General features: G+C 36.6%; 2 protein-coding genes across 3 annotated transcripts; both read left to right on the top strand.

Annotated features, from left to right (window-relative positions):
- Window positions 1-17,715: 17,715 nt before the first annotated feature.
- Window positions 17,716-20,553, top strand: CER1 (cerberus 1, DAN family BMP antagonist; the record flags this gene model as incomplete). The annotated part of the gene is made up of 2 exons (XM_081236218.1): window positions 17,716-18,378; window positions 20,239-20,553. 2 exons carry the CDS (start codon window positions 17,716-17,718, stop codon window positions 20,551-20,553), a joined length of 978 nt encoding a protein of 325 aa, XP_081092344.1.
- A 13,194-nt stretch (window positions 20,554-33,747) lies between these two features.
- Window positions 33,748-95,937, top strand: ZDHHC21 (zDHHC palmitoyltransferase 21). Of its 2 annotated transcripts, XM_081236883.1 has the most exons (10): window positions 33,748-33,936; window positions 41,407-41,539; window positions 47,329-47,527; window positions 48,800-48,898; window positions 54,073-54,184; window positions 57,242-57,380; window positions 79,965-80,081; window positions 89,271-89,420; window positions 92,624-92,667; window positions 93,217-95,937. In XM_081236883.1, exons 3-10 carry the CDS (start codon window positions 47,374-47,376, stop codon window positions 93,347-93,349), a joined length of 948 nt encoding a protein of 315 aa, XP_081093009.1. In that variant the 5' UTR covers window positions 33,748-33,936; window positions 41,407-41,539; window positions 47,329-47,373; the 3' UTR covers window positions 93,350-95,937. The 2 variants fall into 2 exon arrangements, with proteins under 2 accessions (XP_081093009.1, XP_081093010.1); XM_081236884.1 differs by lacking the exon at window positions 89,271-89,420.
- Window positions 95,938-144,179: the final 48,242 nt, after the last annotated feature.

Here is a 144,179-nt window from a genome sequence, read left to right on the forward strand (position 1 = left end):
GATATCACAAGTAGGCTCTGGACTGCTGTGATACACAGGTCTTCTGTATGACACAAGTAGTTTCTGGTGTTTAACCAAAAGATGTAAAACCCATTCTCTGTATCAGTTCAAATCCCCTCTGATCCACTGGCTTCCGCAATGTGGAAAGGTGGGATGCCGAATAAAGGAATGAAGGGTTGTTTACCTAAAGGGCTATATCCTAGGAGGGAAAGTAAAAGTTCAAGGAATGAGGAATATATTAGAACTATAGAACTATATTAACTATTTAAAACTGGAAATCCAGAACCATGGCAACTATGTAGAACCTGATCAGCATGGTAGATTTTATTTTACATTCCTGCCATGACAGTGATATTTAAATGTAATTGCAAATGTTAGTACAAAGAGAGACTGCTTTGATTTTTATAGCAACTAGAAATACTAGGAGAATATTTAAAATATTCTTGATCATGAAACCATTAATTCAGGCAAGTGTAGGTGCTGGGCAATATTCATCATGACCTTCATCTCCTTCTCATGATTGGGCTTTGACTGATGGGGGAATAGAAGTAAATGATGGTCATGGTTCTTTCCACCTTGATTGGTTACTGTCATCCTTTAGGTTCTGGTGGGAATGGGAAGGAAGGAAATAGAGTGATGGTAGAATGGCGATGGGAGGTTATAGGAAAGGGGAAGAAAGGGGAGAGTGGAGGAAGAGATGAGGGTTGATTTGTAGCTGTGAAAGAGAGCATCAGAAAGAAAGACCTGAATGCCACCCAACTCTTCTCCCCAGACTTGAATACCGACTCAGGAAAAGTCCCAGTTAATCCAAGGGCATTAACTCAGCTCAATAGCGTGTAGCTTTTCAGAATCTTGTACCGTTGGTCTTCAACAAAAACATACATATATATATAGTATATATTTGCTAAGCATAAACTTAAAAAACATATGACAATCACTTCATCTCCTTCCAAGGAGTGGTAAAAATGAACTAGGTGACATTTACTTACATTTTTGTTTGTGTTTATTTTTAAGACAGCCAAAAAGAATATGCACATATTTTCATTAACACTGTGGTTCTGTGTAATTTAAACCATAAGCTGGTGCTGATTAATTTCTGCAACAAAGCAGCTTACTAAATATACTGTATCTAGTGTTGTATAAAAATTAATAAAACAAACTTATTTCTAGTTCTGAATCACTGTCCCTTTAGTGTTTAACATTTTTTATTTATTCTACCCATTGTAAGAAGAAACAGAGAAGAAAAGTCAACATGTATTTTTCATCCTTACTGTTTGGATCAGCCTTTCATTATACAGCTTCCATCCATCCATCCATCCATCCATCCACCATCCATTCAACAAATATTGAATATGAAGTGCTAACCCTGTACCTGATAGTGTTCTAGATACTGGAGATGTGGAGTGAATGAGATAGGAAGGTAAAAGTATAAAAGCACAGTGAAAATATGCAAATTTCTAATAGTTTTTTAAAGCATGGAGCTTTTTTTCTTAATCAGGGAGGAAGTCATGATGGAAATCATTGATTACACTATCCCTTTTCAGAACTGGAGGGAAAGCCACACTGATACAAACAGCTCAGGCTGTCTTTTGTTTTATTTCTCAACTGATTAAGAAGCTGGTATTAACTTCCTGAATATATAATCAGGTCAAAGTGTTATTGATAGCAGCTGTCTCAGATTTTCTGTCTCCAGATCAAGTTAGCAACTAAAGTTTTCAAATCTAGGTAATTAATTTTGTAACAATTATTTTTTCCAAGAAGACAAGCAGTGTGTGTCTGTGTGTCTTTGAGATTCCTGGAGTAACAGGAATAAAAATGAGAGACCTTTGATGTCATCTCATCTAATATCCCTTTTGTATAGCAGAGGAGACTGAAGTCCTCAGAAGTTAAAGTAGGAAGAGATCAGCACTAAAGCTACGGTCTTCCAAATCGTAGGCTGGATCTCTTCTAATTTTTCCATGTATTTATTACCACTCTGAGCAAATGGTTTTATTATATTCAAGTAAGATATCTTTCAATGATGATTATGATGAAGTTCACCATATACTTGAAAACATTATTGTAAGTGAAAGAAGATGGACACAAGGCTGCATACAGAGTGATTCTGCTTATATGAAATGTCCACATTAGGCAAATATATAAAGTCAGAAAGTAGATTAGTGGTTGCCAGACAGTTGGTGGAAGGGGAAATTGGAACTAACTGCTTATAGGTACAGGGTTCCTTTTTGAGGGAATGGAAATGTTCTGGAATTAAATAGTGGTGATGGTTGCACAACCATCACTGAAGTGCACACTTTAAAATAGTAAAGGCTTGCACAGAGCCCTCAGCCACACCAAGGTCTAGGCCACTGCACAGCTGGGCTGTATCCAAAGGGTGACCACTGCGTGAGCCACGCATCCAGAGATGCCCTTGCTGTCCGCAGAGCCACCCGCAGCTCACAGCGACTGCAGGAACTACCGTCACTACCACCTATTTGTCACTTTCAAAGAATTACAGTACTGTACAGTATGCCTCTCTCTTGGAATTGGAGAAACCGCGTTATCAGCCCATTATCACAGTAGGTGGACCTTCAAGATGGCAGAGAACTAAGACGTGGAGATCATCTTCCTCACCACAAATACATCAGAAATACATCTACGTGTGGAACAACTCCTACAGAACACCTACTGAATGCTGGCAGAAGACTTCAGACTTCCCAAAAGACGTGTGGCTGACAGGGTCTTGGTGCTCTGGCCTGGTGTCCCTCTGAGGTGGGAGAGCTGAGTTCAGGATGTTGGACCACCAGAGACCTCCCATCCCCACATAATATCAAATAGTGAAAGCTCTCCCAGAGATCTCCATCTCAACACTAAGACCCAGTTCCACCCAACAGCCAGCAAGCTCCAGTGTTGGATGCCCCATGCCAAACAACTAGCAAGACAGGAACACAGCACCACACATTAGCAGAGAGGCTGCCTAAAATCATACTAAGTTCACAGATACCTCAAAACACACCATTGGACGTGGCCCTGCCCACCACAAAAACAAGATCCAGCCCCACCCACTAGAACACAGGCACCAGTCCTCTCCACCAGGAAGCCTACACAACCACTGAAGCAACCCTACCCACTGGAAACAGACACCAAAAACAATGGAAACTATGCACGTGCAGCCTACAAAATGGAGATCCCAAACACAGTAAGTTAAGCAAAATGAGAAGACAGAGAAACACACAGCAGATGAAGGAGCAAGGTAAAAACCCACCAGACCAAACAAATGAAGAGGAAATAGGCAGTCTACATGAAAAAGAATTCAGAGTAATGATAGTAAAGATCCAAAATCTTGGAAGTAGAATGGAAAAAATACAAGAAACATTTAATGAGAACCTAGAAGAACGAAAGAGCAAACAAACAATGATGAACAACACAATAAATGAATTTAAAAATTCTCTAGAAGGAATCAAAAGCAGAATAACTGAGGCAGAAGAACAGATAAGTGACCTGGAAGATAAAATAGTGGAAACAACTACTGCAGAGCAGAACAAAGGAAAAAGAATGAAAACAATTGAGGGCAGTCTCAGAGACCTCTGGGACAACATTAAATGCACCAACATTCGAATTATAGGGGTCCCAGAAGAAGAATAGAAAAAGAAAGGGTCTGAGAAAATATTTGAACAGATTATAGTTGAAGACTTCCCTAATATGGGAAAGAAAATAGTCAAGTCCAGGAAGCACAGAGAGTCCCATACAGCATAAATCCAAGGATAAATATGCCAAGATACATATTAATCAAACTATCAAAAATTAAATACAAAGGAAAAATATTAAAAGCAGCAAGGGAGAAGCAACAAATAACATACAAGGGAATCCCCATAAGGTTAACAGCTGATCTTTCAGCAGAAATTCTGCAAGCCAGAAGGGAGTGACAGGACATATTTAAAGTGATGAAAGGGAAAAACCAACAACCAAGATTACCCAGCAAGGATCTCATTCAGATTTGATAGAGAAATTAAAACCTTTACAGACAAGCAAAAGCTAAGAGAATTCAGCACCACCAAACCAGCTTTACAGCAAATGCTAAAGGAACTTCTCTAGACAGGAAACACAAGAGAAGGAAAAGACCCACAATAACAAACCCAAAACGATTAAGAAAATGACAATAGGAACATACATATCGATAAATACCTTAAATGTAAATGGATTAAATGCTCCAACCAAAAGACATAGATTAGCTGAATGGATACAAAAACAAGACCCACATATATGCTGTCTACAAGGTACCCACTTCAGACCTAGGGACACAGAAAGACTGAAAGTGAGGGGGTAGAGAAGTATATCCCATTCAAATGGAAATCAAAAGAAAGCTGGAATAGCAATTTTCATATCAGACAAAATAGACTTTAAAGACTCTTACAAGACACAAAGAAGGACACTACATAATGTCAAGGGATCAATCCAAGAAGATATAACAATTTTAAATATGCACCCAACATAGGAGCACCTCAATACATAAAGCATATGCTAATAGCCATAAAAGGGGAAATCGACACTAACAAAATCATAGTAGGGGACTTTAACACCCCACTTTACCAATGGACAGATTATCCAAAATGAAAATAAATAAGGAAACACAAGCTTTAAATGATACATTAAACAAGGTGGACTTAATTGATATTTATAGGACATTCCATCCAAAAACAACAGAATAAACTTTCTTCTCAAGTGCTCATGGAACATTCTCCAGGATAGATCATATCTTGGGTCACAAATCAAGCCTTGGTAAATTTAAGAAAATTGAAATGATATCAGCAGTTCTAAGAGGGAAGTTTATAGCAATACAATCCTACCTCAAAACACAAGAAACATCTCAAATAAACAACCTAACCTTACACTTAGGGCATTTGGAGAAAGAAGAACAAAAAAACCTGAAAGTTAGCAGAAGGAAAGAAATCATAAAGATCAGATCAGAAATAAATGAAAAAGAAATGAAAGAAACAGTAGCAAAGAACAGTAAAACTAAAAGCTGGTTCTTTGAGAAGATAAACAAAATAGATAAACCACTAGCCAGACTCATCAAGGAAAAAAAGGGAAAAGACAACAGAATTAGAAATGAAAAAGGAGAAGTGACAACTGACACTGCAGAAGTACAAAGAATCATGAGGGATTACTATAAGCAACTATATGCCAATAAAATGGACAACCTGGAAGAAATGGACAAATTCTTAGAAAAGCACAATGTTCCAAGACTGAACCAGGAAGAAATAGAAAATATAAACAGACCAGTCACAAGCACTGAAATTGAAACTGTGATTAAAAATCTTCCAACAAACAAAAGCCCAGGACCAGATGGCTTCACAGGCGAATTCTATCAAACATTTAGAGAAGAGCTAACACCTATCCTTCTCAAACTCTTCCAAAATATAGCAGAGGGAGGAACGCTCCCAAACTCATTCTCTGAGGCCACCATGATGCTGATACCAAAACTAGACAAAGATGTCACAAACAGAAAACTACAGACCAATATCACTGATGAACATAGATGCAAAATTTCTCAACAAAATACTAGCAAACAGAATCCAACGGCACATTAAAAAGATCATACACCATGATCAAGTGGGGTTTATCCCAGGAATGCAAGGATTCTTCAGCATATGCAAATCAATCAATGTGATATACCATATTAACAAATTGAAGGATAAAAACCATATGATCATCTCAATAGATGCAGAAAAAGCTTTCAACAAAATTCAACACCAATTTATGATAAAAAAATTCTCCAGAAAGTAGGCATAGAGGGAACTTACCTCAACATAATAAAGGCTATATATGACAAACCCACAGCCAACATCCTTCTCAATGGTGAAAAACTGAAACCATTTCCTCTAAAATCAGGAACAAGTCCAGGATGCCCACTCTCACCTCTGTTTTTCAACACAGTTTTGGAAGTTTTAGCCACAGCAATCAGAGAAGAAAAAGAAATAAAAGGAATACAAATTGGAAAAGAAGTAAAGCTGTCACTGTTTGCAGATGACATGATACTATATATATAGGATCCTAAAGATGCTACCAGAAAACTACTAGAGCTAATCAATGAATTTGGTAAAGTAGCAGGATACAAAATTAATGCACAGAAATCTCTTGCATTCCTATAAACTAATGATGAAAAATCTGAAAGGGAAATTAGGAATCACTCCCCTTTACCACTGCAACAAAAAGAATAAAATACCTAGGAATAAACCTATCTAAGGAGAAAAAAGACCTGAATGCAGAAAACTATAAGACACTGGTGGAAGAAAGATTATACCAACAGTTGGAGAGATATACCATGTTCTTAGATTGGAAGAAACAACATTGTGAAAATGACTATAACCCAAAGCAGTCTACAGATTCAATGTATTCCCTATCAAACTACCAGTGGCATTTTCCACAGAACTAGAACAAAAAAATTAACTATTTGTATGGAAATACAAAAGACCCTGAATAGCCAAAGCAATCTTGAGAAAGAAAAACGGAGCTGGAGGAATCAGGCTTCCTGACTTCAGACTATACTACAAAGCTACAGTAATCAAGACAGTATGGTACTGGCACAGAAACAGAAATATAGATCAATGGAACAGGATAGAAAGCCCAGAGGTAAACCCACACACACATATGGTCACCTTATCTTTGATAAAGGAGGCAAGAATATACAATGGAGAGAAAACAGCCTCTTCAATAAGTGGTGCTGGGAAAACTGGACAGCTACACGTAAAAGAATGAAATTAGAACACTCCCTAACACCATACACAAAAATAAACTCAAAATGGGTTAAAGACCTAAATGTAAGGTCAGACACTCTAAGACTCTTAGAGGGAAACATAGGAGGAACACTCTTTTACATAAATCACAGCAACATCCTTTTTGACACACCTCCTAGAGAAATGGAAATAAAAACAAAAATAAACAAATGGGACCTAATGAAACTTCAAAGCTTTTGCATAGCAAAGAAAACCACAAGCAAGACGAAAAGACAACCCTCAGAATGGGAGAAAATATTTGCAAATGAAGCAACTGACAAAGGATTAATCTCCAAAATATACAAGCAGCTCATGCAGCTCAATATCAAAAAACAAACAACCCAATCCAAAACTGAGTAGAAGATCTAAATAGACATTTCTCCAAAGAAAATATACAGATGACTAACAAACACATGAAAGAATGCTCAACATCACTAATCATTAGAGAAATGCAAATCAAAACTACAATGAGATATCACCTCACACCAGTCAGAATGGCCATGATCCAAAAATGTACAAACAATAAATGGTGGAGAGGGTGTGGAGAAAAGGGAACCCTCTTGCACTGTTGGTGGGAATGTAATTTGATATAACCACTATGGAGAACAGTATGGAGGTTCCTTAAAAAACTAAAAATAGGGCTTCCCTGGTGGCACAGTGGTTGAGAGTCTGCCTGCTGATGCAGGGGATACGGGTTCGTGCCCCGGTCTGGGAGGATCCCACATGCCGCAGAGCGCCTGGGCGCGTGAGCCATGGCCGCTGAGCCTGCGTGTCCGGAGCCTGTGCTCCACAATGGGAGAGGCCACAACAGTGAGAGGCCCGTGTACCGCAAAAAAAAAAAAAAAAAAAACTAAAAATAGAGCTACCATACGACCCAGCAATCCCACTACTAGGCATATACCCTGAGAAAACCATAATTCAGAAAGAGTCATGTACCACAATGTTCATTGCAGCACTATTTACAATAGCCAGGACATGGAAGCAACCTTAGTGTCCATTAATAGATGAATGAGTAAAGAAGATGTGGCACATATATACAATGGAATATTACTCAGCCATAAAAGGAAACGAAATTGAGTTATTTGTAGTGAGGTGAATGGACCTAGAGTCTGTCATACAGAGTGAAGCAAGTCAGAAAGATTAAAACAAATACCGTATGCTAACACATATATATGGAATCTAAAAAAAAAAAAAGGTTCTGACGACCCTAGCAGCAGGACAGGAATAAAGACGCAGACACAGAGAATGGACTTGAGGACACGGGGAGGGGGAAGGGTAAGCTGGGATGAGGTGAGGGAATGGCACTGACATATATACACTACCAAATGTAAAATAGATAGCTAGTGGGAAGCAGCTGCATCACACAGGGAGATCAGCTCGGTGCTTTTTGACCACCTAGAGGGGTGGGATTCGGAGGGTGGGAGGGAGACGCAACAGGGAGGGAATATCGGGATATATGTATACCTATACCTGATTCACTTTGTTATACAACAGAAAGTAACCCACCATTGTAAAGCAGTTATACTCCAATAAAGATGTTTAAAAAACGGTAAGTTGTATGTTATAGGAAATATTTCTGAATAAAAAACGCTAGTAAAAATCACCACATAAAAATGTATTTTAGAAAGCTATAAGTGTGTTGATGTATTATAGCTGTGTGTTTACGTAATTCATCCAAGATACTTTTTCCAGTCTTTGTCCCAAGTCTCTCTCAGGTTTTTTATTTGTTAATACAGTTGGTTAAGGGAAAGAAAATACTGATTCGACATATTTTAAAATTTAAGGTACTGCTTTATTGATCTTCCTCCTCTTTCCTGCTATTAATCATGGGACAACAGTTACTGATGGCGGAGTGTGTCTGTATGTCTGTAATATCCAGAATGCCATGATTTTCTTAAAATTAATTTTATAAGTCTTCAGAAAGGATTGTGCAGGAAATGAATAGACTATCCTCATAACTTACACATACAACTGTTCATTTTGAACAGTTTTTATGGGTCTTATATTCTGCTAGGCAATAAAATTTAGTTTATCCTAAGACAGAAAGGAACAAAAATCAACCAACACTTCCATTAAAGGCCTTATGGTAACCTGCAATACTTTTTCCAAGCAATGAAGTATGAGTTCACCTTTCACTTCTATCCCCATCTGTATTTTTGCTTCCTACAGGTAACCACTGCCAACTTATCCTACAGAAGAAAAATGGAAAACGATACACTGTCCTAAAACTAGTCAAAAAGGAAGCTGCAGTGGCTATGTTATCAGAAAATTTTAGAGCAAAGAGTATTTACCAAGGATAAATAAGGTTATTTTATAATTTAAAGGAGCCAGTACATCAACAAAACATAATAATCCTAAATAGCCATGCAGGTAATAACAAAATTTAAAAATAGAGGTGTAAGGAGACATAGACAAATCTCTATAAAGGGTGTGTGTGTGTGTGGGGGGTAATGCACAGTACTTGGAAGAGGGTGACAACTTCAAGCAGTTTTGTCCTCACCAGTAAGCAGGGAAGGAGGAGCTGGGGAGTAAGACAGTTGGGGTATTAATGTTGCATATTACCGGTAAGAACTTTCCCATGTATTAGGATATTTTGTTGAATGTAGAAATGTTTCCATTTGTTGGAAAAATCCAGAAGACTGATTTCTTTATTTTTAAAACCTCAATATGCCTTGCTTTCAGGCAGGATTTATGATACACAAATCTCCTTGTAAAGAGAGACAAGTTAGGGGATAGTTTTTCCCCTGACAGAAAGGATTGTTTATTTTGCTAAAGGATTGTTTGTTGCTAAGGACTTGGATGATAGTTATTTTCTAAGAATGGCTCTGCAGTGCGCCCATATTTTCAAAATTCCCTTTTACATACAGAAGTAACAAACTTGCTGCATATACTGAGTGTTCATCAGGCCTCCAGATGAACATGTAAATGGTGCTAGATGGAGAAGAAGGTGGTTTGGGGTGTACAGGAGTCAGGGAGGATTCAGACTGGAAGCTGAAGGACAGAGAAAGCCAGCTGAGACTGGCTCCCAGTAAATCACCTTGCCTACAGATTTCCCACCCAGCAGAATCCTTAGGTCATTTTGGTGACTAGCTGTGAATAACAGGCTTCTAAGAGTTTCAGATTAGAATCAAGAGTCACATTTGAACTTTTGCAAATGTGACTAAGGTGTGCCCAATTTTATAGCAAACTTGGACCCAGGGTCAGGTACACAATAGAAGGCAGGACTTACTGGAAGGTTCTGCTTTGCTTTTGCATTTTATTGTCATAATTTTTCACAGTTTGTCTTATACCACCTTGTTACTTAATTCCCACACCTTGGAGGGAAAAATGTGTAATATTTTAATATTTATGTTACAGATACTTAGCATTATGTTTCTGCATAGGTGTTGCCAAGATAGCAAAGCCAACCTTTATTTATAGAGGGTAGAAAATATAAATCTGTCTAAAATCTTTCGTGAAATAAAGGTCTTAATATTTCCAGAGTTGATTTTGGTGCCTACTCTTGGAGAGGCTTAGAGAAGAGTTGTCAATACAGTGTGCCATTGTTTTAGGTTTCCTATCCACGACTTGCTTTTTTCCCCAACTTCCCTCTCTTTTGGCAACTTCTCCTCACATTCTGTCCTACATTTGGCCCCGAGACAGTTGAAAGCTTTGCAAGTTGATTTTCCATTCCCATCTGAATTTTAGCTTAGCCGTGGAACTGTTTTCCATGTGTCTTTAATCATTTGTCCATGTGTTATGAGCTTATAGGGACAATATGTTTCCCCCAATCTGCCTGCATTGTATAAGCAGAAACTGGCAAGGTGGCCAGTGGGGGAACAGTTTTCAGAAGTTGCCCCCTACATTCATTTCTGTTGGTGATACACCATCTCCATCTTCCAACTGGAGGGAAACAATTTACAAGCTGCATAAAGTTAACTAACACAGAGTCCATTGGCCTGAGCTGCCTTCTTTCAAAGTATAATTATCTTTCAGAAGAGATTTGCCTGGGAACCGTGGCTGGTATGACAAAGTTCAAAGACCTACTCTGAGACTGTGGCCAGGCTGGGAAATAAAGTTTTGTTCTGAGTCTTCCGAGATTCAGTGGAAATTTGATTTTAAAATAGGGTCTAAACACAGAGAATTAAAGATAAGTTCTCCAGGACAAAGAGATACCTCTTAGAAAGTAAAGCACAACAAGGACCCATGTCAGAAGTTGCTGTCCAAAATTTTTACTGGATTTGGTATGTTAAAGCAAACATTCATTAAAAAAAAAAAAGCAAACATTCATTAACTTAAGTGTAGAGCAAGGAGCCAGGAACAGGAAAGAAACAAAAATACATTAAGCAAAATCCCTGTTCTCAAAGTCTGTGTCAGACTGCTGTCAATGCAGTCTCCAGCAAACACAGACCTTGCCTCCAAGGAGCCTTCTCCCCCGGTTGGGAAGACACACGTGCATCCAAATTAAGCCAATGCTGAGGAATTGCTAAATGGCAGAGTAAAGAAGGGACTTGGCTTCTGGAGCCCCAAATAAATCCTGGTGTTATGGGAGAGGTGACTCCCTGTAAATCCTCTACTCCCCAGAAAGCTGGCTGGATGGCAGGTCTGCTCTTGGAGGTGAAAATTTCAGGTTTCTCATAGCTCTTTTGCCTACTCTGACCTCCCTATCTTTCTCCATTGTATTTAGGACCAAATTCATGAGAAGTGAGTTTAATGTTGCAGAGAGTTCCAATAGCTACACAGAGGCATGGGTGGTCCTGGGAAGAAAGATTTAAAGAAGGGCTGCAGCAAAAAGCTAGACTTCGGTGGGTTGATACGTCAGTGGACGTCAGAAAGTAGAGTTTGGGTTTGGACAATTCTTTCCAAAGTTTGCCTGGGAAGGCAGAAGACAATACTGAAGAAAAGAACCTGGAAACCTTTATGAAATCAAAGAGACATTTTTAAAACTTGAAAACAAGCACACACTATATAAATGCTAATAAGAGGCAGCCAGTGGAGTGAAGGGAGTTTGATATGGGATGAGACTATTAATAAAGTAGGTTGGAAAGGGTGGGTTTCAAAAGCAGAGTGGAAAGGAGGAATGAATTGTTGTGGTTTGACGATCAAGTCAAAGGAAACGCTCCCATCTGATGGCTTCTATCCTCTGTGGAAGAAGGGGTGAGTTCATTTGCTGAAAATGTTGAAAGAGGCGGAGCAGTCAAAGGTTTGTGATTATCAGAGAAGATTTTTAAATAATCTACCTGGAAAATGAAGAGAGAGTTGACTAGAGTCATACAAAAGACTGCTGGGCAGAAATGAGCGTTCAGTTAAGATGGGAGATAATTTATATGGAATCAATTTTCGCCATTTTGTAATTGTCTCTGCCAGCATTCCATAGCCCAGAAGTGGTCCAGGAAAGAGGGACAGCTGGGTGTTTCCAGGGTTGGAATTTTACTAGATCATGCAAGAGAAAGAAAAAGGGACAAGGAAGTTGGGAATATTGCAAAAATTTGAAGTGATGGGCCATGGATACGAGCTGGATAGGGAAGGAAGTGAAGACCGGAGGATTTATATTCATTCATTCACAAATATTTTGAGCATCTATTACACAGAAGGAACTATTTTAGGGCCTGAGATGGTGACTAAGAAAGGCAGAGCCCCTACTGTCATGGACTTTAAAATCTAAAGTGGAGACAAATGTTAAACAAATGTTCATATAAGTAATTATTTAACTGCAATTGTGGTAGCACTATTATAAGGATAAAGCAGAAAACAGATGCTGTGGAAACAACTGAGAGAACGGAAACAACAGAAGGTTGTCCTGAGAGAGCGGAATGTGAAATTTGCAGTTTAGAGGTGGAGAAATTCCTGGGAGTAACAGGGGTCAGAATGTAAAGGTGATGGAGAGGCCAGGTGGAGTGGAATCATCAGATTTCAGCCAGGGTACTGAATAGGACATCATGTAATACTGATGGCATGTTATTGGTCAGACCCATCCATGTGGATCCTGAAATTTCCCAGGGTAATAACAGGATCTGGGGTGAAAAGAAAGGCAATGAGCCAGACGAGGAAAGCATGGCAGGTGGTATTTTTTCTGGCAAGGTTTAGGGACATGAAGTTAAGTGCCTGAGATCATGTGGCTTCATAAACTGTAAGGCCGGGCCAGATAAAGTTTTTCTGGCTTCAAATCTGGAGTTACTTCCACTTACATTACTCTTTCTGAGAGCAGCTTTCTGCATAATGAAAAATGATCCAGGTAAATTTTAATGATTAGGAAGAAGGAGCATGACAGATGCTTAGCATCAATGAAGGCATCCTGGACTAGCTATAAATAGAGGCTGTAGGCAGTGGGGGATGGATGGATGGTGGATGGTGGGGCACATAGTGAAGTCGCCTTGGCTGCCTTGGCCTGCTCAGATTTGTAGGAGCCCCCTATGCAACCTCGATAAGTAGCTTATTTGTCAAATTTAGGTATTGTCCATGACTTGTGCATAGTAATAGATACATCCCCAGGTGCAAAAAGTAAAATGCTTCTTTACGGTGTGGGAGTGTTTTGGACAGAGAGCAGTAAGATCACTGAAACTGCTAACAGAATAATCTGACCTTAAAATGTAATGCTGAGATCAGTGCCGAAGAGTGGAAATGGGGAAATTTTATAATATGGTACACCATTTGGTATTTGTCCTTTTCTATTGTCTACATATTTTTTCTCTTCGAGTGATGTATTAGTTTGTTACGGCTGCCATAACAAAGTACTACAGACTTGGTGGCTTAAACAATAGAAATTTATTTTTTCACAGTTCTAGAGGCTGGAAGTCCAAAGTTAAGGTGTTGGTAAGGTTGTTTCCTTCTGAGGGCTCTCTTCTGGGAATGTAGACAGCCGTCTTCCCCTTATGTCTTTACATGGTCTTTCCTCTGTGTGTGTCTTTGTCTCAATCTCTTTTCCTTTTTTTTTTTTTTTTTTTGTGGTACGCGGGGCTCCCACCTTTGTGGCCTCTCCCGCTGCGGAGCACAGGCTCCGGACACGGCTCACGGGCCCAGCCGCTCCGCGGCATGCGGGATCCTCCCGGACCAGAGCTCGAACTCGTGTCCCCTGCACCGGCAGGCGGACTCCCAACCACTGCGCCACCAGGGAAGCCCTCAATCTCTTTTTCTTATGAGGACATCAACCTTATTGGATGAAGCCCCACCCTAACGGCCTCATTTAAATTTAATTACCTCTCTAAAGGCCTTATCTTCAAATACAGTCACATCCTGAGGTACTGGGGGTTATGACTTCAACATGTAAATTAGGGGGAAGACACAATTCAGCCCATAAGCGGTAACAATTTTAAACGATTGAATATAAATAAGTTGACAATACTGATGGCCTCCACGGCAGGACAGGAAGCCTGGGAGTTCAGAGGAAGACTTACTTTTTACCATACAATTTTTTTGTATAATCTCAATTTTGTTGCTATACCTATTTATTACCTAATCAAAAATAAAAGAAAAATTTTGCATGACATCTATTGCACTACCTGGTGCAATATTTATTTGCAAATGTTTATTGAATAAAATTAGCAGAAACACAGTGTGACAGTCCACCGTGCCTTTGGGAAATATTTGGATCTACCTGAAAGTCCCTGATTAGTACTAGGAATATTGTGTGCCTAGGTTTTCCTTGTGTAACTCATTTTGAATAAACTATACTCTCCCTCTAGATCGCAAACTTCATTAGGCCTGGACAAGGACACCCTCACTATTTTATCCTCAGGACCTAGCACAGAGTTGGCACTCAAATATATGCTGTATGAGTGAGTGTATCCATGAGTTCAATAAGTTAAGTAGCTTTGGGGAAGGAGGCCTTCCTAATGTTTTCTTTCCATAGAAAGTGGAAAGGAGGGGAGTGGAGAGGGAGAGAGAACTATGTTTTAAATAATTACTAAACTAAATCATGATAAAGGGTTTAAGGGGAAAGCACGTACCCTAATTTGCTGTCTTCCTTGTCCTTTGGAAAAGAAGAGAAAGATTTTGCCTTCTTTTGAGTTCTTTTTAAATAATCTAAACTCCCATGGTCCTGTGGCTATTCTCTATTTTGAAAAGAGAGAGAGTTTTGAGGCAATGGCATGTACCCTAGACAGATTTCTTCCACAAAGCCATAGCCCAAATTCCCCTTTCTGTCTCTCAGTTTTAACTCTAATGCCTATCTCCTACCCCAACGCTGCCTCTCACCTTTTGTTGATTTAGGTCTGGGGTTTTTACAAAAGAATTGAGCTTCTCCGTTTCCCCTTAGAGAGCACTGGACTGCTTTTAGCTCCTTTCTGAGAGTCTGTAAGAGGGACAGGAAAACATAGCTGTTACTGTTCTCTCACAGGCACACTGGGAGCTCCACCCAGTCCTGAAGACATCCTAGTGCCTAGGAAGCCAGGTCAAGTTGAACTCAGAGTTCAGATCATGCCGAGCATGAGTTGTAAATCGGAAAGAATGAAGGATGAGATTGGACCCTCTGGCTCGCACGAAGGCTTGAGATGGTCCCAGAAAGCAGATTTAGGCAGGCTTGGGCTCATGAAAGCTCAGGCCTGCCTTCCGCTGTGGCATTTGGTACTAAGGACACCAGCAATTTGTGGTGCTCTCTCCACACAGCAGCTCCCTGCTGTGTCTGGAGACCCCCTCCACACCTATATCTCCATTTGGCTTCATCCAAATTGGGAGGTCACGTTATGCTTGTATGACTGAAGACCCACACCAAAATGTTTATGTTTTTAAGAGTAGACTATAATGTACCACATTCACCGCTTTAGAACTGATGTAAGGACACAGTGGTGAAAGGAGAATGTCGTCTGCCCTTAACTGTAAAAGGCAGGGGTTGAAGATAGACTTCTGTACCATAGTACTCGTCACAGAAGGCTTTACCTTGCTAGATTTACCCTTCAAGATATTTGCACATTTTCTCAACAGGAATGACAGAACAGCAAAAGGAAATGCTCCATGAGTAATTTTTAAATGACATTTATAAAGACCAAAACTAGTATCAGAAGAAGAGGGTTTTAGGACTAAGGAAAGGATAAATATGCATAACTGACATCCCTACAGCTAATTTAATAAAGTTATAAAATGTGTGATACCACTAGGCTACTTGAGGGCAGGAAGTAAGTTTTCATCATTTTCTATCATATTCTAGTATCTGATATGATGCTTGGCTCACAAAGTAAGTCTTCTACCAATTTTAATTCAAAAGAAATTATTTGAATTGTACCCTATGTTCAGAGACAAGCAACCTGAGACCTCGAGTAGAATTTCTGGAATAGTTTTCAGTCGGGGGAAAAACTGTGATTGATGACAATGGAACTTCAGGCATGAAAAAGTAAAGTCTAAAAGGAATCAGGAAACATATCATAGTTAGCTCCCACACCATATTTATAATTAAGTGGTCAGCTAATATAAATTATGTAATTTATATTTAGAGTGGCTAGCTCTGGAAGGCCTATTGCATTGGATGGCTGAGGGAAATTAAGAAACTCAAACAGCAGGCAATTTTTAAAAAACACTTTAAGAGAAATGGCAAATACTAATGTTCATTTAGTATGAATCAACTGTACCTTAAGTAAAACTAGCACAGGTTCTATGGGTACTTGGTACAAGTAAAATATATCTCTTCTGATAGATTTCTGGAAAAATGATGGTTCATTTAAAAATAATTCATTATTGTAGGTAAAAGGACTTGACGCTTTGTCTCACAGAAATCATGCCTGACTATTAAGAAGAACACTAGTGTCTGAAAAAAATATTCAAATGGATCACTTCTTGGAAAGAAAGATTAATTGGTACTGAAAAAGAGAGGGGCATGTTCCAGGCTTATGTGTGTTACTGAAAGCAAACAATATGGTGATTAAATTAAAAGGGGAGAAATACAAGCAAGTACTGAGTCAATTCCCAATGGAAATACTGTTAGTGTAGAGGGTAGATTGAACTCAATTCTGGGGTTCCACTTTTGTGGATATGTTCCTTTCTCATACCCTCATCTGATTTATAATATTTTTGAATGATAGTCATCTAACAAATTTTCCTTTGATCCCTGAAGAGTCATGTTTGCCTTCATCTTTATTTAACCTGGTCATCAATTACTGCAGAATAAAGATGATGTGGATTCTGTAAGGTAAAGAATGGACCAGCCAGCTTCATGCCCAGAGCTATCAAACCTGGTTCTTAGAATCCACGTTCTCAAGTCTGGCTCTTTGTTTAGAGAAATTTAAAAAAAAAAAAAAAAGTCAATACGGTGACTTGAGGGAAAGATACTTCCCCATCCTCAGTGAGGGCTAATGAGCTGTCAGTCTATTACTTAGGATCCTGTTGAGAAATTTGTGAACAATTGAAAAAGCTTATCTGATGATTGACCAGTTGTGAAATTTAGCACCAAGTATTTGATTCTTAAGGTGAGGGGATTACTTGGGAATTGTGAGTTTCCATGTGTGGAAAAGGAGAATATACTCCCTTTACTGTTACCATGCAAAAAATCAACAACCCTAACCACATCTCAGTAACAGGGCGTGTCCTCTGCTTCACGAACTCAACATCCCTCTACTTCTTCCTTTCCCTTTCTTACAACTTTTATATACTTCTTTGGCTGCTTCTCTCTCTCTCTCTCTCTCTCTCTCTCTGTGTGTGTGTGTGTGTGTGTGTGTGTGTGTGTGTGTGTAGAGCCTAACAGCCTGATCTTTGGCTAAATGTATACGTGAATTTTTATCTGATATACTTCTCTCTTTAAAACATGTCTGTTCTATCCCAGCACAAAGCAGATGCACCACAAATGTCACCTTACTCTGGTCCTTCTAACAACAGTGATGGGAAATCCGGGCAAAGAATGTGTTGTTTTCACTAATACTGCTCTTTAAATCTCAGACGATAAAGTGTCAGCTAATTACCCCCTGGGTCCCTGGCTTTCACTGAGGCCTTCTAAAATACACAAAAGCAAAATGAAGGCAGGACACCATTAGCACTACATAATTCAAGCAAACAAGGAATGTGTTTACTCTGCCTGGCTACTGACCACCTGCCTTCCCATCCCACAAGGCAGGTATCTATATATAGCATCTCCTTGTTCACAGTCCTGCAGAGAGTGAACCTCTTTTGGGGCCTCACCATCTGTGAATCTGCAAGAAGCTTCGGCCCGGACAACATGCATCTTCTCTTCCTTCAGCTGCTGTTGCTCCTGGCTCTAGGGAAAGCTGCAAGGCATGGGGATGGCCGCCAGAGTCAGAATTCTGTTTCTCTCTTGCTCCTAGAAAGGCATCGCAGAGAGCTCTCCTTGGGCAACCATGAGGAAGCTGAGGAGAAGCCAGATCTGTTTGTGGCAGTGCCACACTTAATAGGTGACAGCACTGCAGGGGAAGGCCAGAGGCAGAGAGAAAGGATGCTGTCCAGGTTTGGGAGATTCTGGAAGAAGCCTGAGAGAGAGCTGCACCCACCCCAGGGCTCAGTCAGTGAGCAATTCTTCCCTGGGACCCAGGGTCTCACTCAGCCAAAGGAGGGGATGCCAATGGAGAAATCTCCTCTTCGGGAAGAAGCCAAGAAATTCTGGCACCATTTCATGTTCAGAATGAGTCCAGCTTCTCAGGGGATCATCCTGCCCATCAAAAGCCATGAAGTGCATCGGGAGACCTGTAGGACAGTGCCCTTCAGCCAGGTATTTGCTCTGGGTGGGGAAGGGGATCCAGGTTTTCAGGAGGGGGTGGACAGCTGGGACAGGTGGAAAGTAGGGGACGAATGTGCCAGGAGCCTGAGTCTCACCTCATTCCCAGATTTGGTCCTTGGGCTTTCATCAGTGGATTTTGCAAAGTATGATCATACTCCCTAAATTTCCTTCCAACCTTGGAAATGCTACAAGAATGGTATGATGGTACTGCTAATAATAGTAATCATTCATATTGATGGCATAGAGCTTTGTTTTATGGGGTTTTATTTACTTATTTTTACATCGGGGTGGTCTTATCTGGAGAGATAATTGACTGTACCCCCAGTTAGGAAATTGGGAATTTAGAGCAATCACTAGAACTTCTCTCTAGCTACATCTCTACACTCTATTAGGATATGGATGAGCAGGTGGATTCCATCTGTAGGTAAGATGGGATACATTGGATCCCTCCCCAAACATGCATGTATGATGGTCTTAACCCCTATATTTCACACCTAACTACTTCATAGGTCTATAAAATATGTTGAGGTTGTCAGGCAGAAGTTGCCATATTACTTCTAGCATTACTATCACAAAAATGATTTAATTTAATGTATTTTCTCGTAAGCTTTCAAAAAGTAATCTTGATGTGAAATCACGTTTCCTCCTCTTAGAAACGCCTGTTTCCCAGTTCACGTTGTGTTGGCTGATTTGCAGTTATTATGATTGATTCCACACTATTAAGACAAAGGAGCGTTCTACTATCTACTGCCTCCAGTCAGTCCTGGCAAAGCCCACACTCCAAACGTTAAATTAAAATTGAGAAATTGCATCAGGTCCTTAAACACAAAGATACTGAACCAAAAGCAATGCAGGATAGAGTAAAATTTTACAGTCCAGTAAAGCTACACAATTAAGCAGGCAGTATTATAAGGTAATTGACTGTGCAAGGCAGTTAAGTATTCTGAAAAGGCAAGGATATGCAGCAACGACAAGTCAATGATCAAATAATAATGACTGCTTTGTTGGCCCAGGTATAATTAGAAAATTGCTCCTAAGCATTGGGCAATCAAATTCCCTTTGAACTCTTATTTTGAATTCTATCACTAATTAAATTAAAAATAAGGTGTTTGGCTCATATATTTTGAAGGACACATAAAGCTAAGTGTATGGGGTTATGGGAGACGCAAAGATGATATCATGCATGATGACTTAGAGGCACAGGTACTGCAACTTTGCTCCATGCAACTTAATAGATTTGAATGTACTATAAGCACTGTAAAATAGGACAGAATTAAACTCTGGATGTTCTGATCTATGAGCAATTGAACAAACATGTATTGAGAAGTTATTCTGTACAATGCACTGTGAAGAGTAGAAGGGTAAGGCACATTACTTATAAGAAGCTAGCCGTTAGAATTTTCAGACAGGTAACACCCAATTAGACAAAATTTCTTAGAGTTTGGCATTTAAGTGCAGAGTAAAATATTTTCATATTACCTTAGTTATTTCCTACAGGCTAATTTATTAATGTATCCAATAAAATAATTTAGTTAAGGTAGCTCCATGCTCTTAAGATACCATAACTTGATTATTGCAAACTGTATCCAACATTGGAAAGATTTTTAAATCCTTTTATTTATTTTTTGGCCACTGCACTGCACGTGGGATCTTAGTTCCCTGACCAGGGATCGAACCTGTGCCCCCTGTAGTGGGAGTGCGAAGTCTTAACCACTGGACTGCCAGGGAAGTCCCTGGAAAGACTTTTAAATTTTAGTCTAAGTTATCCTCGCTTACAGTCTATAGCTTTGGCATCATGTATGGTAAAGAAATGACTCAAGATAATTTAATGGAGATGTGTTTGCCTTTTAGACTATCACCCATGAAGACTGTGAGAAAGTGGTTGTACAGAACAACCTTTGCTTTGGAAAATGCAGGTCTGTTCGTTTTCCGGAAGCTGCGCAGCACCCCTACCCCTTCTGCTCCCACTGCCTGCCTGCCAAGTTCACCACAATGCACTTGCAGCTCAACTGCACTGGCCTGGCCCCCGTGGTCAAGCTGGTGATGCTGGTGGAGGAGTGTCAGTGCAAGGTGAAGACAGAGCAACAGCATGGCCACCCCGAACAGGCTGGCTTTCAGGCAGAATTTCACGTCCAGGATCCCTTTATCCCAGGATTCTCAACATAAAAAAAAGCCATCCCACTATTATCAGCAAAGTTGCTGATTATTCAGTCTGAAATGTTAAGTGGGTATGTAATATTTTAAGAGAAATGTGGTTTACAAAGTAAGAACGATTTAGAGGTCGTGGCATTCATCTAGTTATCGGTGCACATTTGGGATCTGGTCTTGACTCTGCCGCTCGCTAACTGGCTGTAGGATGTTAACAAGTTGCAAAAGCTTTCTCCCCCTTAAATTTTTCATCTATAAAGGAGGGACTTGAACTAGATGATTGCTAAGGTCCTTTCCGCTACTAATATTACATGATCTATTGTCTACAAGTTTTGGTAAAAGCCTTCCATCTGAAGAAGGAAAAGAAACTAGACCATACAAATGGGTTTCTTTAATAGCTTATCAAAGCATTAGCAGAAAACTATATGTATATATTTATACATATATGTATATATCATGTATATATACATATCTGTATGGTATTTGTAGAAAGGATTCCTCATACTTATAGCTGCCTTTGCCCTCAGGCCATGTTTTATTTGACTTCTATCAGATGATTAAGTAGTTCCATAGATAGAAGGAGTAACTTGTTTGGTTGCCTCCTTATTTTTGATACTCCCCATATAAAATTCTTGATGTCAGGTCTCCAGCTTTGAAGAAGGAACATTGACGTTACTTTTAGTGGTTTACATAGGGATAAGGAACAATCATCAGTAGCCAAACTATACTTAAATTATGGGGAAGGAAAAATATATGACCAGTACCAGGTTTAAAGGTTAATCCAGAAATGCTAATGCAAGTGACCAAGGAATTCCAGTAGATGTCAAATTAAATAAACTGCAAATGATTTAAAATTTAAAAAACGATTTACAGGTGAAATCCTTATCCACATGCATTTTGGATTAGGTAGTTTAGTAAGGGTTCTGTGTTTGGATGACTGTGTTTTTGCTACTGTATAAAAACTCCGTACTAGAAATTTTATTTGCCAATGTCGCAGTTGCAAATTCTGAAAATATTCCAAATATTTTAACGTATTAAATTTTAGAGTATGAAGCATTCTGGGAAATGTTGTGGCATTCAATTGTCTTATATTTTGTCCTTATTTGTTTTGCCTGTCCCATAATTTAAAGACACTATTGGGAAATTACCTAGTAAGAGCATTTCTGAAATGGCTTCATAGGCTAATGACACTGGTCCAAGTGTTTCTTTTAACACTGCAAACAGCTTTCTGTTAAGGTCCTTCAATCACTGTCTTTTAGTCATTACATTTCTCCTGTCTGTATTTATTTGTATGAAAAATGTGCAGAACTGGCTTTCCTTACCCATATTTCTTTTTCTAAAATCATTCTCTAAAAATTCATCTTAAAAATAATTTTATTTGAATCCCTTTACTTTCAGAATATACAAAAAGTATTTCTCAGAATAATTGTTGTTTAAAAGAAATTAATGCCTATTTAAATTCTATTCCTCTTTAATCACACCATTTAACCTTGTGTTCTGAAGAAACGAATGCATTTATATTTAGTGTATATTCTACAACACATCAAAGCAACAAGATACGTGCTACACATATACACATGTGGCATTTACATCAGAATATATCATACCCTTCGGTGGTCAAAGACAACCTAATTGGCCAAGGTATGGTCATGAGGATAAAACTGTTAAGCATTAATGATATCCCAGCTGGTCAATATATTTTGGTGCCAAAAGCTATTGAGCAGCTGTCTAGCTTGCAGTTGCCTAACCCTGATTATGTAAACCCTTCTCTGCCAATTGGACTATCCTTCTCCTCCTTACACACTTGCACATCCCTTTTACCTATCCTTGCAAATAGACTCTCCAGCCCAAGCCCCAAACAATCATCAGTTTTATTCAAACTCTGCTCTGCCCTTCCCTCATGTGTGAATTCAAGATGAAGTAGCTGATGGTTGTTATCAGAGGTCACATTCAAAGAGTAGCAGCATGAACCTCACAAAATTGTCCATATTCAATGATTTTTATTAAAAAAAAAGGCAATTTCTAACTGTTCAACATAATACATGGTAGCATAAGAAACTGAGAGGAAACACAAATATTGAACAATCTATTAAGTGCCAGATACTACGCTGTGTCTTTTATATATATATTATATAATTTATGTCATACATAAATACATAAATTATACAATGCTCACAAGAAGCAAATGAGGTAATGGGACTTCCCTGGTGGGGCAGTTGATAAGACTCCACGCTCCCAATGCAGGGGGTTGGGTTCGATCCCTGGTCAGGGAACTAGATCCCACATGCATGCTGCAACTAAGACTTCTCATGCCACAACTAAGGAGCTGGCAAGCCACAACTAAGGAGCCCTGGAGCCACAACTAAGGAGCCTGCCTGCTGCAACTAAGGAGCCCATGTACTGCAACTAAGGAGCCGGTGAACCACAACTAAGGAGCCTGCGAGCCTCAACTAAGACCCAGTGCAAAAAAAAAAAAAAAAAAGAATCAAATGCTGTAAGTAAATACCCTATTTTATAGGAGAGGAAAACAAGCCTTAAAATGTTAAGCAACTTGCCTGAGATCATGTGAGGCATATTTTCTATTTGTATTAAAATATTTACCTATTTGTTGTTCGTCAATTTAGATTTAACTCTTCTAGGTCTCTTGCCTATTGGCCTCAAAGCTAATTTTTTTTTACCTCTGGTCTAGCCCTCATGTTTGATGGGGCAGTGATGTTATCTCTTGAAAGAGAAATCGTCCCTAGGTCAGGTTCTCAGCCAAGCATCGCCCTTATCGGCAAGCCCCCTTATCAAGCTTGGTCTCATTTTCCTCCTGTATAAAATAAGGCTGGTAATAATTACTTCAGAATTACTGTGATGATCAAGTATAGGTAACAGCACATCAGAGAGCTTTAGATCCTGTAAAGCTAGGATAAATTCACTCTTCTCTATTCAGACCTTTAAAAAAATTGTTTTGAGAAATTTAAAAGATAGAGAAAAGTACAAAAAGCAATATAACAGACACTCAAATTCTCACCACCAGAATAGTTAATGTTTGTCATCTCGTGCTTCTTGTCTATTTTCTTAAAGAAATAAATCATTTCTCATGTAACTAAAGTCTCCTTTAACTACCGTGCTGAGTTCTATCCTCCAAGACTCTGACCACTCAATACTTACCCCACCCCCAAAGATTCTTGTTTACACTTCCAATACCTTTTATATTTTTGCAAATGTACATAAACATCCGTAGATAATACATAGTATTATTTTTGTGAATGTGTTCCTTTATTTGGCAGGTATTTATTTGTCCACCAGCTTTGTGCAATATATAGCTCTAGGTGTATAGTTGTGTCTATAGCAAGGAAACAAGTCACACAAGGTCCCTGGTCCTATACAGTTCACATTCTGGTGGGAGGAGACAAGCAATTTGAAAATCAATCAATTCATCAATCAATCAGCTGAAAAGGAAAAATATCAGATGGTTGTAAGTGATATGCAAAGAATGAAAATAGAGGAGTGTGCTAGAAATTAGTTACCTTAGACTGAATAGTTTCTGAAAGGGTGACAATAAAGCCGAGTTTTTAATTACAAGTATGATATTCTATATAAATTGCTCTATGGTTACTCTTCTCTCCATATAGGATTCTGGTTTGTTTTTACAAAAGATTTTAGAGCTGTTTTTCCCATATATTTTATCTCTATTCTAGGAAGTTGGCATTAAGTATTCCCTACAGAAGGTGGTTAACTTAGCTTTGATAATTCATCAAAGCTATTGGTGTACATAGTCTCCTTAACCTGTCAATTTAATTCCTAATTAAGAATGTTATGTGTTCTCTGAATTTTTACTGATCATTTATTCTATACATGACACTATTCTGAGGACCCTCAGATAACCAAAGATAGATAAAACACATTTTCCTCTACCTTGTAGCTTATAATATAGTAGCAGAGATAATATATGCAAATTATAAAGCAATGATAGTGAGCAAGCCCTGTATATTATACATCTTTGTTATTCTTCCATTTCTAATATGTTTTATATTTTATATATTACATTATTGTAATGTATTATTAGATATATATATTTCTGTATATATTATAATATGTATTTATATATTCTGAGTTTGATATATTTGCATGTATACATGAACATACACCTATGCCCACAATGTATAACTTTAATGTTTTGTAAGGAATAGAGGTTTATTACCTGTAAAGCTAAATAAATGAATTTTGGGAGATGCTCTTGAAAGTATAGGTAGGATATATAGCGTGGGGCACTTTGAAAGGCAGCCAACAGGTCTTAAGCATGTATTTGGTAGGCCATGGGGCGTTTTTGAAGGTTTTTGAGCAGATTAGATGGTAAGGATTTACAACAGTAGCTTCAGAGGGGCTCATGACCCACCTGAAGTGTGCACAAACATTGTGGATATGGACATACTTCAGGGGAGATCTCCAGAATTTTCCTCTGCTTCTACAAAATTTCCATGAGCCAAAAATTTTAACAGTTGGGCTGGTCAGTTGGAATGGGGAGAAAGCATGGAGGCCAGAAGAGCTGGAAGAAAACTTGGAAATCATGTGCACAAACCTCTTCTGCCTGAATCTCAAGAAAGTCAAATTTCCATGTCAGGAACAGAGGACAAGTTTTAAGTATACGTCAGTGGGTCCTCTTCACCTTTTTTAATCTACTGTTCACATTCAGGAGTTGGCAATGGTGAAGTGGGTGAGTAATAATACCTTGAGCAAAGGAATGGACTTTCCTGAAATACTAGTTTTCCAAAGCCAGGCCCCACTTATCCACCCACATATCTGGGAGAGAGCTCAGATTTTCATTTTATTGCCTTCCTCTCTCCTATTTTGTTTTGTTCCTCCTCCTTTCATCCAAAAGAAAGAATCACCAGTGACCCATCTCTGGGTGGGGACTTGGGTTAATGTTTCTCAAGGGAATGATCACAACTTCCTCTTGTCTACCAGCTAAGGGAAACACACCTATTTATGTTCAATATACAAAGAACAGGAGTTTCCAGTACATGCTTCTTTATAAGTCACAACTCCATTACTAAAGGAAACCTGCATCCTGCCCAAACCTCAGGCAAGAAATAGATAAATATTTAAATGGATACACAGATTTTACATCTTACAGCAGTTCAAGTAAGACACTAAAAGGATGCCTCCATCAGGGGCCCTGGGATCCATGGGATTTAGTCATCTTTGACCATTAAAAAAATAATATTCTGGAGCTTTTCAGGACCATGAGAACACAGTGTGAACCTATCATGGAAGGGGCTCCCGCATGTGCAGAGATTGAAAAAAGAGGCTTTATGTCCCTCACTCTCCTGTTCGTTTGCAAAGGAGATCATGAGTCCTGGCATAGCTCTAAGGAAAATGGCAAAGCAGGTGGAATTTTCTTTGGTGTCTACTTTTCCTTCTTTCTGCCTCACCCTTGAGCTCCCTTCCCTCTCTCACCTTGATTTTAGGATATTCAAATTATCTACAATTGCCCAGGGTTCCTAATTCATGTCCATTCATCTGTGTAGCTCATCAGTGTATTCATCCAGTTAACATTTATTTAGAATGGATTAAGCATCAGGCACTGGGCTGACCCACTGGGGTACCAAGATGGCTCTGACAGCTTCCCGTCCATGAGGAGACAGAACTTACTGACTAGAGAGTTCGGCTTTCGTTGTCGAGGTAACTAGTTCTTAACCTTGGCTGTGTATTAGAATTATCCATGAGCATTTTAAATACAGAAATTCTGTTCTAATAGTTGGAGGTAGGGGCTGGGTACAGCAGGTAATAGTCGATATATTTTTTAAAGCTCCACTGGTGATTTTGCCACCAGGGCAGATAATGAGTAGGTGGGAGCCACTGCAGAATTCTGGTCACAGGAATTCTGAACACTTGCTCAGACTTCTTCTAGAACAAGAACATCATGCTGTTCTCCCAGACCTTCTTGATCCTCCTGTTGTTCTCCACCAAAACTCTCTTTTAAGTTCTTTAAATTTCATTTTCATGCAATTTATGAGTAGCATTACTCTCGCCCAGTTAACTAAATTGCACTTTTTTGCCCACAGGAAATAGAAGTGTTTAATTGAGTTGATTTTTCTCCCCCAAATCATTTCCTCTTTTTCTCATGTACCTACTGCATGTATGCTTCCATGAGCACTTAGCACTGTAATTCAATAACTCTCATATTTCAGTGTGCCTAAAACTTACTTTGGGTGCTCACAAACAATGCGTTTTTCGTTTCACACCCAGGGCATCTGATTCACTGGGTCTGAGATATGTTTGGGAGCCTGCATTTTTTCCACTTTTTCATTATGGAGGTTTTCAAACATACCAAAAAGTTGGAAAAAACAGATCCAAGAATACCTCCATAGCCTCCACCTTAATTCAACAATTGTTGTTTGCCATATTTGCTTTATCTCTCTGTTTGTATGAATGTGTGTATATGTGTGCTCACTACATATTTTTATAGTGTTGAACCATTCAAAAGTAAATCACAGATATCATGACGTTTCACCCTTAATACTCCAGTATGCCTCTCCCCAGAATGAGGAAGTTTTCCTATGAACTAAAGATAATGATATCGTTATCACTCCTAAGGAAATTAGCAATATTTCCAACACGTTACCAAGTTATTTGCATTTTAACTGATGTCTCCTGGAACTAGCTCACTCTCTCAAGTATAGAGGTGGAAATTTCTGACTTTATGGTGGGCTAGTGGAGGAGATCCCAGGGCAGCAAGCAGGACTTATGAGACAACCCAAATAAGTCTTGAGTTAACTCTGAGTAGATTTCACAAATCAGGACAGACCAATGTCCCAGCTGGCCAGAAGACCCATTCCACTTGACACAAAGCCTAAGAGAAGCCAGACAGGTCATACAACTCCTAGGGTGCACTCCCGCACACTGGCTTGAACTCTAAGAAAGGTGAAATGTTGTTTCCTCCCTTGGGAAACTTCAAAGAAAATCCTCCTGCCCTTATGTTTAATATAGAAAGTTGGGTGGTGAGTGTACAAAAAGGTATCTACAATCATTAACTACAACCCTAGTTTAAGGGATAAGATTGGTTCCGTGGAAATGATGTTGAATGATTCTCTGCTGTGATTAAAGAGTTAAAATTGTGGTCCAGCGTCAGGCTTCAGGGGAGCTGTGAGGAACAGGGATGGTGGGAGTGGTAGCCTGACACTTTTGCATGCTCGCTAATATCATCTCCATAAAACAGCATCAACTGCTGCTGCTGCACACAATGTAAGTTTAACACGCTCCTTTAATATTTACAGCATGCCCGTAAACGATTTCAATGATGACTGTTGGTGATTTCTGTGGCGAGTAATGAATGACAGCACAACCATGATCAGACAGCTTCAGGAAGAAGTCTCTCAGAATGCTGGTATTCACACATCCAGACCCAAGGACGATTCCTGGGTTCAGGATTTTCTAAACCTAAGGTTGGCACCATTTCATTATTGCCTACATTCTGTGGGGTCATATCTCCAGGTTCTCTCCAAACAGCAGAAGTGGACTAGGAAAAGGTGAAGGGAACAAGGGGGTCACTTGCTAGAACAGGTATCAGCTTGGGACAGACTTTTTGTTTTTGTAATGCAGATACAGTGAAAGTTACTCCTTGACTAAGAGAGCAAAGAACAAAGATATCCACAGAAGTGTGTGTGTGTGTGTGTGTGTGTGTGTGTGTGTGTGTGTGGCGTGCATGTCTATCAGTTTGGCAGGTATTGCTATCCAAAGCAGCACAGGTATTTAGTAAACCCAAGATGTGGTCAGCGCATTCTAATAGTTCATCAGTCTTTCACCATCGCTTGCACTGAATTCCTCAATTACGCATTTGCTGGCCTCATGCTCTTCTTCACTGTGACGCTCTGAGCCTGCATTACCGATGGAAGTTTCCCAGGCATCTCTATTTGGTGGAGCACCCATGTCAATTACATTTTTTTACCACCTAAGGCTACAGCTTCCTGCTGTGGCACTGCAGGCTGTCAAAAGGTGAAATGCCTCGGAGCCTCAATTTTTTTCATCTATATTAGGTGTAGATTCCATGAATCCAAAGCAGGTCTGTTGAGTTACTATATGTGGAAACCAACAAAAGTTAATCCTCTAAAGTGTTTTACAGCCATAAGTACTATTATGCAGAACAGCAGAAAGTACTATTTTTATTATCTCTGGCATCTGGGTTTTCTTTGAAGGACTCAGAAATTGTTTTATCCCCCTAGTCAACATTATCTCCACATGAGCCACGTGGGCTGTCCCTTTTAGCCTCTTCATCCCCTTTCCTAGTGCTGAATATTCCCCTATTTTCTTTCCCTTTCAGAGAGCCCAGCACCTCCTGTTCTTGTGTCTGCACAAAGATGGAAGCCACTGAATTTTAACTCTTAGCCGCCCTCCTCTCCCCTTCAAGATTTCCCACTTGGTCACCCTCTGGCTCTTCTTTGCTCTGACTTTGAGAATTAAGCAGCTGTTTCTTCTCTACCAAAGAAAACCCTCCTATTTGGACTCTTGATTCTACTGGTGCTCCTGCCCTTCACTTTGTTTAAGCTCCCAATTCTAACTTGTCTTCCTCTTCTCTGTTTTTATGGTTTCGTCTTGTTGGTTTTCTCCGTCTCTTTTTGCTGTTTTCTTTATAATAACATCTCTCGATGAAAATCTCACTCAATCTTTCTCTGTCATGCAAAGAGGTCGGCATCATCAAAATTGCCCTATTTTTAATACGTTGTTTGCATCGAATCAGGGCAGAACTTGCCATCATCTCTCTAGACCCATTTTATTTCTGTCTTGGAATTCTGTTAATCCCATTTACTTAGAATAAGCTGTTTTCTGAAAATACCACTCACAGAAATAGTTTTTAAAAGCATTTAAAAACCTTCTATCTCAATCCATATTTCTCTAAAGGATGAAGGATCAGGGGGATCTGCCCAAAGCATCACTTCCTCCCATGTTGGAAGAGTCTACGTGTGAAACTGCTGAGTCTCATTGCTGAGAATGGCAGCTACTTTGCTGTGCCTTTGACACAGAAAGGGAGACCTCTTTCCTGAAGAACCTTGACTTTTGAGTCCTGACAACAGGTAGCTTTCATTATCAAATGGGTTATTAAAACTTCCTCAGCCAAAGACTACCAGGAACAAGTCTATAGCGTGAAAAAAAGCAGATTTATTTCCTTGGAAAAAGGGAGGGCACATCAGAGGAGTGCCTGCTGCTAGACAAGCAGGAAGAGGTAGGCATCTTTTGTGAACTGGGCTCTCACTGAAGGACTTTGAAGATGGTCTAAGGGAAGCAGGGATCAGTTTTGCATTGGTTGTTGTTTTGAGGTACGATTAGAAAAAGAGGCAATTAACTGGGAACTGGGTGTTGTCATGAAGTGAAGGTGTCAAGATGACTGAGCAATTGGGTATCCCTAGTAAGAAATGAAAATAGCACGTGGTCTGGGGCATCACTGGTCAGTAACCACCCAAAGAGAGGGTCGTTATTGTAATTTCTAACTGCTGCTTGATCTTGGCAGAAACAGTGTTTTCTATTAACGTTGCAGCTGCCTTCATCTGTGTCTGTCCTCCCAGCCTGATTAGTGGCAGGGCTTTTTTCTTTTTTTCTCTTTTCAGTCCAAGTTGGTTTTCCCTCTTTCAAGATTCCAAACAGATTTTCAGCATCCCAGACTCTTAACTCACTGAAATACATTTCCCCACCTAACCAATTGTAAGTATTTGGGTTCATCTTGATTTAACTTAATAGAAAACTCTAGAGCAAACATCAGGCAACCTTAAAAAGTTGAGGCAAAGCCATGTTGTTTCGCTCACAGTTTCCAATTTAGGATATTTAGAACTTTCCCAAATGCCCCACCACTCTGCCTTTTGATGATGCCACTGCCCTCACAAATAGTCTTTCCAGATTAGAGCAGGTCTATTACCCTACTCCGAAAGCTTAATGGCTCCTCATTGGAAATCTCATTGTCTTTGAAGCTCACCATGATTTGGCTCTGTTCTACCTTTCCATTCTCCTCTCTTTCTATGTGTTTCACATTTGAGCCACATCAGAGCGACCCTTGTACTTCTACACTTCCACGCCTTTGCTTACACTTTCCCTCATCCTGGAGGGATCCTCTGTCCCAATCAAAATCCTATATTCATACTTATCTGATGCAAGAACTTTCTCCACGAAGCCACTCCTGAATCACCCTGTTGGCACTACCAGCTGCTTCTTTAGCATTCCCATAGCACTTTGTTTATGCCTCTGGTTAGCATTCCTTTTCTTCGGTCTCCTAAGAATGCAGCGTTCTTTAGAGTTATCCTTGATATTTGGGGGGAAAAGTGTTATTTTACCGACTCTCTACGTCCTGGGGAACATAGAACTCTCTACGTTCTTAACCTGAAGTTCATGACTTCATCTCTGGGGACATGGGAAGGTGAAGTATCTTGTGAAACTTTACGTATACATCTGTATGTACATGTTATATAATTGTGTAACTTGTTGGGAAGAGTGTCTACAACTTTCAGCAGATGCTCAAAGAGATGTGTAACCCCAAAAAGGTTAAGAATAACTATTAGAATATTAGACTGTTGTGGAATGGGCACTCTGCCACTCAGACAGATGGGGGAGAGGACTACAAGCAACCCAGAAATCATGAATGTGCATCAAATGTGGGTGCTTAGGGCATGGTACCCAGCTGGGCAGGTGGAGAACTCTATCCACCCAAAGCTGCCAAGGGCTATTTGCCAGTACTGATTAAACTCTGGACTGTACTCTCACTGACTTTAGGAAATTGCAATAAAATTCTATCCTCCCCAGTCAAGGCACAGCAGCACAGTCATTGGCTGAGTTTGTCCACATAAATGCCCTGACCGTGCCTTTGTTGAGAAGCCAAGTTGGCAGTGGCAGCAATGCTACTTGTCCTCATCTACTTTTTCTATTCCCAGATAAATATTACTTGGATTAATAATCACATTTCAGTCAGTCACAGGCACCATGAAGACTAACATTCTGGAGGGAAAAAATAGTGCATGACATATGTCTTTTCTTCATCCTTAGACTAAATAGAAAAGCTCCTCAAAAGGATTATATGATGCCATATCTTCCTATTCTCTCACTTTAACACAGGTGTCTAAGTATATGGGTTGCAAGACAATACAGTCAGTGTTGAGCATGAATGAGAGAACTAGGACTTGACCTTCAGTGCAAGGGATAGGCCCTTGATGATACTGCCCATGAGAAAAAGACTCATGATTTTGAGAATGTTTTTCCTGCCACTTCTCTCCTTCCATGCCTTTCTTAGAAAATTCTCTGTGGAACTGATTTGGCTAATAACAGGTTAGCATTAGAAAAAGGCATGAAAAATATGTACACTTCCAATAGTCATGTGCATTCACATGCCCATCAACTAAGTCTCATTTTGGCACCTGTTGAGATCATTTGCCACAGCTTATTCTCTCTCACAAGGGTATGCTAAGAGAGAGCAAAAGAATATGCTATTCAGTACCAGGGTTTAGGGGGCAAAACTCCATGTTTCCTTTTCCTCAAAGTGACTAGTTATCATTATTACTTCCTTCTTTTCAAACAAACCCAGTTACAAAAATCCTACAACAGCAAAAGCATTATGAAAATCAATGATAATTCTTCCAAAAGCAAGTGTGACTACCTTCAAACCTAGCTATTCGTGAGCGAAGGAGCTTAGTTCTCAATCTGAAAAGCAATAAAACTTGCATATAGTCAAATCAACCCCTACCAATGAGTTCCTTTGGGATTAACAGATATTTTAACTCAGTAATTTTAAAATGAGCATGCATTAGAATCATCTAAAAGGCCTGTTAAAATACAGATTGCTGGGCTTCACCCCCAAAGTTTCTGATCCAGTAGATCTGGGGTGGAGCTGGAGAATGTGGATTTCTCATGAGTTCCAAGGTGATTCTGATGCTACTGGTGTGGGAACCACACGCTGATAACCACTAATGTAGGACTTTAAGGTTGCGAGGTATTGGTAATTAATTCAGAAACCAGGACATAACATGTTTTAAACTACCTAGTAATACAAGGTAACATAAGGGTCCAAAATAAGCTACAGTGTGTGTGATATTGAGAGGATTTGAGCTGATATTTGGATTTGAGTGATATTTGGCAGGATTTGAGCTGACTTCCAAGTCCAGATGGAATTAAGATCATCAGAGAGGAAGGTGGAGGGCATTCTAGGATGGGCAGAAGAATCAAGTTAGTTAGCGGTAAGACTGGAGGGGTAGGTAGGGACCAGTTTGTGGAGAATGGCTTTCAATGCCATTCTATAAAGAGTTCAGACTTTATGTAGCAGGTAATATTTCTTTCATTCCCACATTATTCCTCCCATGGTATGCAGTCACAAAGCTCTAGTTCCAGGTTACTGCAAACATTTTAACCTTCCCAAAGTATTGTTCAGCTGCGGTGAGGGGGGAGAGGGAAGGTTTTAGCGTATCTCTGACGTTTGATGAAGATACGAATTGAGATTGGGAGGTGGATTATTTGCAGTGTAGAGTCAATTTATTTTTCCTAGGTTGCAGGGATGGGAAAGCCAGCAACTTTTGGAAGGCATCTGGAACACTAAGTAAAGCTTGTTTCAGTATGGATTTTGGTTGCCGACAGGAATAGGAAAAAATCATGGATGTCTTGGGCAACTGGCTCTTGAAGTGGGCAAGACCATTCACTAGAGGCCAGTGCTTTTCAAACGTTAAGGTGCACGTGTAGGAATCATTTGTAGATCTTGTTAAAATACAGATACTGATTCAGCAGGCCAGAAATGGTGCATTTCTAACAAGTTCCCAGAGGATGCTGATGCTGGGGTCTGCAATTTGAAGCAGGGTACCAGAGGACATTCAGAGCGCGTTAGGGGTAGAGAGGCCCGTGGGGCATCCCTCCCGAAGTACGGAAGGAGGATAAATGCGATCCTTAAAGGCCCTTCTCCAGTCACTCAGGAGAGCGGGACAATGGTGTGGAAGGAGGAGGAGAGCGTGAGGAGAGCGTGGGCAGAGCTGGGAAGGTGGCAGCCGGGGAGGGCGGCGGCGGCGCCGAGGTGCGTCAGGTACGGGTGTTCGGGTGATGGCTGTCCGGCAGGGCACGCTGCCGCGGCGCGTCTCGGCGCGCTCGAGGCGTGATTTCTGGTCTTTAGGCCCTCGGCGGCTCCCATCGCGGCTCCCGGGCGCCCAGCTGGGACCGCGGCGGCGGCGGCGGCGGCGGCGGAGGCAGCCGGTCACTCCACCGCGCGGGCGGCGCACACCTAACCCGCCGGCCCCGGCGCTCTGGCTCCCGGAAGCGGAAGGGGAGCGCAGCCCGGCTTGGGCGGTGGCGGCGGGACTAGAGGAGGAGGAGGCGGAGGGGGAAGAAGCGGAGGTGGAGGGGGAAGAGCCGCCGGCGGCCGCGAGAACAGCGGCGGGGAGAGGCGAGCCCCCGGCGCCGGTGAGTGTGTGCAGGCGCGAGAACGCCACGGCCGCCCCCCCGCCCCCGGCCCCTGCAGCCCGGCGCCCGGCCACCCGCCCCTGGCTGCGCCCCTGTTCCGCGCCCTGTTCCCTGCCCGCACCTGCCCTCGTTCCCGCTCAGAACCCCGGGTCTTCTGCGTGCCCTGCCCGCCTGGGGCCTGGCCTTTCTCCCAGCATCTTCAGCCAGAGCTGCAGCCGCCCACCAACTGCCCCTCCTATAACTGGTGGTGGGTGCGTTCGTGCTCCAGTCACGATGATTTGGGGTAGTTTTTCGTGCGTGTGTGTGTGTGTGTGTGTGTGTGTGTGTGTGAATTTAAAAAAACCTGTGCCCTGAGTTTCTCGCGTATGAACTGTAGTTTCCCTCTCTGTACCCGCTCCCGGCGACCTGCGTAGGGATCTGGGATTTATCCTTGCCATCACAGCCTTTCATTCATTTCCAGATCGCTGGGTGAGGCTTCAGAAGACTTGCAGGAGGAGAAATAGTTTGCTCCTTTACTGACCTTCTGCCTCCCTCCCCCACATTCAAGAGTGGTTTTAAGAAAATGGCTTATGGATGGCAGCAGTTTGCACTTGTTACCATTCACTGTAACAGACCGCTAGATTTTAACTGGAGAGTCTATTTAAAGTTGTGGTCTTTCTCAAGCTGTATTTGGAGCGTATTTTAAGATCCCTTGTGAGTCAGTGGAGGATGTCTGTATCTCTAGGGCTAAGAGAACCTGACCAGTTTATTACTTGAAAATATTGCAATATAGCAGTCTATAAAAGTACAAGGGGAAAAAAGAATCAAGGTCGTTGTGAGCGGGTCATAAATCATAGTGTAAAGTTACAGTATAAAATCATGACAACTAACGATAATTAAGCATGCAGGTTAAAAATATTTGTCAAATGGATCCAAGGCCTAATATGTGTACTTTGAAAAATTCACTGCCTTCCTTGTAGTAAAAAGTAATAATAATTATCATCTGATGATTGCTTAGTATGTGCCATTCCTGAACTAAAAGGCTTTTGGTGTAATATCTTGTTAAATCTTTCCAACTCTTTAGATTTTATTTATTTTAAAGATAAAATCCAGAGAGATGCTTTATTTTGCCGTAGGTGTGCTAAGTTGTCATGGCAAAAAAGATTTTTGAAGAGATGAGAAATCAGTTGGAAAGAAGGAACCAAATGATTTGGTGTCGTGGAAAGAAAAACTAGATTTTAGTTCCATTGCTGTCACTATTTAGCTGTGGGGTCATGGGTAGGTCAGTGACCCATGCCATTTTTCATCTATACAACCAGGAAGTCAGGATAAATTCTTTAAGCTTATTTTAGCTTTCCCATCCTTACTTGGCGTATGCTAAGTTTGTAAATAATTTAAGACCCTTTAACATGTTAAAGTTACTTTTAAAACATTTACTTGAAGAAGTATTAGTAAAATTATATCAAAATATAACCAAAAATGTATAATTCCATACTTTTAGAATAATATTTGGTGTAGTACTATTCCAGAATTCCTCATTTTGGAGGTAAAACAATAGGATTATATTAAGTCCCTTCAAACTGTTGTGACTTCTGTTAAATTTAACGTACTTTCGAAGCCGTAGTTGGAATAAATGAACTGGAGCATATTTTAAATAAAACAGTGTCACATTGCCTATCTCTGGGGTGTTTTACTTAATAAAAAGGAATTTAAGCATTTAAAAATGCAAACATGTAAGCATCAGCTTAACAGGTATGTTCTAAAGAAGTAACTGGTGAATCGTAAAATTTTTTACTTCTTATTTACTCACTGCCTGATTTCTCTAATTCATAGAGACTGATTCAGAACCTGTGGAAAAGCTTATGGATAAAATAATGTCGTGTATTAGTGAAGAAATGAATTTAGAAGTCTAGTAATGTCTCCATGGAGCTTTTTTTCAGGAATTGTAATTGAATGTGAGTCAATAAAGTCTTTTTCAGTGTAGGAGGCTACATAGTGGCGTTATCAGTACTACCAGGCATAACAGGGAAGGCGGAGGAAAAGCTATTTTTATTACCAGGAAGTTGTTCCCTAAGCTCAGTTTTACTTTTATATTAAGGAATGAAGACATTTTATATTACTTTAGTAGAACATTAGGGCTCAGTTTCAACTTTTCAAATGCACTAAGTATAAACGGCATCGTAGCATGTAGTAGAATAATCAATGAATTAACACCTCTTATTAAAGTTGAAGATGTATTGATTTGAATCAGTAAAAAATATAGGTGAATGACATGAAGAAAAAATGGAAAAACACCAGTCTTGCTTATTATCAGAGTAGTGATTTTTTTTTCTTTATTGGAGTATAATTGCTTTACAGTGGTGTGTTAGTTTCTTCTTTATAACAAAGTGAAATCAGCTATATACCTACACATATATCCCCATATCTCCTCCCTCTTGCGTCTCCCTCCCACCCTCCCTATCCCACCCCTCTAGGTGGTCACAAAGCACCACGCTGATCTCCCTGTGCTATGCGGCTGCTTCCCACTAGCTAGCTATTTTACATTTGGTAGTGTATATATGTCCATTGCCGCTCTCAGAGTAGTGCTATTTTTGGTTAAGAATCTTTGGTAAATTGAGTTAGCCTAGGACTTCCCTGGTGGCGTAGTGGTTGAAAGTCCGCCTGCCGATGCAAGGGACACGGGTTCGTGCCCCGGTCCCGGAAGATCCCACATGCCGTGGAGCGGCTGGGCCCAGTGAGCCATAGCCGCTGAGCCTGCGCGTCCGGAGCCTGTGCTCCGCAATGGGAGAGACCACAACAGTGAGAGGCCCGCATACCGCAAACAACACAAAACAAAACAAAACAAAAAAATTGAGTTAGCCTAGTTTAAAAAGCATATCTTAATAAACATGAAATAGCACTGCTCTCCATGGTAGCTACCTTCCCCAAAATATCTTAAAGTGATGGTAGATTATTTACTTATTTCCCTCTTTTGATGTACCATGGGAAAAAATGTGGTATTTTCAAAGTTTGTCTTCTGCCTTTTAGGCCTCCTCTTTCCCTGTGCTTTTCCTCTCAGGTAGATTGACTTGATCCATTTAAGAGACTGAATAGGTTTCTGCTCTCTTCATCTATCTGTTGCTGCCACTTCCACAAAAGGGCAAGTTAGGTAAAAATTAGTATTTTACTACTCACTGATTCATTCAATTTTAACTTAATGTGCTCCACTGTGATCTCAACCAGGCTTCTGATTTTAAGCCTTTTATCTGTAATTATGGAATGAATAACTTTTTTACCTGCTGCAGGATTTTCAACTTCAGCAAGCAAGGAGAGATTTTTTTTCTTTTAGTGTTATTGGTTTTAAATCATGTCTGCTCTGGTAAAGCCTGGTGTGAAGGAAATCTAATTTAGCCTTTTGATTTGTGGTTTTTTTTTTTTTTTTCAATCTGTTCTTGGTGCAGTGGGTACTAGATAGAGGTAAGTAGCTGGCTTGCCTTTCCTCATGGAAGAACATGTCTGATTCACACCCAGGAATGATGCCAGAGCCTAATTTCTGGCTTTTACTGTAGCTGAAGTTTTTTCCTTGTGCTGTTTTTGGAGCAAAGGTTACCTGTGCCTCCTGTTCCTACCCTGCATTTAACTCCAGTTCTTCCCTTGCCTGTCCTGTCCTTTTTCCCACACCCATACCTTCCTAAATGAAGTCCTGCCTAGACATTTTGTACTGATTGAAACAGTATTTGGTAGTCTTTAATTCATATCATCACACACCTTCCCAGTTATTTTTGCTTTTTGTTGGGAGATTCTGAAGAAGTGTGTCGTTGTAGTGCAATACTTTTAATAAAGGTATTAATTTACATTTTTTTCACTCACGAGGCGGGTACACAGAAGAGCAACAGCTTATGTTCAGTTCTGCCCAGAACATAGTGATTTAAAGACTTGTTCTAGGAAGTGGATCCTTGAAACCATTGATGGTACAGGTTTGATATGCTTTGACACTTTGTCTACCCACATTTTAACAGAGTCTTCCTGGAGAACTCAGCAATTGGGTCAGAATTCCCTACTTTAATTCTGCATTCTTCCTTAGCTTTTGAAATCACATCCTGATTTTCTGCCATGCTTCATTGCTTAATTTCCCAGTCCTTCCACTTTTACCTGAAAGAAATTTAGTTTACAGGCTTTAGTTCAGTCACTCTATTTTAGATCAGATCTCTATTTTTGGTTTTCTGCTTGAAGAGACCTCACGCCAACCTTGTGGAAATACAACCTCCCTACGTGCTTATAGTGTGATGCGAGGGAAAAGGCTGTGTACTGTACTATCTGAGGTTTCTCATCTCTGACAAGTAGTTCTCAGACTTCAGTGTTAGAGAAGGTAGGCAGCTGGGTATAGTTAAATTGTATTTAATGATGGTGACCCAGAAATACTGTTTCACCCTGGAGTTTGTAAGACTAGATGTACCACTCATCTTTAGTCCCCCCTGTCCTCCACCCCCCACAAATGCCCCTTTAAAGTTGCCATTGTTGGAGGTGTTTATCATTTGCCAGGCAATTTCCCTTTTAAGTAGGACAACCACCTTGTGTGTTGATACTTTTATTACCATTTTAGAGATGGTTAAACCGAAGCTTGAAAAGAAACTGAAGTTTGGAAGCTAATAAGAGACTGTTTCATAATTTGAATGTGGCTCTCTTAAGTGTCTGTATAAGATTAATTTCCTACTCTATTGAAATAAACTGAATACCTCTGATGTTTTAAAAATTGGATTACCTCTTTGGCTAATTATTAAAGACAGCTGTATCCTGATATTTTAAGGTAGAATTACTTGACCAATTTTTCAGAGTTGATAAAATCAGAAATTAAATAGCTGTGTAAATATGTAAGATTCATTTTAAGCTGCATTTATAAGGTTTAAATTTTATGTATTTTAAATTTTTATATATTTGTATATTAACCATTTTGTTTTGACCCTGGGGGGGATTTTTTTTTTTTTTTTTGGTTTGCCCTGTAAATTGTTGATTGCAGTCTCAGATGTAGCAATGTTAAAAATACTTAACATTTTGTAGTTATAGAACTTTGAGATATTCTTTGTTATCACAAAATGTCTTGGGTTTTTAAGACTAGAATTGCTTTTATATCACGTGGGTGAGATTTGATTCCACAGTGATGGCGATGCTGAACTAGATAAAGTGTTCATCTCATTTTGGATGCTATGGCTATGATGTAGTTCTGATAACTGTAAATGTAAAGTAGGATTTTTTTCCTTGATTTTAAGCCAGTGAGTGACTAGGGTTTGACTCATGGATGGTTGACTTGTGCTGTTACCTAATGTTACTGATGGAAACTACTGTTTTGCTGCAACAGTAAGAAGCCACCCTAGAGTCATAGCCTTAGCAGAATTACTGACTTTGGCTATGTTTCAGAGCACTTCATTGTACCACACTTAATTCTGCTTGAGATCTTTTCTAGAAGAAGATGAATTCATTCATTGCCACTAGAGTAGCAGCTCCTTTACTAAATCATTCTGTATTTTGTCTCTAAGAAGCAAATGTGCAGCCAAAGAGACCACTTTAAATTAGCTTAGAAAGTTAGAGTATAAACAAGTTATATTTCACAATCTAACAGTCATGGACCATAGAAAAAGTGACCCTGGGAGAAAGTACAGTTTAAAAAAAAAAGTCTGTAAGGGGAATGGAAATGTAATGATAATGATTTTGATGTTTTTTTCCACATCCTCAGATGTGGAAAATAGATTCCTATTGCTATGGTAAGCAATATGCATAACAGACTCACAACTTGTCCTTTATTTCCTTTCTTGGAGAATGGTACCACCATTCACCTAGACCCTAAGCCAAAAACTTGGGAGTCATCGTAGCATCTGCCCTTTGCATGATTGATTACCACGTCCTATCTGTTTTACTCATTAAGTTCTTATTCTGCCCTTTTCCAGCATACCTCCTATCTTAAGTGTTCCTTCCTCACCCCCCTCCCCTCCCCACTTCCTTTAGAAGTTACTGCTTTTGGGGTACTTACCATGTGCCCTCATTTCTCACCTGAATAATCAGTAAGCCTAGCTTATTCCATATAGTCAGTCTTGGAGCTTTATGCATCCACCCAAGTTCATTCTTCAGAGTGTTACTCTTCTTTCCAAAATGCACATTTCATCATGGCATTCTTCTGCCTTTAATCCTTCAGTACTTTCCAAACTACTGTCTTCAGGGTGAAGTCCAAACTCATTGGCATGGTTTAACAGTGTTTTTTATTCTTAGATCACTCTCTTCTTGTAGGTCATGAAATCAGTCTAGCAGGCTGTGACCAGCATTATATATTTTTAGTAAAGTGAAATATAATAAAATAGTACAGTATCAGAGTACGTCACATATAGTCAGGGTGAATATCACTTCATTAAACTTTTTCAGTTATATATTTTATATATGTGAAATATATACTCACATATCTCATATATTTCTGTGTATATATTACCAGATGTCCTGAACTATATTTCTTAAAGATGCTTGTGGTCGAAAGGTTAAACGCGTTTTATCCCATTCTTCTATATTCAATGACTCTAGTCATTTCAGTTTACTTAGATTTTCTTTGCCTGCCCTTATACCTTTGCATACTCTGCTCTCTTGTTCAGAAGAGCCTCCATTCTTCATCCACAAGTTTTGCTCTCTCCAGAAATCTTTTCCTGATGGTAACTTACCAAAAGAAATAAATTTTTTATTGCAAGCTCGTACACACAAATATTTACATAATTGAAAAGTTCCATGAATCAATACCCTTCCTGTATGAGATGCATTATTGCCCCCTTGCCCTCTGTCTTACTTTGTCTTACTTGGTATTGATCATGTCTGTTTACTGGTTTGTCTCTATTGAGAATAGGGATGGTCTCTTTTTTATCTATACCAGTGCCAAGGCGTAGTAATATAGATAGTGATTGAATTAGTGAGATACTGAATCAGTATATGTTTTCTAGAACTCTTTACAGTATTATTGTTTAAGCCTGAACTGTAGAAACTAACTTTAATGGTTGATTCTCTTAATGGTTTCATTATAGGAGGATAACTTTTTTTCCTTAAAACATTTAAACTAATACGTGCTTCTATTTTAAACTCTTTATTTTATGTTTATCAATTGTGATTAGATATTCCAGGCCTAATATCTTGATAGATATTACATTAGATTTTGTCACATCAGTGACCTCAGAATTTATTGTCATTTTGTGATTTGTGGTCAGTAAGTTTGATGAAGCCCAAATGCTGGACATGTAATACTAATTTGATTTTATGGGAACTGAGTGGTTTCAAAAGAGATAATGTTCATGTATAGTGGTAATCAAATAAAGATTTTGGGGGGCTGGCTGGATTAGATATGAAAGCATAGAATTAAGTGGAGTTGAATCATTTTATTTCTAAATTTAAACTTTTTTTTGTAATTGAAATTTTTACGGTTAGAATATTTAGTTGCTTACAGTTTTTATCTTTATTGTGAGATATTATTTGTTAAACCATTAATAGATTCACACGGAGAACTGCTCTTGAGGAGAGATCCATTTGTTGGGATGTAATTTAAAAAAAGAATGAATCAAGATAAAACCTCTAAATGCAAGTACCAGAAAAATTACAACACATCTCAGTGAATTTGCAGGTGGTAAGTGCATTTAATTTTAATGGGAATATGTTTCTGAATTGTGCGGCGTAGTATCCTTAAAGTGTTATGTTTAGATGAATTTAACAATCTTTCATTTACAAAAAAAAAGATAGTTACTTTATGTCTATATAAAATTTTTCATACTAACTTTTAACTACACATTTTCTTAAATAAGGCTTTTTCCATAGAGAAAAAAATCTGTAAATAATACCAGTTTCAGAAACATCTTCCTGAATTATAAGTCTTATATGGCTTTACAGCTGATGCTTCTGTGCTGCATTTTTAAAGATATTAATTTTAAAAGCATTTCATATAAGGATAATACATAGTGATAAAGAGAGGCTAAAAGTAAAAATTTTGTTTGAGGTTGTAATGTCGAGCCACACCTCATTGGCTATCTTTATTTTTCAGTTGGTCGAGAAGAATTTAGAAGTACATATGTCTATTAATAAGCTTACATGAACACATAAATATATACATAAAATGTGACAGCATTCCTTCTCACTACTCTTTCCTTCGTCAGCCAAGTGGTAACCGCTGTTAACAGTTTGGTAGATGTGTTTTCCTCCACCCATACGGAAATTACTTATACATATATTTTTTTTTAACAAAAAAAGAATCATGTTATACAACGTATATCTGAATACCCGTCACCTAGATTCTACAACTAATATTTTACTGAACTACATCACATACTCATCCATCTCTCTGTCCACACATCAGTCCATTTTTGGGGGGGATCCATTTGAAAGTAAATTGCAGACATCAGCATACTTCCTTCCTCCTCTCCCCAATAATACAGCATCCGTATCATTAACTGGAGTTCATTATTCGTTTAAAGGGTTTTTTTAAAGGTGAATTTACATACCATGAAATGCACCAATCTTAAGTGTATTGCTGAGTTTCAACAAATGTATGACCTGTGTATCTCAAACTCGTGTTAAGATAGAGATCTTTATCAGCACCCCAGAAAGTACCCTTATGCTTTTTCCTAGTTCGTCTTTATCCTCCCCTCCCTCCAGGAAGCTACTGTTAGGATATTTCTCCCCACCATAGATTTTGCCTGTATAATTTGCCTCTTTTCACTCAACACTATGCGTGGGTAGCCATATGCAAATCTAGATCTACTTCCTTTTTTTCTTCTCTAAAAATTGCAGTAGCTTGGAAATAGTCTACACTATGGATGTATTATAATTTCTAGTATATGACCATTTCCTTCCCTCTACATGGGCATTTAGGTTGTGCAATATTTTTGTGATTACAAATAGTGCTATATAGAACGTCCTTGTATGTGTATATACCTGTTCACTCTAATGAATACTTTTGTAGGTATTACTAGAAATAAAACTGCTGGGTCAAAAAGTTTGACATTTTAATAGACACTGCCAAATTGCCCTCCAAAGATGGTTTTATCAGTTTACATGCATATCAGCAATGGATGAGATTGTCCTTTTCTCTCTGCCCTTTCAACATTGGGTGTCACCTGTCTTTCTAGAATTTTGTCAGTATGAATACCTAGTGATTTCACATTTTCCTAATCAGTAATGATTAACCACTGGATTTTTTTTTTCTTTTGTGAATTGCCTCTCTGTGTATTTACTTGGTATGCCTCTTACTAGTCATATGGTATATTCTTTTTTTCCAGGGATGCTTTGTCTTTTAATTTTGTTTCTGGTGTGTTTTGAGCTTCAGAAATTTTAATCTTTATGTGGTCAAAGGTGGCTTATGGGTCTTGTTGAAGAGCTTCCTCATTCTAAGATTATAAAACCACTTGCTATATTCTTCTACTAGTTTTGCTTTTTATTTGGAATTTTGAAGAGAAGGAGGAATCACTGTGAACTAAGGTGCCAGGAAAAATTTCATATGGCGAGTGAGATTCAAATTGACCTTGAAGTATGAGTTGAATTTAAATAGAGTAGACAAAATGGTAGAGGCATTTTGGACAGAAGGAATGAGAGAAGGAATATATTTTTCATATTCATGGAACAATAATAAGACCACTGGCTGAGGTGGCGAGTCATATAAAACTGCAAGTTTAGAGATATTCATTTGGCTCCATTTCTTGTAAATTATTTTAGCTCACTTTTATCATTTTTAAAAATCTGCATTCTGGTGTTATAGTTTTCTGTCACTTTCTTTTCATAGTGACTTCAGTATTCTTCCTGAGGAAAATATGTGGTGAAATTTTGTTGCCTGAAAAGGCAAAAAAAGGGAAAGGTGGTTTCCTACCAGAGTAGTTTGAACATTGTGAATATTTACTAGTCTAGTTTATTAGAGTTGAGTTATAATTTCTTTAAAAAAAAAAAGTCGTGCTGTAGTAATTTACATCATTAATGAAGTGAGAGCACTCAAGTATAGTTACCAGATATCAATCTTCAAAAATGTTGAAATACCAGTGTGTCCACTAGTTACATCAAGGAGTTATGAGCTTACCAACTAATATACAGATTAATATGTTGGATTCTCTAGCTGATGAAAGTATTTACAGATGCCACCCTTAAGACTGAGTAGCAGCATTGTGTTCAGTTTGGTTGTTGCTCAGGATGTGTAATAGTTTCTGTTCAGCCGTGAGCCACGCCTGGTAGATAATAACTGAGTGGAGTGATCCTGCAACTTTACCAGTTACACCTTTCTGGTTGTAATCTGATTTGGAGCTCTTGGAAGGCTACTGTTTTCTTCTCTACAATCTAGTTGTAAGGATTATGTGGATTAATTTTCACTACTCAGGTATTTAAAAAAGTATTCAACATCTTATTTGTTCATTGTTTTATTTTTCTCTCCTTAGCGCACTTTTCCTTGGGGATGCTTGTTCTTTTAGAGCTTGTTGTCTGTGTATGTTTATATCCAGGAAAAACAGACACATTTTTAACTATACTTTTCATTTATAGTTTCTGTTGTGAGGAACTCTTGCTGTGATAAGAAAAATTTGTTATTCTCTGATAGAGGAGAATAAAAATAGAGTTTAAAAAAACAAATGAGTGTTTGATAATTTTGCTACTTGTTTTGCTGGCCTGTATGCTTTTCTGTTTCTAATACTAATACATTTAGAAATAAGTAATGAAATTACTCTGTTCTGTATAGTTACTAGAATTCACTGTCTGTTTTTTTAGTCGTGAATGGAACTGAAACATTAAAAGAAAGAAAGTACATGAAGTTAATGATATTGAACATGTTGAGAGACAGAGCCTTCTGTCATTCTTTTAGCACTTGATGGTTGGCAAGACTATAAAAATAAACATTCTTTTTAATGTTTCTCTTTTTAGGTATGTTGATAGCTTGTCATTTGTATTTGAGTTCATTTAGCTTTTAAAATAATCATACCTAGAAAATTAAATCCTCTGTGACTTTCCTCACTTTAATGATACTGATAGGTCTTTTAATTTTTAAATTAAAAGGTGATGAAGTTCAACTTTTACTTTTTTAAAGGCCTAGGCACTACTCCTATTTTAAAATTCATACATAAGTGCTAACTGAGACCATATCTGATTTAAAGAGTTGGGTGGTGAGTTTGAGCTCTTGTCTTTTTTTCTGCTGTCCCAGTGTTTCCAGGTTCTAGGGATAACAGGATAGGGGTATTCTTTTAAAATTAATCCTTAATCTTTTTTTCTTTGTCCTGGTAGCTTTGTAACTTTAAAGAACATTGGCAAGGCCTCTAAAAGGTAGTACCCTGAGGCTCTTCAACTGATGATAAATTATCCTTAGAATGAAGTAGTCTGGGATATAAGCTGGAAATCTGGGAGTCATCCTCCAGAAGCTTACTGGTTTGATTCTGTTTTTTCAGCTGATCTCTCCAAAACTAATTTTGGCTTTTGCCTTCTCTTAGCCTAAATGATCTTTGTCTTTAATTTCATCCTCCACACCAGAGCTTTTTAATCCTTTATTTAAAATATAAACCTCATTATGTTACCCGCCTGCTTTAGTAGCTTTCCAGTGCCTAAGAATGGCATCTTTATATCCATCATGATATAGCCCTTTATTTCTTACCACTTGCTCTCCACTGAAAGGTTTGTGATTTATCATGGCAGTTTGTAATACCTACTACAATTTTTACTCTTGTCTACCTCCTGCTCTTCCTTCTGTTTGCAGTATTGTTGTCACTTTTCTTTGCTTGGATAACTTGTACTCTTTTAAGATTGAACTCAGCTCACTCCCCGGCAGGGGGTCTTGCCCTGATTTAATCAGTCTCCATCTTTCTGTGCCTATAGTAAGATCTTGTCCACATCCCTGTAATTTTATGGCTCTTTTCCCAATTAGACTGTTAGTTCCTTAAGCAAAGACCATGTCTTATTCATCATTGTATCTACAGTGTCTAGCAACTGACAGGTATATAGTGGAGGCTCAATGAATATTTGTTGAACTGAGTTCAGCTCATTGCTGTACGTTGAAGTCTTAGTGAAGCTCCTGGATCCGTGGTTCCTGGATACCAGTCAGCTGTATCGAGACACCTGGGGAGCATTTTAGAGCATTTTATAGGTTTTTGAGCATTACTCTGTAAAGAATTATGATTCAGTACATCTGGAATGAGGCCTGGGAATAAGTATTTTTAAAAAGCTCCTCAACTGATTCCAGTTTGCTTATAGGTTTGAGAAACATTGTCCTAGTGTATTGTTGTATTATTCCATTGTATTTTATGTAAAACTGTTGCCCCCTAGATCTCATATAGTAATTTATTATTTAAGGTTTATAAGTTATAGCTACTAAAGTAAGGATATATTTTAGGTCACTTTTTAAATACCATATGTAGAAGTATCTTAACTTTAAGCCTCTTATTGTGAGGCCTATTAGCATTTTGTTAATACTGAACTGAAAAAAGCCCCATTTAAGCAGGAGTCTTCTCGAATTGATAGTAATATTAGTTGGGCTTCATTCCATGAATTTAAGTATTTTTGGCAATTTGTAATTACTTTTCACTTTTTATTATAATTTTTCAAAATGATTTTTAAGCATTTTGTTGTGGTTTAAAATTAAATTAAATTGAACAAATCTTAAGTGTTTATAGTTCAGTGAGTTTTTACATATGTAGATATCTGTAAGGCAACAGGTCAACATCTAGAACATTTCTAACTCCTCAGAGTTTCCCCCATTTCCCTTCCCAATTAATAAACACCCCTCCCACCACAAGATGAGCACTCTTTTGACTTGTATTGCCATCAGTTAGTCTTATGTACAAAACTTTTTAGTAGTTTAAATCATATCTTTTGGTGAATATGTGCACTCATTTCTCTTGAATTTACACGTGGAATGGCTGAGTTAATGGCAGACTTGTGTTTAACTTCAGAAGGTAATGCCAGTTTATACTCTATGATTGCAATTCATATGAAAATTGAAATTAAATTATTTGAAGCTTATGGTGAAATTTTAATAGGCTGAAACTTCCCTTTGTTTTACAAAGTGTTCTATTTTGTCAAAAATATACATAGAGGGCTTCCCTGGTGGTGCAGTGATTGAGAGTTTGCCTGCCGATGCAGGGGACACGGGTTCGTGCCCCTGTGCAGGAAGATCCCACATGCCGCGGAGCGGCTAGGCCCGTGAGCCATGGCCGCTGAGCCTGCGTGTCTGGAGCCTGTGCTCCGCAACGGGAGAGGCCACAACAGTGAGAGGCCCGCGTACCGCAAAAAAAAAAAAAAAAAAAAAAAAAAAATATATATATATATATATATATATATACACACACACACATACATAGAAAGAAAATTTAAGTGTCGTTTTATAGTTGCCAAAAAGGTAGTTTTGTTTTATTCAAATAATTTTTCCTATATAAGTAATTTTTTCTTTTTCCCTTTCCTTAGGTTCATCTTTCCTTGTGGGTTGGCAGGCAGTCATAGGACTGCAAAATGGGTCTCCGGATTCACTTTGTTGTTGACCCACATGGTTGGTGCTGCATGGGTTTGATTGTCTTTGTCTGGTTATACAACTTTGTTTTAATTCCCAAAATTGTCCTCTTTCCTCACTATGAAGAAGGACATATTCCAGGCATATTAATAATAAGTAAGTTTCTAGATCTTTATTTATTTCTTTGGATAATTAAAGATTTTTCTCATTGTGAATGTTTTTGGAGTAAAATACCACTATAATAACCTTCCTTTTAATATTATTCAGTGCTATTAATATGAAGTTATTTACTAAATTATGGACATTTTAAAAAAGAATGGCCTTTATATATTTTGCAGGGTTAGATAAGTGTGATATCTTCATATCTAACTCTACAAAATATATAAAGACCATTTTGTTTAATAAAAGACTGGCACAATAGTGCTATTTATGTAGGTCTGTGTGTATTTTTAATGTTTCTGTTATATACTTATTGCAAATGTGGAAGGAGTTTTAAGAATGATTATGATACACATTGTTGAAAAAGTTTCATGATATAAAAATTATTGATTATGATTTTGATTATGATAATACTTTGAACTTCTGGATAATTATTTTCTCCTTTAGTTTAATGGTGATGGTTTGCGTATGATTAAAAGAATAAGATTGAACTGATATGTTTTACATGTACAGGACATTTATAGTTTTCATGTACATTCTGTCATTTTGATCTCATAAGAGCTGTGGGAAGTATAATCTGTTTTACAAATGATAAAACTGACCAATACCATGCAGTCGGTCCTGGAGTTAGCACTTGAACTAAGTTTCCTGTTACAGGTGCAGTACCTTTATCCCCCCAACAAAATGCCTATTTCTTTTTCATCTAAAAGGTAGAATTATGATGAATGAATATATTTTCCTTTACTGTTATTTTTTCTGGTTATTCATTTTAAAACACAAAAATTTCTAGATTCTTTATTTTCAAATTAACTATCTTAAGATCTATTGAAAAGAGCAATTGAACATCACTAATCCAATGTAATTTTGAAGCTAGCCACTTAGAGTTAATGAAAAAGTTTAATTGTAGCATAGGTTTAAAAATGCTGCTTCGATTCTGTCAAATATAGTACATGTAATAATTAAAAGGGATTCATTTATACCAATATTAGTAGGGAATTTCTGTTAATAAAGAATCTGGTTTATAACAAGTTTATCAGTTATTATTATACAAAATAACTTTAAAATTACTACATTTTAGATAATCCTCTTGGCAGTATTATTTGATGAATGAAATGAATTAATCATCTTTCCATCTTATTTTTGAAAATTATTTATCCTGATGGTATTAATTAAAATATACATTTATCCTTTAGATATGCTTGTTGAAAAATGTTTTGAAGGGTAAATACTAATTTTATTTATTTACTTATTTGTTTGTTTATTTCCAAGTATTCTATGGCATTGCCATATTTTGTCTGGTTGCCTTAGTGAGGGCCTCAATAACTGATCCAGGAAGACTCCCTGAGAACCCAAAGATCCCACATGGAGGTATGGTACCCTTCAGATTTATCAGTTTTACAATGCCAGAATTATCATCTTTATTAATGTATTTGACTGCCTTTAGTATATTAATTATATATGTCATGTAACGCCACTTTCAAGTCTTTCCTCAATTGTTTCCTTTCCAGACTTCTCAATTTAAAACCACAAATCTTAGCTGACTCCTCATATCCCCCACTCTCTGGCTCTCCTTTTCACTTTACTTGTTTATTTATTTGTCTCTCCCTCCTCCCACTCCAGATCTATATAACCTCTGTGAGGGTGTAGATTCTTTGTGTTGTTTTCTTCATTTGTTCAGTACTGTATCCTTAGTGCCTAAATAGTCTCTGTCACTTAGTAATAGTTGCTAAGTAAGTATTTGTTGAATGATATATAATTACTGAGAAATTATATTTTTATTTAGTAAAGGAATTTTTTTTTTTTTTTTTTTTTTTTTTTTTTTTTGCGGTATGCGGGCCTCTCAGTGTTGTGGCCTCTCCCGTTGCGGAGCACAGGCTCCGGACGCGCAGGCTCAGCAGCCATGGCTCACGGGCCCAGCCGCTCCGCGGCATGTGGGATCCTCCCAGACCGGGGCACGAACCCGCGTCCCCTGCATCGGCAGGCGGACTCTCAACCACTGCGCCACCAGGGAAGCCCTAAAGGAATTTTTTGATGGTGCCACTTCATGATATTATTGATATAATATTGCTTAAATATTTGTAGTATTATAATACTATTACCTATATTTCTTCAAGTTCGAACAATTCAGTGAAAATTTTGAAAGCCTTTTATTCTAGTGTCAACGAAGGTAATTTTTGGTCAGTTTATTGCATAGTAACCATTCAGGCAACACACAAAAAATTACAAATGTATTGCTTGTTTTATTACATGCCAGATATAGTAAACCTCCTTTACCCTCTTTCCCAAGTTTCACTTTTCCATCATTTGCTATGTAAGCTTTGAGAACTCGCTGTACTTTCTTCTAGAAAGAAATTTATATGTCTTTGTTATACATTATAGAACCAGAAAATTTTTTATAGTAGTTTCCGAACTTGCTGTACATTAGAACCACATGGGGAGCTTTAAAAAACCTCAATGTCCAGATCACATCCCATATTAATTAAATCAGAATATCTGGGGGTGAGAGCCAGGTATCCGTATTTTTGAAAGATCCAAGGTGATTCTAGTGTGTCACAAAGTTTGGGAACCAATGTAGTAATTCTTTCCAAAATTAGATTAACTGTTAGGTCACTTAGATAGCCTCCCTTTAGTTTCCGACTGTTTTTTGAGATCCATCATTTGGGGCTTACTTGGTCTTGCAAGTTTAACGATTAAGTGGGAATGATATGACACTGATGTTTATGTAGAAGTTTCTGAAAATTATCTTGAATATTTAGTTTTTATTAATTTATAGAAGCAGTATCACTGTCATTTAGCAGTTATCATGTGTGTGCACGCACACGTGTACCTGTGTTTGGACAGGGAGGATGGCACTCTGTAATTTGTATAGAATTTCTCTTCTCTACTAGCCTAAACCAAAGGCTCTCTAAAATATTGATACATGTATTTTCTACTTCAACTCTAAAACCCAATGTTATCAGAAAATCAAAGAAGCAGGCTTTTCCTAACTCAGGACTCATTTCTGATGAAATCTTTAGTTTGCTGTGGTCAAACATTCAAATGCCTACATCTGTCAGATACTGCAAATCAGTGAAAGGGGCCAGGGAGGAACTATTTTATGTTGAAAATCTCATATCTTATCTAAAGGGAGTGGCACTGTTCAGCTACAGTGAAATAGTCATACAGGCCTGGTATTATTAGATACTACAGTTTTTGAAGAGAAAATATGGAATCTCAATTTTTATGAGACATTTCATGATTTTTAAAAATATTGGTAACTAATTCAAAATTTTTAAAGCATTGTTTTAAAATAAATACCAAACAGATTATACCTGTGGGTCAGATTGAATCCACCTGAAACTGCTGTGTTACCTTTAGCTTACAGACTCCAGTGATGGAGGACACCATGGCGTCTTGCCAACTGTTTGGATATTTGCATTATATCTGGTCTCATTGACATTTGGCTTGTTTTTCTTCAGTGAAGAGTTCCCATTTGCCCAACCAAAAAAACATGCATTCATTTATCACATTTTAATGTTTCCAAAGTCTCTTGCTATTATTATAAAGCTACACTGGCAACCGATTCTGTCAGAAAACCTCTGTTAAAACCCAACCCTTGTATTGATTTTTGTAGTTTCAAGTTATATTTTTCTCCCCAAAACATTAGTTTGTGATTTGAGATATAGTAATTGAGAAAAGGCCCTCTAATATGTGAGTCTTTTAAAAGACTCAAATAGAAGGTGATTCCTTCCTTTTTGAGGGATAAACCAAACCAAATCTTGCTTTATAGTCATTCATGCATTTACAGCATTAATAAGGTTCCCTGTTAAACAATGAGATGCTGTTTACCTTACATTAAAGAGCATCTATCATTTATAGAGTTTACCTTTTTTCTTTTATTTGTTTTATGTTTTGATTTTTCTTTCCTTTAAAAAATGTATCTGTTAATTTTTTATCTTCTATAGCTACCATAAATTAGCAGTTGGATTCTGTCTCCCATAGGCTTTTATTTTATTTTGTTAGATGGGTAGTACAAAAGTCTTGTAGGTGACCATCAGACACCAGAATGTATCAGTCATTAAGATCCTATTTGGACATGAATAAACCCTGAAGAAGAAAAAAGGGAGAAGACTAAGAAATGGTTTATAGATACATAGGGTGGTAGGTTAAGATGGATGGCTTTTTTTCTTGCTCTGCAAAGCAAAAACATAGATGCTACTTTAATTTCTGGATTTTAAAAATAGTGATTTTTTTTCTTTTCTAAAAACATAAATGTGTGTGTGTACTTGTGTGTGAAAATGTGCATTTTCATTTGTATTTTTCATTTTAGATTCTTACATCTTAAATTGAGCCTTAAATGGCTCATACCCTTTCTTTGAACAAATTTATGTTCCAGACCATAGGTCAACACATTCTTCTGTACTGTTAAGGGCCAGATAGCAAATATTTTGAGCTTTATGGACCATATGGTCTCTGTCACAAGTCCTCAGCTCTGTCATTGTAGCCCAAAAGCAGCCATAGAAATATGTAAATGAACGGGCATAGCTGTGTTCAAATAAAGCTTTATTTATAGACACTGAAATTTAAATTCCAAGATTTTTATATACCACAAATTATTATTGTTATGATCATTATCATTTTCAATCATTTAAATTTGTAAAAAACATTCTTACCTCATGGGTCACACAAAAACAGGTGGTGGCCTGGATTTCCCTGTTCACTGTAGTTTGCCAACCATAGTCTACACTACAGAATGAATTACAGTCTTTCTCTGACTCTAGCCAAACGCTCTTTTCTGAGGATACAACATTTTAAGTATGAAATAAATAATTTATTCTTTGCAGTATTATGTGCTGAAATTGCCAATAGCGAATACCCCATATTTATTTTTTAAGGGGCTGGTTTAAGAACATAAAGTTTTCATGTTGTCTTTTAATGAAAATCGGCTCATCGAAGAGAGTCTCCTTCCTGACCATATTCCTTGTAGTATGTGAATTCAAAGTTTTAACATTGGGATATTTGGGAGCATCTAACATCCACTAACATTTAGGGGGAAAAAAAAGTGACATGCTTGTGACCTGGTATTATGCTACATATGAAATATTTCTGTTTCACTAACAGTTAAATTATCATAGTTTAATTGTACCTAAATTAAGCTTTAATATTGTTGCCCTCTCATGTAATATGTTTTCATTAAAATAAGGATTGTAAGTAAGAAATGGAAGAGAATTTTATTTTAAAGTGAAATATTTTAAATGTAAAAGATAATTTCTCAACTTTCATATTATTGGAATGAACAGTTGATTTGATATAGCTTTTATTCATACTTTATTGATTTCTTCAGAGACATTTGTAGCAGAATGTTTTTCTAACACTTTACTATAAAATTCCAGTATATTGATTTTACTTCTGGCCATTAAACTAGAAATAATGGAATTAAAATAGGGTATCTTTTTAGAAAATTGAAAACTACCCACAATTCTATTACTTATATTTAGAATCTTTCATTTAAAAAATTTTTAAACTTTTCATGCTTTAGCAAGGATTTAGTTACTACTTACTGTGTGCTAGGTCACACTTTGCATATACTAATACTCACTCTGAGTATTGGAGTTAGGTTAATTTTACTATGCCCATACTTTTAGTGAGGTTAGGATATAGTTTTCCATAAGTGATATAAAGTTTAAGAATGTTTATAAAAAAATTCCATTTCAAGAAATATTAAAATGATATGTTCTATATAACAATTGCCTTATCTTGGTAGATGACTGTCCCATAGAGTTTTTATGGATCTAATTAGAGCAGTTCTTAATGAAAACAAATGACTTTTCCCTTTATTCCTGTAAACTTCATGTTTTTAGCACAAAGCTTAATTGTGTGCTCTTTCACAACAGACTAGAGGAAATTGCTACTTGGTGGTAGGATAGAATTTTGTAAAGAACTCCTTTATTTCTGTTAAATAGTAATCTTCTTGTAATCTTCTTCACTTCTGAAACTATTCTAGTACCTCTTTAAGCCATCTGAAATCTTTTTCCAACCCTATCTCATTCCCAAATGAATCCATTAATATTTTAAAAAATGGTTTCGTGTGGGGAGTTTGGGGGGATGCCATCTCTGTTTTTCTTACGATATCATACGATTGATTTTGACTTATTAATCTATTAAACCAATACTCAGCATTTTTTCTTCTTTAGAGCCTTTAGATAATAAATTTCTAGAAATTAATTTGTTTAAATATAATTCTGTTTTAATGTAATAATTTGGTTGTACTTCGGGATTTTGTCATTAAATTTTACTTACAACAATATGCTTAAACTCAAATATGTTGTTTTCTATCTCTTAGTTTGACTATTAATAGTGTCTTATTTTTATAGTGTTTAAAATTAGAAACGTACAAAATAAAATATGCATAGAATAGAGCAGCAACATTTTTGGCAAACATTTACACTGAAGACTTAGACATATATATCGAAGAATTCCTATAAACTCTTCTAAACACTTGTTGCTAAATTTCAACATTATTCATGTGCCTTTATTAAATGGATTTTAATTTCCTTCTCTAGAAAGGGAGTTCTGGGAATTGTGTAACAAGTGTAATTTGATGAGACCAAAGCGTTCCCATCACTGCAGCCGCTGTGGCCACTGTGTTAGAAGAATGGATCATCACTGTCCGTGGTAAGAAATAAGTAATTCACTTTTTGGAAAAAAAGGTAATAAAAAATAAATCTTAGTACTTAGCAGATTTAAACAAAGGTTATATTAGAGTTATACAGTTTAAGAAAACCTTTTAATGAAGATCCCTTTATTTGATCATATGGTTCTGTCAACTCCCAAAGTCATTTTTTCCAGAGATCCTATATTTTCTCACAAGGAGATATTAGAGCAGAAAACTAAGAATTAACATGCACCCAAATAAACAAAAGAACTAAGGTGGTTTTATTAAATGAGGCAATGTATGTAAAGCATTCAGTATAGTATCTGACATAGAAAATACTTAAATATAAATATAGTAGCTGTTATTGTTTCTAACTGTAATAAACCGTATACATCTCATTGTTTGTATTTCCCTTCCAATTTGTTTAATTAAAGAGTAACACATTTCAGATACCCTTATACCTCATTTCACCCACTTTCAGCCTTTTTCAGTGTTATGAATTGGTAATAGGTATTAATATTACATGCTGGCTGGATGTGTAAAAAGTGGTAGTTAGCTGATTCTGCTGAACTGCCAACATTTTTGGTCAATAGGGGGCTCTCTTGTAATATTTAAAGAAAATGTTCAGTTGAGAAATAGAATTTTTGAAAACAAATGCTGTGAGAGTTCTTCATTGTATCTCATTTCAAAGCTGTCACAAAAATCTGTGAAAAAGATATTGTATTTAATTCTGCTTTCCTAGCATGGGATCTCTGTATAAATATTTAAACTGGTATGGTGTAGCACTTTATAAATATATCTATATACATATATATTTATGTTTGTACACACATACATGCATATATGCAAAGTTAGCTACGTAATAATCTTCTTAAATTTATAATTGCATTTATCTAAGGTTGACTCAGCGTAGAGTTTAGCTTTGCCTAGTAATGCTAATCAATTTAGAGTTTCCCTTATTTTTGATAACACAAGTTATTATTAGCAAGCTTTTAGTAAGAATTTGGTTTTCACTATAAACTGATTGTTTAAATACAAGGTAATTTCCTGAGATTAAGAAAAAGTAAAAGCACTTTGTTACTATGTAAAAAAGTTGAAAATTCCATCAACAGGATAGTTTAGTATATAACATACAGTTGGTGTTGAAAAAATGTGCGTTGACTTTAAACAGATTAATTCTCAAGTGATTTTACAAACCTCAGTGTTCTGTTTACAGTTGCAATAGTAGTAGATTTTTTAAAGCTATATAAAACATGTATTCAGGTAAGGGATAATCACACTTAAAAACTCAATTTTATACACTTTTTAGAGTAATATTTCTGATTAAAAATCTAATAAATGTTCAGGATAGTTGGTTGGATATTGATACCTCCTTTTAAGTGAATGCAATAGCTTAAGCTTAAAAAATAATCAACTAGGAACTGTTTTGGTATTATATAGATTAGTGATTTTATTTATTTATTTATTTTCAAGGAATAAAGATTGACTTGGTGACAAAATAAGGTGCTGTTTAACCAAAATTCTAAGATTGGGGTGAGCTCTCTGTTCCTAGGCCTTGTGCCTCCATAGTTTTAGTCACCTTCTCAGAACACTGGTGGGAAGAAGAGTGAAAGTACAAAGAGCTGGAGCATAGGAAGGGAGGGTAGACCAGGGGGCCTGAGTAGATTTAGGGATTTATGTGATTGAATTCCCTAATAGAGAAATGCTGAGATATTCAGAGAGTGAGGGAAATGTACAGTATAAACTAGAAGCAAGGAGAATTTTTAATTTTTTTCAGAAATTGCATTATCTTAACTGCTTAACAGCTTTGGATTTGGAGGTCAGTTCTCTGATGACCTCAAGGTTTACTCTATTTTTGGCTCTAATCACTCCTTCCAAGGAACTTGCTACCAAAAGAACTCTTACATATAGATTATCTTAGTGTTTCTTAAAGTTCTGTGCTTAAGAAGAATGCCATGATCATAGCAGTTATTTCTCAAATTTTGGGGGGACAGAAAGGAATGGGGCAAGTATAAGTCATCTTTCAAGCAACAGCTATTGAAGAGTATTTTTGAGTGCATACAGAAGCACCCTTCTCTGGTAGCCTTGCTTGCAGATAACAAAACACAGGAAGTTTTCTTGTTTACGAAGCGTGCACTCTTTAGTCTAAGAAATGCCTCTTCCAGGTTTTCTGTTCAGTTATATATCTGATTTAAAAAAATAGTTAGCACACCTTTAAAACAACAATTTAAGTTAGGAATTTGACCCTATTTATTTATTTTTTCAAATAGTGGCAGTGTAATGCTATATTGAAATGAAAGCATTTGTGAAAGGTAATTTGTAGTTTTGAACTAGGGTTTTCTGCTGGAATTGTAAAATATTTTGAAAATTTAGGTACAATAAATAACCTTGGAACAATAAAATAGCTTGCATTAATCTTGAATATTTTGGGATTATGACATTAATCCTTTTTCCTAGTTGTGGTTCACTGTTATATTGGTGGAAATGTAGCTTTAAGAATTTATAAATACTTTTGAATATGTGTTTATTTTCAGGAACCAAGGTTAGATTTTAAAAGTAAGAAAAATTGTGAATGCTTAGCAGTATATCAGAGTGGCAGGTTTAAGTTATTTTACTTCACATCATTCAAATTGGTCTGCACAGCTAGAATGCTGCAGTGGAAGGGCAGTATAGAGAAGAGGGTTCTTGTTCTCTTGACCACTGTCTCTCCTAACTGTACATCCTCTGGCAATTGTCCTAACTCCTTTGTTCCTTTTTTGTATCAGTGAAGCAAGGAGGCTGCCATCTGTTCTTCCTTGCCTCACTGGGTTGTTGTTGAGTTGAAGGGGAATCATATACAGGACTTCTTTAAAAAGTAGAATGTGCTTTACAAATGTGAAGTGGCATATTTGTGTCGTATCTTATGTACTCTTTGCTTTTAGGTTTGAGTGACTTTAGCTTACCTCCGTGAAGTAAAACACATATGAAGTTTGTGCTTTATGTGAAGTTTGTGTGTGTTTGCGTTTATCTCTAGTTTTACCATACTAAAATTAACATTAAAGTTTGAAATATTTTTTCTTTCTCCTTTTTTCCTTCAGGATTAACAATTGTGTTGGTGAAGATAATCATTGGCTTTTTCTGCAGTTGTGTTTCTACACTGAACTTCTTACTTGCTATGCACTGATGTTTTCTTTCTGCCACTATTATTACTTTCTTCCACTAAAAAAGCATAACTTGGTAAGAAATGTTTATATCAACTAATGTTAGAGCAACTATATTATACAGTTATTAACATGTGGTGCTTTTAAGTGCAGAAAATTGAAAACAAAAACAACAAACATAAACTCTCAAATTGGTGCATTTTAAAATATATTGGAATTGAGAAAGTGGACCCTGTTCTGACATTGCCTTTTAACCACATCTATTTATGATTATTTATTAGTTTTGAGTTCTTTAAAAAGTGACATATTAGATCTCTTAATAATATATTGGTTTAAAAATATCTACAGTAATGAAAAACAAAGTGAAAAATGTTAGCTTCTTATTTCTTCTCAGGAATAAAAATAGACTAGTTTAATTCTTAAAGGTTCTCAAAGGAACATTAAGTTCTTGAGAGAAAGGACAAGACGAATTTGCAGGATGCCTTAAAAAGTTATTACATACACCGTTTGAGGCATTGCTTTTTCCATTTTGTAGAGGAACTACAATAGATGTTAACAAGATTTGCCCAGAATGGTGGTGTTAGTGGTGGCGGTGGTAATAGCATCACCTAGGAATTTAAGGCTTGACTGTATATCAACACTATGCTATGGGCGTGTGATTTTAATTCTCACGTTAATGCTCACTACAGCCACATGAGGTGGGTATGATTTTCCCCCATTTTATAGATGGAAACAGACTAATAGAGGTTGAATAAATAGTTACTGAAGATGAAAAGCTAGGAAGTGATTATTAAACTGGTTTTAGTTGTAGAGCTGGGATTTGAACCTGATTTTGTGTTTTCTGAATCATATCTTGTGTGCTTTGTGTGTAGAACTGGTATTTGAGCCTGATCCTATGTGTCATTTGGACTTAGATTGTGTTTTTAAAATGCCCTGTGTGTGTGTGTGTGTGTGTGTGTGTGTTGTGTGTGGGAGAGAGAGAGAGAGAGAGAGTATGATCAAGGGTGCGTGTGAGGAAACCGGTAGGGAAGAGAGAAGGAAGAAGGAATAGATTCCCTGATGGAGAAGGGTGTTTTCTTTCCTATTTATATCATTTTATACTGTTTAAATCTTTTTTATTAAAAATAACAAGTTCGGTGGTGGTACATACAATTAAATTTTGTAATAAGAGAGCGATTGAGAGAAGGTCTTTAAGTTCTGCGTATTTAGATCTTTTTTATACACATGGTCATTGTGTTTAATTAAAAGAAGATATTTACTGTTGTTGCTTAGTTGCATATATTAGTGGGGCCTTGTGATAATTCTCCTTATTAAATACAGAGTGAGCAATTAAAAACTAATAACTGAAAAAAGTTCAAAAGGGAGAACTGTAAATATAGGTGTTTGACATCATCACACACACTTTAGTGTATGCTAGTACTATGGTTTTAGAAACGTTTTATTTATAGATTAATTTCTTTTTTTATGCTTTCTCATATTTTAATTTTACTTTCTAATAAGACCAGGTACAAAAGAATGGTCACCCAAAACATCCAGATCAAAAGTTCTAACGCAATAGCAGCTAATATTTAGAGAGTCATTTAGGGTCGACAAGGTACTTTTTCTGCACGTGTTATTTCTTTTAATTCCCACAACAACTGTGTGAGGTGACCTAGCCATGAGTGTGACTTTAAAGCCAAACTCCCTGGGTTTGAATCTCAATTATAGGTTAATTTCTGATATAATTGGTATTGTAGTTAAAATATGTAAAAGGTTATACATATTCTCCCAAGAGTAACCTGTTTCAAGTAGATTGAGCCTAATAAGAAAAGCATTAAAATAAAAATTTACCAGTAAGATTAAGATCAGAATGTTTTAAAAACTGAGAGAGGTCAAATTTAGTGGTATTAATGAAAAGCTACTAGAGCTTCTCTAGGAGGGAATGCATTATAGTATAGTGAAGGGATTGGCAAACTATGGGCATTGGGATAAGTTTGAACCTCTGCCTGTTTTTTTTTTCTTCTTTTTCCTCTGCCTGTTTTTGTTAATAAAGTTTTCCTTGAAACACAGCTGCTCTCGTCTATTTACATATGTTTATGATTGCTTTTGTGCTACAACAGCAGAGTTGAATAGTTGTGAGAGAGGCATATGGCCTAAAAGCCTAAAATATTAAGTATCTGGCTCCTTTATTTTTTAAAAATTAATTAATTTATTTATTTTTGGCTGCATTGGGTCTTCGTTGCTGCGCGCGGGCTTTCTCTAGTTGCGGCAAGCGGGGGCTACTCTTTGTTACGGTGCGCAGGCTTCTCATTGCGGTGGCTTCTCTCGTTGCGGAGCATGGGCTCTAGGCACACAGGCTTCAGTAGTTGTGGTAAGAGGGCTCAGTAGTTGTGGCTCGCGGGCTCTAGAGTGCAGGTTCAGTAGTTCTGGTACACAGGCTCATTTGCTCTGTGGCATATGGGATCTTCCCGGACTGGGGCTCAAACCTGTGTCCCCTACATTGGCAGTTGGATTCTTAACCACTGTGCCACCAGGGAAGTCCAGATTAATTCTTGTATCATTATAAATTATACCTTTTTATCTGTAGTAATTACTCTTGCCTTACAGTGTTTTTCTTTGTTATTAATTTAGCTATATCAGCTTTGTTTTGGTTAGTATTTCCATGGTATGTCTTTTTCTATCTTTTTACTTTCAACCTTTATCAGTTATGTCTTGTCAGTGTGCCTTGTAGACACCAAATATTTCTTTTTTTAAGTTTAGTTTGATAATCTTTGTCTTCCAATTGGAATAGTCCATTTTTATTTACTGTGACATATTAATCCTATCATCTTACTGTGTATTTTTTATTTGACCCATCTGTTCTTTGTTTCCATTTTTCTTCTTTTCTTACCTGCTTGGAAATTTTCAATTAAAAAAGATTTCCACGTCCATGCCTCTCTTTCGCCTTGTCACAGCATGGACGTGTATACACTACCAAACGTCAGGTAGATAGATAGTGGGAAGCAGCCGCAGAGCACAGGGAGATCAGCTCGGTGCTTTGTGACCGCCTGGAGGGGTGGGATGGGGAGGGTGGGAGGGAGGGAGATGCATGAGGGAAGGGATGTGGGAACAGATGTATATGTATGACTGATTCACTTTGTTATAAAGCAGAAACTAATTAAAAAAATGAATAAATAAACTTAAAAAAAAAAAAAAAAAAAAAAAAGATTTCCAATTTATCCCTTCTCATGGTGTTTCTCCTTTTACTCTTTTTAAAGTGGTTTTCCCAGAGATCAAAACATTCTTCCTTGGTTTTCTGAAGTTTGATATAAGTTGGTACTTTAAACATTGCTGTGATAGTAAATGTAGTGGCCTTAGAACCCCTCCTATCATCGTTTTTGGTATTCTGGGCGCATAAAATAGATGTTGAACTAAAACTCATGACAACAAGAAGTAATTATTGTCATTTATATATTATGTGTTATAATACATAGGTTATATGAAGTCACTATTTGTTTAGAGTTACCCACATATTGATGCTTTTTTTAGTCCTTCATGTCTTCGTAAGTTTCTAAGTTTCTTTCTGGGAGTATTTTTTTTCTGCCTCTTGGTGGAAGTGTACTGGAACAGATGCTCCCAGTTTTGGTTCATCTGAAAATGTCTTTATTTCTCTTTCATTTTTGAAGGATTTGTTTGCTTAGCATAGAATCATACGTTTGGAGTTATTTTCAGGTTTTAAAAGATGTTATTTCCTTGTCTCCTGGTTTCCATCATTTCTGTTGTAAAGTCAGTTGTTAGTTTTATTGTTCCTCCATTGAAGTAGTGTATCTTTTCTCTGACTGCTTTTATGATTTAGTTATTTATATTATTTCAGCTTTCTTGAGGCATAATTATATAATTAACATATAAATTTATAAGATACTTAAATTGCGCATTATGATAATTTGATATATGTATACACTTTGAAAGGATTTCCCCATCTAGTTAATTAACACATCCAACACTTCACATATTAATCTTTTCTTTTATGAGAACATTTAAGTTCTTCTCTCAATGAATTTCAGTTGTACAGTATGGTGATAAAACAGTGGTCACCATGTTTTACATAAGATCTTTACCTTATTCATCTTATAGCTAAAATTTGCACCCTTTTACCAACCTCTCCCTATTTCCCACAACCCCAGCCCCTGGCAACTACTTGTCTACTCTCAGTTTCTATGAGTTGAACTTTTTTTTTCTTAATTCCACAGATAAGTGATACCATTTGGCTTATTTCACTTAGTATGAGGCCATCAAGGTTCATCCATGTTATCACAGATAGCAGGACTTCCTCCTTTCTCATGGCTGAATAAAATTCCACTGTGTATATATACAACATCTTTTTTATCCATTCATCTATTGATGGACACTTAAGTTGCTTCCATATCTTGGCTATTGTGAATAATGCTGCAGTGAACATGGGAGTGCTGATATCTCTTTGATTTCCTTTGGATATATACCTAGAGGTAAAATTGCTGGATCATATGGTAGTTCTATTTTTAATTTTTTGAGGGGTCTCCATACTGCTTTCCATAGTGGCTGCACCAATTTCTATTCCCACCAAAAGTGCAAAAGGATTTCTTTTTCTCCACATCCTTGCCAACACTTACCTTTTATCTTTCTTATGATAGCCGTTCTAATCTAACAGGTGTGAGATGATATCCCATTGTGGTCTTGATTTGCATTTCCCTGATGATTAGTGATGTTGAGTACCTTTTCACATACCCATTGGCCATCAATATATCTTCTTTGGAAAAATGTCTGTTCAGGTCCTCTGCCTTTTTTTTTTTTTGCGGTACGCAGGCCTCTCACTGTTGTGGCCTCTCCCCCTGCGGAGCACAGGCTCTGGACGCACAGGCTCAGCGGCCATGGCTCATGGGCCCAGCCGCTCCATGGCATGTGGGATCTTCCCGGACCGGGGCACGAACCCGTGTCCTCTGCATCGGCAGGCGGACTCTCAACCACTGCGCCACCAGGGAAGCCCCTCTGCCCATTTTTTAATCAATTATTATTATTATTTTTGCTGTTGAGTTGTATGGGTTCTTTATATATTTTGGATATTAACCCTGTATCAGAGATATGATTTGCAAATATTTTTTCGCATTACATAGGTTGCCTTTTCATTTTGTTGGTGGTTTCCTATGCTTTGTGAAGGTTTTTAGTTTGATTTAGTCCCACTAGTTTATTTTGCTTTGGTGACTTTGCTTTTGGTGTCAAATCCAAAAAATCATTGCCAAGACCAATGTCAAGGAGCTTACCCAATATGCTTTCTTCCACAAGTTTTATGGGTTTAGGTTTTATGTTAAAACCTTTGATTCATTTTGAGTGGTTTTTGTGTATTGTGTAAGATAGGGGTCCAGTTTCATTCTTTTGCTTGCGACTGTCCTGTTTTCCCAGGACCATTTGTTGAAGGGACTGTCTTTTCCCCATTGACTCTTCTTGGCTCCTTTGTCATAGACTAATTGACCATATAAGAGTGGGTTTTTTTCTGGGCTGTCTATTCTGTTCCATTGATCTAAGTGCCTTTTTATGTCAGTATCATACTGTTTTGATTACTATAGCTTTGCAATATATTTTGAAATCAAGACATGAGATGCCTCCAGCTTGGTTCTTCTTTCTTAAGATTGCTTTGGTTTTTTGAGATCTTCTGTGGGTCCATACAAATTTTAGGATTGTTTGTTCTATTTTTGTGAAAAAAAAATTCAGTCAAATTGTGATAGAGATTGCATTGAATCTGTAGATTGCTTGGGTAGTATGTCCATTTTAAGAATATTTAATTTTTCCAATCTATGAGCCTGGAAGAGCTTTCCATTTATTGGTGTTGTCTTCAGTTTCTTTCATCAGTGTCTTCACTGTACAAATCTTTCACCTTGTTGGTTAAATTTATTCCTAGGTATTTTATTCTTTTTGATACAATTGTAAATGGGATTGTTTTCTTAATAACTTTCTGATAGTATATGGAAATGCAACTGATATTTGTATATTAATTTTGTATCCTGCAACTTTATGAATTTGTTTATTAGTTCTAACAGTCTTTTGGTTGAGTCTTTAGGTTTTCTATATGTAATACCATGTTATCTGCAAATAATGTCAGTTTTACTTCTTCCTTTCTAAATGGATGTCTTTTATTTCTTTTGCTTGCCTAATTGTTCTGATATCCAGTGTTGAATATTGGTGATAAGAGTGGGCATCTTTGTCTCATTCCTGATCTTAGAGGAAAAGCTGTCAGCTTTTCACTGAGTCTGATGTTTCTGTGGGTTTGTCATATATGGCCTTTATTATGTTGAAGTATGTTTCCTCCTACACCCAGTTTGTTGAGAGTTTTTAATCATGAATGGATGTTGAATTTTGTCAAGGGCTTTTCTACATCTTTTGAGATGATCATATGATATTTATCATTCAGTTTGTTAATGTGGTATATCATACTGATTGATTTGCAGATTTTGAAGTATCTTGCATCCCTGGAATTAAATCCCACTTGATCATGGTGTATGATCCTTTTAATGTATTGTTGAATTTGGTTTGCTAATATTTTGTTGAGGATTTTTACATCTTTGTTCATCAGAGATATGGTTTTCTTTTCTTTTAGTGTTGTTGTCTGGTTTTTGTATCAGGTTGATGCTGGCCTTGTACAATATTTTGGAAGTGTTCCTCCTTCCTCTTCAATTTTTTTGAAAAGTTTGAGAAGGATTAGTGTTAATTCTTTAAATGTTTGGTTGAATTCATCCATGAAGCCATTTGGTCCTGGACTTTTCACTGTTGGGGGTTTTGATTACTGATTCAATCTTCTTACTAGTAATTGGTCTGTTCAGAGTTTCTGTTTCTTCATGATTCATTGTTGGTAGGTTGTTTGTTTCTAGGAATTTATCAGTCTCTTCTAGGTTGTCCAGTTTGTTGGTATATAATTTTTCATAGTAGTCTCTTATGATCCTTTGTATTTGGTATCAGTTGCAATGTCTCCTCTTTCATTTCTGATTTTATTTATTTGAGTTCTCTTTTTTTTTTAGTGAGTATAGCTAAAGGTTTGTGTATTTTGTTTATCATTTCAAAAAACCAGGTTTTAGTTTCCTTGATCTTTTCTATTGTCTTTTTAGTCTCTATTTCACTTACTTCTACTCTAATCTTTCTTTTTTCCTTCTTTCTACTTTTGGCTTATTTTGTTCCTCCTTTTCTAGATCCTTGAGATATAAAGTTTGTTTGAAATCTTCCTTTTTTCTTAATGTAGGCATTTATAGCCATGAACTTCCCTCAGAACTGTCTTTGCTGCATCTCGTAAATTTTGGTGTGTTGTATTTCCATTTTAATTTGCCTTGATATTTTTTAGTATCTGTTTTGATTTCTTCTTTGGCCCATTGGTTGTTCAGTAGTATGCTGTTTAATATCCACGTATTTTTGAATTTTCTAGTTTTCTTCTTATAAATGATTTCCAGTTTCATACCATTGGGGTTGGAAAAGATGTTTGATATGATTTCAGTCTTCTTAAAATTATTAAGGTTTGTTTTGCCGCCTAATATATGATTTGCCCTGGAGACTGTTTCCTGTGCACTTGAGAAGAATGTGTGTTCTACTGTTGTTGGATGGAATGTTCTTTAAATGTCTGTTAAGTCCATCTGGTCTAACATGTAGTTTAAGTCTGATGTTTCCATATTGATTTTCTGTCTAGATGATCTATCCATTGTTGAAACTGAGGTACTGAAGTCCCCTACTATTATTATAATGCTGTCTAGTTCTCCCTCAGGTCTGTTAATATTTGCCTTATGTATTTAGGTGCTCCTGTGTTGCATGCATCATATTTACAAATGTTATATCCTCTTGTTGGAGTGACTCTTTATTGTTTTATATTGACCTTCTTTGTCTCTTCTTATAGTCTTTGGCTTAAAGTCTATTTCGTCTGATATAAATATAGCTACCTCTGCTTTCTTTTGGTTTTCTGGTTTTCTCTGGTTTTCATTTGCATGGAATGTCTTTTTCCATCCCTTCACTTTCAGTCTGTGTGTCCCTAAAGCTGAAGTGAATCTCTTATAGGCCCTAGATAATTGGATCTTGTTTTTTTTACCCATTCAGCCATTCTTTGTCTTTTGATTGTAGAATTTAGTCCTTTTATATTTAAAGTAATTATTGATAGGTATGGACTTACTGTTGCCATTTAAAAAATTGTTTTCTGGCTGTTCTGTAATTCCTTTGTTCCTTTCTTTTTCTCTTGCTTTCTTCCTTTGTTTTTTGGTGATTTTCTTTAGTGCTGTGCCTGATCTATCAATATAAGATTCACTCAGCTAGTTTCTGGATTTCATTCAAAGGGATTTGCTTCATGCTTAGTAGTAGATTCATTATGTCTGTGGGAAGAGTTGAGTTCACGAGCCTTCTCTCTTGCCATCTTGGACCAGAACTCCTATGATTTCATTTTGTTTTTGTATTTAGCAGTTATTCTGTGATGTGCTTCATTGTTGTTTTCTTTGCATTCTTCCTGTTTGAGAGTTTATATAACTTCTTAAATCTGTGGCTTGATGACATTTTTAAGTTATGGACATTTCTTGGCCTGTGTCACTTCAACTGTTACTTCTGCCCAACTTTATCTCCTGCATTTCTGGGATTCTGATTATATGCACATGACATCTCACTGCGCTGCATAACTTTTGCAGTCTTTCCTGCATTTTTCCTTTTTTTCCCTCTGTGCTTCAGACTAGGTATTTCCTACTGACCCCTGTTCTGGTTTACTGCTCAACTCTTTTGCTCTGTTTAATCTACTGTCAAACCCTTCTGTTGAGGTTATTAATTCAGTTATTATATTTTTCTCAGTTATAATTTCCATTTGATATTTTTTTCATAGATCACTTCTCTGGTGAAATTCTTCATTTGTCATCTAAAGTTTTGAACATTTTAATGAAAGTTATTTTAATGTTTATGTCTGATAACTTCAGTGTTGAGATCTACTTGTGGGTCTGTTTCCGTTGACTTTTTTTTCTTCTCTCTTGTAGTTTCCAGATAGTTTGTCCTTTCTTCTGATATATCTAATAAATTTTGTTAGATACTGGGCATTTTATATGACAAATTGTAGAAGAGCTGGTTGATACTTTCTTTTTCAAGATATGATTTACTTCTTTTGTGGACTGTCAATAAGAGAAGACTCATCTTGATTCAGTCAAGGATTTGTATAATAAATATTTCTAAGGCTAATAACAGAATATTGGTCTTAATACAGCAGTGCTTTTGAAGATGACATTTACTGTGTTTATTGAGACTTTGTAAGGATTTATGATTTGGGATTTTGTCTTCATAAAGAACTAGTTTCAGTTCGCCCTTTCTCTTATGTCATAGCCCTTCAGGAGTTTCTCAGCTGGAAACTTCAGTGTTAACAGTGGATTGTGCCTTCTCCTTGTTGTTTCCCCAGTTCTGTGGGATTGCAGAAAACTCTGAGCCTCCACTTCTACTTGACCTTTCATATGTAATGTTTATGAGGTGGCAAGTACCTTTAAGTAAAAAGCACTGAGGAATGTAGGACTCACCTTAGTGCATTTCTGCTCTTTCTGGGATCTTTATCCTTTAAGTCCTGGCTAGTTTGACTACTTCCCAGTGTCTTCAGTCAACTGTTTATTTACCAATTAATTGGATTTTATCTGGCTTTTAGTAATGTTCTTATTGGTAGGGTTAGTCTCATACAATCTCTTCCTGCCTAAGTGTCATTGGCAGTAACATTTTGTTTAAAAATTTCTTACCAAGTGATTTTAATCATTGCTCCCAAACTACACAACTCCAGGAGACCACACTCATGTCATAATCTATGTAAACAATATCCTGTGGAGTTGTGCCGAACCATACGACTGTAGCCATAAGGTTTGAGAACTATTGTGCTGTAGAAAATGAGACTGGTGATGGACTTGATAATATTGGTAGAGATTAACCAGATGGAGAGATGAAGGAAGTCATTGCTGGACAAGAGAATAACAAAAAGCTTGAGGCAGTTAATTGGAAATTGGTTTTAAGGTCACATTTTTTCTAAGATACTAAAAAACTCTATAGCAAATATTTTTAAAGCTAAATAATAGAAAATTGCCCTTACGTATAACAGGGTTTTTTTGTTTGTTTGTTTTTTTGGGGTTTTTTTTTTGGTGATGACATTTATTACATTTTTTTATAAAGGTAGAAAATTGCCCATAATTTCAGTACAAAAGTCACTATTGGCATTTAAAAAAATAATAATGTTTTGTAGTGGAATATTCTTCAAACAATCCTGCCCCATCAGTTTTTTCTAAGTCCTTGCCTGTCTCTCTTTCATTTTTCTCTAAAACAAACAAAGTATATCCAGGTCTTCATTTTGTGTGTAAAGTTGTTCATAAACTTTGTTATTCTTTCCATTATATGGGATATGGTATAAAGACCCCCCAGATATCCCTAATTGTCTTTGGAGATTGTGTTATTGATTACTGTGCTTCTTTCTTACGGAGAAAAAGTACAATGAAAGTATGCCATGGACTTTGACTCTATATTCTGTCAGCCAGAGGAAGTGAAAGCTGTAGTCTGCATTTTTCTTTATATCCTTTCCGGTAGATAGATGGCAGCATAGTATCTTTCGTTAAGTTCTAAAACTGAGTGCTTATCTCTGGGTGGGAAAAGAAAGTGTCAAAAACTCTTACTTAGGTTTTTGTTTCTTTTCTTTTTTCTTTTCTTTTCTTTTTTAACATGAAAGTGTTTATTCATTGGACTGACTTTTAAACTTAGTGGTGATGTCACTTAACCTGTATTTAGTAGAAAACTGGTACATTAATGATTAAGCACATGGGAAAGAAAGTTGAGAGAAAGCAGGCTGTTCACAAACTCTGGAAAATAAAGGGTTTGGGACCTGATTTTCTTCCATTTCTCTCTTCTCTTGCTTTCTCTTTTCAGGGGAGTGCTTTCTCTGCTGGATTGTTTGAATTGCTTTGCAATAACCCCATTGTTTTTGAGAGTAACTCAGTGCTTTTTAGATTTCTTCTTAATCTTTACTTTTAAAATATCCACCTATCATGGACTTTCAAGGATTTATGTGTTTTTACTATGTGAAGTTTTGAGGAAATACTTTAATATATCCTTTAGTTAGAGAAGGAGTTAATAAGAGGTAAGGAAGATAAGGAATTTATCCATCATGAATCAGTGCCCCAAAAAAGGATTTATTTTTATGCTGTAAGTATTGATTTATATCCTAAGTCTTATAAAGAAGGCCTACAAACCTAAGAAGAATTAGTATTACCATCTCCTTTGTAAATAGTAACTAAAAAAAATCTCTAAATTCTCAGTTGATATTAAGACAAAAATTCATATTTAGAAAATTGCAGAAATGTAATAATAGGTGTCTTTCCAAATAAATGGGGATAAATAAAGCATTTTTAGTTAAAATCACAGAATCCAAAATTAGTAAAGATTATAAGCTTGGAGATATTTGGAGAAGATTTTCAAATGTTAGATGTCAAATTAGTTTGACCGTCATTTGTATTTATCATGCTGCTATCATGTTAACTTTTACTTAAAATCCTCTTGAAACTAATGTCTTCCTTTAAGTAGTTATTGGGATGAAAATCATTTTAAAGATTTCAAAACCTGTAGAGTGGGGAGTGATGTGGCATTTTAAATGAATAAAATGGATAGATACTAAATAAAATAAATTTTCTTTGGCCAAAGTCTATATTTGACTGTTTTTCACATAGTTATTTTAAATGTTTATAAGCAAATGCCTGGCCATTTGGCATATTATTAAATTACAAAAATATACTTCGTCTTATTGTATGCTAGTTGTTTACCAAAACCATTATTAGAAAATTATAGCATTTTATTGGGTTGGCCAAAAAGTTTGCTCGGGTTTTTCTGTAACATCTTATGGAAAAAAACCCAAAAGAACTTTTTGGCCAACCCAATGATTAAATATGAAGGAAGGTATCATTATAGTTAGGGAGTATACTTTCTAAAGATTATTATTTATTGATCCATGAATATTTCATTAGTCATATGTTTCAGGATTTTTATATTCTCAATTTGTAAGAATTGGATTAGTGGAAAATGTCAACTTATTTAAAATATCCTTGAGAGGATAAGTAGTATGGTTCCCATTGTACAGAGAAGGTACTGAGATTCAGAGAGGTCCAGTAACTTGTTTAAGCAGAGAATTATCCCACTTGGCAGAGGTGTGATTTGGGCCCATTTCTGTCTGTTCCTAAGTCAGTGTTCTTTCTATAGTATCAAGCTGCTATTTCTCTTTTTCACACTTTTCCCTGAGGATATTTTTTAGCAGTTTAAAAAATACTCAAGCATCACAAAATTTCTTCTTCAGGGAAAGCTTATTGAATCTCCTGATTGGTAAATTCATACTTTGCTGTTTTCATTTTTCATTGAGGCAGTACATTTTTAGTAGTTAATCTAATCTAAAGACTGTCAACATACATCTTATAAAGGCATTATAGTAGGTTAAAAATACTTTTTAAATTATGTACCTGCTGATAATCACATATTGTAGGCAGTACTATCTCTACTTTCTTTCTATGTGAGAAAACCAGTTGTTTTCTTTCTTAAACAATTGGTAGCTATTAGTGTAGAGCTTATGCTACTAGTCATTTGTGTCATAGTTCTAAAGTAATATGTTTTAAATTGTTTTTAGATGAAGTAGATTCAGATAATTTCCAGCTGATTCCTTTGTATCTATTTTTATGTGAAGGGCAAAAACTAATATACTAACTGCATTTAAGGTTATGGGGAGAGTGATAGAAGTGGGGAAGGAAGGGTGAGAATTTGAATAAAGGACATACTGCCAATATTCAGAAGAGGAAAATAAATAATGTTTAGCAGTCCAGCCAACAGCTTCAGCTAGGAAGATACATTATTATTCTGATTAACTCCTATCTAATAGTGTTGCTAGGGATTTGATGTCGGATAGAACTACGCCACAGAGTTATTTGCGTAGCTTTTTGGCTAACAAAGAATAGAAGTAGCCAGAGGACTTAGTTGCAGGTAGCTCTGAATATTAGTAAAGCTCTTTACAATTTAGTTTAATCTTTTTATATAATCAATCTCAAAATATCCTGAGCACTTCTGTTATTTATTGCTATTTTTAAAAAATGATTTAGGCTTTACTCAATATTTATATAGGGTCATTTATTGTGGGCACTTTAGAATGAATAAAATTGCTGAAATATGTATTTAGTTTATTTTTGGCACGAATAGCCAAGAATAGTGTGGAATTAAGATAAATATGAAATGAAAATTATTTCATTAGCAAGTATAAGGGTAATTTGGTGTTTTTGCCTCTGTATCCTGAAATGTTAGTGGAGGTAGTAGGATCTCTTGGTAAATTTTACTTTCCTTTCTCTTTTTCTTTTCTTTTTTTTTTTTTTTTTGCTTGGGAGGTATGGTGTCAGATATATAATTAGTTTACGTTTGTAAAAAAAAAAGTATAAGACTACCCTATTATTCTAACAATTGTCAATTCTATATGTCATATATCCCTGTGCTTTTACTGACAGATGGAACAAAGAAACCTTATGCTAAATCTTGACCTTGCCTTGCAGTACCAGGTCTACTGAATATATGTCCTCATTAAATTTTATATAGCTAATTATTTATGAATATTATAGCACTTAGCATAAAAATTTAGCAGTTTTATTTCTCTGTGAGAATGTTTCAGTCACTTTGAGTTTAAATGGTTAAACGCTGGCAGCAATTTTATTGTCTCACTCATCTTTTACTTTTATCAAATGCTATAGCCTGTATTAAACGGTAAATGTAGCAAGAAAATATGGTATCTTGTTTTCTTATTGAACAACTATAACTTTTCTAGAGTTTTTACTACTAAAAGATGGGAAGGCAGACAAAATGATTTTTCTGAAATATTTTACCCTCAGCCATGAACCTAGCAGTCAGGTGCCAGTGAAATTTGCTCCCTAAGAAAGCTGCAGTTATATCTGTATCAAAATTGAATGTGTAATTCTGGTCACTCAGTGATAGCCATGAGTCAAGTATGAATAGTGATTTTTTTCATTTAGATATTAATTTCCATTAGGATTTAACAAGACTGAAAAAAAGTACATTTTACCTGGAGGCTGGAGGTGAGAAGGATATACAGAATAATCGTGTAACTTCTTTGCCTATAATTTTGAATGTAATGATAAAACTTAAGCTGAGGCCCATTCCCAAAAGTGCTTGATAACCATACAGATATGGTAGGATTTTACTTTATGCAAGAGTAACTGCCACATGAACCTAACCTTAGCATGTGAAGTTGGTTATTTAGCCATTTTGAAAATTCAAATCTGTATACTTTAGATATCTTAGTTGTGATCTAAGCTATTTTCATTTTTGAAAAACAGAGAAAACAAATCCCTTCCAGTAGTACAGTGGGGGAAGGAGGGAGTCTCCGGCCCCCCTTCTCCCCCTCCACCCTGGAGACATTGGTAATGATATCTGGAGACTTTTTTGGTTGTCACAACTGGGAGAATGCTATGGGCATTTAGTGGGTAGAGGCCAGGGATGCTGCTAAATATCCTACGATCATAGTACCACCTCCTACAACAAAGGCTGATCTGGCCCAAAGTATAGTAATGTTGAGGTTGAGAAACCCCTTCAGTAGGAGGAAGATAACAAATACCTCACATGTTAATTTTCAGGCTAGTCTCATAAAAACACAAAGTGACTTATAAATAATAGTTTATAAATAAAATTGCTTCCTACTGATTAATATAAGATTATTATTTTATATGTAAAATTTTATTTGTAAAACAGTTGTTTATTTTCAGAAATTATGAAGAACAGTCAGTAAATCATTTAACAAATATTTATTGAATGCCTGCGATGTGCATGGTAGCCATTCTAGGCTCTGAGGATGCAGCAGTGAACAAAACGAAGTTCCTGAATTAAAGAGCTTACATTCTAATTGGGGGAGACAGGCAATAAACAAATATATGGTATACAAGATTAGTATTATGAAGTGTAATAAAGGTGAGTAAGGGATAGAAAGTAATGATTGATTATATAGTCAAGGAAGGCCTTTCTCATAGTGACACTTGAGCAGAGACCTGGAGCTCAAGCATGTCACTGATATTGGGAGGAAGAGCATTTCAGTGAGAGGAAAGAACCAGTGCCAAGACTGTGAGGTGGGAGCATGCTTCACATTTTTAAGGAAGAATAAGGAGACCAGTGTATCTTGAGTGGAGTGAGTTAGGGAGAGAGTTGTAAGAGATGAATTGAGAGCAGTGAGGGCTGGGATTGAAGGTGAGACTGTTTTGTCAGGATGTTTAGTGGTTGGGACTTTGGAAGCTTTTGAAAGTTTTTTAGCAAAATTACACAAACTCATTTACATTAGAGAAAGAAACCTGATTGCTAGGAAGAATAAATTTAGGGACAGTCATGGCAGCAAGAAGACCAGTTACTAGACTGTTAAAATATAGTCCAAACAAGATGATGTGGAGAGTAGTGGAAGTGTTGAGAAGTGGTGCATTATAGTTTAAGAGCTGACAGGATTTAGTGTTGATTTGGATGTGGGGTATGAGATACAAAGTGACAAGTAGAGGATGATTGCAAGGTTTTATGTCATGAACAACTGGAAGAATAGAGATGTCATTTACTGAGATGGAGAAGTTTGGAGGAAGAGTAAGTTTTAGGAAAAAGTTAAAAGATTTTGGTTCTATTGAGGTGCCTATTTGATATCCAAGAAGAGATGTTGTTAAGTAGACAGATATGGGAATCTGGATTTCAGTAGAGTGGTCTGAGCTAGATATATAAATGTGGGACCTTTAGGTGTAAAGATGGTATTTAAAGCCATGGGACCTGATAGGAGATTTTCTAGGGAGTAAGTATAGCTAGATAAGAAAGGAGGTCTTAAGACTAAGCCTGGAATACTCTTAAATTTTAGAAGACAGAAAGATGAGGAGGAAACAGAAAGGTGACTAAGCAGGAGTACCCGGTGAAACCAGGGAGCACTGGTGAAAGAGAGCATCAAGGAAGTTGACGGGGGCTTCCCTGGTGGCGCAGTGGTTGAGAGTCCGCCTGCCGATGCAGGGGACACGGGTTCGTGCCCCGGTCCGGGAAGATCCCACATGCCGCGGAGCGGCTTGAGCCATGGCCGCTGGGCCTGTGTGTCCGGAGCCTGTGCCCCGCAGCGGGAGAGTCCATAACAGTGAGAGGCCCGCGTACAGAAAAAAAAAAAAAAAGAAAGTTGATGGTATATATTGAAGGAGAAATTATAACAATGTAGTGTGGACTGTAAACAAGTAGGAAGTCAAGTGAAGGTACTGGAGGAAGGCATTGATGGACAGTGAAATGGTGGTTGAGTCAACAGATTGGAGGTTCATTGAGGTTGCAGTGTGTCTGTTTATTTTGCATGTTTGGTAGGGGGGTTATTTGACTTTTTTTTTCCTGGTAATTGTAGGATGTTTTAGATTTGAGTCCTTTTATGATTATGTATGTTGTAAATATCTTCTCTGTAGCTAAATTTTTTACTCTCTTAATGCTATTTTTTGATGAACAGAAGTTTTAACTTTACTCCAACTTACCAGTCTTTTCCTTTTTAGTTAGTGCTTTTGGGGTTCAATTTAAGAAGTATTTTTCTATCCTAATTCATCAATATAATTCTCCTATATTGTCTTCCAAGTATTATATTTTTTATATTTCCACCTGGAATTGATTTTTATAATGCTTATGAGGTAGGAGTTAGGATTTCATTTTTTTCATAGATGGATATCCAATTGATTTAGCACCATTTATTGAAAAGATAATTCCACTCTGCTCTGCAATACCATCTTTGTCATAAACCAAGAGCCATATATGTGTGTATCTGTTTCTGCTTTTTTTTTCTAGTCCATTAGTCTATCTTTGTGGTTGCACCATACTGTTACAACTGTAGTTTTATAATAAATCTTGCTATCTAGTGTAAGAGTGTTTTTCTGCCTTTTTTTTTTCATTATTATTGCTCCCATCAGGAGCCTTTTTAGACACTTTCTCTTCTTTTCTCTATGAAGTTAAATACTAAGGAATAAGATTTTGTCAGGTAGGATTGATTTGTGGACAGCCACAAATCACTGTAATAGCTAAATTTTTTTTTCCTCCAAGAACCAATTTTCTCCCTCCTGGGGGCAATACTGCCCCTACTGATAATGCATGCAGTAGAGCAGATCCTCTTCCTTGTTCTTTTTATATAGGAGTGGTATGCTATCCTTTGCTTTTGTCTTTTTCAGTGAAATTTAGAAACAGCCTACTTAGCAATTTACAAATCAAAACAAAGTAAAAAACTCCTACCAGTATATAACAGTATATACTCTACTGGTGGGGGAATTTTATTGGGATTGTATTAATTCTATACATCAGTTTGGTTAGTTGACATCTGTACCTTACTGAGTTTCCTGATCATAAGCATAGTATAGCAGCAAGAAGAAGCTGGAAACATGGGTAGTCCTATGATCATGAGTGAGTAGTTAAAACTTTTCCTGAAAAGAATATTCACACATTTACCAGTGAGTCCTAGCTCTATCATATATGAAAGGAAATAGTAATTCCAGTCTTATGCATACTCTTCAAAACACTAGAAAAAGAGGAAACTCCCCAACTCATTTTATGTGTATAGCATATGTTGGGTATATCCTATTAAGGACAATAAGAGAATGTAAGGAAATTAGTCTGATTATGAACATAGAGAAACAACCCCTAAACAAAATTTTAGCAAACTGAATCTGGTCATATATAACCAGCTTGATCAAGTTGAGTTTATCTTAGGAATGAAAGGTGGCTTTTACACTAGAAAATCAGTCAGTATACTTTATCAATTAACAGATTAGGGGAAAAAAAACCCAGATGTCTGGAGACTGTATGTATTAGTGTGTGAAGACAAAGATAAAATTCAGCCTCCATTCATGTTATAAACTCTTAGCAAACTAGAACTAGAGAACTTTTTTAGTGAGATAAAAGGTTCCAAAACAACCAAAAACCACACACAGAACCCAACACAATAGCTGTAGCATGCTTAATGATGAAATGTTGACCTTTCTCCCTCCAAGTTGAGGGACAAGGTGTTGATGCCTGCTGCGCCCCCATTGCCATTGTTATTAAATATAGTCCTAGGAATTCTAGTCCATGCAGTGAGGCAAGGGGAAGAAAGAGACGGTATAACTGCTGAAATGAAGAAAACCGTCATTACTCTTAGATGGTATGATCATGTAAATAACTTATCTGTAGATTCTTTGGAATTTTTAAGGAAGTTTAAGAAGTGTGACTATAAAACAATATTTTAAAAAGTCAGTTTTATTTCTATATGCTAGCAAACAATGCTTTAGACAATGAAATTAACAGCAGAACCATTTATAATAGAATCAAGAAACAGGAATTAAATCTGACTTTGAAAAGCACAAGACCTCTAGGGGAAAATTGTGACTCTTAGTGGAGAGAATATATCATATGTGTGTGTATGTCTGAGTATGTTGTAACTCGAAATCTAATTTAAAAATTTTTATGGAAATACAAATTACAGTTGACCTTGGAACAATACACATTTGAACTGTGCAGATCCACTTATATGCGGTTATTTTCAGTAGTAAATACTCCAGTAGTACAGGATCGATGGTTGGTTGAATCCACTGATGCTGAGGAACCGTGGATACTGAGGGCCTGCTATAAGATATAGGCAGATTAACACCCGCCTTGTTCAAGGGTCAGCTGTATCTAGAATAACCAATACATTCCTTTTTTTACATTGAAGTGTAGTTGATTTACAATATTATGTTATTTTCAGGTATAAAACATAGTGATTCAATATTTTATAGATTATACTCCATTTAAATTTATTACAAAACAAAGGCTGTATTTCCCTGTGCTGTACAATATATCTTTGTTGCTTATCTGTTTTATACTTAGTAGTTTGTGTCTCTTAATCCCATACCAAGATATTCTTGAAAAAGAACAAGTTGGGATGAGTTGGCCTACTAGGTATGGAGAGTTATTACAAAGCCATAGTAACTAAGATGTGCTCACTAGTACGGGGATAAACAAACCAAGAGAACAGGATAAAGAGCCCACATCAGACTCAGGCATGTATGGACACTTGACCTCTGATCCCTGAGGAAAAGACAGCTTTTTAAATAAACCGTCCCGGGACAATTGAGTATTCATATAGTAAAAGTAAATTCAGAACCCTGTATTTCACAGTGCACAAACATCAATTCCAGGTGGATTAGTGACCTAAATGTGAAAGGCAAAGCTATAAAGCTTTTAAAGGCTTTAGAAGGCAATATAGGAGAATGTCATCATTACGTCAGGGTTGAGAAAGATTTCTTAAACAGGAAATAAAAAGCAATAAAGGAAAAGATTGATAAATTGGACTACATTAAAATTAAGAATTTGGGATCATCCAAAGATGCCGTAAAGAAAATGAAGAAGTAGACTCAGAGTAGGAAAAGATATTTGTAATATGCAACTGAAAATAGTAGTATCGAAAATGTCTGAAGAACAAATCAGTAACCTTTCTCTTTAAGGTAGGGATGCGGGAGAGGATGTGATGGGGAAGAAATGCACTGAGGAAAGCATCTGCATGTTTTCAAATGTTTGCATTCTTTTCTCTAAACTGAACTTATGTTTTATGCATTTATCTATATATAAGCACATTTCTTAACCAAAAAATGGAAAGGAATGAAAACGATAAAGAAATACAGTTACTGTATTAGTTTTCTAGGGCGACATAAAATACCACAGAGTGGGGGCATAAACGACAGAAACTCATTTTCTCACAGTTCTGGAGGCTGGAAGTCTAAGATCAGGATGTCGGCAGGTTTGGTTTCTCTGGAGGCTTCTCTCCTGGCTTGCAGATGGCACCTTGTTGCTGTGTCTTCGCATGTGCTTGAGCATCCATGGTGTCGCTTTGTGTTTCTGAGTTTCCTCTTCTTATAAGGATACCAGTCAGATTGGATTAATGTCCACCCTAAGGGCCCCATTTTTCTTGATCTCCTCTTTAAAGGCCCTCTCTCCAAATACTCTCACATTCTGAAGTGCTGGGGTGAGGGTGGGGTTAGGGCTTCCACATACGAATTTCTGGAGAGACACAATTCAGCCATAATAACACTGATTATGTCATAAAGATTTGAATAGCAAATGGATGCTTGTGATTTAGATAAAATTTCCCAAGCCAGTTTTTGGATTCAAAAAGTGCTAGATCTAAAAAAAAAAAAAATCTAAGATAGAAGTAAAGATGTTGTGCTCTGGAGAAGTATGTTAAATGACTCAAAATATGGATTTAGTACTGATGTTAATTATGTGTATGTAAAGTTGGGATGCATTTTTTGGAAATATAAGAGTGATAAAAAGCAATTTCTGAATTAATTTACTCTTTTACACAAGTACTCTCTAACATAAATGTATACCTAAGTGAATAAATGTAATTTTAAGTAGATCTTTTAGTCTCATCTTCATCCCTAACATGTATTAATTCTAGTGGACAAAAAAGTTTTTTAATCTTTTCACTGGGAGAAAAGAGGATGCATTTTATTTGGTCATATATGGCACAGATCTTCCTTGACTTACAGTGGGATACATCCTGATAAACCCATTCTAAGTTGAAAATATCCAAAGTTGCACCATCTTAAAAGTCGGAAAATTGTAAAGTGAACAAAATTTACAAGTGAACCGTTGTAAATTGGGAACCATGTGTATTTTTATTAGGGTAAGCTCTACTATGACACAGTATGTTCATTCCTAAAATTTGCCTCACTGTGCAAAATCATGCGATGAAAACCGTAGGGCTTATGGGAAAATGAAGACACAACACTCAAGAACTTTGTCAGTGACACTTAAAAGGGTTCCTAATAAAAATATCAGCACAGTTTTATACATGTTAACTAGTTAAGAAATACGTAAATACTATAACAAACATTGCACTTTACCTTAGAAGAGACCTGAAATTTTCTTGTGGAAGTGGGCATCAGAAGGGTTGCGTTATGTGAGTTATTACGAAGTGATGGAAGGAGAGTCATATGAAATTGGAGGGAAAATTGTGATACCAGGTACGGATGAGTGTGGCTCATAAACACACATGACAAATTGAGTTAGCCGGTAGATGTTTGGGGGGGAGGTGTTTTGTGTATTCCTGTATGGCTTGGTTTAGCTGGGTGAAGTTTTTACTGTTCATCTTGGGTTTCTTGCGGATAAAATCACACATAAACAAACACAAGAGTCTTGCTATGCTCAAATTGTTGTTTAATGTATCAGTCATGTTGGAACATATTTGTGTTTTCATACAGCATAATAGCAGAGTTTACTGTACTGAATTTTTAATATCATTCATAGCCCCATCTTTTCCTCTTTACATGTTTGGTAAAGATTTTGCATTAGGCTCTTTTTAGTGAAATTTTGAAATAGTCAAAACTAATATGTAACTGTTACATAACACCTTAAGTGTCTTGGTGAATTTTAAGTTTTCCCTGGCTAATAAACTGAGTGGTTTGGGTGTGGACTCAGAGTTTTGCTTAAGTCAGGTGGATGATCACTGTGCCACACAGAAAAGCATCAGTTCTTTTGTTTCAAACAAGATCATTATGTTCGGTGACCCCCCTGTTGCTGGTATTGCTACCAGGGTACCTTTAAGCCTTAACCTGAATCAGTATTAAAAGAGCATGTGGGTGGTTATGTTTTGGGGTCCTTCCCATTCGTTTGTTGCTTTTTATCCACTGTGGCTATTTTATTCCAAAGCTTAGTAACTACAGGTTTCCAGAAGTCTTTGTTCTTTCACTCTCTCTCCCTCGACTGGAATGGTCTGGCCAGACAAGGGAGAGAGAGCGAAAGAACAGTGAGGGTAAATGAAATGGCTTCTCCTGGTTTTCCTGAGCTCCTGCCACAGTTTCTTTGGATCACTTTCAACACCCTCATTTTCATGCCCTAGGCTGGAAAATCAGTTTTCCCTCACAGCGTTTCCATTTCTCTCTCCTGTCTAGGCATTCCTTTATGTCTCTACTGTCCTCTGTGCACACAATCCTGTTAAAGTATATATCACATTGTTTTGGAGTTTTGCAGAGTTGGGCTCTCTCTCTGAATAAACTGCATACTTCTTGAGGGCACAGACCATCTCTTTATCCTTTTTACATTTCTACTACATAGCTCAGTGCTTGGCAGTGGTAGTTGAGTGAGTGGATGGATGAATGAATGAGTTGGTCTTGCAGAGAGCTGTTCATGTGATCCTATTATTTGTGTTACCTCTCATTTTGACTAAAATACATAATCCCTAGGTATCTTGGCCACTTGAACTTTAATATTATGAATGAGACTTGTGCATTCAAGCTTTTTAGCAGTACCATAATAAAATTTCCTTTTGTTGAACCAGAGATTGTACACCATCTGTTTTGTTTTTGTTTTTTGATTTTTGGAGGGGTTTTTGTTTTGTTTTTGCTCCAAATAGTAAATGAGCATGGCTGATTTGCAACTTTAGGATTGAGGGGTTTTTATGACAATAGAGTAGTAAAATCCCATTTTTCAGCTTGCTACTATGAATTAAAAACAATTATTTTTGAAATTTTCAAATATTTATATGCTCATTAAGTGGAATAAACTAAAAAATGGGGAGAGTAGTTCTTTTAAGATAATAAGGGAAAATGTTATGGCTCAGTTCTTTATTATTGCAACTATTACTGCAAGTAACTTTTGAATTGTTTTTAAGATTTTCTTTTTCTTCTTATAGGACCTCTTTGTTGTTAGGCATGAATTGGCCATAATGAGACTAGCTGCCTTTATGGGCATTACAATGTTAGTTGGAATAACTGGACTCTTTTATACTCAACTAATTGGCATCATCACAGTAAGTATATTTTTAATGTAAAGTAATGTACTTGTGAACATATTCCCTAATTACGAACTTAATTCTAAAAAGTTATAGGAAGTTTAGAAATTAAAGAGGAAACTTATCCGTAGTCATTTATATATTTCCATTTCCGTATGCCTGTGTAATTTTAAAGTAGTTATAATCAGTGTACAGAGTGTACATATAATTTTGTATCCTGCTTTTAAAGATTAGATTAAAGTATTTTTATATGGCTACAGACATAATGTTTATAGTTTTTAATAGTTGGATATACTATTTAGTGAACGTACCATATTTTAATTAATCATTTTTCTGTTGATCAGCATCTACTATGCAATCTTTTTTTTCTAAATTACAAATAGCTCTTTGAACATCTCTTTTTCCTCTTTAAATTACTAACTTAAGGTAAATTCCAAAAAATGGAATGTTGCTGGTGGAAACATTTTATTAGTAATTAAACTTTTTTTTGAACGTATTTATTAGCCAAAGTGGATTTGTCACAACAGAAAAGATTTTAAAAATGAGAAGAATAACATTGGTTAAGTATTTAAAAGTTTGGAAATACACTGCATTGCAGAAGATGCAGAGTAAATAGGCTTTTTCGTATGTTGTTGGCGGGGGTATAAATTGGTATAAACTTTTTGAAGCACAAATTGTCAATGTCTATCAAAATTTTAAATGCACAGCCCTTTTGACCAACCTCTAGACACTGTTTTTTCACGTGTGTAAATAAGTCTGTATATTTAAAAAGATCTTCATTGTTATATTGATATGTATATAGTGTATGAAAACTTAAGTGTTTGTAAGACTATATTCAGTGGGAAAAAAATGTAAGAAAATGCATCAAAACTTACTTTAAAGCAACAGTAATCAAGAAAATGTTGTACTGGCATAAGGATAGATGAAATAGAATTGAGAGTCCATAAATATACACATATATCTATGGTCAATCAGTTTTTCAGCAAGAGTAGCAAGACTATTCAATAGGGGAAAGAAAAGTCTTTTCAACAAATACTGCTGGGACAGCTAGGTATCCACATGCAGAAGAATGAAGTTGGGCCCTTACCTCATACCATATATGTAAATTAACTCAAAATGGATCATAGGTCTAAATATAAGATCTAAAATTATAAAACTCCTAGAAGAAAACATAGGATTAGGCAATAGTAAGCATTAGGCAACAGTAGATCTTAGACTAGGAAATAATATCCTAGATATGAAACCAAAAGTGTAAATCAAGAAAGAAAAAAAAAGATAATTTGGACTTACTCAAAACTGTAAACTTTTGCACTTCAAAGGATGCTATCAAGAAAATGAAAGGACAGCTCACAGAATGCGAGAAAATATTTGCTAATCGTGTATCTGATAAGGGACTTGTATCTAGAATAGATAAAGAATTCTTAAACTCAGTAATAAGAAGGCAACCTAATTAAAGCATGGGGAAAGGATCTGAATGGACATTTCTTCCAAGAAGATACAAATGGACAATAAATACTACATGAAAAGATGCTCAACATCATTAGTCATCAGGGAAATGAAAATCAAAACCATAATTAGGTATCACTTCTCATGCACACTAGGAGGCTATAATAAAAAAAGATAATAACAGGGCTTCCCTGGTGGTGCAGTGGTTGAGAGTCCGCCTGCCAGTGCAGGAGACACGGGTTCATGCCCCGGTCCGGGAAGATCCCACATGCCGTGGAGCAGCTGGGCCCGTGAGCCATGGCCACTGAGCCTGCGCGTCCGGAGCCTGTGCTCCACAGTGGGAGAGGCCACAACAGTGAGAGGCCCGCGTAATGCAAAAAAAAAAAAAAAAAAAAAAGATAATAACAAAGTTTGGTGAGGATGCAGAGGAAGCAGAACCCTCATGCACTACTAGTGGGAATGTAAAATGGTGCAGATACTTTACAAAATAGTCTGACCGTTCTGTAAATAAACATGAGTTATGTTTTGATTCAGCAATTCCACGCCTAGGTATGTACCTAAGAGAAATGAAACGTATGTTCACATAAAAATTTGTACATGAATATTTATAGCAGCATTAGTCATAATAGACCAAAACTCTCAGCAATCCAGATATCTATGAGCTGGTGAATGGATAAATACAAAATGTGGTATATATCCATAAAATGGAATATTATTTGGCCATAAGTAGAAGTGAAGTACTGATGCATGCAACACCATGGATGAACCTTGAGAGCATTATGCTAAGTGAAAGAAACCAGTCACAAAAGGTCACATATTTGTATGATTCCATTTATATGATATGTCCAGAATAGGCAAGTCTATAGAGACAAAGTAGATTAGTGGTTGTGTGGGGTTGGGGAGCTAGTGGGGGCTGGAGATAATGGCTAAAGGGTACACGGTTTCTTTCATAGGGTGATGAACATGTTCTAAAATTGATTGTGGTGATGGTTGTATGACTCTGTGAACATACTAAAAAACCATTGAATTGTATACTTTAAATGGGTGAATTTTATGGTATATGAATTATATGTCAATAAAGCTGTTATCAAAAAAATATTTCTAGCATAAATTAAATGTTAATTTTATTCATTTGTTCACATTCATTCATTTATTTATTCATTTTATATATGGTTTCTTGATGTCCTTTGTTTTCTATTCAGGTGTTCTTTTCTCTTATGGTTTAACAAGAAATGTTAATAAAAACATTAACTTTCAAAAAAAAGAAATAATGAGGAGGTATCTCTCTCTCTATCCCTATCTATATGCAAAGACTATCTATGGAAAGACACATGAGATACTAGTAATGGTACTGGCCTCTGAAGAAAACTGGAAGAATGCAGTCAGAAATGGAAGGAAAACATATTTATTGTGTAACCATTGTTTTAATATTTTGCAAGGTACTCATAATAACCTTTCCTCTCTAGATTTTATAGGAAGAATTTTAAACACACAGGAAATTTTAAAGAATCTTACAGTGAATCCTCAACCACAATTAACATTTTAGAGTATTTGTTTTATCTCACTTCAAATTGTCCATCAATCCATTATATGTTGTAATATATATCAAAGTAATTTGCAGCATCAGATAGTTCACCACACAAATCATTAACTAGAGCTCAGTGCTTGTTTATGTTTTTGCCTTTGAGGCAAATTTTACATACAATGAAAGGCATAAATGCACACATGTGCAACCCAAACCCCTTTCACAATAGAGAATATTACCATCACCCTAGAAAGTTCCCTCATGCCTCTTATCAGTAAATCCATATCCTCTGCAGAGGCAGCAGTGATCTGTTTTTTTTTTCCCATCCATCACAGATTAGTATTGGTTATAGAATTTCATCTATACCCATTAATATGTCTTCTTTCTTTCAATGTAATGTGTTTTTTGATTCATCCATGTTGCATGTATTGATAATTTCTTTTTATTGCTGAGTAGTATTCCATTGTATGACTATACCACAGTTTGTTTATCCATTCTATTAAAAGACAACTGGTCTGGTTCCAGATTTTGATAATTATGAATAAAAATGCTGTGAACATTCTTGTTCAAGTCTTTTTGTGGAAACGTTTTCATTTTCTTGGGTAAATACCTAGGAGAAGAATTGCTGGTCACTTAAGACAGGTTTACCTTTTATTTCATAAGAAACTGCCAGGCCTTTTCCCCAAGTAACTGTATCATTTTGCACTCTCACCAACAATGTATGAGAATTCTGGTTGCTCCACATCCTCATCAACATTTATTGTTGTCAGTCTTTTTAATTGCAGCTGTTCTAGTAGGTTTTAATAGTATCTGGTTGTTTTAATTTGCATTTCCTTGATGACTAATGATATTGAACACTTCTTCATGTGCTTATTGGACATTCATGGATTGTATAATGTCTGTTTAAATATGTTTTTATTATTATTCAGTGGCTTGAAATATTTTCTAATATCTCTTGTGATTTATCTAATGATGATGATAAATAACATGATATTAATCACATTCCTGTGGATGAGAATAGGTCTTCCCCTAACATCTTTTTTCTCTGCTTTTATACTCATTCATAATTACTTTATAGCCTATTCATAAGTCAAGTCTAAATTGCCAGGTTATGCTTGCATTTTTGAATTTCCACTTTTGAATTTGCCCAAATCATTGGTATATATTTATATTTCCTGGAATGAAGTTTCTCTGATTTCCCCCAATTTCTTATGATTAATGACTGGAAATGGACGTTTGAGAGTGTTGCTGTTAAGACTACAAGTTACTTCTGAGAGCCGTCAGAGGTTTATAGTTGAGGGTAACAGTTTCCTTCTCACCTAAGCAGAAAGTGGGGTTTGGCAGCAAAGGCTTCAAGATATTTTAAGAATTCCTATTCTCAAATTTTAGTATTCACTTCTGAGCTGGACATAAAGTTATTTGTAGTATTTGCTGGTTTTTAAAGGGTATATAATATCAGGTTCCTTTCTGACTATTCCGTACTACCAGTATGTTAATATTAATTTTCAAATTGCATGATTTTCTCTTTTGCTATAATATTGAACAACATTTCACCATTTTAAGACAGGGAGATTGGTTCTGATGTTGTGATATTTCTAAAACTGAGTAGAAACCACATTTGTTAAGTAATGCTCTCTCCCCAAGTCTCATCTCTTTCTGTATACATTTAGTACCCTCTCAGAACACTCTGTGCTAGACAGGTCTCATGTCTTTGGAAATTATACATTTGTGAAACATTTAAAAAGGAATGCAAGCATTAAGAGAGAGAATATATTCCATTTGTTAGTCCAACCTTTAGGCACTGTACTTCCTCTTGAATCTAAGTACTTAAAAAAATTACAGTAAATTTCAATTCCATTTACCTGGGCTTTCATAGTGAACTTCAAGTTCCACTCTTTTTGAATGAAAAAAACATTTTTTTAAAGGTTTCCAGAATTCACTCCTCCCCACATTGATTTAAGGTTCTTTAGGGCTTAATTATTTGAAGTTGTTATGCATTCAGTATTTAATTTTAAATCTAATGAATTATTAGTGTTTAAAAATAGTATTTAACATTAAAATTCAAATTTAAAATATAGATTTTGCTTCCTTTATAAAATATGCTTGCTGTTTCATTTTATGAAAAAATTAATACTGCCTACAGGGTATTTCACATCTGGACATGTTTTTGTCATAATCTGAATCCATGGATCTCTCTTTACAGTGTGAAAGAAGTGACGAATTTGTCAGTTAGCATAAGAAAGAAAAGGGGGAGAAAGAATCACAGTAAATTTAATTACTTCATTGATGTCTTCCTCCTTCCCCTACTCCTGCACCCCAAAGACCAAGAGGCATTTTGGGAAAACACTGGTGGGGGTATCATTTCATTATAGAAATTACGTAATTACATAGCTTGAATATAGGCCTGTTAGACAACAAACAAGCAAAACAAGTGCTATCTCTGTTTAGGTTTAGGTTGAGGTTTTGAGGAAGCAGTGTATTAATTTTCAGTCATTTTTCCCCATTATTTGTTCTTACTTGCAAAAATCATTTCTCTCCTGTATAAGAGGAAAAACCCCATCTTATTGATAGTAGAAGGTAACAGGATAATCATAGTAATGATAATCTGATGTCATTTTAGACCTAGTAAGAGCAGATTATCTGTGACGCAGATAAAATAATTACAAATTACTTAAATTTAAAAACAGTGGATTTCTAATCCCATTTCCAAGGTTAAAAGATCTCAACACAACCTGATGTTTCTATGGAACAGACTAATCTTAAACCCAGTTTTAAAGGATTACCTTTGATTATTTTTAGATTTAATTTTAAACAAGATTTAACTATATATACTTGTTCCTTTTTACTAAAATTAATACTGAAGTTAAAGTGTTTTCAAAGTCTGCTTTGAAGCATTCTTTATTTAGTTAGGGAACAGATTATTCTAATTATTCCTTACTTAGACCGTTTAGCCTTTTTGTTTGTTTCTGAATGAAATGGATAGTGATGTTGTCATTATTGTAACTGATGTCAGAATTTCTTATTGAGCAGTAGTTCACACACAGCCAAGAATAATGTCCATTCTGATGAGCACCAACACTGAGAGTGCTGGGTGATTGTATTAGTCATGTTTTGAGTTGCTGGGCTTGCAGAGAGTTAATCAAGAAGCTCTGTAACAGCTGGTACAGCGCCTTCTGGTGAGGGTCTGACAGTGAGCTATTGTATACCATGACACTGCTCTGACAGTTTATCTAACTTTTGTATACAAGCATTTTTGTTTTCAGGGCACCGTGGAGTTTGTGTAAAAGCTTAAGCTTTTGATGGCGTCTCTGGAGCTTAGTGCTTTTCTCAGCTGTGGTGAGATTGAGGGTGGGGTGGGAAAGATATATTTAGTTGAAATTTTGTAAAAGGCTTTAAATTCTCAAAGAAAGAAATTGAGCTTTTTATATTTGGTCTCACAGGTAACTATTGTTGGACGCTACTTGAATTACTAAAGATAGCTTAAAGCAAAGCTTTTCAAAATAAACGGAGAAAATGTTTTCCCCCCTAAATACTGGCTCGTGATTACCTAAATAAATATAGACAGAATCACAGATGCAGGAGTGACTTAATTTTAACTTGATTATGTTATACAATGAAAAGTATCTTGTGTTCAAAATGTTAAATTAGTTTAAGTGGGATTATCTATTAAATAACATTCTTATTAATCAGATGATTAGTGGACTTACCTGCCTTTTAACATGTACCTAGAAATGTAGTCCTGAGATTATTAATCCTTATAATGAAATTTTGCTAAGTATCCCCTGAATCAGTGTGGTGAATTAACAGCATTCGGTATAGTCTCTGTACAAATTATGTTTGGTTTACTCAACTCCAAATCAGCATTGCAAATATGGAAATCATTGCTAATTATGCTGAACCCAGCTCACTTACATTTCTGTAAAGGGAGCTCTGTACAACATTTTGTTTTCCTTTCTGAATTATGTTTTCATTTAATAAAAACAAAATATATTTTTAATACAGTATTTCTAATTATAATATTACGGGAAATATCTCCTCTTGTAGCTTTTTTAAAACCTAGAAAAATCATTAAAATTTAAATTGTTACTTCTTATATGATTTTAATGTCATATTCTAATATTGGTTATAATATTTCTTTGAATTTTGGATACAGTAGAGAACTTTATAGAAACTAGGTTCCTCCTCGCCAAGGAATTAGTTTAAATACATACTGTGTTACATTGTATAGTAATAGGAAAGCTTTCTTTCTAAAAATTCCTGCTCGCATCGTAATTATTACATGTGGAAGTGGATTGCTCTTTAGCATAAACATGTTCCTATGTGAAAATGTATTTATTTTGCATCCTCTCTCTTTACTCAATGTAATAAACTTCTTGAAAGTAATTTAAAACAACTTAAATCTATTTCTATAGATTTTTTTCAATAGAAATAGTGCATTTTAATTTTCTTAAAACATGATGAACAGCTTGAGTGATTAAATAGATGCTTTTTTTTTGGTAAGGAAGCTAAACATTTATGAGTTGTACTTGCTGTTTTTCCCATTTTATTGTTCGTGTTCTGAATCCACGTGAATTTTTAATCTGAATTTACAACTTTATAGGATTGGAGAAAACAGTGAATTTTATATTTATAGTTAACTTTTAGATCTTTTTCCACAGTGATTCATATGCTTCTCTCTGTCACAGTCTATCACTATATTAATTACTTCTCAAATTCCAGCCAAAGGGGCACATTAGCCCATCTTACTTCTACTGATAACGAAAAATCTTATGAAAGTATAGTTTTGTACTAAAAATGTAAGAGTAGTTGACCTTGATTTGATTGTTGATTGCAAACGTAAGTTTTCAGCTGTTTCTAAATAGTGTATGGCTTATTTATATATGTTATTGTATATAATCCTCCTCTCTGGCATCCTCGGTATATTTCTGTATAATTATTTCTTGTATGTTTAACTACTTTCACTAGACTGTAAGCTCCTTGTTGCTAAGGACTGTGTCATAATATGTACTTAGTAAATTTTTGATAGACAATAAATGAGTAAATGAATCATGTTTTATGTACTTAGTACTTATTTTTTCAACTAGATTATAAGCCCTTTGTGGACATTGGATTTTATCTGTGTAGTCTCCTACAGTCCATGTCATTTTATCTTTGATTATAAAAACCACTTTTTTGTTTAAACATAAATTTTTCTAGTTACATTCTAAGGTAATTAAGATAGCTCCAAACCCTACAATAAAAACTTAGGCCTGTCATTTATTGAGGAGTTATTAAGGGCTCTAACATATTAACTCATTTAATTTCTACAAAAACCTATGAGGTAAATAGTAGTATTTGAAAATTGAGATACAGAATTTTAGTAACTTTCTTAAGGTTTTATACAGCCAGAAAATGGCTTGATGAAGAGGAGTATGGGAATTATGTTGGAAAGAAATGTTTTAAGTGGCTATAAAAGTAACATCTACTACCTTCTCAGTTTGGTTTCATGATTGATTAAATGTCTATGTTAACTTAAGATCTCTAATAAAAGATGTAGCTGGTCCTTTGTTGGAGATGGATGCTTATGAACCATTTCTTTCAAGTGAGTAATAAAGTAGTGAGTTCTGGCTTCAAAGGAGGAGAGAGAGCTAAGGTTAACAGAAAGTTTTCTCTCTTTGGATTGAAAAAAATTAAAGATAAGGAATCATGTTATTTCTGTCCATGTTCAATTAGTTTAGTGCTGCAAACATATATTGAGTACCCACTTTGAATAATTTGTGCTGTTCGGTGCTATGAAAGATACAAAGTTAAATGAGTTGCTCTCTGTATGTTGAGCAGAAATTCTAGGAAGTCAACCAAAAGTCTATTTTAGAATTAGCAGAAATCAGTAGTAGACAAAACAGGTATATAATCTCTAGTTGTGATAAACTTTCCTTAATAGTGTTTTTTACTCCAGGTTAAATCAGCAGAGTCATTGAATCAGGTATGTGCAGTAGAGTTAAAAGCATCAACAAGACCTATGATAAGACTAAAGAGTGCAGGCGATCCTTGAGGTTAGATTGAACTGTCTTCAAGGAGACTTTCTGATAGAATGTTCTTACTTTCCTCAGATCTTCAGTTTGACAGATCTGGAAACTCCATTTTGAAAATGTTTCCAGGGTTAATCAGGCCCAGAAGCAGTGACTCTACTTCTAGACTCAAAAGTGATAGTCATATAAACCAGGTTGACTATTTATTCCCTTATGTATGATTGTCAGGTACCAAAGGACTCTGCAGTACATTCTTTCTCCTGTACAACAACATATATGGCAAAGTGTTGCTTTGTGAGAATGAACTCAAAGCAGAATGAGTTAGTTGGATGGATTTGTATCATCAAGCTGTCTATTCCAAGAGGACTAGATTCTCAGGTCTGTTAACCAGGAAACGTCTGGTGATAAATTCTTGCTCTTTGCCTCTCACTTCCCCCCCTCAATTTTTCCAATAGGCAATGAATACCTCCCTCTCCCTTCCTATTAGAAACTTTTTTTTCCATTCCAGTTATAATCTTATTAGTTGAGATACAGTTTTCTTTTAAGTCAAACATATTTCCTTAGACTGAACCTGAAAGATCATTTCTTAGAGTAAGATGAGCCGTCCGGAGAAGATAAAGTATAGTTGATAAAATACTTGAGCCCTATATTTCTGTAAGTCTTTCTTGTTTCTAGTTTATTCTTTTTTTTAGAAGATAAACTTCCGGTTTTTAAAATAGGAAAGCATTCTCATTTATCTCAGTTATGCAGACTGGCAGAAGTCTTGGATATTTTGATCATTAGACCATAATCAAGACATAAATATTTCTTTGGAAATAAAAAAAATATTTCTTTTGGAAATACAATCTTTGATTGTAGATAATACAATAAAAATGTCTCTCTTATCATTCCTTGAAGAGTGAGTTTTTCTAGATAGCTGTTTTACATATAACTAAGAATTTATAAAATATACTCCATGAAGATAGCAATTACCTTTTTGGTCATTTTTGTGATAGTCACTAAAGGTATTGAGTCTTTTATGTTGAATGGAATTAACTGCACTAAAATCTATTTTAAATATTTTTAGTTTTTTTTTCATGTGTGAAATATTCCACAATTCCCTGCTTAATAAAACAAAACAAAAAGTTTATTAAACCTAGTTTGGCACTTGGAAATAACTTATGGTTGTCAATATTCCTGCCAGTAGTAACCTCTCTTCTCTTCTAGTTTGCTGTTTCTATTGTGCATATAAATATGATAGCATGATAACTTGTGTTGCCCTGAGTATGCTGTATAAATGCCAGTGCAAAAACTTTGTGACATGTTTGGCTGTTCTTTTTTCTTATAATAGTACTCTGGATAGCTGAGAGATAAGCATTTGCCATTTCTAGAGGAAAAAAATAGTCTTTTTTGGCTGGCCTCACAAATCCTGTTCATAAAGTCATGGTAAACATCACATCCTTTGATTGAATGACAATCTGTTTATGATGACTTGAAAGGTAGTGTTCCTCGTATTTCTTGAACCAGATTCTAGAAGGATGTCAAAAGCACTTGAAAATAAGAGCTTTTCCCATATGAAGTCTAAATTCAAAGTCCTTAAAATTGATTATTTTATTGTCACAAATATATTCCTCAAAGTTATAATCGAGTTGTAAGTTTCTGCACAGTAAAAATATCCTGTAACATTGGCTAGTTCTAGTAGTCTAACCTTGTAATTGCCTTCCTTATCCTGAAATAGTTTCCACTTTTAAGTGTTATCTACACCTGCAATTTGGGGCCATTTATATACCTTTACTGATAACACTTTTAAATTTCTTTCCTGTCTTTTCCTTTGTATTTTTGTGCAAGCTTTCTTAATTGTTTTGGAATAACCTGTCACCATCAGTTCTAATACACCATTTAAATTACTTCCTTCACTTTTTTTTTCTGACATGGAACCAGAACCCCAGCTTTCCTCTAAGTCTTTAATAAATTTTTTATGTATTTGCAGACTGTGTTTTCACAAAGTAAAACATTATTTTGAGGAAATTATGCAACAGAACCGGGAAAGGTTAATTATAAATAGAATTGTCATTGGAAACCATGAATTTCAGAAAATGCTAGGAAATTAGTGAATATAGAGTGACTAATCTATAGCCTCCTCACAGAAACCTGGGAAATCTGGAAATGAAACTCTGTTATTAGTTACTAGTCACCTAAAAAATGATAGATTTGTTTTCCTGTATGTGGGCCAACTGTAGTTAGACAGCTGTTCATACATAAGAATTTAATGTTCTGAGCCATTCGTGTAACTTCTTTAAAGAATTTTTTGAAATAAAGGTGCTTTTCAGTAGTATTATTGGAAGAGAGTTCTATAGCTAAAGAAGTTCTTGCAATTGGAGTTGCAGCCACAAATATTTGCATGAATAGTACTGCTTAATAACTGCAGTCCACCTGCTATATCTGAGGAAGCTAATAACGGAAAGGATAAAAGGAGGAAGACTTTTTTGTATATTTAAAAGAATGTATTTTCTTTTGTACAACTTAAAAGTATATTTAAAATGTAAATATATATCTAAAATAAGATTATATAATTTGTGTTTTGATTATTTGGATATTCCTCATCATCACTGTTTCTCAGTCTAATGATAAGTTTTCCATTAACATGAATTAGACCAGCATGTCTAGAAGCTTTCTTCTCTTTATTGAGTTGTTTTTCTTATATATTTGTGTTAACAGCTTTATAGAAAACACATAATGAGAAATTGCATTATTATGAAGGGACTGGTTTTTCTCTTGAAAAAAAAAAAGAAAACAGTTTTTTACCAAATAACAGTAATCAGTTAGCTTTCCTTTTCAGAGTAATAAATGTTGTAGTATGGCAAAGGCATACATTGCCTTGTTGAATTTGGCTTTGTTTACAGAAATCCATAACCAGTAGCACTCTTTGGCTCTTGACAGTTTTCTGTTCAATAGTGTCTTTCATTTATCATTTTGGTATTTATTTTTTAATGCATATTTAATGACAGTTGAATTAAGTATAGACTTTTAAAAGAATTATCAAGAAGGCAAGTGTAATAAAAGGTTATTTTTTAATGAAGTGAGACTCCTACAATTTGGGGGGGGTGTAATTGAATAAATTGGTTTTTTTTAGCACAACATAATGTTGATTCTGTTTTTCCAAGGGAATTTCAGCAATGTACATAGATAATTTAAAATTCTTTTTTTTAACATCTTTATTGAAGTATAATTGCTTTACAATGGCGTGTTAGTTTCTGCTTTATAACAAAGTGAATCAGCTGTATGTATACATATATCCCCATATCCCCTCTTGCGTCTCCCTCCCACCCTCCCTATCCTACCCCTCTAGGTGGTCACAAAGCACCGAGCTGATCTCCCTGTGCTATGCGACTGCTTCCCACTAGCTAGCTATTTTACATTTGGTAGTGTATATCTGTCCTTATATACACTACCACTCTCACTTTGTCCCAGCTTAGTACCCATATATAAACTTTTTATATCTTTAGAATATTCTCCGAATATGATTAAAAACATCATGAAATAGATATAGAATCAAGCCTTGATAACTGTTATATCTGAGTATTTTTTTTGATTTTTAATAGGATACAACATCTATTGAAAAGATGTCAAACTGTTGTGAAGAAATGTAAGTATAAAAGTGAAGTCTGTAGTGTTATTTAAAAATGCAAACAACTGGTTACATTTGAAAAATGTGTGCATGTAGTGGAAAGATAATATAATGATGGCTTTTTCTTGGTGCCTTTTCTAAGACCTGAGCTAGCAAGCATAATCCAGTCTTACAGTAGGGGTAGGGGTCTTGTAGCCGTGATAGTTTTCAAACAAAATAAGTACCGATCATTCTTGTTCCTTGTCCTACCAAAGTAAGTTAAATTATTTGTCCTGAAAATACATCAAAAGAGATTTGCTACTGTGTTGTTGACACACATTCTGTTAATCCTGAGATTCTCCTCTGCTTCAAAAGTTGCCCTAGGTTGATTGACGACACAGATACAGTATCTGCTATCCAGAGTTAAAACTCAGCTGCATGCCATAATGAAAGAAAAGCTGTATTTGTGATGCTGGGACACAATTCATCAGAGTCCAGTAATGGATCCCCAGCCAACCTGTATTGTTTTAGCTGACTGAAGTGCACCATGGGAGTGCTGTCTTTCACTAATAATGCTGTCTTCTGTAGATCGAGGCCCCGAAAGCCATGGCAGCAGACCTTCTCAGAAGTTTTTGGCACTCGTTGGAAGATCCTGTGGTTTATTCCTTTCAGGCAGAGGCAACCACTGCGAGTTCCCTACCACTTTGCCAATCACGTCTAAACAGATGGATGGTGGGCACAGATGGGTCCTCCATGCTGGAAATGCGTTACAGGTTTTCTGATAATAGAACTATGACAGTCTTCAAGTCAATTAAAATCCACCCACCAATCTTAAGCATCATAATGTGCTCCAGGCTTTATTTTAATAGTGATCTTGATCCTGTTGTGGGACTAATACATGATCTATATTTAAGTTTTAAAGCATGTTTACTTTCAGATTAGCCTTCCACAGGGATTTCTTTAAATGCTTTTGTTATTAAACTCAAAAGGCAGTGATTGGGATGAAATAATTGTACATAATTTCTTTTAGTACTGACAGTGTTACAGATTTTACTTTATGGGAAACTTCAGATGTTTATTTAAATTTTTCACCCTTAAGCAGTACTAACCAAATCTGAATTTCATTCTTTAGGTTTTACAAAAGTTGATACACCTTATATGTAAATTTTCTTTTTCAAACACAATTTTATGTTATACTTCCTTTTATATGTGCTGCAAGATTTTTTAAAATTTAGCATATAGGATTGAACAACAAAAAAAACAAAAACAGCAGCAAAAAGGACAGTGTTTTCTTAGAAGTAGCTTTCTAATGTTTTTTTTTTCTCTTCACCAAAAACAAAATAAAAACACCACTAAAGTAAAACACCAACTACCTACCTTACTTTAAAGGAAAGATTACGTTTTTTTTCACATTACCTTTCCCATTTCTTTCCCCTGTACTGTTGTAATTATTGGTTTTTGTTAAAATATTTGCTCCAAGGGGAAATTTTTGACCAAACAGGCATGTGTTCCTATTTTACCCTAAGATTTTTATTAGCAAAAAGGGTAAAGAATTTGCAATAATTCCACTGATACCTTTTCTAGTGTAGTTATGTTAGAATGCATATGTTTTTAAAATGCTAGTCTAACTAGATAATATATAATGTATAGTATAAAGAAGAATATTGTGCTTTTAAAAAAATATGTATACTTTTGTTTACCTACTAGTAGATCTAAAATTACACCTTGAAGGTTTTTATATAATAGATATTGGCCAACTAATATTGAAATTTTATTTATAGGAAGTTACTAGTAAAAGAAAGTAAATTTTGTGTACCTGTAATCACCCAGATTGAAATTAAATTTTAATTGACCAACTATAATCTGGATTGAGAGACCTTTTGTTAATAGCCAATGTTAGGAAATGACCTTAAAATGAGAAAATATAATAATCTATATTCATTATTAGCCTTATACAAATTTAAATTGCTAATTGTGATGGTCTCTTGGAAAGCATAGAATATTTGTGTGAGAAAAAATTTAGCATGGTTTGAAAAAAATTCAGTTAAAAATTTTTTTCCATTAGAATACTGCAAAATCCATACATCTTTAAAAAATAATTATGTGCTCAGCCTTTCCTTTGAAGAGAGGATTGAAGGGGTATCTAGTGTTCTTGGAGCATATCAATATTTTCTTTTTGGTTAGTTTTGGTAGCAAGGAGTCATACCTGAGAAATCATGAAACAGAAGGTTACCATTGTCAGCTAGTTAACTATACTGTGGTTATTTTTTAGAAATTATAAATATCTCCTAAAATAATAGAATAAGGTCTACTCAGAGATACAAGTACCATGTCTTTCATGGTCTGATTACAATGCTTTATTATTTAAAAACTTAGTGGCAGATGGAAATATTTATTGGTGCTGATAGGATTCATAGTAAATTTAATATAAGAAGTATATTTATAGAGCTTAATGAACCACAAAATTAGTACATATATTCATTCCAGGCAGATGGGTTGGGTTTTGACCAAATTTGGCCTAGTGACTGAACTGTTATAAGGAGTAATGTATAGATAATGTAGATAGATGTCAGTCGGATGCCTTATGCTGTATACATTCCTTTCAAATAAGGACATTGAGAAAACAGCAAAGCCAACTGAAGACCCCCTAAAGAGCTTTATGGACGTATTTATACTTCATATGGTAGCAGTAGCTACCTTGAAAGGTACCAGGGAGGTACTCAGTGCCAACCTCTGCCTCAGTAATGAGAATCAAGAGGTGGTCTCTTCCCACTCCAATGGTTTCTGGTTTTGGTTTTCTTAGGTTTCCCACTTCTAGGGCACCTCTTCCCACCTTTTTCTTTACCTTCCCTGATCCTGACCTCTCTGTACCTGATTTCTCTAAATTACTGGAATACAAACTAATGCACTAGGCAAGGCATATATTTATTTTTGTTTGAATGGCAGAAATGCTACATATCAATATATTTATGTAGGAATCTATATAAAGTATATCTATATATACTTATGCTGTAACTTTCAGTATTTCAAAGTTAGCACACCTAACTGGGTTTTATGATTCTTGTTAGACAACTTGAGAGAGAACACCTGGCACTTTCCTAGGGAGTCCATAAACTCTAGTGTGCTCTCTGCGCCCTCTTTTGGCTAATTGATGTAATTATACTGGCTCGAGATTTATTGCCCAAATGAAATGTATACCCAAACTCTGAACATTTCAGAGGTACAAACTTAAGGGAAGTCTATGTACAAAAATGTAAGGTTTTATGAAAATGAATGTGTTCCTATTTATGATTCTGATGTCTGGTTCATACATATGTGACTACTTTGCTTCATTTATGTATATTCATATTATATTTTTTACTATCAGACAAATTTATATCAGATCAGGATAAATAAATATAAACCACTTCATGAATTTTATTTTGAACCTTATTTTGGCAAATTAAGTTCTTAGAATTAAAAAGTCATTACCTTAAAATTACCAATTTATTACAAAACAAATTTATCGTAGTTACAATGGCAAGCCAGTATCTAATGTGTTTTACTGAATATCTAAAAAATACATTCAGTTTTTTAATCCCAGTTTTGGAATGATTTTTTTTATTTTTTCTATACTTCTCTTCATTCTTTTTAACTTTCCTACTGTGAGTTAGAGCTGTAGCTTTAGTAGCCAATTTATTATATATTCTGGATAACCATGAAAATAACTAATGATGTCGAGCATTAGAAAATAATTATGAGCAGTGAGATTACTGATGTAATCTCTATATTGGATGAAGTATTTCCTTATAAACATTTCATTTCATTTTAAGCAAAATGTATTTTAAAGGATGTTTTACATTCAGCATAGTCATTAATTGGACTTCTGGAAATGAAAGTAGTTGTTAAGTACTTGTTATAAGTTGCACCTCTTGAACAATTATGTTTGTTGCTGTTCTTTTCTGCAAACAAAAATGTTTATGGGCTCAAGATTGTAGGCAAAAAGTGACTGAGTTCAGAATTTTAAAAATATTAAGTTAGCTGATGTTCCATTGTGAGAAAAATACTATTTTGCTTCAGAGTTGTATTAAAAATATTTGTGGTTAACATAAGAGATAGGTATACTTAAAATATTAATATATTAATCTCTTTGAACAGAAGAAAGCATAGTTTACTTTTAAGTAATAGAAATAGAAAACATAAGCATAAAGTTTAGTGTAACAGCTAAGTTAAAACTTCTGTCAGAATGAACATCAGTGAATGTTTGCTAATGCTTAGAAGTATTTTCCTCTAAGGATGGTGGCTAATTATAACTGTTCTTCATCAGGCTTTTTCAAGTCACTTTCCTACAAATAATTAGTTGAAGGTGTGTCACCCAAAAGGGTGTATTAATGCTAATCATAAAGACTTGAGTTAGGGGGCTTCCCTGGTGGCGCAGTGGTTGAGAGTCCGCCTGCCGATGCAGGGGACACGGGTTTGTGCCCTGGTCTGGGAAGATCCCACATGCCGTGGAGCGGCTGGGCCCGTGAGCCATGGCCGCTGAGCCTGCGCATCCAGAGCCTGTGCTCCGCAATGGGAGAGGCCACAACAGTGAGAGGCCCGCGTACTGCAAAAAAAAAAAAAGAAAGAAAGAAAACTTGAGTTAGAACAACACCTCCACCCAGGAAGTATGAAGTAGTTTTGATTATAACCACATACCTTTCTATGTGTTAGATAATGGAGCAGTTTGAATGTTCTCACATATGTTGGTATAAAATCACAATGTATCCAGCTCTAGTTTACAGTGGTATTAATATTAACAGAGCTGCTAGTCTTTCCCTGGACTTTTCTCTAGTGTCTACTTCCCTTGTGCTTCATGTATGAATAGACTACTTAGCTCAAGTTTACTAAACTATTGCTGCTTCATTAAATAAGTTTTTGACATGACCTCTATATATGTAGATATATCTAGAATTTACTTGGTACAGTTTACACTTACAAACATTAAATAATTTATTAATAGATATAAGTATTAGATTTTTTACCCAATTCTACTGTTGCTTTCAAAAATATAAGTACTGGCAAATGTAGTTAGTAAGTCATGTACATTTAGTATGTTCTACTTGCTAGTATTAGTAACCATATAATAAATGAATGAGTGTATTATTTAATGTCCACATTTGTTACTTTCAATCCTGAGAATCCTCTGAATTTCTCTGTAAATCACAAATTTCATTATGCTCTGAATTTAGCCATTCTCAGTTGAATTCTAGAATATTCTTCAGCAGAATGTGAGAAAATAATAGAACCAACTTGCTTGAAGTATTTTGAACCAATGTTGTTCTTCTGTATATCAATCAGTATTTAGCATTTCAGCTGCATTTAGGATGATGATGGTTTAACTTCAGGAAGTGTTTTCTCTGATGTCTCCTTTCATTATCATTGTGCAATTTTTAACAACAAAATTTACTACCATTTTGTCTGTTCTTCAGATGCCATTATACTGCCTGCTAGTGCTAATTTGAAACAGAAATAATAATGGTGTTTATCCTTACATCATTGGTATTTTCGGTATTTTCCATTATTTTTTTTTTTTACTATTATTATTTCCTTTTTCCCTTGTCTACCATAGAGGACAGGTACAAATGAGTAGTGAGTAGCCAAAATTGGATAAAGAGAGTATTAAGATGGAGAGAAGGCTAGACAGAGCATGTATAATCAGCATCTCAGCAGCAGGGTTTACTGGATACAGAATCTGTGACATCAGAGAATTCCTCTGCTACAATCATTTTAGCCTTATCTCATGTTGACACTGTTTCACTGTAAGAGTTGTTGATGCGTGTAAGCATTTCGTTTGAGTTATTTTATCCAAGGAGTGTATATTGCTGATTCTTGTCAGCTAGTCAGATGCCTTTAAGAAATTATTTTGAATTTTAAATATCGTAAGTGTACAGTGTACGCTAACATGAAGTTCAAGAAAGTACAGCTACTTAATGCCAAGCAGAAATGAATAGGTTGCCCAAGGTTTGATTGAAAAAGCTGGGACCTTTTTATAAGTCTCCTCTTGCAGAGAAAGGATATACTAACTATTGTAGTAAAATCTGTCAACAGAGGGAAAATCAACAGTTTGTATATAAAGGGTGATTTTCACTTTAAAATTTGGACTATTTCAGTTTTTCATATCTTGAGGGTCTCTGTAGCTATTGGTATTGTGAATCCCTGTAACATGTAATGTGGTGCTTACCACAGTTGTTCAACACTCTGATCTTTTGGGTATTGATAGCTTTATATCTAAACAGAGATATGGACAAAACAGTAGCAGTGAAAGGTGGTCTTTTTGTGATTTTGCTTGTCTGTTGACTAAATACAGGGTTTACCTGGGTAGGCTGTCAAGTAAAGGGACAGCTAGTCTGCATATTGCACGCTTGGTGTTCTTGCCAGGGTGTGTCGGGTGACATTGGAACTACTGGTGCCTGAAGTTAGTGTTTCACCGCCTCAACAGCTAAGACATCCTGGTGCTACTCACTTTAGCATTGAGTGACATTTTTAACTCCCGTACCAAAGAGTTAATTTTCTTTTTGGTTCACTGAGTTTTCTTCTCACATCCTTGTATTTGTAAAGTAGAATTTAATGTCACTAAGAACAATTTTGATTAATAGATCTTAGTTTTTGCACACTGCTGCCTCAATTTAATTGGCTTTAAATGTCTCTCACTTGGTCTGTTTTTTTTTTTTTTTACTTAGAAAGTAAAGTAAAAAAAGAGTTGTTTTTTTTTTTTTTTTACTTAATATGGTCTTTAATTTTGTATTTTCGTATAATTGGCTACTTTAAAAAGTAGTTTAATAGGTCGAACTTAAAAAAATAATTGAAACACTTTACACAAGATATTTTTGTTTTATTCTGCAGGAATAAATGAGAAATAATAACGCTTATTTCTACAGATGAATTCTGTAGCTTGTCGGGCCCTTTTAATAAATGCTAAAGCAAATGCTAAAAGGAGAAGTTAAGGGCCCATTCTGATTACAGATGAGGAATTCTGCATCTGTGTGTGTGTATATGTGTGTGTGTGTGCGTGCGTGTGTGTGTGTGTGTAATCCTTAGTGGTATTAAAGAATGGTAATTGCCATTTGTCTTGCAAATAAAGATAAAATTAAAGAACGTTTTAAAAATATACGCATACGTGATATATGTATGCACACACACACACGCACGCACACACACACACTCTTGCCCAAGAGGAAATGCAAAACTTTGATTTAAAAGCAAAACGAAAATTGAACTTTACCAAAAACAAAAACAAAAAAAAGCCTGGATGTTGTTACTCATTTTACATAAGTTAGAGTTAAGAGTATTTTTAAAACTAATTCTGCTTTGTGATTCATTTTACAAAAAATGGGAGAGAACATCCTTTAGAAGTAGTTGTCCAAATGTAATACTGCTATGTGTACTATCCTGGTTCCCTATATTTTTCCACAGACTTCTAAAACACTCATTTAGTGTCCTTAAAAAAACCGTAGCTGAAATGATTAAAAATTTTGGCAAGAAGATAACTCTGTGTATGTATTGGAAAAGTAGACAATCACATTTGAGAATGTTTTGCATAGTTTTCAATCAACTAAAATCATTCTGTCTTTGAATGTAGATACAATATATGGTTTTGCAGTGAATTCTGAATGGAAAAAAATCAAGTCAAACTAGTGTGAGATGTGACTTAGGATCATTTGAATGATATGTAGAAATACAGATGTACATATTTTTAGGGGTAAAGACAAAATTTAAAAGCAAAATGGGAAGAGACAACATTGTCTCTGTCAACAATATATTTTCTAGATTTTGTTGGGACAATATCAGTTCTGAGTTACTCAGCTTGTTTATGTGTTACTTAAATTAATGTGGCTGAATGCAGTTATTTGTTCAAGTTATTGGGTAGTAGAAGATTCACAACTATCTGCTCTCCTCCAGAGATGAATATTAAAAAGAAATATCTACTTTAGCATAGGTACAGTAAAGCGACTAAATGATACAATAGGAAGAAGTTTCTCCACAATTGGAGATACTCAGACAAATAAGTTGCAGGTCTAACCTGGGGGAATAGAATAGGCTTTTGGAAGAACTGAGCGTAGATGATCTTGCTTGTAGGAGCTTTATGCCCCTGGAATTAGTCTTTTTAAAATGTGACTGGCAAGTTTAATGAACAGGCAAAATTTGTGATATTTCAAGGCTCCTAAAATTGTGTGTCAACCTCAACTGGTGTCTAATATTATATCCCTAAAATAAAAGACTTTTATTTTAATAGTGGTATGTTCCAAGTGCCATATGACGATCCTGTTTTTACATTTATCAGGCATTTTTTTTCATTCAGTGCGTATGTTTAAATCTGAGTGCTGTTTTACTGCATGTCTGTTTTACTTTGTCAGTTCCCCTAAGAGCATTTAAAGAAAAATCTTCACTGACATTTCTTGTGCTAAAGGTAATAAGGAAAATGGTAGTTGAGGAATATGAGAATAGATTGAGAAGAGGGAGGAAAATGACAAGTGGGAGCCATGTATCTGAGATATACTTGTTTAAATGAAAAGTCGACACTGGTTCTTAAAATGAAAAACCATGTATCTACTTTAAGAACGGTGTTTTGTTTTGTTTTTAATTTATTTTAACGATTTAGTTTTATTCATGTAATATTTCTGTTTTCTTTTCAGATTGTTTTTAATTTAAACTGTGGAGTTTTTACTTCTCTTGAAATGTATTATGTACTGTATTTTTAGAAATCTTATTTTTAAATAAATATTTTTTAAAAACATAGGACTGTTCTTCTCCCCCACCTCTGTATTTATTAAAATCAACCCAAATTCTAGATTTCAGCACTATCAGTGTGGCAGGCCACTTTGTTTAGTTTTATGCAATTTGGATAATTATTCATACTTAGTAGCCTTAGGATTTTGTTCTATTATAATCTCAAAATTGTTTATATATTCAAGAAAAACTGGGTATATGTAGTAGGGTTGAAATTGACAAATGCAGTATTTCTAGTTAGGCGTATTTGTTTAGAGATGACCCAGTTGGCTAGATTCAGTCACCCCGTTTATTTAACATTTATTGTGCCAGACAGTATTTTATGGAAATATTTTTTCTTTGTGGATAATTTACATAAAATAAAATGCAGAGAGTATATATCTAGGCATTGTTTTAGATCTAGGGGTAGTAAATTACCTAGAGCCTTTGCTGTTATGGAGTTATAGTCTAAGAGTATCTGGGTAGCATTTTATTGACAAATGTCCTAAGTCTCAACTAATTGCTTTACTTGTATATGCAAGAAGTGAGAACAGAGACGTGTATATCAAAATCAGTGGGTATAAATTGGTCAAAAATATCTGAAAAGACAAATCAGTATGTCTTAGAAATAATGAAGGTGTAGAAACTGAGATTGAAAGATAGGGGCTTAACTTTATTTTTAAAATCCCTTCTTAAATTTTTATTACCAGAAAAGTAATGTTGATAAATACTCTGAATTAACAGATAAGTTAAACGACTTGATAGAGTTTCAGATAAAACTATAAACTTTGCTGTATTGGTAAATGAAAGCAAATTGTTGCATGCTGACAAACCTTAAAGGATTATAAAACTTTATTCTTGTTCCTTTTTCAGTTTCCTTTGCTCTGATTCAAAGCAGCATTTAAAATAATTGTGCTTTCTCAGTGATGATAAATTATAATTCTCAAACTTTTTAGTCTCAGAACTCCGTTGTATTCATAAAAATTATTACAGGCCCCAAGGAGTTTTTGCTTATGTAAATAGTCTTTATCAATATTGACTATATTAGAAATTAAAACTGAGTATTTAAAATGCTTATTTATTAATTCACTTAAACATACCAATAATAAACCTATTGCATGTTAACATAAATAATGTATTTTTATTTAGAGATCCATGATTTTACATTTTTTTCAAAGTTCTAATATCTGCCTTTATAAAAGAAAGTTGGATCCTGATACTCTTCTACACTCAATCCATTGCATTGTTATTTTGGCTGAAGTATCTAGAAAAATCTGGTCTCATGCAAATAATGGAATTGGAAAAAGGAAGAATATTTTAATAGTCTTTTCAGGTGCCTGTGGATATTCTTTGATAATATAAAAATCTCAACAAGTTATGGTTTCTTAAAGTTTAGTTGCATTGTAGAACCGGACACAATACCAAGGTACTTTTCCTACTCTGTTACATTAAAAGCCATTGGTCTCTTTTTCACTTTGGAAAGTTCTCTTCACCCATACATGATTTTGTGACATCATTCATTAGTCATTTGGAAACTATTGGAGTGACACAGATCTTCCAAGTGTTACACATTTCATTCGATAAAAATAAGATAAAATTAGATTAAATTAAAAATTTTAAACTAATATTACCACTGATCTGGTCAAAAAAGTAAGTACTAGAAAACTGTTAAGCTGATAATGACACATTACATTTTGTAAAATCCTAATTTTCATGTAAAAGCTTGAGCTTTATTATTGGTAACCACAATGTCAGTGATTTTCCTTAAGGTGACAGGTTCACTTCACTCATTTTGAGAAAATGTTTGCCAGATACCCATGTCTGAAAAATGAAAGTTTGTCAGTTATTCTTTCAAGTAAAAAATGATGTTCCATGAAAAATGTGGCTAGTTCAGCTTGCAACTCAGCACCAGTGCTTTTTTCCTCAGGAATGAACAGTCATACTTGGGAATGCAGGTAAAGGGCTTCATGTTTACTTTCCATGTTGTCAAACAAGAATATTCAAAAATGTACTCAAAGGACAAGATTTAATAAAAAATATTTTTACTGATTCATCAAGGGCATATTAAGTGAAACTGGCTTGTCATTTTCTTTTTTAAGCTGAGGTTTGTTTGAGTCTACTTAATTTGAGTCTGTTTAGGGAGAAAAGCAATGAGGGGGTGGGGGGAGGTAGGACAGAACACTATGCATTTGAGACTCCAGTTCATTTACTCTATATTTGATAAGTGAAAAGGAGCATTAGCTGCTTAAAAAGAGAATTTGTATTTCTGTATGCCTGCTTTTGAAGTACTTAAAATGTAGCATTCTTAAAGATTCACATCTATTTAGCCTTGTTATAAAGAGACAAAAACTAAAAATACATGATAGTATTATAATACTGCAAAATCATTTGAGAAGCTGCCAGATACTGTAAGTGAACAAATGTGCACAAATGCTGCTCTAGGCTGATCAATTATCCATATGAGCAGCAATTACATTAGTGTGCAAGGGCAGTTGGAGGGAAAATTGGACCCTGTGGACATCCAGCTGAGCAAACAGGACTGAGGAAGGATAGAGGATGTGTGCTTTGAAAAAAAAAAAAAAATCTAAGCTTACTTAAAAAAATATTTGTATCAGTCACAACACATTCTTTATATGTCCTCTGGTCGCCTAGTATTTTTCAAATTAGCCCTTTTCTCCAAACAAAAGCGCGCCTCTGTTTAAAGATCAAACACCCAAATAGCAATGTGTTTTGCATGTGAAAAAGCCAGAATAATTCAGGAAATAGAGAACTTGGAATATGCAAATCCAAACATTCAGATGCTACTGTACATATATGCTTAAGTATGTTGTTGGTAGTAAATTGTGGAATGGTCTGGATGGTATTTATCTTTCTTAATACTGAAATTTACTATTTTTATAACTAGAAGTGTTCCCTCACTCTAATGAGTGATGGTTCTTGGCATAAACTGAATGATTGAGGATCTAATACAATGTGGAGTTGTTATAGTTCCACCTTGAAGCTGTGGGTGAGTAATCTTGATGAATAAGGAATGACCATCAAGTTAATGAAATTTATTCTATAAACTGTATAAGCTATGTAGCTGTTGGACCAAATACCCTCATTCCATTTAACAGGTTCATATTTTAATGGCACCTAAAAATAACCAATATCAAATTTTTGGGGTGGTCTACACATGTTTTAACTTGATGTCTGATTTAGAGAGTTCTTGAGTGTTTGAAAGCATTTCACATGTTCTCAATATGGAAAAGTATCCACAATATAAAATACCAATCCATACAAAGTGCTCTAATTTTTGCCATTCATTTTCCATGTGTATTTTTTATATTTGAAAAATAATTTCAGTAATTTGGGTGATCCTGGTGGTAGATAATCTCTAAAAGGACCTCGGGTGTTCCCCGCCTCCTGGTATTCAAACTCTTGTAGAATTTTCCCCTTTTCCCTCCCTGGAAGTAAACACTATCCTAAATTTGGAATGTATTATTCCCAAACATGTTTTTGTACTTTCACGTGTGTAAACATGAGAAATATTATTTGATGATTTTTAAAATTTACATAAACCTCCTCACAGCAGTTCTTACCTTTTGTTCTTGCTATTTTTTTTCTTCTCCATTAGCACTTACCACCATCTAGAACAAAATGTGAAAAATCCCCTCTTCCACTGTCCACTCCAAAGGTAGCTACTGAATAGCCTGGTATCCATCATTCCTCTTCCTTTCCTTCACATATCTCATATCTATCTATCTATCTATCTATTCTCATACGCATGGTTATTTGGCTTTCAAGGGAGACCCAACTAACTTTTCTGTGATTTTCCTTTTTAACAATATATCTTGGAGATCATCCATATCACGACATAATAGTCTATCCCATTCTTTCTAACTTTTCTGTAGATCTAATCATATTAATATCCTATAAGTATAAAATAAATATAAATATATAAAATAAATAAGTATATTCAACCATGCCTCTATGATGCACTTCAAATATATTTCTTTTTTTTGCTATTGGTAACTGTTACAGTAAATACTTGTACAAAAATCTTTGTGTCCATTTGCTAGTATTTCTGTAAGTAGATTTCTAGAAGTGAAATAAGTCAAAGGATGTGCATATTTTTAATTTTGATAGGAAATACCAAATTGTCTCCCAAAATTCTTTAATTTACACACAGCCTCACTTGGTACCATTAATCTTTCAAATTTGTGTCAGTCTAATAGAGGTGGGCATCTGTTCATTTTTTTTCTTCTTCAAATTCCTTGTTTATGGCATTTGACTCTTTCCTTATTGAGTGTTATTAACTCTTTATATTTTCTGGATATTGTTTTTTAATTTATTCAATATGTTTCTAAATTTTAGCCCAGTCTCTTGTTTTTCTTTATGGTTTTTCTTTACTGCTGTGTAACAAATAACCCCAAACTTAGTGGCACAAAACAACCAACCATTTTCTTATGGTCACAGATTCTGTGGGTCAGGAATTCAGAAAGGGCACAGCAGTTTTTCTCTGTTCCATAGTGTCTGAGGCCTCAGCTAGAAAGTTTTGAAGACTGTGAAGAAATCTATTACTGGGAACTGCAATCAGCCAAAGCCTCATTTACTCACATGTCTGATGGTTGATGCTGGCTGTCAGCTGGGACCTCAGCTGGGGCTGTCATTGAGAACACCTGCCTGGGTCTTTCCATGTATCTGAGCTTCCTCACAGTATGATGGCTGGGTTCCAGGAGAGTAGCCCAAGAGAACCAGGTAGGAGCTATATCACCTTTTGTGACCTAGTTTCAGAAGTCACAAGCCTGCTGTAGTCTCAACCCTGCCTGAAAGAGGATGTGGACTCCACTTCTTGGGAAGAGTGTCAATACACATTTAACAAGAAAATCATCTTGGAAGGGAGGTATTGTTGAGGACATATATGGAAAATAAATCTGCCACTATCATATTTTATGGAAGAATTAAGTTATCTTGAAATTTAAACATTTTAAGATGTCTGGGATTTTATCTTGTTTTAAAAAGCCTTTCCTCAATCAAGATTATATATTTTCCTTTATTTTTCAAAAAACTTTGATAGTTTTGCTTTTTTGTATTATGCTGCTGAATCCATTTAGATACTTTTATAAACTCCAGTGTAACTTTAATTTTAGTAAACTTCAGTGTTTTTGTGTATTTCTGTAAACTTTTATTTTTGTAATAAGTGTATAGTGGGAGACTAACTTTAAATTTTTTTAGATATACAAAATATCACCAACACAATTTTTTGCAAAGTTCATTTTTGCATATATGATTTATAATGTCATTTGTGTTCTTAACGGTAAGTAGCATGCATTTTATTCTTCTAATAATTATTGGTAAAAATTTCAAAAGCATTCACCTATATTTTTCTAATTGTAACCTTCATGTAAAAATAGTATTTTTTAATTCCTCTACCCATTTGAAACAATAATTTTTCTATGTTTTAATTCCCTATTTCCACTTATTTTTTAGTGAATATAATTTGGAATTTTATAGATTATTTTATATCATCCATTTAAAAATCAATTTTATTAAGGTATAGTTTATATACAACAAAAGGTACCCATTTTAAGTGTACATTTCAATTAGTTCTTAACAAATATATACACCCTATGACTACCAGCACAATCAAGATATAGAATATTCATTCAGTCACCACAAAAAATTCCCTGGGGCCGCTCACTCCCAACTCTAGGAAACACTGATCTGCTTTCTCTCACTCTAGATTAGATTTGCCTTTTCCAAAACTTCACATAGCTGGACTTATATAATATGTCCTCTTTTTTTGACAGGCTTCTCAGCATTGTGTTTTTGAGATTCATTCATGTTGTGAGTATCAGTTTGTTTCCTTTTCTTACTGAGTGGTATTCTGTTATATACATAAACCTCAGTTTTTTAATCTGTTCCACTGCTTCCTGAAGCAGTTATGAAGGATTGGTATTATTTATTTAAATGTTGGTTAGATTTTACCAGTGAAGCTAACTGGACCTTGGCTTTTCTTTGCTAGAAAATTTTTAGTACTTATTCACTTTGTTAACCTGTTATAGGTCTACTCAGGTTTTCTATTTCTTCTTTTTTTATTTTTTTAACCATTTTTTAATTGAAGTATAGTTAATTTACAATGTTGTATTAGTTTCAGGTGTACAGCAAAGTGATTCATTTATATATATACTCTTTTTTAGATTCTTTTCCATTATAGGCTATTACAAGATATTGAATATAGTTCCCAGTGCTATACAGTAGGTCCTTGTTGTTTATTTTATATATAGTAGTGTGTATACATTAATCCCAAACTCCTAATTTATTTCTCCCCCCCACCCCCCGCTATCCCCTTTGGTAATTATGTTTGTTTTCTATGTCTGTGTGTCTATTTTTGTTTTGTAAATAAGTTCATGTCTATCTTTTTTTTTTTAGATTCCACATGTGATATCACATGATATTTTCCTTTCTCTTCCTGACTTACTTCACTTAATATGATAATTTCTAGGTCCATCCATGTTGCTGCAAATGGCATTATTTCATTCTTTTTTATGGCCGAGTAACATTCCAGTGTGTGTGTGTGTGTGTGTGTGTGTGTGTTTATACATATATACACCACATCTTCTTTATCCATTTATCTGTCGATGGACATTTAGGTTGCTTCCATGTCTTGGCTGTTGTAAACAGTGCTTCTATGAACATTGCCGTGCATGTATCCTTTCGAATTAGAGTTTTCTCCAGATATATGCCCAGGAGTGGAATTGCAGCATCATATGATGACTCTATTTTTAGTTTTTTAAGGAACTTCCACACTGTTCTTCGTAGTGGATGCACCAGTCATTCCCACTAACAATGTAAGAGGGTTCCTTTTTCTACACACCCTCTCCAGAATTTATTATTTGGAGACTTTTTAATGATGGCCATTCTGACTGGTGTGAGGTGACACCTCATTGTAGTTTTGATTTGCGTTTCTCTAATAATGAGTAATATTAAGCATCTTTTCATGTGACTGTTGACCATCTGTATGTCTTCTTTGGAGAGAGATCTATTTAGCTCTTCTGCCCATTTTTTGATTGTGTTGTTTGTTTTTAAAATTAAGCTGTATGAGCTGTTTGTATATTTTGGAAATTAATCCCTTGTCGGTAGCATCATTTGCAAGTATTTTCTCCCAGTCCATAGGTTGTCTTTTCATTTTGTTTATAGCTTCCTTTGCTGTGCAAAATTAGGAAGAAATAGAAAATAGGAACTGACCAATTACCAGTACTGAAATTTAATCAGTAATTTTAAAACTGCCAACAGACAAAAGTCCAAGGCCAGATAGCTTCACAGATGAATTCTACCAAACATTTAGAAACGAGTTAACACCTATCCTTCTGAAACTATTGCAAAAAAATTTCAGAGGAAGGAACACTTCCGAACTCATTCTATGAGGCCAGCTTCACCCTAATACCAAAACCAAAAATACCACAAAAAAAAAAAAAAGAAAATTACAGGCCAATATCACTGATTAACATAGATGCAGAAATCCTCAACAAAATACTAGCAAACCGACTTTAACAATATATTAAAAAGATCATGCACCATGAGCAAGTGGGATTTATTCCAGGGATAAAGGATTTTTCAGTATCTGTAAATCAATGTGATATACCGCATTAAATAATTGAAGAATAAAAACCATATGATCACTCAATAGATGCAGGAAAAGCTTTTGATAAAATTCAACATTCATTTATGATAAAAACTCTTCAGAAAGTGAACATAGAGGAAACATACCACAACATAATAAAGGCCATATATGACAAACCCACTGCTAACATCATGAGCTCAATGGTGAAAAGCTGAAAGCATTTCTTCTAAGATTAGGAACAAGACAAGGATGCCCACTCTTACCACTTTTATTCAACATAGTTTTGGAAGTACTAGCCACAGCAATCAGAGAAGAAAAATAAAAGGAATCCAAATTGGAAAAGAAGAGGTAAAACTGTCACTGTTTGCAGATGACATGATAATATACATAGAAAATCCTAAGGATGCTTCCAGAAAACTACTAGAGCTCATCAATTAATTACATAAAATTTTTGGATACAGAATTAATATATAGAAATCTGTTGCATTTCTATACACTAACAATGAAATATCTTAAAGAGAAATTAAGGAAACAATTTCACTTACCATCTCATCAAAAATAATAAAATACCTAGGAATAAACCTACCTAAGGAGGCAAAAGACCTGTAGTCTGAAAACTATAAGACACTGATGAAAGAAATTGAAGATGACATAAACAGATGGAAAGATATACTGTGTTCTTGGATTGGAAGAATCAATATTGTTAAAATGACCATACTACCCAAGGCAATCTACAGAATCAGTGCAATCCCTATCAAATTACCAGTGGCATTTTTCATGAACTGGAACAAAAAATTCTAAAATTTATATGGAAACACAAAAGACCCTGAATAGCCAAAATGATCTTGAGAAAGAAGAACAGAGCTGGAGTACTCACACTCCCTGACTTCAGACTATACTACAAAGCTACAGTAATGAAAACAGTATGGTACTGGCACAAAAACAGACATATAGATTAATGGAACAGCATAGAAAGCCCAGAAATAAACCCACACACTTATGGTCAATTAATCTACAACAAAGGAGGCAAGGATATACAGTGGAGAAAAGACAGTCTCTTCAATAAGTGGTGCTGGGAAACCTGGACAGCTACATGTAAAAAAATAAAATTAGAACATTCTCTAGCACCATATACAAAAATAAACTCAAATGGATTAAAGACCTAAATGTAAAGCTAAATACTATAAAACTCTTAGAGGAAAACATAGGCAGAACACTCTGACATAAATCGAAGCAATATTTTTTTGGATCCACCTCCTAGGGTGATGGAAACAAAAACAAATAAATGGGATCTATTGCTTCTTAAGTCTGTTTTGGGAATTTATGTCTTTCTAGGAATTTGTCTATTTCATCCAAGTTGTCTAATTTGTTGACACAAGTTCGTAGTATTCCCTTAGATACCTTTTAATTTTTTTTAATTAATTAATTAATTTGTGGCTGTGTTGGATCTTCATTGCTGCGCGCAGGCTTTCTCTAGTTGTGGCAAGTGGGGGCTGCTCTTCATTGTGGTGCATGGGCCTGTCATTGCGGTGGCTTCTCTTGTTGCGAAGCATGGGCTCTAGGTGCCTGAGCTTCAGCAGTTGTGGCATGTGGGCTCAGTAGTTGTGGTGCATGGGCTTAGTTGCTCCATGGCATGTGGGATCTTCCCGGACCAGGGATCGAACCCGTGTCCCTGGCTTTGGCAGGCAGATTCTTAACCACTGCACCACCAGGGAAGTTCCACCTTTTAATTTCTGTAGTGTAAGTAGTGATGTCCCCTCTTTTATTTCTAATGTTGGTAACCTGTCTTCCTTTTTTGTCAGTTTTGTGATCTTTGTAAAAGACACATTTGTTTTCACAGATATTCTTTATTTTTTCTATTTCATTGATTTGCACTATAATTTTTATTTCCACTCTAATTTCTTTTCTTCTGCTTGTTTTGAGTTTAGTTTGCTTTTCTTTTTCTAGTTTCTTAAGGTGAAAGTTTAAATTACTGATTTGAAACCATGACTTTTTTTTTTTTTTGAAACCATGACTTTTTTTAACATAGGTTTTTCAAAGCTATAAATTGCCATCTTAGCACTGCTTTAGCTGTATCCCATAATTTTGATACAGTGTAGTTTTTTCATTCCATTTTAAATACTTTAATTTCCCTTGTGATTTATTTTTTGATCATAGATTATTTGGAAGTATGTTTAATTTGCAAGAATTTAGGAATTTCTCAAATTTATTTCTGCTGTTGATTTCTAACTTAATTTCATTATTGTTGGAAAGTACACTTTTTTCAATTCTTTTAATTTTTTGAGACTTATTTTATGGCCTAGGATATCATGCATCTTGAAGAATGTTCCAATTATGTTTGAAAAGAATGTACATTGTGTTGGTTTGGGGTACAATATTCTGTAAATGTCAGTTATGGAAAGTTAGTTAATATGTTTGTTCAAGTCTCTCTCCTTGGTGGTTTTTTGTCTAGTTCTTCTGCCAGTTATTGAGATTAAGCTATTGAAATATTCAAATATATTGTTGAATTGTTTATTTCTCCTTTTAACTCTTTCAGTTTTTGTACCATTTATTTTAAGGCTCTGTTGTTAGATGAAAGTGAATTTATAATTGCTACATCTTCCTTGTTGTATAACTGTTTGGTTTATAACATAGATATTTTATAAAATGTATATAACACAATAATGCAAAGGAGGAGAGGAAATGGACCATACTGAAACAAAGTTTCTGTATTTTACTGGAGTTAAGTGTCATTCCCTAGTAGATTGTGATGAGTTACAATGGACATTCTAGTAGCTGAAGTAACCACTGAGAAAACAGTTCCCCAAAATACAGTTTAAAATCAGTAGAATAATTAAAATGATATACTAAAAATATATATTTAAGACAAAAGGAGGCAGTAGCAGAGGAACAGAGGGGAAAAAAGGTGTAAGACATAGGAAACAAATAGTGAAATGGTACCTGTAAATATAACCATATCAATAATTACTATTACAATGGTACCTGTAAATATAACCGTATCAATAATTACTATTATAAATTGAATAACAGCTCCAATCAAAAGGCACAGATGGTCAGATTGGATAGAAAAGCAAGAGCCAGCTATTTGCTGTCTACAAGAGACAAAATTTATATTCAAAGACATAAATAGATTAAAAATAAAAGGGTTACAAAAGATATACCATGGAGGCAGTAATCATAAGAGGGATAGAATAGCTATAATGATATCAGACAAAACAGATTTTATGCCAAGAAATATTACAAGAGACAAAGAGGGATATTTTATAAAAGAGGTACTTAAGGGTCATGATTTAATAATATCAGTAATTTTTACTGCTTCATGAAGAATTTTCTTAAGTGAGACTGACTCTTTTCTGTGCAGATTTAATGATAATGAACAATACAGTGGTTGCCAGTACAGTTTGATGTAATATGTTGATTTCTGCTAAGGGACCATAAACCGCAGTTTTAGAACTGCTCAGGCCATTTACACTTAACGTAATTATTTTTATAGTTGTGTTTAAATCTGTCATCTTGCTATTTATTTATTGTTTGTCCTATCTGTTCTTTGTTCTGTTTTCGTATCTTTTGGGGATTAATTTAGTATTTTCTTAATACTTCATTTTATCCCCACTATTGGTTTATTAACTCTACCTCTTTTGAGTTTTAGTGGTTCCCCTCAAAACTGTAATATGCCTCTTTATCATTTTACTTTTAAATATTATTCTACTTCATGTGTAATATAAAAATTATATAATATTTTGCTTCTGTTTCCCTTTTTTTCCCTTTTGGATATTGTTGTCATATATTTTGTTGATCCATGTGTTATAAACCTCACAATACATTGTTACTACTTTTCTTGTACCAGTCAATGATCTTTTAAAGAAATTTTAAAGTAAGAAAAATATTTTAAAGATTTGCCCATCTCTTTACCATTTCTGGTGCTTTTCATTTCTTTTGTAGATCTTGCTTTCCCTGTAAATCTTTTTCCTTCTACCTGAGAATTTCCTTTCACATTTCTTATGATGCAGGCCTACTGATAATGAATTCACTGAACTTTTCTTTGTCTGGACAAGTTTTATTTCACTTTAATTTTTGAAGGATTTTTTTTTTTTTTTTTTCCAGTACGAGGGCCTGTCACTGTTGTGGCCTCTCCCGTTGCGGAGCACAGGCTCCGGACACGCAGGCTCAGTAGCCATGGCTCACGGGCCCAGCCGCTCCGCGGCATGTGGGAGCCTCCCGGACTGGGGCATGAACCCGTGTCCCCTGCATCGGCAGGCGGACTCTCAACCACTGTGCCACCAGGGAAGCCCTTGAAGGATATTTTTGTTGAACATAGAATTCTAAGTTGGTGGGGTTTCTATGCCCCCCAACACACACATTCAGCCCCTTCCGTTTCATTGTTTTCTGGCATACATATTTTCTGGAGAGAATTGTGTTATAATTTTTCCCCCTTTATCTGTAGTTTTCAGCAGTTTAATTATAATGTAGCTTGGTGTAGTTTTCTTTGTGTTTATGCTGCTTGGGTTTATTAAATACCTTATTAAATCTATGGGTTTATTATATTCATCAAATTTTGAAAACTTTGGCCATTATATCTTCAAATATTTTGTCCACCTCATCACTTTTAAACATATGCTGTAACAGTTTGTGTTGTTCCATAGGTGACTGAGACTGTGGGGCTTTTTTTTTTTCAGTCTTTTTTTTAATCTGCCTCTGTCCTTCTGTTTGAATAGTTTCTATTTTGATGTTTCAAGTTCACTGTCTTTTCTTCTGCAATGTCTAATATACTGTTAATCCCATGTAGTAAATTTTTCATTTTAGATATTGTACTTTTTATTTATAGAAGTTATATTTATTTCTTTATGTCATTCATTTCTCTTTTTATTATGTACATGTTTTCCTTTAAATACTTAAACATGATTATAACAGTTGTGTTTTAGGCCCCTTGTCTGTTAATTCCATTCATTTCTGTCATTTTTGCATCTGTTTAGATTGACTAACTTTTCTCCTAATTATTAGTTATATGTCCATACTTCTTTCTGTGTCTAGTGATGCTTGGTTGAATGCTGGACTTTTTGAAATTGATATTTTTGAGCAACGAATATTCTTTCTTTAAGAGTGTTGGACTTTGTTATGACAAGCAAAGTTACTTCTGATCAGCTTGATCCTTTGGAGGCTTTGTTTAAAAACACTAGTTTGATCCTAGTACTGAGGCATGAGTGTTCAGCTTGAACTTCTCCAATCCTGTGTGAGCTCTGAATATTGTTCAGCTCACAATTTCTCAGTCATCTTTTGCTCAACCTTGTGGAGTCTCACCTTATGCAAGTATGGCTCAGTATTCAGCAGCAGTCTCAGAGATCCTCACAAAGACTTCTGGAGTTCTTGTTCTGTGTGGTACCCTTCCTGTGGTACTCTGCCCTGCAAATCCCAGCCTCCTCTGCCTGTCTGAATTCAGTGAGAGTACCATGCTCTGTGTAGGATTCCCTTCCTTATCTAGCAGCCTACAGAGTGACTACAGGCAGAAATCCAAGGGGATTTTAGGATTTACCTCATTTGTTTTCCCTTTTTTAGGGGTCATAGTCTTGTACTGCCTGTCAACCAATGTCTCAAAATGGTTGATTCATACATTTTTGTCCACTTTTTTAGTTTTATGGGGGGGTGGTTACATTACTTTTTTAACATTAAAAACATTTAAAATCTTCACCATCAAGGCTATAAACATACCCATCACTATGCAAAGTTTCCTGCCACTTGCTTTATCATTTTGTATGTGTGTGCTAAAAACACTTAACGTGAGATCTACCCTCTTAGCAAATTTTAAGTATACAATGCGGTATTGTTAGCTGTAGGCACTAAGCTGTTTAGTGCATCTCCAGAACTTATCTTGCATGTCTAAACCTTTGTACCATTTGACCATCACTTCCCCATTTTCCCATCCCCACAGTTCCTGACAACCACCATTCTACTCTGCTTTTATGAATTTGACTATCTTAGATTCCACATGTAAGTGAGCTCATATAATATTTGTCTTTTTGTATCTGGCTTATTTCACCTAGCAAAATAGCCTCCAGGGCCATCCATATTGTTATAAATGCTAATATTTCTTTCTTGTTTATGGCCTTGATGGCGGTGCTGGTTTCACAGCTGTATACTTATCCTCAAATTCATTGAATTGTATACATTATATATGTACCATTTTTTAACCTGCCAATCATACCTCAATAAAGAGGTTTTTAAAAACATTAAAAATCTTTTATTTTAAGGGTGCTTTGGACTTTTGAATGCATTCCCTAGGTATATCTCTATTTCAACTGGTCACAGGTTTCACTTGACTCACTTGATCTTCCTTCAGCTAAAAAACAAATTAGTGTATATTGTTCCCCTTCCAGTTCTCTTTTCCAGGAGACTTTGACCTAGTGAACCTCTGCTCTCAGCAGATGCTCCTTCTTTACTGTGTGATTCTCTGGTGTTCTGAGCCAAGAAAAGGCATGGAGAAATACAGTGATCAGGGTGCACTTCTTTTGAGGCTCTCTCCATTAACCATTGCCAGTGCTTTGTGACATGGGCTGTAGATTTCAGACAGCACCACAGTTTGCCCTTTAGTTTCTGAGCCAGTTCTTTGTGTGTGTGTGTGTATGCGTGTGTTTGTGTTACCTACTTGGTTGCAAGAAGATGCTGATGAGGACTACTGCAGGAAAAATTGTTTTCATAGAGCATTCCTAATGCATAGAGAGGGATAGTAGCCTGGTTTCCTGGTTTGTACAGGCTCAATCAACTGAGTCAGTGGGCTCATAGTGGAAAGATGGGGACTCTTGTACACCTTTTCTCAGGCTATTTCTGTTTCATGATTTAAAGCTAGAGTTGGTTGTGACTTGAAGCCTTTATATGTGGTTCTCTTTTTAAATCTTGCCCCAACAGCCTTATAACTAATAATAATAACATATACTTTATTGAGGAATCTCAACATAATGAAGCAAAAACATGACACTTTTTTTTCTAAATAATTATGCTCTGTTAACTGCCATTTCCATCACGGGTGTTGGGTCCCTTGATGATATTTTACCCATATTCTGCAACATTTTCAGTCACTTTTGGTTATCAAAACAGATTAATAAGCCTTGCTCATAATCAGTTTAAAATGTCAGTCTTACATTCAATTCAAAGCTCTTTCTATCCCCATCCCTACCACAGATCAGGCTGGAGATGGGACTTCAGAGCTGCTTCCTCTTCAGGGGTTTGAGTGGGAGAGGACAAGAGGCAGGTCCTTTCACTTTTGGTTGTTCCTGCTTCTCTGGCTACCACTAGCGGGTTATCGACACTTCCGTGTGGCCAGTTTCCCCTTGCCGGCTCTCTGATGGTCTCTTTGGAGGACCCTGGGAGAAACAAAGGACACTCTCCTATGCAGAGCCCTTGATTTGTGGGATCAGGTTTTGGCCTCTATCCTCCCTTTTGATTCCAGTAGCCTCTGTAGCTGGCATGCTTTTACATGGTAGATGGGGCTCCTTGTTGAGATATAGGTGAAATGAAAAAAGTCCAGCCACCTCTAAGTGGTATCCATCCAACCATGGAACGTTCTTGTATCCTTGCTATGAATGTAGTGGAAGTGTAACCAGCTTCTCAGCCACTTCTTCCCTCAATTCCTCCATCTCTTTCACATTCATTTCTCCAAGCCCAAGGAACACATTAGATCCTCAGCTGACCTGTCGCCTCACCAAACTTCAGAGTAAGGATGATCATTAAATCTCTTGGTTAATGCAAAATGGGGGTGTTGGAAACCCCCGAACTTAGTTAGAATTTTTCTTAGGATCCCCCTCCCTTAGGCTCTTAGAGAAGAAACATCAGGTATCCTCCCCCATGGGGAAGGGGAGGTTATTATAGACACTTCTTCTGAATATTCACCCAGATATCACACTTGTCTGCCAGTTCTTCCTTTGTATTAGTAGTGGAGGTGGGTTGGGGCTAGGGGTGGGGAAGACTAAAATGAGCACCTCACAGTAAACGTAGAACATTCTGTACCATTGCTTCTGCATTTGCTACAATTCCAGGACAATAGAGGAAATCTTGTGTTACAATGACAACATTAATAACCATGAAACTATGCTACTCATGCTAACATTTGCTAAGTATTTACTTGCTGCCAGTGCAGGGTGCTGAGGGCTTTACAGGCATATCTTCTCTAATCCTCAGAACAAGCCTATGAGATTGTCCCCATTATCTCTACTCTGCAGGTGAGAAAATTAAGGTTACTCAACTATTAAATAGTAGATTCAAAATTCAGAACTTGAATCTGCATTTTTAACCATTTCCCCCATATTGGGCATTGGGCTGGCAGTCTTTGTGATGCTATTGAGAGTTTCTATTTTTGGGTTTATCTTTATAGGTATCGATTGGAAAATTGCAGGGGAAGGGCTTCCCTGGTGGCGCAGTGGTTGAGAGTCTGCCTGCCGATGCAGGGGACACGGGTTCGTGCCCCGGTCCGGGAAGATCCCATATACCGTGAAGCGGCTGGGCCCGTGAGCCATGGCCGCTGGGCCTGCGTGTCCGGAGCCTGTACTCCGCAATGGGAGAGGCCACAACAGTGAGAGGCCCGTGTACCGCAAAAAAAAAAAAAAAAAAAAAAAAAAAAAATTGCAGGGGAAGCTCTGGTACTGTTAGAAGCCATTCTCAACCAGAAGTCTCATTTTCCCCTTTTTAACTTTAGGATTCTGTGACTCAGACGTAAATATAAATATGGTTTAGCAGAGGTTAACAAAACACTCATTGACTTACTGCCAACTTCACTCTAAGTCCCAGGGTTGTTTTTTTTTTTTTTTTTTTTTGTTTTTTTTTTTAGGGAATAACTACCTCTCTGGGAATTAATTTTCCCATGTGTATTTGAATGAATTCCCTCAGGCCACAGATCTGTAATCTGGAAGAGTTCATTTAGCAAATGGCACCCAGCTTTTCTCACCCTGGTTTGCCAAAGGCACTGTGAGGCTCTGTTTGAACACAGGCAACAGTACTGGACAGCAGATGTTTGCAAATACAACTTGTTTAATTGCTCAGGCACTTTATAATATATTTTTATCCTAAGCTGTGGGAAACACATTCTTTATCAGTTTTAAAAAACAGTGCAACTATGCAGAGCCACTCTGTCTGCCTGTTTTCCTTGTGCATTGGTCCAGACAGATCGAGTGAACAAAAAGAAGAGAAAGGGGAAGCTGTTGGCAGTTACCCTCAACTTTACCTCTTAGTAGCAGCAACAGCAATATAGAAATGAGTACCTTTTCCCATACAGCTCCCCACTCCCTAAAAAAAAAAAAACAACCAACAGAAAAGCACTCATGACTATCAAGCTGAAAAGATGAAAAGACAGTCAAGGAGAAGGAGATTCACATGGCAGTAGCCCTTCCTAGCAGCCCATCTTACAGTATCTACAGTTAGTGTCTGAATTCTGGGAATTTCACAGGGACTGGGCATTACCTTGGGGCTGGTGTAAGAGCTAATGGGAGGTTCCCATGGGTGCAGTGAGTGCCCAGCGTGGCCTCTCAGTCTGTGCGCTGTCATTTCAGCCTCTCACACATGCTACAGAGCCCCTTACAGTTGCACCCTAGAGGACATGGGTGTGTGGTAAGTTGGTCTAGGTTTCAGGAGATTTGGAGAAAAAAAAATTTTAAGTGTTAGGAATCAACATGAAGGAGACTTCTAAGGCAATTATGCTAAAGAGGATGGATGAAAACTACAATACCGCAGGATGGCAATGAACTTGCAGCTTAAGAAAAGATCACAACTTTGGATTTTATACCACATTCCACTAATATTAGAGGAGAGAAAACTATAGCTTCTGGGGGAAAAAAATACTCAAGTCATTTCCAACTCAGACTCCAAGTTTCTGGAAACAGCTCGTAATGCACCTGGCTACACATGGCCCTTATCTTGTAGATAAACAAGACGGCTTCCTCATAGCGGCACAGTATTCAGTGTTCTCATATTAAATGCTTCATTTCAAAGCATTCATCTCATCTCTTCCAACAGATTACAACAAAAGGACAACATTCTTTTGTTTTCCTTTATTATTTTTTTTGCAAGCTGCTGTCTCTGTAACATGTTACAGTGATGGTCAGATTAAAACAGGCCCTTTCAAAAAACACCCAGTTGACATTGGAGTATTTGAAGTGCAGGAGAGCAAAAGTGAGGTGTTCATTTGAATGCAAAAATTAGGAAAATTACCTCAGAGGGTTAAGCTGTGAAATCAACACAACGTGAAATACAGAGAAAGTATTTACAACTTTATGCTAAAGAAACTTGTGAGAAAGGGTCCCAGGATAACAATATGATTATTTGCCAATAACTGTATCTAATGATTGAGCATATTTATAAAGAATGATTGTCTATCAGAAGGTGATTTGATTAATAATGGAAACTTAGATAAGCAGGAACCGCTGAATCCCATGTTGGCTGTATATTCCCAAGTGAGACCGTTCAGTTTCTTATATTCAGCAAACATTTATTAAACATCTACTGTGGGCCATGCATTGTCCTCAGTGCAGGGCATGCAAACATAACTAAGATATAGTGATATAGTGCTTGCCCTTCAAGAAGCTCGCAGTTTATTGGAGGAAACAGTTATAAACAGATAATTAAAACAACTGCACAAGGTCAGCTTGGCTATGTGGAAGTAGGGAGGAAAAGCACCCACCCCACCTGGGAGAAAATGGTGAGGTTTCCTGGAGGAGGTGATATTGGAAAGGAGTCTTAATGTAGCTTTTCAAACTATCTATACTAAAGGGCTAATCCTTTTCTCTTTTTAATTTTCAGTCTGCCATGCAAATACAATAAAAATGATTGACTAGGAAAGCAAAAACAAAAAACAAAAAAACTCAAGCCCAACTTTGTGATTAGAGCACAAAGATATGAAATTACTCTAACATATTACTACAAAACATTTCTAAGTGCTGTCTTTCAACTTGCAGACTTACCTCAATTCACTGGTTTAAAAAACAAACAGAAAACTGTTCCTAGGCTGGCACACATCCTCGGAGCACACTTTGAGTGGCCTGGTCTTATAGGATGAGTTGGCATCGGCCATCGGCTAAGGGAAGGAACTGGTTAGCGGGGAGGACAGACTGAGTGAAAAGCTGGCTGTGAGATTTCCGAAGTGGATGGTAGGGCTGGAGATGAAGCGCAAGCATGTGGCAACTTCTTGGCCATTTGAATGACTTAAATGCCCTCCCTTCCTTCTGTCCTGCTTGTGTTTCTCATCCCTCTCTCCCCCACCCTTCTTTCTTTTGTTTTAAATAATATTTTGGTGTGACTTTTTAAACACGGGCTTCCCATCTGCCCTGATTTCTGCACTTACTTCTGACTGGATATGTTTTACAAGTCAGCTTAGATTCTTTTTTAGCAACAAGACTAATTACAAATCGATAAATTAAAAATAAATAAAGGGAGAAAATGTTTGCCTTATGAAGTGGCTGTAATTTAATCTCCACTCCCCACCTCTCTGCATGTTGGGAATGAATGTCTTCTGAATGCCCAGCATTAAATTAAGATTTAGCTCTGACCTCAAAAAGCCTAAAGCCTAGTAGAAAGGTAGGCAATCGAACAGATACATTACAGGTAAAACGTGGTTAAATGTTTGACTGTGTTCTCACCAACGTATTCATTCATGAATGTGTCAATAAACTAGTCCTATGAACATAGTCACAGGAAGACACATAAAGTAGAGCCATGGACTTGGGAGATGGAGAAGTCTTTCAAGAAGAGAGGATGTTTAAGTAGGTTTTGTTTATTTAAAAAAATAATAAATTTTTATTCTGACAAAGTAGTGCATGTACACAGTTTAGTCCATCTAATAGTTTTATAAGCCTTTTTGTGAAATCAGCCAAGCCCTCTCTTTCCTTCTTAGAGACAATTATTTCCAGCACTTTTCACTTTTAGTTCTGCTACCAATATATTTCTAACCAATATGCCTATCATACTATTGTTTAATATTTTCAGAGGTAAGTATTGTGTGTTGACTTTTGTTTATTGGAAACGTGGACTTGCCTTTCTTATTACCCAAGTTCTGCCGCCCACCTCCCCATCTCTTTGGTTGATGTTGGTTTTGTTGCTGTCTCTCATAGTAGAGGCTTTGTTCAAATGTCTCTTGACCTTGGCAGATTGTTCCTGCTTCAAGCTTCCTGGAACAATCTGTACAGAAGAGCTAAGCCTGTGGCTGGAGGCTTCCCTATGAGGGCAGTCAGGCAGGTATCTTGACATTTTACTGAGCAGCTCACAAATGTCAATATTTTTACATCTTCTTTTTGAGTTGGTCCATTTCCCTAAAGAGGAATCTTACAGTCTCTTGCTTGGGGTGTATAAAGCTGATTGCCCGCTTTCTCAGAGCCAGATTGGGCATGCCGCTGGAAGTTTCACCTTCTAGTGTGTAGACATCCCCTTAAGCCCTCCTTTCAGAATGGCACCCCTGCCATGAGCTATGCCTGCTCTTTCTAACTCCAGAGTTCCTCAGGCTAAGCCTCTTCAGGATTAAACCTCTAGGCCTCTGGGTGAAGAAGGGTATTCACCTGGCTGTGTGGGGAGAGTGGGAAGATCCAGGGATTGACGGCTTCCTGTACATTCAACAAATCCAGCGTTCAGCCCCTCCCACTCTACCTTACTAGGCAACCAGCCCCTCGTTCCTGAGTCCTCTGGGTTCTGCAGGAGATTCACTTTGTTGCTTGGTTGCCACACCTTTGGGCACACATCTCTTTCTGGTCTGCTAAGTTAGGCACCGTGCATCTGCTTTCCATATCCCGTTTTGTTGAAATACTTTGTCACCTGTCATTTTCTCTTCTCTCTGCCCTTGTGGATTTGGGAGCAAAGGGGAATGCATCTTCAATCGGTCTCTTTTAACTTGGAGTTGTAAGTCACTCTTTCAAGGACAATTTAAGTAAGGGTTAAGGCATGGGGGGGTGAAAAAGGCATTTTAGGTCAAGGAAATAGCAAGTCCAGAAACATGTATGTCTGAAAGTATCTGGCATCGTGTTTGGGAAGTGAGGATTGGAGTTTGGCTGGAGTATAGGGTATAATGGACAGGGGGTAAATAAGGGAGTAGATGGCTCCCATGATAGATGGGTTGTAAAAGTGGACCAAATTATTTTCCTCCCTTGATGCACAGTTCTTGCAACGTGACTTTGAAGCTTCCTCCATCAAGAGGAAGAGTCTTTTCCTCAGCCCCTGGAATTTGGGCTGGCCTGGTGATGGCTCTGGTCAATAGAAAGTGGCAGAGGGACAATGTACAGCTCTGACTAGGCCACAAGAGGCCTTGCATCTTCTACTCACCATTTTGGAACAAGCCCATGTGCCATGAGCTCAGCTAGCCTTCTGGAGAATGAGTGACATGCGACCCAGTCTTCTCCGTCCCCCCAGCCAATAGCCAGTTGGTCCCCAGAAGGACCGACACACAAGGATCTTAACTGAGACCAGAAAAAAACACCCCTTCCTAGGACAAACTCAGGGGTCTCTCCATGCCAGGCTGGGTGCCGGGACCACAGTGTGAATCAGACACCACACGGGGCACAGTGGCAAAGAGGGAGACAGGATGCATTGGTGCTGTAGGAATAAGCTAACTCAAATCAGGAGCTACAGGACTTAGGACCATAAATACGTTCTTCAGTGATTCTGTGTCATCTCCGTTTCTTAGTAAAATATTTTCTGAACTTCAGGGGAGGTGTCCTTTAAAGAAATGGGTTTGATAAAAGCACTGTGCAGTGAGGTAGTTCAGAGAGAATATGGAAATGTGGGCATGAGTGGAAGGACGTAAGTGCTGTCACTCACTGAGGGTGACAGCTGCCAGGGTTTGTGCATTAGAAAGCCGAGCCACCCCCTCGCCTCACCCACCCCTTCAGGTAACGTGGCCCCAAGAGGATGCCTATAGTGTGGGTCTCCAGGTCACTGGTGATATTGTTCTCTTATTTTAAACCTAGACACCTTACATTTACAGTACAGCAGGACACTTGGAAACCCTCTCAAAAGATCTTCTGACATTGTCTTAAGTATACCTTAAAAACAGTCAACACTGAAAACAAAGCAGCTCTGTGGAGGAGATACACACGAGAACTTTCCAGAGGCTTATCACAGGGTCCCCGAACATAGGATACTTTTAATGTAGGTGATTGGAACTTTTACTTTTGAGGGAGAGACTTGGTGTTACCGAAACCCGTTTTCCTCCAGCGTAAACGTTGTTTCTTACTCCTTGCCTTCCCTGTTTGATTCACTCCAGACTCAACCCTCTCTAGGAGTCGCCGTCAAGGAGCTGCAGTTCCATTCAGGGAACATGTGCTGTGCATCTGTGACTTACCGCCCCAAGACTAAATCCCAGAGATGCAGAGAGGCCCCGGAAATGGCTTGCCTCCCCAGCATTCACCAGCTCTTAAGGCAAAAAAAATTTCTTTCTACTCTTTGATGTCATTACCTCCAATCTCAGACTAGGGGTTGACAAAGTATGGCCCGAGGGACAAGTTTGGCCATTCACCTCTCTGTTTCAGGAACATCTTTTTTTAACTGTGGTAAAATATACCACATAACATAAAATAATCTTATCCACTTCTAAGTGTACAGTTCAGTAGCGTTAAGTACATTCACATTGTTGTACAGTCTTCAGAACTCTTCATCTTACAAAACTGAAACTCTATACCCATTGAACAACAATTCCCCCTTCCTCTTCCCCCATCCCTGGTAACCACCATTCTTTCTGTTTCTATGAATTTGACCCTACCCTAGTACCTCACATAAGTGGAGTCATACAGTATTTGTCTTTTTGTACCTGGCTTATTTCACTTAGCATAATTCAACCATGTTGTAGCATGTGTCAGACTTTCCTTCCTTTTTAAGGCTGAATAATATTCCACTGTGTGAATATACCACATTTTTTTTATCCTTTCATCTGTCGATGGATATTTGAATTGTTTCCACCTTTTGGCTATTGTGAATAATGGTGCCATAAACAAGGGTGTACAAATATCTCTTTAAGTTTCTGATTCTGATCCTTTTGGGTATATACCCAGAAGTGGGATTGCTTTATCATACATTAATTCTATGTTTAATTTTTTGAGGAGCTGCTATACTGTTTTCCACAGGGCTGTACCATTTTATATCCCCACCAACAGTGCACAAGGTTTCCAATTTTTCCACATCCTTGCCAAGACTTGTGATTTTTCTTTACTTTTGATGGAAGCATCCTAATGGGTGGGAGGTGGTATTTCATTGTGGGTTTGATTTACATTTGCCTAATGATTAGTGATATTGAGCTTTTCATGTGCTTATTGACCGTTTGTACATGAGCAGCCATTTTCAACTTTTAACTGTTTTTTATGTGTTTACCTCTGTACTTCTAAATAACATGATCAAGTGCCCTGTTTTGATTTTTCAGATTTAACACTGTTACCTTTATTATACCCTCTCCTGCATTCCCAATTCATGCACATAAACTTTCCCTTCCATATCCTCTCACTATAATTATATCATAAGTTTGATAGATACATATTGTCTTTACATTAATATAACTAGGTGAATATTTTCTCACAACTAAGCCATGTTATATATTATGACTACATTTCTTTTATAGAACAACTTTTTATTTTCCCTGGAGTTAATAATTGCCATGATTTTAAAAATTGTTTACTTTTCTATGAACCAATCAATGATTTAGCTCTAAGCTCATTGCCAGAAGTTAAAATAGTCCCTGAATATATTCACACATGTCAAGTAGTCCATCTGTTTTATTTATATTCTTCAACTTCAGCTTCCCGAACCCCTCTGTCTCCTCATCTGATTTTCCAATTTAGGGGGAATAGAGATGAGGTTAGGGGGAGACACTCAGAAGCAAAATATATATATCACTCTGGCATTGGAGAGAAGAGAAAACACTTTTCCTCTTTATTTATTATTAGTAGTAAATACCCACTTACTTTATTTTAATAAGTCATCAGTTTATTTCCTATGTCAAGGTATTACATGTCTCTTTGGGCTGTATGGCCTAGAGTTTACTCTGTTACTGGTTTGTGTAACTTACACAAACTTACACACAGCTGGAAAGCACTCATAAACCATAGATTTCTCCATCAACATATAATGGAATAATGACAATGGCTCTACAGAAAATAATGAACAAACGTCTCCAAATTATGTACATTTCATCTTGCAAGTACAGAGAGCAGTCCCAGAACAGGAACAGTTGGGTAGTGGTGGTTTCTTCCCTGTGGACCTGCACAGGATGCTCTGAGGAGCCACATGGCTCTTCCGTGGAACATAGATGCACAACACGATGTGTTCCAGTTCATTAAACCTTGTTATTCCCTCACCCTTCCTTGTGTTTTGTATCTCTGGGCTTCTGTTATTGCTGTTCCACCACCATGGAATCCCTTCCTCTCCATCTCCACCTGGAAAACACTTATTCACCCCTGTGAAGGTTTAGATATCACCTCGTCCAGGGACACTTTCTATGAACCTCCCAGAAGATTCCCTTCTCTGTGTTCTGCAGGGACACACTTTATCTGGCCTCCAGGAGAGCATGCCTTCTACACCAGTATCTAGCCCAGCACTTGGTTCTCTGAAGGTATGTAGTAAAGGTTGACTTAATTAATGTGCAAATGAATGTATGGGTGAATATTCTTAAGTAAATGTTCTCCATGGACAAAGGACCTTTCAAATTCTCCAGAACCACTTTCCCTGAATAAGAAAAATTTCCAAAGCTGTTCCCCCTCCATGATCCTTCTCCTATCTTTATTTTTTGTTATTTATTAAAAGTATTACAGAATGGAAAGTGACTGACCCTTAATTTCTGACTATTTTTATTAAGCCCGACTGGCGACTGAGTGCAAGTAATCCATTTCACTACTTTGTTATTTTGTTCAATATTCAACACACAGATTATTCATAAAAATGTGACTTCCTGCTTTATTTCCAGTGTAACACATGAGGGTTCCATAAAATCTACCAGAGAAAATGAAATGTAGTGCAGACAGGAGATTTTATCTATTCACTGTGGCTCCCAACTGTCGACTCATATCGTGTAATTCTACTTAGCACTTCTGGGCCCATTTCCTTCGAAGTACTTTCCAAGCATTACCTAAGTGATGTGAGCGGATGGGACGCCAGGAACTCGAGCTGTAAACGTAGAACTGTTAAACACAGTTCTGAGGAAATTAGATTTTAGAATTGGAAAAGAAATATGGTCCTGACACTAACGCCTATCTCAATTCAAATGACCAAACCTCCACCTTCCTCTAGCATCTCCTCCGTGAGAACAAGGGGATATTATATTAAATGCAAGCGCAACTGAGAAGTGGCGTTCCAAAGATTATGGAAAGCTATAATCCCTGATGGGCAGCCATATTAAAGGACACTTTTTTTCCCAAGGTTGTTGGAAAAAGAACTGCCATCACTGCATAATCAAGACACAGAACACTACACTTGGAAGAGCCAGTGCATTTTAAGAACAACCAATATTTTAAATTGTAATAGCCATCACTATTTATTGCCTACTGTATGCCAGGTGTTTTGCATGCAGTACTTTTAATCCTTTTCACAAAACTTAGAACAAGGTAATGATTCTACAAAATTGAAGAGTTTTGCCCAGTCTCTGTGATTCCTTGTAACTTCAATCTAGGAAGGTTCTCTCACATAAGAAGGACACCTTTTAGAAGATGCCATCGAGGAGAGAAGAAGGCAAGAGACTAAAGGAATTCTGCTCAGAGAATGAACTTATTCAGAGCTTTCTGATCTCATGGAAGATTCAGGTCAGCACAGTTGTGACTCCTGAGGAGTGGGACTAGAGGGTATTGAGAGGGGGTAGCTTTCAGTTATTAGTTTGTAGACTTCTGTATCACTTGCAATTTTTTAAACAATAAACATGTAGTTGATTTAGGAATTTTAAAGTATTATAATGAGAAAAAATATAAAGATTCTTTATAATCCAGGTCCTGTTTTCACGTGTTGCTTCTCTGTCCCAATCCGGTGTCACCTGCAAATCCTAGTATCCCTAGTTCAGTTCATCCTGTGGGCAGGACCATGCTCTGTATAGTTGATCACTGTACCTACAGCATCTAGCAAATGCCTGGTGCCTAGTCAGTGCTCAGCCATTCTTTTTTTTAATTTTTTTAAAACTTAATTTATTTATTTTTGGCTGTGTTGGGTCTTCACTACTGCACACGGGCTTTCTCTAGTCACAGCGAGCGGGTGCTACTCTTTGTTGTGGTGCGCAGGCTTCTCATTGTGGTGGCTTCCCTTGTTGCAGAGCACAGGCTCTAGGCTCGCAGGCTTCAGTAGTTGTGGCCCGTGGCCTCAGTAGTTGTGGCTCATGGGCTCTAGAGCGCAGGCTCAGTAGTTGTGGCACACGGGCTTAGTTGCTCTGCAGCATGTGGGATCTTCCCGGACCAGAGATTGAACCCGTGTCCCCTGCATTGGCAGGCTGATTCTTAACCACTGCACTACCAGAGAAGTCCAGCCATTCTTGGTTGAATGAGTTGAATGAGTTCTCTACAGGAATCTTATATTTTCTGTTTCCTTTCAATGACCATATAAAAAATGAAAAGCTCTAGTTGTCTTGAGATCAACATGGTATTTTGGTGAATGGGTTTGCTTTAGTGTTTAAGACTGTGCTTGTAACAAGTGGTCCAGGCTGATGAGAAAAGAAAACTAGGCAACTGGACATGTAAATGATGCACGTGTGCTGAGCTGAGGCCAATGACACTGTATCAGGCTGCAGAAGGCTGACTCACAGACATCCCCAGCCCCTTCCAGGATTGCCATGTGGAGCTCAAAAGCACCTGCCTGTCGCCGTCAGGACCACTTGAGGTAAGCCAGTGATTTCATGTCAGCCAGAGAACATCACCTGTCACACTAATGCTGTTCACTTGACTTTCACGGGGTTTGCGTTTTATTTTTAACGTTTAGCTTTGGAGTTATATAAAAGCCATCAGCAACATTTAATCTTATTTGTGCCTATATTTAAGTAATACTATAATAAAATAATTTAAGTCAAACACTGAGGTCCATCAAAACTTTCTTTAAAAAAGGAATTACTTTGGAGAAACAAAATTTCGTATTGTGAAAATAGTAAACCAGACAAAACCAAAGACAGAGCCCTATGACGTATACCTTGAACTATTGATATTAATCCACAGTTTGGGTACATTTGGTCAATCAGGTAGAAATACACATAATGGAACTACTACCCACACTGTGCAGTGCCCTTGTCCACAGGATATACTCACAGACCTCATCTACTCTTTATCAAAATCAAGACACACGGTATCTTGGGCTACTTCCTCACCTGTCAGTCTAGTCACTCTATTAGGTGTTCATGTGATGGATATTTGCTGAGGGCTCCCTGGGTACCAGACCCTGTTCTGGGGCCTTGGAATCCCAGCTGTTGGGGCTGTTAGCATAGCCCTTCCAGATTCCTCCTCAGACCTCCACCCGGTAAGGCCCTACCACGTATACTGTTTACTCAACTGCACACAGTTTTTAATCATTATATGTTAACTATTACACTAGGCAACCGGAAGTGGGATGTATGCAGTTTCCGCCTTCCCTGAGACTTGAACTCCACTAAGCTAAGCTTCCATTTTGTTCTGGCCTCAGTCCTGAGGCCAAGCACTGCCCACCTTGCTGGGCTTTCTCTTCCTGCTCAGCCGCTTTCTCCATTGGGCCGAGGAGACCTGTGTGATTTCACCTGAACTTAACACATGTGAAGGAGCCCAGGTCAACCCACCAGAGGAAGAGAAGCTGTGTGGAGAGAGGCCCTGATTGTGTCAGCTGTGCCAACTCTTGCAGTTTCCTCAAAGAATTGTGAGCTTAAAAAAAAAAAAAACGGTAGTTATTTATTTTTTTCATATGTAAAAAATTTTTATTTTATATTGAAGCATATTGATTAATAATGTTGTGTTAGTTTCAGGTGTACAGCAAAGTGATTCAGTTACACCTATACATGTATCTATTCTTTTTCAAATTCTTTTCCCATTTAGGTTATTGCAGAATACTTAGCAGAGTTCTCTGTGCTATACAGTAGGTCCTTGTTGGTTATCTATTTTAAATATAGCAGTGGGTACATGCCAGTTCCAAACTCCCAATCTATCTCTCCTCCCCCTTCCCCGCAGTTAACTATAAGTTCCTTCTCTAAGTCTGTGAGTCTGTTTCCATTTTGTAAATAAGTTCATTCTTATCTTTTTTTTTTAAGATTCTGCATGTAAGTGATATAAGATATTTGTCTTTCTCTGTCTGACTTACTTCACTTAGTATGATAATCTCCACGTCTATCCATGTTGCTGCAAATGGCATTATTTCATTCTTTTTAATAGCTGAGTAAATATTCCATTGTATATATGTGCCACATCTTCTTTATTCATTCATCTGTTGATGGACATTTAGGTTGCTTCCATGTCCTGGCTATTGTAAACAGCACTGCAATGAACATTGGGGTGCATGTATCCTTTTGAACCATGTTTTTCTCCAGATATGTGTCCAGGAGTGGGACTGTTGGATGATATGGCAACTCTATTTTTAGTTTTTTAAGGAGCCTCCGTACTGTTCTCCATAGTGACTGTACCAATTTACATTCCCACCAACAGTGTAGGAGGGTTCCCTTTTCTCCACACCCTCTCCAGCATTTATTGTTTGTAGATTCTTTGATGATGGCCATTCTGACTGGTGTGAAGCAATATCTCGTTGTAGTTTTGATTTGCATTTCTCTAATAATTAACAATGTGGAGCATCTTTTCATGTGCCTCTTGCCCATCTGTATGTCTTCTTTGGAGAAATGTCTCTTTAGGTCTTCTGCCCATTTTCTGATTGGGCTGCTTGTATTTTTGATATTGAGCCACATGAGCTGTTTGTAAATTTTGGAGACTAATCCCTTGTCGGTTGCATCATTTTGCAAATATTTTCTCCCATTCTGTGGGTTGTCTTTTTGTTTTGTCTGTGGTTTCCTTTACTGTGCAAAAGCTTTTGAGTTTAATTAAGTCCCCCAAAAAACAGTTGTTATTTTAAGCTGTGAAGTTTTGGGGTGGTTTTTTTACCCACTGAAAGCTAATTGATAAGGCACTTTTGCCAAAAACCAGTCCACTTGCATGTCCAACAGGTGACTGGTTAAATGAAATCTCATTCATTCATGCATTGAAAAAGTGAGATGACTGTCAAGAATAATGGCATTGATATATGTTTACCGACATGGGAAGCTATTCTCGATGTGCTTGTTAAGTTGAAAAGAATATTATAAGACATGTAAAATATCTCCTTTTGTGTAAAAAATCAAAACCTAAGGAAACAAGCTATGAATATGTCTGGAAGTTTATACTCTAATGTGAACATTAGATTATTTTTAGTGTTTTGTTCCTGATGATTTTCAAAAGGTTTTAATATTAATTCTTTGGGTATCTCTATTGTCTCATTTGTCTACTTGGATTAAAAGAAATAATAAGGAGAGTTTTGTTTTATGTAGAAGAGATAGTGAATGTAGTTTGATTTCTACAGGTAATATTTTAATTAACTTTTTAAAAAAGCCATTGTCTCTATCTATGCCCTAGTCCCCGATACTGTGCTCATTTCTTTTCTCGCCTCACCTCTGCTTTGTGTCTTTTGCATCCCTACTCTTGGGCTCCCCTTTTTTTTTATTAATTTTTTTTGGAGTATAATTGCTTTACAATGTTGTGTTAGTTTCTACCATATAGCAAAGTGAATCAGCTATACATATACATATATCCGCTCTTTTTTGGATTTCCTTCCCATTTAGGTCACCACAGGTGCTCCCCTTTCGTGTCTCTCTCTTTTTCTGCTTTCCTCCCTGCGGTTGTTGGCCTCCATGAAACATTCATTATAATTTTATTCTTTGCTTCTGTCACAGCACCTTTCTATCTTGGGTTCCCATGCTGGATCTCTGTTTGTGGATGAAACCTGAGAGCACTTGGCTACAGACAGACTTTTGTCTTCTCAGTAAGCAAAGTAACCTGAGAAGACTGGGGACAGGACTAATGCTGCCAAGTGCATGGGGATGGCACTGATGGGGAGGTGGGAGATGGCAGAGTTAGTGGATAGGGAAAATGCATTCAGGCTTAACATCAAAAAGGAATGCAGAGATAACACATTGCACCACAGGCTCTCCCTAATACCTGCTTAGTATTTTTACTGTGGCTTTGACTAACAAGCTGAATTTCCTTTTTTAAATTGTGACTAATCTTGAGGTAGGCAGACAGCCCCTTTCTACTGATGGAAATATTGAGTACCAAAAATGACTAAGTGATATATCTTAGGTCAAAGGAGAATCTAGTGTCAAACTTCATCATCTGATCTCTACCAGAGGTCTGTGTATTTTCACTACAAATGGACACTCTGAAAAGAAAAGTGTGGCAATACTGCTGGGTATTTTTACAAGTAAAATGGCAATTTGCTCTTAAAAATGTAAAACACCAATGAATGCAAAAATAATAATTAATGGACTTATAATGGGAAAATAACAATAGTATTTGTCTCTTCATTTCTACTTATCTCCTTCTCTCTGCATCTATCTTTGCCTAGAGTTTACATAAGTAAAGGCACCATGTTTATGATGCATTTTGGGGCAGTTTCTGAGTCTTTGTATCAGGTTTTTCAAACAATCAAAATGCTAAGTGATGCAGTGTAATTATGTGGTTTTGTGAGCTTCAGGATAGTTTTTATTTTTTTAATTGGTTCAGCCTCACATTTTCCCTAATGGTTACAAATGATGTGAGGCTTGGAGCTATGAAATCTGCTTAGTGGAAGGTAATCCTGCACTGGGAGTCATTCACTGTGCCTGGGGGGAAGGAAAAAAGGAGTGTTTCATCTATTATCAGTGTAAATGGCTGCACTGATGCTAAACTGTAACAACTATGAACTGTGGGTATGTGTTAATCCATAATTACAGTTGAACCACTTCCCTGAAGTAACCAAAGATTTATCTATTTTGGGTATACTTTAATACCATGCGGTAAGTATGGAAATAAATTCCTCAAGCTATATAAAATCAGACTAAAGCACATTTCCTTTAAATGTGCTCTCTAAAATCTGTGCCTAACTTTCTATTTTCTATTGGAAATTCATATCTTATTGAGTTATGCATTTTTCTGGCTGCTTTTCTTTATAACTTATTATCTTTAAGTCCAAATATATTGAAGGAGCAGATAGCAGTGATACTAAAATAATGTTTAAACTAAACATTTTATTTTATTTGTTTTGCAATACATGGGCCTCTCACTGTTGTGGCCTCTCCCGTTGCGGAGCACAGGCTCCGGACGCGCAGCCTCAGCGGCCATGGCTCACGGGCCCAGCCGCTCTGCGGCATGTGGGATCTTCCCGGACCGGGGCACGAACCCGTGTCCCCTGCATCGGCAGGCGGACTCTCAACCACTGCGCCACCACGGAAGCCCTAAACATTTTATTTTTAATCACATAGAACTTGTCTCGTAGCTCTAGTGAACTCCACTTATGGGCCCCCACCCCTCCCCATGAGTGAAGGTTGGAAGCTAAAGTACCGCTGTGCGGGGGGTTGGTAGGTGGCAGTACTTAAATTCAAAGGGAGAATGGTGTGCCAGTTTACTAAGTCAAATTAGTGCCTTCAAATATGATGTGCAGAGACTATTTGCTTATTCATTACATCCTCATTACCTATTATGTGTCCAGACTTTACGAGGACAGAGTCTTAGGAGGATGTAATCCAAGCCTAATTAGAGATACAGGCCAGTAAACATATCTGCACTGCAGTGCGATAAGTGAAAACCGTGGAGGAAAGTATGCATTACAGTTACTTGGTCACCTTCGGTTGGAGAAGGCCAAAGAAGACTTCAGAGAAGAAGTAATGATTGCACACACAAAGATCTCCAACATAGGCACTGGAACAGAGAGCCCTGGATGTAAATCACACTCTTCTACAGAGAAAACTCACCCCATGACCTTGGGCACACTTACTCATCTGCACTCAGCTTTAGTTTCCAACAGTGGAAATAGGATAAATAATACTAGTGAGGAAATTCATGTAGAAAGCTTTGCACAATCCTTGGTACATAGTAAATTCTCATTAGATGAGAATCTAAAGAACTCTGTGGAGTTCTTTGATAAGAGACCCTTGCACCTGTCCAAGGCTCCAGAGTCCCCTGGGAGGCAGCAAGATGGGGGAGGGCAGTTGGAGTTGTGTTTCTTGGTGACATAAGGAGAAGGGAGCAAAGAAGGACCCTTGTGCCTCCTAAATCATCTTGAAACTCTGAGAGCTGAACTGCAGCTGGTAGCAGCCATGTCTCCCTGTCACAGATGAGCCAAACTGACCTCATTCAAACTCCATCCTCCCAGGACGTTTATATTTGTGCAGCACTCCACAGCTTCTTATCTGAACCTCCAAAGAATCCATGCAACTAGCAGGCGTGGAACACTATCCTTCTCCTAAAGGCAAGGGCCTTGCAGTTCAGAGAAGTTGAATAATATATGCGGTTGATAAAGCTTATAAGGGTTGAGCCAGGACTTGACTTTAGGTTCACATTGGTATAATGAGGAAATTGTGTTGGTTCATACACAATTTATCCTTGGCAAAGGGACCTGGAATAGTGAGAGTAGAATTATAATCTTCAGTGGAAGAGAGAAAGAACCCGTAGCTTGCTGCTGTACTGGCAGCAGAAGTCCCTATCATTTGTAGTTTTAAATATTCAAGATAGAGACTTACCCCTGGGCTCCCACCCCAGGTTTGCATGGCCTCCAGTTCATAGCAGGTTGTACTCTTCCCATGCCCACCTTCATGGCAGCCCATGGCTCACATCTCCACTTCTGATTGCATTGTTTCATCTCTTTTCAGCCTTGCTCTAATTTCCAGCATTTCCACTCTATTTTGTATATTTTTTGTATCTAAGATGACAGCCCCCAGCCATACTGACCTGCCTACTGGGCAGTCCAATTTATCTCCCCAGCTACCATGGATCACCTTTTTGTTGGTGCTCTGGTTACAAAATTGCATAGGTTTTGAATGGACTGTCTCTAACTTTATGTTTTGCATTAGTCCTGTTACTTGATCCCTCAGCTTCTGACAAGGAATATGTATTTACTTTATTAAACACTTTATTCACATTATCATATGGGGTCATAATAAGAACAGGTAATGTAAAGCCAGTTCTGTAATTGAGTTTTATTGTTACTCCCATTTTACAGAGAAAAAAGTGGAGACTCTGAAAGGTTAAGTAATATTTCCAAGTGGCAGAATTGGAGTTAAAGGCAAGGTCTGCCTGACTCTATTCAGACGTGTAGGTTGTGGCTACCATATTGGATAGCACAGCTCTAGACCATTGTGCTGTGCTCCCTGGTGTCAGTTCTCTGCGTTTAATGGCACTCTGGACTTGCAGTTAGTGAAATTTTAAAATAATGCCAAATGACCTGCCAGTTGGGAATGCAGAATCAATGCTCAGAGTCATAAAATGATAGTTTTATAAGGAGCCCTTTGTTTTGTTCATATTATTATGAAGTATGGTGTTAGGATTTAAAAGAGTATTTGATTTTCTGTTTTTGTTTTGTTTTTTTCCTCCCAAAGCCACATAGATGTAGTTAGCCTGAAAAAGAGAAAACTGGGAAATATTATAAAGCAAAGTACAAGTATCTGAAAGGCAATTTTATGAGAAAAGACTAGATTTCTATGTGACCAAAGGGGCATGACTGGGAACAGTGGACATGACCACAAGGATAACAATGGATAAAGGACAGTCAGCTCTGTTGGGAGAGAGAGAAGGCCAGCTTGGAAGGCAGTGGACTCCTAGCACTAGAGCTGTTCATGCAGAGTCTAAACAGCCACTTCGTGGGCACGTTGTAAAGCCAACCCATGCACTGGAACATAATTGGTTTGCATTCTTATATCACCAAGAGTCTGTGAGTTTGGAATGACAAAATATGTTTTTAAACTTTGCATGATTCCCTTCTAAATCTAAATTTAGACCTCAGTATACAGATTTTGGCACCATAGTGAAGATGTCTGTCTAGTGTAAATGTCCAACATATAGTCAGTAAACTCCCTTGAAAACTCCCTTGTGTGATGCCTGCCATTGGGTAGAGCTTGGATCTCTGCAAAAGAAAATAACATGCCTTCTTGTTTTATTTTGGAAACATCCAATAAGGATCCTTTAGCTTTTGAATTAATGTAGTGATTTCAAGACCATACCACCAAAATTAAATCTGCATTTCAGTAGATGTATCACTGGTTTGTTATCAACCCTAAGAAGCAGAATATGTTTGCAATCTGAGGATTACTTGTTCCAAAGACAGTGATGGAAAGGTGAGTCTAAATAATGATAAAACACCCAAAGTCAGAAGGAGCCTTGTAGTTATCTTAGCATTCAGTACAAATCAGACCACAGTAGTCATTTTAGAGTCTCAGGATGACTTGCTATACATTTTGGATAGATTAGGTCAGTGTTCCTAATATATATGAATTGTTAGGGACTAAATTGTGTCACCCTCCCAAATTCATATGTTGACACCCTAAACCCCCAAATACCTCAGAATGTGACTGTATTTGGAGATAGAGCCTTTAAAGAGGTAATTAAGTTAAAATGAGGCAATTAGGAAGGGTCTTAATCCAATCTGGCTAGTGTCTTTATAAGAAGAGGAGATTAGGATAACACCATGAATGCATGCAGAGAGAAAAGGCCATGTGAGGACACAATGAGAAGGCAACCATGCAAGCCAGGAAGAGAGGCCTCAAGAGAAATCAATCATTCTGACATCTTGATCTTGGACTTCCAGCCTCCAGAACTGTGAGAAATAAATTTCTGTGGTTTATGCCACCTTTTCTGTGGTATTTTGGTATGGCAGTCCCGGAAAACTAATACATGAATTATCTGGGGATCTTCTTAAAATGCGCATTCTGATTCAGGAGGTCTGGGGTAGAGCCTGAGACTACATTTCTAATGCTTTGAGTAGCAAAGAGTTAGGTTGGGTTGCAGCAACAATTTTATCCTGAAATCACAATGGCTTAACAAAATAAAGTTTACTTCTTGTTGTGTATCTAAAGAGAGTGGGCTTGAGTGAAGCCATCCACATAGCCAGTCAGTAGCCATTCAGGAACTTACACTGACAAAGTCTTCTCACTACCTGCAATATCATTTGTTGCCAAGTTGGGGAAAGAAGGTGTTGAAAGGCTGCCCATCCACATAACTTCTGCTTATATCCCATTGGCCAGAACTAGTCATGCGGTCTTGCCTGGCTGCAAGAAGTCTGGGAAGTGTAGCCTTCCTTGTGCCCAGAAATGAGAGGCTACCTGGATACCAATGATGGTAATTCCACTACACTAGTAATTTCCACTACACTTCCATTCTGATTTTTCCCTTTCAGACATTTCACTGCTATCTAGCAATAGTGCTGAATGGGAACAGGAACACACTTGTTTTCCACTGGAGAAACGGAGTGGTATTATCTTCCCCTTACAACCCATTAAACTATATTGTAAACAGATATTTGGGGTGGTGAATACAATCTACACCCTCAAGATATTAATATTAGGCTCTCTTTCCCTCGTGATGCTCTTTCAGAGACCATTCAAGATGCAAATCACTGAGGAAGATGTTAAAGAGTTTCACATTTTATTATTATTATTTTATTACTATTATTATTCTCTGTCCATGTATCCTTCCACGATATTTTAGAAACATAAACTTGCCCCAGATTTCCATTTCCTTAGAGGTTTGGAATATATTCCTAGAAGCTATCTTTCAGAGAATCAGTCTGATTGCAAGTCTTTGAGAAACTCTAAAAGTCTAGTTTACAGGAAAGAAAGAGAGGCTTGTAAAGAAAACAAGGGTGTGAGTTTGGCCCTTGACAGGATGAGAAGCTTAGAGATCGGAATGTGGAAAAGGGTGGGAACATGAAGGCATGAGCAAGAGGTTCAGTGGACCACTTTTTAAAGGCTCCTCTGTAAAAGCAAGGAATAATAGTATCCTAGTCTAGGCCATAAAAGAAGTCTCAATAAATTTAAACGAATTAAAATATATAGCAAATGTTCTCTGGCCACACACAGTATTAAATTAGGAGTCAACATAAGTACACTATCTGTAAAATATCCAAATTTTTGCAAAGTTAAAAATATACTAGAACGTAATCTATGAACTAAAATAAAATCATGAGACATTAGAAAATATTTTGAAATAAATGATAATAAAAGGCAATATATCAAATTTGTTGGATGAAGCTAAAGCAGTGGTTAGAGGGAAATTTGTAATTTGTAGGTTTGAGTGATTATATCAGAATGGAATACATGTATAAAATCAGTGATTTATGGTCAACCTTAGGTAATTATTAGGAAGAGAGAAAATTAAACCCAAAGTTAATTTTTAAAAAGGAAATTCTAAAAATAAGAGTGGAAATAAATGAAATAGAAAACATGAGCAAGGAGGAAACAAAGTCAAAGCTGGTTCTTTGAAAGATCAATAAAATTAACCTTAGCTAGACTGATCAAGGAAAAAAGAGAAAAATACTTAACAATTTTAGGAATGAAAGAAGAGTTGTTATGATATATTTCACAGATATGAAAACAATAATAAGAGAATATGGTAAATAATTTTAAGAATTACCAATTTCATGAATGAAATATATTTTCCACAGACATGAAAACAATAATAAGAGAATATTATAAATAATTTTATACCAATTAATTTGGAAACTTAGATAAGATGAATACATTTCTTTAGAACATATTTAATCAAAATTGACACAATAAGAAATAGGAAGTCTGAATAGCCTATAGCTGTTAAAGACATTGAATTAAATTTAAATTTTTTCCAGAAAGAAAACTCCAGGCTCAGATGGCTTCACTGGTGAATTCTATCGAATATTTAAGGAAGAAATAACATCACTCTCTTTCAGAAAATAGAGAGGAAAAGAACAGTTCCCAGTTCATTTAATGAGGCTGACATTACATGGATATCAAAAACAGGGTTTTTAGAAATTTCATTTAAAAATCTAAAATTCTAAAAATCTTATATGTTCTGGTATAATGTTATAAGTCATAATTCTAGTTATTACTTTAAAATGTATATCTCAGAAATAACTAAATTTCCTTGTCAATTGCATTATTATGAACTTTCATCAAATATTTAACCGTGATCATTTTTAAGTCTTTTGTCATTTACAGACAGTTCTGGGTGTACTCTGATGCTTTCGCAAAAATGTTCCTATAAAAGGGTTTCATCTTCAAGGAATTCATGGAAAAGACTCTGACAAGTACAGGTTTCTGGTAACTGACTATACTGCTGAACTGAATGAATAAGCATTTTCAGAACTCTAGTGGAAAACTGATGAATTCATAAAAGTGCTAACAAAAGATCAAGATGAAAAAAAAGTAATTACATGGGACTGAGTGAACTGATGAGGATGATTATAATTTTTGTGGCTTTCTGTTTGAATAAAAAAAAAATCCCACAAGGACTCAGAGGCAAAAAACATACAAATCAGTTTTCACTGCAAAGTAAAGGCACTGTTGCAGTGGAGGATTACTATACTGAATGTCAATATTATGACATAGTATGAGTGTGTTTCGTGTTTGGTAATTGCAATCATTGTTGCTTTTGTTGTGGTCATCCATTTACAATGCTTGGTGTCAGTTAATTTATCTCTTGTAAAAATAAAATACAGTGTGTGTGTGTGAAAAAAATAAAATAAAAAGTCAAACAAACAAACAAAAACACCAGACAGGGTGATTACAAGAATATTACAGAAAATACACCCGATGAATACAGACACAAAAATCCTTATCAAAATATTAACAAATTTAGCAATGTATAAAAAGAATAATAGGGCTTCCCTGGTGGCACAGTGGTTAAGAATCTGCCTGCCAATGCAGGGGACAATGGTTCGAGCCCTGGTCTGGGAAGATCCCACATGCTGTGGAGCAACTAAGCCCGTGTGCCACAACTACTGAGCCTGCGCTCTAGACCCTGCGAGCTACAACTACTAAAGCCCACGTGACTAGAGCCCATGCTCCACAACAAGAGAAGCCACCGCAATGAGAAGCCTGTGCACCACAAAGAAGAGTATCCCCCTCTCACCACAACTAGAGAAAGCCCGCACGCAGCAACAAAGATGCAATGCAGCCAAAAATAAATAAATAAAATTAAAAGGAAAAAAAAAGGTCTTCCCTGGTGGCGCAGTGGTTGAGAATCTGCCTGCTAGTGCAGGGGACACGGGTTCAAGACCTGGTCTGGGAGGATCCCACATGCCGCGGAGCGACTGGGCCTGTGAGCCACAAGTACTGAGCCTGTGCGTCTGGAGCCTGTGCTCCCCAACAAGAGAGGTCGCGATAGTGAGAGGCCCCTGCACCGCGATGGAGAGTGGCCCCTGCTTGCCACAACTGGAGAAGGCCCTCGCGCAGAAACGAAGACCCAACACAGCAAAAATAAATAAATAAATTTAAAAAAAAAAAGAAAAATATTTTCACCAACTGGAATTTATCACAAGAATGCAAGATTGGTTTAACATTACAAAATTAATTATTAATTCAAAATATTAGATTAAAGGAGAAGAATTCTATGATCATCTCAATAGGTGCAGAAAAAGCATTTGACAAAATTCAACTCACATTCATGATTTAAAAAAAACTCTCACCCCACTAGGAATAGAAGGGAATTTCCTCAGTGTAGGTCACTATGAAAAACCTAGAGCTAACATCGTACTAATGATGAAATACTGAAGCCTTTCCTTCCAAGAATGGGAATAAGACAAGAATGTATTTTCTCACCACTGTTATTCAACATTGTAATGGAGGCTATGGTCATTGAAATAATAGAAGAAAAAGCAGTAAAAATATACAGTTTGGAAAGAAGGAAGTATAACTCTCTTCACAGATGACATGATTGTGTTCAAAGAAAATCCTAAGGAATATACCAAAACAACACACACACACACACACACCCCAACTACATAAATATGAACAAATTTAGCAAGGTTGCTAGAAAGTGGAAGTCAATATATAAAAATCAATTGTATTTCTATAGCAATGAACAGTTGGAAAGTAAAATATAAAATTCCATTGGCAATGGCATCCAAAAGTGTAAGACACCTGGAGATAAATTTAAAGAAAGACACGTGAGACCTCTACACAGAAGACTATGAAACATTGCTGAGAAGAATTAAAGAAAATCTAAATAAAGGGAAATATGTAACATATTCATGGATAGGAAGACTCAAAATTGTTAAGATGTCAATATTCTCTGAAGTGATCTGAAAAGTCAGTGCAGTCCCAGTGAAAATCTAAGCAGAAATCGGCAAGCCAATTATAAAGTTCATATGGAAATGCAAAGGCCCTACAATGGCCATTTTTCATTTTTGAAAAAGAAAAACAAAGTTGATAGGCTGACACTTCTCAAAAGTGATAGTAATCAAGACAATGTGTATTTTTTTGTTAAAGGATAGACAAATCTAGCAATGGAACAAATAAATAGAAAGTCCAGCCATTCATCCACGAGTATAAGACCAAATGTTTGTCAAAAATACAAAAGCAATGCAACCATTTTCAACAAATTGTTCTGGAACAATAGGGTATTCATATGGAAGACAAAAACACTGATCTCCACCTCTCCCCAAACACAAAAGTTAACTTGTGTTATAAACCTAAACATCAAAACTAATAATGCTTCTAGAAGAAAGCAGAAGAATATCTTTGTGATCTTTGGGTGATCTTTGGGTAAGTAAAAATTTCTTCAATAGGAAATAGAAAGCACTAACCATAAAGTGAAAAAAGATAAATTGGACTTCATCAAAATAAAAAACATTATGAAAATAAAGAAACTCTGGACTGTGAGAAATATTCACAATACAAATATTTAACAAAGGACTTGTATCCAGAATTTACAAAGGACTTCTACATCTCAGTAATAAAAATAAAATTCAAGTTGAAGATAGACATTAGACTTCAGGACACACTTCACAGAGGAAGAGATACAAATGGCCACGTGAAAAAGGCCTCAAAATTATTAGTCATTAGGTACATGCTTGTTAAACCATAATGAGTTACCTTTACACACTCACCAAGAAGTCTAAAGTTTAAAAGTCTGACAACAACAAGAATTGATGAGGATATGGAATGATAAGAACTTTCATCTATCACTTGAAGGTGTGTAAAATGGTACAACCCTTCTTGAGAGCTGTATGGCAGTTTGCTATTAATTATACACCTATCTTATGCCAAGTAATTTCATTGCTTATTTACCCAGGAAAAATAGAAACATGCCCAGAAGATTTGTCCATGAATGTTCATAACTTTTCTCATAATAGCCAAAACCTGGAAGCAACCAAATGTCCATTAACAGGATACTGGCTAAGCAAATTGTGTATAGTCATACAACAGAATAAGATTCAGCAGTAAACAGTAACAAGCCAGTAATGTACAATAATGCAGATAAATCTCAGAAACATTATGTTGAGTGGAAGAAGCCAAACACAGAAGAATCGATACTGTATGATTCCATGCATATGGATTTCTAGAGAAGATATACGTATATGGTGATAGAAATCAGAACAGTGGCTGTGTATGGCCTGGGGGGAAGTGGGTGTACCTTGGAGGGGGCAATAGGGAGTTTCTCAGGGCATTGGAAATGCTCTGTGTCGTAATAGGAACATGGATTGTCCCGGTGGATACGTTTGCAAAAACTCATCACTTACGACTTGTACAGAGCGCTGTATGTAAAATGTACCTCAGAGGAACTTTACTGAGATGATATACATGGCAGCAGGAGTCCTATCTTTATGGCTTATAGTCCTCCTGGGTACATTGTAAAAGGAGTAGCTTGGGAGGACCCTCAGCAGAGCTTTTCAGTTCTAATCTTCATTTTCTCAAGACAGAACTCTCCATAGAACATGGTGAATTGAAGGTGCTTCTAGTCCCAGGACACGATCCCTCTGTCCCCTGGTTCTAGGGAAGACCAGAACCTGAGACATAATATCAGCTTCTGAGATAAAAGCAGTATGAACTTCAGGAACAATGATTGGTTTTAGAGTACAACAGGCCTGCTTTGGATTACAAGCTCCAACACTTACTCTGGGACAAATGACTTAATTTGTCCTGAGACTCCGATTTTGTAAAATGAAGACGATTATCCTTGCCTTGAACGCTACTGTGAGAAATAGTGGCCAGCTCTCTCCTTTGGTCACTTCTGGGAAGACTTTCCCCATTTCCCGGACTCTTGCAAACCAACTACCTTCCCAATTATATGTGTTCATGGTACTTCTCCATCAAAGCACCCATCATAGATGTTATTTTGTATTTACTTGTGTGAACGTGTGGTTAATGTCACCCCCTGACCCCCGCCCCAGCCCCAGACTGTTAGCGGCTCCAGGGAAAGGTGCATGTATAGTTTTGCTCACCAGCACCTAGCACAGTGGCTGGCACATGGCAGGTAAACAATACATATTTGCTGGAGAAATGGTGACTGGCAAAAGCAAGTGAAACAGTGAAACTATGCGTCCATCCCTTCCTCCCTCCTCTAATTCCAAACATACACCACCCTCCCCCAGACTGCCTTTGGAGGCTTTCTCTTCACCTTTGCCCTTTCCCTGAGTTGGTTAGTACCAGCCTTTACTTGTGTACAGTGTGTAGAGGAGGGGAGTGGAGGGGGCAGGTGTTGGGGCAGCAGGGAGATTTGTCTCTTAATGGCAGCCTCAGAGCCATAACCCTGCCCTTAAGGAACCCCGCAGGAGGAGGCTTTGACAGTGATTAAGAAATCAGCAGCCCTCTGTATTCCCTCCTAAGAAGTTTTACACGGGAGGGCACTCCAGGCCGCCTCTCACTGCTTTCCGGCTTGGGGTTTCATGCTTATCTGTATTATTCATATGTTGAACTTGTACTGCCTCCCTGATTGCTCTTAGGAGCCTTAGTTGTGAAACTCTCCTATCTTTTGGCAAGACTTACCTTGTTAAAAAGGGGCAACATGGCAATATATTGTTACTCTGCCTTCACTGCCGCTTTATCTTTTTTTTCCTTTTTTTTTTAAACACCTTTATTGGAGTATAATTGCTTTACAGTGGTGTGTTAGTTTCTGCTTTATAACAAAGTGAATCAGTTATACATATACATATATCCCCACATCTCCTCCCTCTTGTGTCTTCCTCCCACCCTCCCTAGCCCACCCCTCTAGGTGGTCAGAAAGCACAGAGCTGATCTCTCTGTGCTATACGGCTGCTTTCCACTAGCTGTCTATTTTACATTTGGTAGTGTATATATGTCCATGCCACTCTCTCACTTTGTCCCAACTTACCCTTCCCCCACCCTGTGTCCTCAAGTCCATTCTCTATACCTGCGTCTTTATTCCTGCCCTGCCCCTAGGTTCGTCAGAACCTTTTTTTTTTTTTTAAGATTCCATATATATGTGTTAGCATATGGTATTTGTTTTTCTCTTTCTGACTTACTTCACTCTGTAAGACAGACTCTAGGTCCATCCACCTCACTACAAATAACTCAGTTTCGTTTCTTTTTATGGCTGAGTAATATCCCATTGTATATATGTGCCACATCTTCTTTATCCATTCATCTGTCGATGGACACTTAGGTTGCTTCCATGTCCTGGCTATTGTAAATAGAGCTGCAATGAACATTGTGGTACATGACTCTTTCTGAATTATGGTTTTCTCAGGATATATGCCCAGTAGTGGGATGGCTGGGTCGTATGGTAGTTCTATTTTTAGTTTTTTAAGGAACCTCCATACTGTTCTCCATAGTGGCTGTATCAATTTACATTCCCACCAACAGTGCAAGAGGGTTCCCTTTTCTCCACACCCTCTCCAGCATTTATTGTTTGTAGATTTTTTGATGATGGCCATTCTGACTGGTGTGAGGTGATACCTCATTGTAGTTTTGATTTGCATTTCTCTAATGATTAGTGGTGGTGAGCATTCTTTCATGTGTTTCTTAGCCATCTGTATATCTTCTTCGGAGAAATGTCTCCTTAGGTCTTCTGCCCATTTTGGGATTGGGTTGTTTGTTTTTTTGATATTGAGCTGCATGAGCTGCTTGTAAATTTTGGAGATTAATCCTTTGTCAGTTGCTTCATTTGTAAATATTTTTTCCCATTCTGAGGGTTGTCTTTTGGTCTTGTTTATGGTTTCCTTTGCTGTGCAAAAGCTTTTAAGTTTCTTTAGGTCCCATTTGTTTATTTTTGCCATTTTATCTTATTCTCTGCCTTCAGAAGCATGAAGGGAAAGTACTCTTACAATCCCCTGGACAGGGGACTCTTATAGCACCACAGTCCTC

The sequence above is a fragment of the Mesoplodon bidens genome (genome assembly GCF_964165515.1).
Source record: "Mesoplodon bidens genome assembly, chromosome: 6".
Lineage (NCBI taxonomy): Eukaryota > Metazoa > Chordata > Mammalia > Artiodactyla > Ziphiidae > Mesoplodon > Mesoplodon bidens.

What these genes read in the sequence shown, in the direction of transcription:
- ZDHHC21 (XM_081236883.1), top strand. Translation starts at nt 47,374, where the DNA reads ATGGGTCTCCGGATTCACTTTGTTGTTGACCCACATGGTTGGTGCTGC. An exon ending in TCCAGGCATATTAATAATAA is followed by an intron (nt 47,528 to 48,799) that starts GTAAGTTTCTAG and finishes TTTATTTCCAAG; the next exon opens with TATTCTATGGCATTGCCATA. An exon ending in AACTAATTGGCATCATCACA is followed by an intron (nt 80,082 to 89,270) that starts GTAAGTATATTT and finishes TATGATTGTCAG; the next exon opens with GTACCAAAGGACTCTGCAGT.